At 37.8% G+C, this 144,179-nt stretch overlaps 2 protein-coding genes across 3 annotated transcripts; one reads left to right on the top strand and one right to left on the bottom strand.

Moving 5' to 3' along the window:
* The first annotated feature begins 9,700 nt into the window (after positions 1–9,700).
* Positions 9,701–10,117, top strand: LOC150087874 (histone H3.3 type 1-like). Its single transcript, XM_090369948.1, has one exon. The coding sequence runs from the start codon at positions 9,701–9,703 to the stop codon at positions 10,115–10,117; it is 417 nt and encodes a 138-aa protein (XP_090226074.1).
* A 32,456-nt stretch (positions 10,118–42,573) lies between these two features.
* Positions 42,574–140,866, bottom strand: LOC150087873 (CCN family member 2-like). 2 transcript variants are annotated; one of them, XM_090370483.1, is made up of 5 exons: positions 140,306–140,866; positions 52,654–52,867; positions 49,149–49,376; positions 45,333–45,529; positions 42,574–43,190 (listed from the first exon to the last, which is right to left on the bottom strand). In XM_090370483.1, exons 1-5 carry the CDS (start codon positions 140,504–140,506, stop codon positions 42,936–42,938), a joined length of 1,095 nt encoding a protein of 364 aa, XP_090226609.1. In that variant the 5' UTR covers positions 140,507–140,866; the 3' UTR covers positions 42,574–42,935. The 2 variants fall into 2 exon arrangements, with proteins under 2 accessions (XP_090226609.1, XP_090226610.1); XM_090370484.1 differs by having other exon boundaries at positions 45,339–45,529.
* Positions 140,867–144,179: the final 3,313 nt, after the last annotated feature.

Below are 144,179 nucleotides of genomic sequence, written 5' to 3'. Positions count from 1 at the left end.
CTTTTTCCAAACACATCATTTATAGGAACTGAATGAATGAATTTCGTTTCAAAATATGTCTGTGACAACCCCGTGATTAAAGACTCCTTACCAATTCGTAGTATTTGAAATCCAAAACATGTGCATTTCTATTTGGACACCAGCAAAACACTAATTGAATCAGATTAATTAATGTATAAATATTAAACTTTTTATATTTATTATAAGTATATTATTAATAAGACTACAATTACTTAAGAAAGTTGTTCTGATTCCTACAACTTTCTTAGTTGAACGCTTGGACGTGTAAAATGCTTATCAGTAGTGTAGTTGGGTTGATTATCGTGATATCATACTGTCTTCATCGTACAGGTATGTGTAGTTTCTCTTACAAAGTTACTCTACAAAGGGTTTTGTTCATTTTGTATTGTGAACTATTTCCATTTCAAATGAATTTTATTTTGTATTTATTAGAATAGATTAAAATATAAGGGAAAAAATGCGCTCTGCATTTTTGTAGTTAAGGGCGACTGTTGAAATTGGTGTTAAGTAATTTAGTAATAACTACTAACAGTATTAATTCTTACTAAGTGATAGTCATTAGATCAATAAAATGAATAGCAATATTAGTGTTTGTATTTCTGAGTACGGTAAACCCTCGATTTTACGGACTAATAGGGAGAAGGGTGTGTCCGATTTCATCCCACACTTTTAACATAAACTGTAAGCATTGGAATTGTCTCTAATTGTAATTCAAGTATTACTTGCTCTTAGATTGTTTCTAGTTCTTTAATAAATGGGAGATGTCATAAAATTGAAAGTGGTACAATACCAGCCGAACTCTGTGTGAAGGCCAAGTTTTCTGAATGGGCATTAAGAATAGACTTCCTGTAGTTATTTAAGCTTAGCCTTGCTTTTAACAATGGCTGATAAAGTTTATTTGTTCACTCTATTTTCTGGAAAGAAAGTGTAACTTCTGTAAGCTTTAATTTCTCTGCAACATTCAGACGTGCACGTTTTCCCTTTTCACCAATTGTCTTAGGACCATGACCATACACTCACTGTAAGTGAAGTTACGATAAAGAAAGAGGGCACAGACGAGCATCCTGATTGCGAGCTTATCCATAAACACACTGGAACGTGACTCATTACTTCACTAACTTTCAAGAAAACCATAGAACACTCTGGTGACAGTCACATTTTTCGTCTGTTAAATCCAAATTCCGTAAAATGAAGGGTTTGCTGTACTGGAAATTCCTTCCCTCTGGCTTGAGTGGATAGTTCTCTACAGTTTGTAGATTAGCTGTGCTTCTGTAGACTGCATCATCACAAAAATATTCTAGAGTCATTTGCTATTATAAAAACTGTTAGTTGTCAAGCGATCAGTGGAGAATCATGGCATGGAAGGTTGATGGAATTTGAAAATTAGGAAACGAACATGGAACATTTTAGATGTATATAGATATCAAATAGACCCAATCACTACGTTTCTTCCACCAACGATCTCCCTCTACTTACCAGCCTTAGAACTAATTCATATAGCATTACTACTCGTTCTCATTCCTGTAACAGAATTCCTGATGATGTGACTCCTAACAATCCCTATATATTTGCTGATCTAAAGCAGCAATTAGTCAAGTGGCAGCCCGCAGGGTTGATCAGTATCCGAAGCGACTCTATGAGGTCCCCCGCAATAACACCAGTACTGTGAAAGCATTTTTCGGTTCATCTAGATTAGTTGTAGACCTCGCCACCCTCAATAAAGGTGGCTCTTTGACTTTCTTTACAAAGTGAAGCATCTGATTGTTCTGTAACTTCAGTTGTCTCCACCTAACATGATCTATGGCTGCATAAATCATATAAAGACTGATCTTTATATCATTTAGGCAGCCATAGATATCAAATTGATCAAAGATATCATATTTTATTGATCAAATCATACTAATAGCTCATTAAAACATGTATCAGAAGATACTGATTCGTTTTATAGATTTTGTTAGTTAAAGATCTACTAAAATGTGAAAACGAAAAAAGCAGTTCTGTGGAACCATTGTGAGTACGAAAAAAACATTCCAATATTTGAAAGGTAATTTTAATTTTTTGGTGTTTTTAATAAAGTTAGAATCTAATGAACGATCTCAAAAAAGATATTTAAATTAACATAACTTTTACTATTATAAATAATACTTACACCCTGATTACTTAAATAATAATACAGATTTTAAAAAAAATATCTGAAGTTAATATTACTGGAAAAAAAAATATTAAGCGATTTTTTTTTTATTTTAAGCGAAACGAAAATAGAATCAAACACTTTGGACTTTAAAAAAAAAGTTAATAATAAATAAAAAACAGCTCAGGCATAGAAAAAGAAGCAACTGATTAAACAACCCTAATTCTGAGTATGCCATAGAATCTATTTTTAAATTCACATGCACAATATTTATAATACTATAAATATAGTCTTTTAGACAATCTTCCTCTCCAATTTCTTGCCCATTGCAGTTGGGTGCCGAAGGTTTTGTAAGTGGCGAGCACTTGATATCTGAAGAGGGACCAATAATTAACAGGATGAGATTGGTCTCTTCTGGTTTAGACAAAAATCTCTGTTCTACTGTTCTCTTTCCTTTCTTCAAACTTCGTGTTGCATTTTGATGCCTATCGGAGACCTCTTTCGAGTTTACTCGTTCCAAATTTAAATAAATGGCTGATTAATCTTTGGTGATGTCAGTTGTTTGAAAGCTGTGCAATACTGGCAAATCGTCGTGAAGGCATAGTGTTTGTTCTGCAATGAGCATTAGGCATATTGCATTAAGCAGGCAGTTTAAATCCTGATAGCTTCAAAAGAAGTATGATAATACAAGATAGTCCTACTGATTGCATTTTTCTTACAATCAATTAATTATTTTTCAATTTCCGTATCATTAAGCAAAATAATTCCACTGATTTCTTATGACTTCAAGTGGTGCGCAACATTACACAAATCCACACTTTGTCTTCTGCGTGACATCACATAACGCAGGGACTTATGGGAAAATCTGCTCAGAAAAGTCGAGAATGGCTTCTTGGGATTTCCAGTGACGTACGCAAAAATTTTATTTATGGAGGGGGGACTCGTACTTTCCTTGTCTTTGTCACAATATGTCATTGGACTTCACGCAACACCAAGCGCAACCTGGTGTCACTTTGTAGAACTTTTTTTTTTCCAGCTTTCGTTTCCCATTCTTTATTCTAAATTTCATTTATGGGCGAGTCCTTTACCTAAAGGCTAAGGACGCATTTTAATTATAATCACTATCTTGTTTGTGTTCATCATATAGGAGCTATTAGGAAAATTGAATGTAAATATTCAGTCACGAAGTATAAACACGTTTATGCGTAGTGTATTGTGATCAGTTCATTACTTAATTGTTCATCTAGAAATGATGAGGAGGAAAACTAATCAAACTAAGTAGATTCATAAATATCGTCTTTAAATAAGTAATAGTTTAATAAATTAAATTCTAGACATAAAGGCCTCAAATAAATTGGAAGGCTTCTGTTCAATTGTAATTGTTAATTCTTATAAAAATACCTTTCTTTGATTAGTTTAGCTCGATATAAGAGTGGCCAATATAAACAAATTATTATATTATAAATGCTCGAGAATATGGTCACGTGACATCAGTACTCCATATGATCCCCTCCAACGGCTAAAAAGTCCTGACAAAGGTGAATCATGCTCGACATAAGGGTGTCTAAGATTCTGAGGCAACAAATCCCATTCTTCTACCAGTGCAGATCTTAGCTCAACAAGTGACCGAGGAGTTGGCTATCGGGGTACAATGCGACGCCGAAGGGCGTCCCACACATCTTCGATAAAATTTAAGTCTTGATGATCGTAGTGGCAACGGCAGTCGTTGAATATCTTCAGTTTCATAATATTTCTGCACAAAATTGGGCAGATAGCACCCCTAAGGAATTATACATAGGGTTCGAGGATCTGTTCCAGGTACCTCTGCGCAGTTACAGTACCCTATTAAAAACATGAAGAGGGATGCGGCTGTTGATCATTATTCCGCTCCCTACACGAGAACACCGCCTCTACCGTAAGTGTCCCTTTCTCTGACTTTGGAGGGACGGTACCGTGTTCCTCGTTATCTCGAGATGAAACAATGTCTAGAATCTATTTGTATGCTGAAACGGGACTCATCAGAGAAGAGAACTGTACCTCATTTGTCAGGCTCCAAGTCACATGTTCATGGCATTAGTTTTAACGAGATCTGCGGTGGTTTAGCATTAGCATTAGCATTAGCATTAGTAGAGGCATACGATGCAAGAAAGCAAGCTTATTCAGCATCAGCCCCAAAAAAAAAAAAAAAACCTTCTCCCATTTCACCCCTCCGTTCGTTCGAAATACCTGTCCAGTTGAGCTTTAAATTTGTTTAGGCTATCAACTTCAACAACAAGTGATGGAAGTCGGTTCCACCAACCAACCACCCGCTGGCCAAAGGCAAATTTCCGCACATCTATCCGACATCCGTCCTTCCTCAATTTGAATTTATGCCCTCTGAGGTGATTATTCTGAGAAAGATGAAGAATCCCATTGGCATTGAGCATGCTCAAACCATTCAAGGCCTTATACACCTCTATCAGATCACCTCGCCGGTGCCTAGTCTCCAGACTCTGTAATTTGCAAAACTTAAGCCTTTCTTCGTAAGAGCAACCCTTTGTTCCATTTACTAATCTTGTTGCCCTTCTCTGTACCCGTTCCAGCAGCTCTACATCCTTCTTGAAATGAGGCCTCCAGACCTGTATACAGTACTCAAGATGTGGCCTAACCATTGCCTTATACAAGGGAATAATCACCTCCTTATCCCTGCTAGAAAAATTCCTGTATATCATTGACAAGACACCATGAGCTACTCTTGCAGCTCGTCTGCACTGCTCAGAGAACTTCATATCTCCCTGCACAATTACCCCCAGGTCCTTTTCATTCTCCACCACTGTCAGTGTGGTACCGCAGAGTTGATACGTTGCTCTGGGGTTACTGTTTCCCATATGCAGTACTTTACATTTGTCAATGTTAAACTTCATTTGCCACCTCTCAGCCCATCTGTTCAACCTTTCCAGATCCTGTTGCAGCAGCATAGCGTCAGTAGTGTCCTTGACGACCCTGCCAACCTTTGTATCATCTGCAAACTTGGACATTAAACTTGATATCCCATCATCAATATCATTCATAAACACCGAAAACAACAACGGACCCAACACTGAACCTTGAGGAACTCCACTAATAACATTAGTCCACGTTGAGCAGTGTCCATTGATTACCACTCTCTGTCTTCTGCCACTCAACCATCCCCTTATCCATAGCAGCAATTTGCCTCCAATGCCACACTGCTCCAATTTGTGCAGCAGTCTTCCATGTGCAACAGTATCAAAAGCCTTTCTAAGATCCAAATATATAATATCAAAGTTATTCCCTGCATCCAGTTCTTTTGTGACTACATCATAGTATCCAATCAAATTGGTCAGGCAAGACCTGCCCTTAACAAAACCATGCTGCGTCTGAGCTATAACTGGATTCTTGTCTAGATGATCCTGCAGTGCTTCTTTAACCAGTGCCTCCATTAATTTACCTGGAACAGAAGTTAAACTAACAGGTCTATAATTACTTGTGTCAGCCTTTTCCTCCTTTGTGAATTGGGGTTACATTTGCACATCTCCAGTCTATGGGTACCTCCCCTGAGTCCAAAGAAGCTCTCATAATTATGGCTAGGGGTTTGCATACTTCCTTTGCTGCCTCCTTTAATATAACTGGATAGATCCCATCCACCCCAGGTGCCTTTTTTATGTTTATCCTCAACAATCTCTCCTCCACTTTCCTCTCAGTTATTACAAAATCATCCAGCTCACTGCCAATGTTTACTTTACCTACATCATTCTCCTTCCTGAATAACTCCTCATGCGTGAATGTAGATGCAAAATACTCGTTTAGATTGTTAGCCACCTGAGCAGGATCCTCAACTGTTGAACCATCAATATCCAGTGGACCAATCTGATTCATCCCTTTCCTTCTCGAGTTCAAGTATGTAAAGAACTCTTTTCTGTTTTTCTTTGCATCCTTTGCCAAGGATTTTTCGTAGTCTGCCTTTGCCTGCCTAATCTCCTTTGTGACTTGGTTACAGACCAACTTATATCTATCATAGGCTTCCATGTCACCCATTAATTTATATGTATCCCATGCATTTTTCTTCTCTGCCACATGTCTCATTAGTTCATCTGACAACCATTTAGGCCTAAACCTTGAACAATATTTCTTAGTTGGTATGTAAAGCCTGGTAGCCTCCAAGATTAGTTCCTTGAATGCTTCCCATTTTGAGTTTGCTGTTGGTAACATCATCAGTTGGTCCCACTGTATAGAATTTAAATACTGTCTCAGACCATCATAGTCGCCTTTACGAAAACAAAAACCCTTCCCTTTACCTCTGATGGTAGTTACCTCCTTGAGTAAATCCCACTTCAACACACTGTGATCACTGCCACCTAGTGGTTCATTTATCTGCAGGTTCTTAATGCATGAAGAGTCACTACTGATAATCAGATCAAGAGTATTGCTCCCTCTTGTTGCCTCACGAACATGCTGGTGTAGAAAACAATCATCCAATAAATCCACAAAAGCCTTGCTAGTGTGCGAGTGACCAACCCACAAATTCCAGTCAATATCTGGGAAATTAAAATCCCCCATTATAAGACTCTCTGATTTACTGGCCCACTCTATTTCCCTGTACAATATCTTATTATACTCATCAGAGTCATTAGGCCTATAGCACACTCCTACTCTCAATTTTGATTTCCCTATGCTTATGTCACACCAAACTGATTCGGCACTGCCCTGTCCATCGATGTCGACTGGCTTCACTTCCTTGGACTTTATGTGTTTCTTAATTAATAGCATAACCCCTCCTCCCCTCCTGTCCTGTCTATCCTTTCTATACACATTGTATTCCCCAAATTCCAGTTCCGCATTACTTATATCTGTGTGACACCACGTCTCTGATATCCCAACAATATCTGCCTTTGATGTTTTGAGCAATACCTCAAATTCATCAAATTTATTTACCAAACTCCTAGCATTGGTGTACACGCAGGTATACATGCACCTGTTTCTATTCTTAGCTACCCTAACACAACCCATGTGTTTACTTGTAACGCAATGACTACCAGCAGTCTCTGAAATATCCTGCATCTTGTTTTTCAGACTTCTGCTCATTTCAATAGAAGCAGTGCAAGAATCACTTCCACCTCTGCCAGTGGCTACTGTTAATCTATTAGTCCTTGTATCCCCCCCAACTAGCAGTTTTCCGACCCACCTAACACTGCCTCGACAGCATCAGCAAAAATTCTTGCACCCTTTCTATTTAAGTGTATCCCATCCCTGTAGAATCAATCTCTCCTGTTAACAAGTACAGTCCAGGCTGAAAAAAATTCTACCCCTTGAGCCTTGCACAATCCCTCCAGGGCCGAATTGATCGACAAGGCTCTCATCATATACTCCCTCCTATCGTGTCTGGGCAGAATTGCAGACACTTTCAAGTTCAACCCTAATTCACGGCTTTTTTTCAACAGTGACCTGTACTTGCTAAGTAATTCCGCCGGTCTCCTACTCTTAATATCATTCGTGCCAACGTGTACAACTATATCACCTTTTGTGCCCTTAAAAGATGATATCCGCTCTACAATGTCATCAACCTTTGCCCCTGGCAGACATACCCTGGTCCTATTCCACCTATCCTTTTTACAAAGCATGTTCCCCGTTTCCCTGACAATAGAGTCACCAACAACTACTAGTTCCTGTGGGACCAGCGCATTCTGCCTAGGGGGCTGCTTCTGTGTTGCCTGATGACCAAGTGCAAGCTCTGGCGTTGATGTGGGCAGCTGAGAGCTTGATGGGCCCCTCAATTTATTTCCTTCGAGGGCATCCACCCTGTCCTTCAAGCTCTCATAAAGGCCCATAACAACGCTGAGTTGTCGCCTGATTTCCTTGCACTCCTTACATCGTGCACACACAAAGACATCCCCCTTGGCAGTATCATGTCCCGTACCCAACTGCTCCGCAAATATCAAGCAAACAGTGCATTTTAATAGACTGTGATTCAGAGGGCAACTGGCCCCCTCAGTTCTCCCCTGAACCACAGCACTCCCATTAGCTTGAGCCTTTTGCTTTGCTGCTCTGGTTAGAGTCATGATTCCAATGTAATTCAATAAAATTTAAAACAAAAATTAAATCCTTAAGTTATATTATATATATATATATATATATATATATATATATATATATATATATATATATATATGATATATATATTGTTTTTTTTTTTTTTTTTTTTCGGTATCTAGTGTTCCCTTTATACAACTTCCGTATCACGTGTACCACTATAGTTATGTATTAATTATTTGTTACGATTAAGTCGTTATATATATTTATAGAGTTAAAAATACAATTTAATTGACAATAAAGTTTATCAAGATTAATAGATTTACTGAATAATTGACAATATTATATTATGCACTATACTACACTAAGCTTATGCTATCGTGTAAAAATGGCGGGAAATCACGAACGAGTATCAAGTATGTATTAATTATTTGTTACGTTTGTACTCTAAGTCGTTATATATATATAGTTAAAAGAACAATTTAATTGCCAATGAAGTTCGACAAGATTAATAGATTTACTGATTAATTTTCACGTAACTATGGCGGCTGTCTATGAAACTCGTGTATTTGATACCCTTTCCGATACTAAGTAATACCTACAAATCTCTATCTAAGTTACTTTAACTTTAAGTACCGTAAATAGGAATATAAAGCTACTCTAGAAATAAGTTAATATGTCAATTTAAACTAATAAAGCAGAATATAAATCAGAAAAAACTTCTCTGTTCCAGTAGCGGCAGAAAGGCACGTCCGCACAGGAAACTCTCGTGCTCAAAACTCCACTACTGGCACTAACCACTGGCTTTCTTGCGTAGAGTCCATTTGAATTGAATAATCTTATCACAATCCAGATGAAAATGTTTTCACCTGTGGCTGCAGCAACCTCAAGAGACAGTTGATGACAGGACATCGTAAAGTTCCATCTTGCTGTTAGAGCCAGATAGCCGTCTGTTCTGGTTGACATAGCCTTCGGCCAGCTCTTCTTGTAATGGTTCCTGTCTCCAGAAACTGCCCCATAGTGGCGCGACGACGCTGTGTGACCACCACAGCCTGCTATTGCCCGGCTTCAAGTCGTCCAACGGCCTGCATCTTAAACAATCATCTAAACGATGATGACTTGCTATCCTGACTACTGGAGATGTGGCTATCGCACAGAGCAAGACAAAAAAAAAAAAAAAAAAAAAAAAACGGGAATGAAGTGATGTGGTTACAATCTGTGTTTTTATCGGCACGAATAATTTGCATAATGTGCGTCTCTGTAATGTGGTAGATCGATTTCTGTTGGATAATCGGAATTTGCATACCAGGATGCCTAATATGCCTTCCGCGACACTGTTCACAATAAAATATTAATGAAAAACATTTTGTCTTTCGTTAATTTTTTCGAGCAGTGTATTATACCATTACAAATAAGTAAAATAAATACACATAAACGCAGTTTTTTGTAATGAATTTCTTATTACCATAAAATTTACGAATTTATTTGCTTAGTTTCTTTATGTGATATCACACCGTCCTGATGGCTCGCACAAAGCAAACGGCCCGAAAGTCAACAGGAGGAAAAGCACCTCGAAAAGAAATGGCATCAAAAGAAGTCAGAAGACCTCCCACTGCAGGTGGAGTTAAAAAGCCTCATCGTTACAGACCGGGCACTGTTGCCCTTAGAGAAATCAGGCGTTATCAAAAGTCGACCGAACTACTAATCAAGAAGTTACCTTTCCAGCGACTCGTCAGGGAGATTACCCAGGACTTCAAGACAGACTTGAGATTTCAGAGCGCCGCTATTGGAGCACTACAAGAAGCCAGCGAGACTTACCTTGTAGGTCTCTTTGAAGACACCAATCTGTGTGCCATACACGCTAAAAGAGTGACTATTATGCCACGTGATGTCCACTTAGCCATGAGAATTCGTGGAGAACGCATACAGTTTGCTTAATGTCATCACAGACCGTGATGATAAATTCGTATCGACTCAAATAGAATTTCTGTACTTCAGTATTTCTTTCTTTCTATATTTTCTTAAAGAATAACTGTATATAGTGTGGTCATTTCTAATTCCTAATTTATTTGTTGAATGCATAAAAACAGGAGTGCCCGAATGTTGTTGTTGTAGTAGAGATTTAGGAGCATCAGTGACTAAGGCTATATACACGGAGCAATATGGCCTTAGTCACTGATGCTCCTAAAACCCTACAACAACAACAACAACATTCCGGCACTCCTGTTTTTATAGTCCATCGGACCTTGTCAAAACTACATGCAAAATATCCACAAGAAATTTAAATCATTAACAGAGGATGAGATCTGTACGAGCACGCAACTTAAGTAAATGCATAACCTCGGTTTTCATAGAGGAGTGGCGGCGCATAAGCCAAACGTCACCAACTGCAATTAGCTATCTAATTTTTCTGCTTTTATTGTATGGTTTTAGGCGCATCAGCAACTTAATCCATTATGCCTCGTATATAATATGTTGGTAAATTGCTTGTGTTCTGTAGTCGATTTGCTGTTTGTTGGACGAAAAACCCGAGTTTCAGAGAGAAATAACCATGCTACAATCGCCTGAGACTGACAAACTCAGCCACGTTGTGATTAAAACCCATAAAAATTCCTCCAGCCTTAGATATTTCTCCAATGTCAGAAAGAATCCAAACCAGCTTCTCCAAATGAGGACAGAAAGCGATGCATCGTGCTCACTAAGCTACCACGAAGAACCTAATATTCTTAATGATTAAAAATGGAGGTTATCAGTTTTATTATTTTTTTATTTTAGCATTCAATTTTAAAAACCAGATTTTACCAGGCTAATTCTGAAATACAGCTATATTCAGAAATACAGGTGCGAGAAGTAAAAATAAAGATGATTTTCCCACAAATCAATTTTCCTATATTTATGCTGAATAAATCGGAATCAAATCTAAACACTGCATTAAAATCGATTTTATAACAAAATTTCAAGTTTCTCAGAATCCTTTATCCGGCCCGATTCTCGTATATTTTAAGGTGTCTTCCAGCCCGGGTTCGAATCCGGTCAATTTAAAGATGAATTCTTATGGGCTTTTTTTGCTCAATGTGGCCGAGTTAGTCGGTGTCAGGAGAAGGCACTTTTTTCTTCGGGAAACTCTGGTTTTCGTCCAGCAAACAACAAATAGACCACAGAACAAACGCCACACCCAATTTGCAGACATACTAACATGCAATATGGCCTAAGTTGCTGATGCGCCTAAAACCCTACAATAACAACAACCCCCCAGTCTTTTTTATGGTGTCTAGAATCTCTTGGTAGCACTGACTTGAAGTTCCAGTTTTAGTTCTGGTTTTAATATGTATTGCATTTGGATTTCTTCAGTCCCCAGCCAATACATGGTGAAGCTTTCAGTCTGGGTGTCTGCATTTCTTCCGTAAGTTTTATTCTCTTGGTGATGACCCTGGTCTGTGAGTTGGTCATGCCTTTTGTCTGGGTGCTTTGACTTTTTTCTCTGTGCAATTTCCTCACTTTAGTAGTTTAAGAAGAATCTGAAAGTTGCAAACTACCACAAGTTTCTTGTTACTGCCATTACCCTCATGATTGCAGCTGCTATGTTGTTTAGCTTGGTATGGAATGTGCCTTCATTCCAGTCTTTCAGGCTTCTTTTTTTTTGGTGGTATCTTTGTCTTTTATACATGTAGGCTTTTTCCCTTAAATTTTAGGCAATATATTTTTATGGATGTGCCATTAGCTGTTGTTTGGGGGCGTTTTCATGTGTGTAGAACAGTGTTTTTGTTTCATTGTATGGATGCCGAATGATTTTTGTCTTCTACAATGATACTTATTAAGTTGACACAGGAGAATGATCCTTCAGGGTTGCTGTGACATTGTCGATGTGACATAGGAACTTGCATTCCTCTCTGTTCCGACCAGGGAGGGAGATTCTGCTGATATTGTTGGTAGCATTGATCTTTGCTCGCAGCAGTTTGATGCTTAGAATGAATCGTCAATTTTTTGTTGTTGCTGATTTGTAAAGGGATTTGGATCCCTGAAGGGTATGATGCAGAGGGATATATCTAACAAAGTGCTTTTTGAAGGTCTAGGGCTGCCAGAACAGTTTTATCTTTCTTAGTCTTGATGCATCTATGATATATGTATGTATATCATGTCCAATTACATAAGATAATATACGCTAATTAGCCTTAGGATTTTTTTTTTAAATTAAACAACAGATGGTGCGAATTATTCCTGCCTTGCTAGCTACTGAATAAAGGTAATTTAATGTTTAAAACTTAATAAAAACAATAATTTCTATAATGTACTGTAAGGGATTCTAAGAAATGTCTAGAACAGAAACCCCAGACAATTTCTATCAAAGAAAGATTAATCCGAGCTAATATTCGTAGAACATAAATATTTAAGAAACCATAAAGAAACTTCCAGAAGTGGACGATGTTTATTTTGCGCACGCCACTTCTAAAACCCCATTAATGTACCCGAATGGCAGTAAAAATCCGCAGTAAAGAAACTGAATTGTAGGCATCCCAGAAAACACTCGAACTGTGCAGAGAAAAATAAAATCCAATTGTCAAATAACTGGATGGCATCTGAACCAAAGTTGGGCTCTCGCTTTCTTAGCCTGTCGTCATGGTTATAGCTTTCGTCACTTTCCTCCCCACTGGTCACGTGTCATTAGTATTTTCATCCCCCTCCTCAATCCCTCCGAGGAACAAACGTTATTTCCTCCTAATGTCTGTCTGATAGCCGCTGAGCCACCCTTGATGGGTGTACTCTAAATCCCAGCGCGCCATCTAATGGCAAGAAAAAAACCGAAGGAGGAAATAAATACACGTTCAAGCATCCCTTCTGTATTTTTCCCCGCATAAGCTACTGATTTAGGCCAACACATCGGAAGGATTCTCCACGATGCAGTCTTGACATTTACAGCGTAATTTTCGCGCTTTTTCCTCACACAAACCAAAAAAAAATGGAATGGAAGTTGGATACGGTTGGAAACACTTTGATACAGTCAAGTAATAATTTTCCAATAAAATAAGCTCGTTATTAGTCGAAAATGGCATTAAATATACTGGGGTAATTATGGTTTGTTTATCAGATGTCAATAATGAACAATGTCTACAAGGATTGGTAGGCACCTCAACGAGATGGCTGCATTTAAGACTAATCTCGCCACAAAGATTAATTAAACACCATAATCGGGCATTTTAAATGTTTACAAAAATATAAAATGGGAAAGTTAATTGCTTCTCTTTATTTTCGATTATTGTCTGAAGCGTCTTGAACCCAGCGGCCAATTTTCCTCATGACAGATGAAGTATTGCCAGACTCGACACTAATGAATTCCAAAATTATCACCAAAACTACTCTACTACCATGAAAACTTGCTGGAAGTCCGACATTCCCCACTAGGGGAATGGGGCAGTATGAAATTATATAGTTTTTGTTTATTTATTTGTTCATCAGCATATACAATATTTTCACCCGTGGAAAGCAATTTTGCTGTCCAGGGGTGAAAATATCCGAAGCTAAAGGAACATGACAGAAGAGCTCTTCAAAGAATCGTCCGCTTGGAATGCTAGTCGAGGTTGTCGCAGCAACACACACACACACACTGGTCCTTTGGGAGACGATTGGTTTTTGGTTGTTGAAAGAGTTTAGGTACATCAGCCACTTAGACCATATTGCTCGAGATATAACATTTCGGTAAATTGCGTCAGTTCTGTGGTCGATTTGCAGCTTTCTGGATGGAAATACCCGAGTTTTTCTGGACTGACTAACTCAACCACGTTGTGGAAAAAGACCCATAAAAGTTCCTCCTGCCAACGACGGGACTCGAATCAGGTCTTTTCCACCCGATGTGTGGAGGACGGTTATCCTGCCAACTTTGCTACCACGAGGGCCCGCTACGTTGTCAGATTACTTGTGTGTCAGCAGATTGTGCCTTCCTGGAGTTATTTTTATTTTTACGTCAAAACAACTAATGCTCTTAGGTGTCAGCGTATTGTATGGTCAATTTAGAACAGAACTTTGAAAACAATGACAAGGACATAGAGAATGCCAAACCTTTACTGAAACCGACTAACTCGGCCACGATGTGAAAAAAATCCATAAAATTTCTCCCGTCATGAAGAGATTTGAGTACACTGTTTCCACACATTTAGAACAGCAACCGTAACCACTGTACTACCTGAGAGGGCTTTGTTGTTGTTGGGTTTTAAGAGTATCAGCGACTAAGGCCATATTATTCCGTGTGTTCTGAGGTCGATTTTCTGTTTGCTGGACGAAAAACACGATTTTCCTGGAAAGAAAACCATGCTAGCCTCGCCTGACACCAACTAACTCAGCCGCATTGTGAGAAAAGGGCCCATAAAATTCCCAATATCATCGACAGGACTCGAACTCAGGTCTTTTCCACCCGTTGTAGGGAGGACGGCGATCCTACCAACTGTGCTACTCACGAGGGCAGAAAAGGTTTTCTTCTCAGACAAGTGATATCTGTAAAAATAATTGTTGGATAGTCTAATGACTTCAATTGTCAGAATTTTACTTTCAGAATGAATCAATTATGTGCAAAAACTGTTCTTTAACTTTTCTTATTACAGTACCTATTATTTTAGAAATGATATATAATATAACTGTATTAGATTCAAGATGGTATCGCAACTACAACTTCTTAATTCTGGTGCTTTCTTCTATTTAGACACTCGTCGACTGTTCCAGAAGAGCCTAATATAACCTTGGCCTGTCGCTCATTCACTTATTGGATAATTTCGTTCATCTCCCGTCTAATATCGTGGTGGATTAGTGTGACAACAGAGCTTCTCTCAGGAGTATTCTAGACACCTGATGTACACGATAAACTGTAAGCGATGTCTTCAATCAAAAAAAGACTCGGGCCATCTCTCCAGAGGAGAGTCGTTATTAGATTGTGACCTGCATGACCGAAATAAATAAATAAAAAGAAACATTCATGGCGTTAAGGCGAAAAAGATCTGGCTAAAGCAGAGTAAGCGATTTTCTTGTGATGACATTTTTTTCCCTTATGAAAGCTCAAGTTTCAGAAGGTTTTTATGTAACTCGAATTATAAGAGAGGACATTACAAAGTAAAGAGAAAAAATACTGTTATTTCATGCAAATAAAATTGTTTTTCAAAGTGATATCATAATTAGCATATTGACATAAATTATGAAACTTAATTGGCGCTGAAAGATGCCATAAATAATTCATTAAGTGTAGAAAGTTTATGGATACATAAAAGATGAATAAATATTGATTCTACAAACTGATAATAGTTATAATTTTGCTTACCAATTATAAAGTAATGAACACTTATAGTATTCAGCAAAATGCTGATCAATAAGAATTAATTAAGTAGCTGATAGTATTTGCCGGATTTCTATCGGCCCAATTTTAATTAAATTTGGGGAGGCTCGACAAATCGTTTTAAAATATAAAATATCTGAAAATTCATTCAGTGGAAGTCGAGTTATAACATGCGAACGGACGAACAGAGAAATAATAATTTTCCGCGATCTACTGACACATAAATCTCTTATAAATCTTTCTAAAAGGAGTAAAAACATGCAGTTTCACGAAACTCCATCCAATGGGAGTCTATGAGTAGTTATTACATGAGTACGTGAAAATAATAATAATAATTTCTAGATTTCTGTTAGTCTGATTTTAATAAAATGTATAATGGCTCGAAGAATCTTTTTAAAAAGCTGAAATATAAAATTACATGGAAATCTGACGATTGGGAGTCGAGTTGTTTCATGCACACGGACAGAAGAGATTTTAGTTCCATTTAATGCCTTCATCTCATGCTTATTGGACTCGTTACCAGATAAAAATATCAGTTTTATTCGATCTAATAGAACGAGCGATATCATTCTCTTGTACTGCTGAATTTGGAATCTCATGGGAAATCATTTGCCCTTTGTCAATGACTTCACAAAGCCTGTCTAACCCCCTGAGTAACGTCATTACAGATTAATTTATATTATATGACTCTGGATTCCCTGAGAATCTATAGCAATCTCGTGAATCTTTATTCTCTGCCTATGGTCACCGTACCCTTTGCCATCCAGTTTGAAGAATAGCTCTTTAATATATAAAAGGAGCAGTATCTTTATGGTACCACTTTCTTTAAGGTTGACAATTCTCATCTATCGGATGTAACTCTTCTTGAATCTGTGTCCTGCTAGATGGCATCTTTGAAATCTTTGTGCCTTGCAGTGACACCACGTTTTTCATATTCTCATATGTCAACATTTTTAAATACTTTTGTAAATACTGTAAATTTATCAACAGTTTAGAATGGTCAATGTATAAACAAGTGCCTGCACTTTATATCCTTTGTGATAGAGTCTACAATTCCTTGTTTCTGCATAAACTTTCCAGCTGGAGTTGCAATTAGTTCTAACACTCTCCGGATAATTCTTGATTATTTTCCCATTACTATAATCCCTTGGCGATATTATTAGTCCATTACTGTTTCCCAAGGTCCCTGCCACATTAATTTCACCGTGCTCTCTATCTAAACCTTTGATATAGTTCCTACTTGCTCAGTTAACTCTTTGATGGTTCTAAGTATCAATGTCATTCTTCTTAGTTAGAAAAATCCGCTATGTTGTTATTATTATTATTATTAAAATCGCTAAAATGAAAAGTATAAAGAAAATTAAGGAATAATCTTATATACACTGTTCTACCATTAATATCCGTACACCTCTTTTGCAACAGTTGGTTGAAAAAGAGGTTTTTTCAACCAAACAGTGAACCAGTAATTCTACAGCAAGTGCTGGATATTGTTCGAAGAAAATAGATGGAAAAGTGAGCTTCAAATTAAAGCTTGCATCATGACAACTCCTTGCACACTTTGCTCTTTCCATTCAAGAATTTCTTTCGACGCACTTTATTGCTAAGATCTCCATCCACCATGTGCTTTGGATCTCTTTTTAAATATCAAGGATACTTAAAAGGAAATCCATCAGAATAGCTGGTAAACCTCATCATTTTTCATTGGAGCATCGTTCTATAAAAATTAATAATAAAATTAGTAATTTATCACCTCATAAATATTATTGAAAAACCTTTTTCTAATTTCATTCCTTTCAAAGAGTTAAGCAGACTGAGAAATTCTTTCAATTTAATAATACAACTCTATCCCTATCTGTAATTCTTGTTCCTATTCTCTAGAATGACATATCGAGATAGATAACTACATCAGAAGCAACTGAAGCTGACAAAGTGAACTTGGATCTCTAGAGAAAGACACAGAACGTTCATTAAGGGTAGACTACTTAAATCGGATTAAGATAAGAAGTTGACTCTTTGGTAAATAGCTCCTATAAAGGCTTTTTTGTTTCCAGTATAATGTAATGGAACTGCTTTTTTATGGCCTTGAAGAATTCATTAAGTAGGATGACTACGGATCTTTTTTTTTATAGGAGCCATAGGCAAACGTCAGTACAGTAGTACACGCGTTTGTGCTGACAGAGTTCTTGTATTCTCTAAATTTTTTAAACTCCTCTGACCTTATGCGGCTGTCCGCGAGTATAAACAGACAATTTGTTTATTTTCTACGTCCATTAAGATGCAAGTTCATCAAAGCTAACATTTCCAAGAATATCTCTACTACAAACGCACGCACGCACGCACCCACACACACACACACACATGGGAGAAAGAACACAGGAAACCTTTTAACTTTCTTGATTGCATCCAAGGAGAGCAACACTGGTCAGCTGTTAGTATTAACAGAGATAAACTGCTCATTTTCTAGGCACTTATAGCCTACTTAAAAAGTTCGCTATCACCTGAGCGTAATTTACATAAATCTTCGATTTTTTTTTTAATTTTATTTTTTGCCAAGAATCTAATACTTTCATTTGGGTATAATCCTATCCATTGGTATAAAGAATTGACGCGTTTCACTTTTTTTTTCTCTTATTTTATTGCAAAGTAATTTTAATAAATACAACGGCTCTCAGGTGATAATTTTAACCGGAAAAAAACAGTTAGAAATTAAATAATTAAGCCCAGTCGCATAATTATTTTTAGAATTTAATTTATCTACTTTTTTGTCGGTTTTCTGTACTCTTTTCGAACTAAGATAACTTTTATTGCGTCATGGAAGCCATCTTTAAAAGAAAAATTACTATATACAGGATATTGCCAAAAGTTTGCGGCCATCGGTTCAAATGAATATCGTGCATGTAGTATTTATGCGTATCAAGAACGTAAAGAAACAATTTTTGTTAGGATAACTGTCTGAAATCTGTTTCACAACGTCCAAGTTGATTGACAACTCGGATGTTGTGTTTATCTATAAGTACAGAAACTTGAATCGGGAAGGTGATCCTTTTTCGGCTTTCAGCTTTGCAACCTGGCCCTATAAAAGGGTTTTATGTCAAAGAAGTCTAGGTCACGTTGAACTTGTGATAACTGGAAAAGGATTTAACTGTTTTCTTTCTTGTTTGCGTCTGACAGCTAAAAATCACTGCTCATACTCAACGAATCCCAGGAAAATCTGAACAGTTCCAACCCACTCTTCTGCTTGCTGAGCTGCAATATGTGCTTGGATGGACAGATTAATTTAAGAAATGACGAGAAATAGCCCAATATAAACGTTACTAGACTCAGAAACTGAAAGAGTGCGCTCTAAATTTCATATTTTTTAAAACTCTTCGGTTATCGGAGTTTAAAAGTTCATTTGGAGATATATTTTTTTAAAAATCAGCTCTTTGTTCAATATAAAACATAAAAAAACTAAAGATTAACAGAGCAAGAATTGTTTCGATTGCAAATTTAAATTTAAAGATAAGTATTTTTGAATCACTAGCATTTTCTTGCTACAGACTCAAATACCCCAAAGTCCCATTTTAAAAATATATTTTTATTAAAAATCCAATTAATGCGCAAAATGTAAAAATATCTGATAAAAGAGATTATTAAATCTATTTTTAAACCTATTTTAGCAATTTTTAAAAGATTATTAAATTCATTAGAAATAATACTTGATGTTAAAGCAAAATTCCTAATTAAATAAGAATTTTTACATATAAAGCAAGTTTTTTAATACATTTAAAATAAAAGTTAAAAGTTAAACAATATTTTTAATATTATTTTTGATAGTTTTTTCCTAATATGAGATTTAAAAAGAATTTAATCGAATCCAATAGGATTTCAATTTGGATGCAATTTCAATTGAATTTCCTTGTGAATTCAATTTCAACAGGATTTCATTTTGGGTGGAGGCAGTTTCAACAGGATTTCATTTCATTGCATCCAATATGATTTTTATTAGGCATACTTATTTAAATAATAGATAATCAGAGATAACATAAGGATTTCGGGACTTCTCATTAATTTGGAGAGGTCCGAGTTAGAATACCATCCTTGATTCCAGAAATTTCTAAAGGTCCTTTCAGTGGAAGTGGAGTTAGCTGATCTCAGTAGGAGGGAATAGTATTTTTCCCGGTGAGGGAAAAATACTATTGCACTTGACTTGGGAAACCACGATGCCTGGTGCAACATGTGTGTGTGTAGATATGCGCAGAATCTCACGATCCAAAAGTTTAAAACAATACAAATACAATTAAACATGTATATCTTTAATTAAAAGAAAATAAACCATATTTTTTTTCTCACTATGACAACCGTCAATATTTCTCCGATATTAATTTTAAAAAATGTTTTCTTGTACTTAAGTTAAAGTACAAGAAATATCATAGATTTTAAAAATACTTTTGTATAGCACGGACCTGTATACCCGAAGGATCCAATGTAAAACTTTGGCACCTCCTTCAAGCTTTGGTATGAGAAAAATTCCAAGGTAAGGATATTTTAATCCGAACCCCTTAAATAAGACTTTCGTTTGTTCCATTTCTTAATCGGATACAACAACCAATTCAAGTGACGCTTTAGATTATGATTCAGGACAGTATCCATGGAAGCAAAAAATTTCAATCGCATGGACTCTTTTTGATGTAGACATTGACGTCGGCCATCCAAGAGGTTTTTGAGATACTGATATTCGCGACGGTATATTGTATAGAGGAATTTCTTCCAGAAACTTAGAAATTATGTAATTCGTTTTCCCCCACCGAAAGTTCATTTCCATTTATTTTCCAATATATTCCCTGAAAGAAGGAGGCTTTCAAGTAATTCGGCCATATCTACCTATCAAAAAAAAAAAAAAAAAAAAACAGCCATGATTTAATTATATCAGCCTTTGTCTTCCATAGTACTGGCGTCTGCACACCCGATGGAAAAATACCTGAGTTGGAAACCCGTCAATGACGCGAGGAATTTTTATGGGCCTTTTTCATAATGTGGCCCAGTTAGTCGGTCTCAGGTGAGGGTAGAGCGATTTTTCCTCCCGGAAAATGGGGTTTTTCTTCCAAAATCGACCACAGAATATATTATATCGCAGAAATATGGTCTAAGTGGCTGATGTGCTTAAAACTTTACAACAATTCTAACCACAGTATTGAGTTCAACAGGATTCATGTCCATCTTTTTCTACACAGAAGCACTAAAATGTATCATTCAACTAAAGAGTAATAATACCAGTTATTATGTGTATTAAGAGTTACTGGGCTTTCTAGATCAGGACCTAGATCGATGGAACTGACTATTACTGATACCATATGGTAAGAAAATTCCTGATATAAATCTGGTGAAATTTTTGAAATTCTAAGCGCAACTTTGCATCCATATAAATCAAAGAGGAAAAAAAAAAGATGAAACGACTTATAGTGGCAAACTGCATAAACCTGGAGCAAAACTTAATGACGCGGTGATTTCTTTAATATATATGCTAAAAGATAAACACCTCAGCCGTGATACCAACTTCTCTCGCTGGCCAGACGTCATCATTTTGATGCGTCAACGTTCCTAGAGAACTTATTGGAAAATGGCACCGTCCACTAATTTCTTCTTTCTCTAAAGGCTCCGTTTAAAATACCGAGGCAAGAAAGGTCTTATAGTCAGCGATAAAGGACCGGCGCTTTCCGATGTGTAAGCGGACTTCTCTGTAAGCCTTTGAAGAAAAAAAAAAAAAAAACATGCGATTTCAATAAAAGTCCTGTTAGCATTGGCCGCGTTCAATCGGCAAAGGTAGCCAGAAACAGAGATCAATACAAATGGCCAGTGAAGTTTACTCAGACACTCCACGTCTGAAAGGGTTTAAAGAAATGGTTGCTATGGAGGCGAATTTCTCAGCTCTTGTTTATCTATGTGGGTTGCCTTTGATATACCGAAATACCGCGAACGCAGAAATTAGACCTAACCCCTTTCTATCCCCCGGTGACGCATGATGGACTTTGGAAAAGGTAGCGGTACTTTATATCGAGACTGAATGTTTTTTTGAAACTGTGCGTAGAATAAGGGGTTGCCAGGGCAACGCAGTTTATGTGCGCCCGGATTGATCACAAAGTGGGCCTAATTTATATCAGTGGGGAATGATAGTCATGTGGGGATATATTTCACCCCGATATTGGAACTCATCATGCGACTGACCATGAATTTGCATAACTGCATCGATTTTCTCATATCTATGCTCCATTTATCGATGCCAGATATTGAAAGAAAAAACTTCCTGATAGTGATTAGTAATATCTAAAATAAACTCATTCTGCGTAAGATATACTCGATTTATTTTGCTCATTTTTGACATTGTTTCAAAATATTTTCATCCTTCTGCCTCTCTCTCTCTCTCTCTTTCTCTCTTCTGAGTGTTATTTGTATACTTTTCTTTTTTCCTTTTTTTCATCTCACTGTCCGGATCTTTCGTTCTTTCTTTTCATTTCGCTATTCTGGTATTTCATTCTTTCTTTTTTTGTTATTTCATTCTCCTTTCTTTTTCTTTATCATTCTATTTATTGATCTATTGATATCATTCACTGTATTGATCTTTCGCTTTTTTTTCTTTCTTTCTCATTTCCTTCACCTGGTCTTTCTTTTTCTTCCTTTCTCATTTTATTATGGTTCTTTTTCACAACGTGGCTGAGTTAGTGGGTATCAGGCGAGGTTAGCATGATTTTTTTCTCCTGTGGTCTAACGAATCCAAATTTTGCCTATATTCTAATGATTCCATGCACCTAGTTCAAATTGCCAATGAGGCATGATTCAGACCGTGGGCAGGGTTTCGCAGAAGCTGGTGGTAGGTCAGCGATGCTTTGGAAATGTTTTAACTATTATGAAATAGGTCCCTTACTTGAAATACCAACCAGAATGAATGAAGCTAACTGTATAAATATTCTAGATGATCAGGTTGCGCCTTTGCTGAATATTTGAGGGACATTCATGATTTCGATTCTCCTGTATTTCAAGATGACAACTGTCAAGTTCACACGGACCCTAGCACGAGGAATACGAGGGAATGGTAGAACATTTAAATTGGCTAACCAACTCACCAGATTTAAATCCCATAGAAAACGTATGAGACTATCTTGAACGGAATGGACAAACACAAAAGGATCCAAGAAATCAAAATGAATTACAGGCTCAATCGTTTTCAAAATGACCTAATATTCATCTAAACTATTTAAAGGGTCTAACTGAATTCCCATCAAAGAGAATTCTTGACGTGATTCGTAAGAAGATTTTTTGTCCAGCAAAAAGAAAATTGGCCTCAGAACACATGCAATTTACAGACAATATGCTGTACACGGAGCAATGTGGCCTTAGTCGCTGATGCTCCTAAATCCCTAGTATTAAAACGTAAACGCATATCGTATCTCTAAAAAAGTATATGAACATCCCTCTTTTCATAGACCATTTGACCTTCCGCAATAAACAAATGATTCAGACAGGTATATAAGGAAGGCGTGTGGGAGCCACTCGAGTCTAGGACCTGGGTAGTTGTGCAGACAACAATAAGCTCCGATGCGCACCTTAACATTTGGGACAGTTCCATGCTTCCTATGATGCGCAGTTCTTTAATGCAGACCCATGTTTCAACAGTATAATGCCATAGCGCTGATACTATTCGAGAATGATCCATGGACACGAATTTATAAAAGATGGAATGGCAGCGCAGAGTTACAATTTGAATCCTGTAGAACACCTATGGAATGAACTGGACTGTCGAGTGAGGGCCAAACCAACAAGTCCCAAACTCGTATTTCAACTGGTTGCTGTTCTGAGGAAGAAATGGTGGACCATACAAAGTCTACCCAGGAAAGTGGGATGTGTCAAGGGAACCTTCACGCAACTGAAGTGAGTGGCAGCGACGTCAATGTGAAATCCACGTGATTCCCGATACTTTCTGGAGAGGGCTGTATATGGTCATCTTTCAATTGTCAAAACACACTGCTCAAGACAAAGAAGCTCGGAATAACTTTCTCCTGCTCGGATTATTAAATAGTCATATAACAGTGCTAGTCTAAGTAATTGTGTGCAACCATCTCCCTTTCAAAGAGATATAACGGTGCAATTTAATGCAACTAATGATTGACTGAATCACAAGCATACACTTGTCCAACCAAAATATTAGAGAACATACTCCTATTTAACAGTACACAGACCACTTTAGTGGACACGACAGCAGTATTACCGTGTGGTTTAGATTCCACTAGGAGTACACAGGCATCCCTGGTGTTGTTATTCGATTTCTGTTTAAGAATGACCAACAGTTCTGTCAGATTCGTTAGTTGCTGAAGGTCAACTACGTAGACTGATTGTTCTAATCTTCCTCCGTGCTATTTTAGTAGAAACAGGCTCCTGCCAATCACCGTTGAAGATTTTGATAATTGTCGGCAATGTTTCCTTCCAGCTTTTGCAAGCATGACTGCGTGGCATTGTACTGTCGTCTTATGGTCGGACCAGGTCTTGCTGGTGTGATCCTACAGTAGTCACTGATCGAATAACCTCGACACTGTTTGCGTTGATACATTGGTGAATTCTACTAACACTCATAACGATGCTCCAATTGCACAAATACCTTTAACGACTCAACTTAAATTTTTAATCTGTGGTACATCGTGACCCAGCAGACCACGCACTATTTAATTGCCTATGAATGAAGGCGTGTGGACAACAGAACGCAGGATTCTTTAATAAACTATGACATCTTTACAATGGCACTGTGAAGATTGCACATTTTCATTATTACTGCTCTGTACACTTCAATTACTCTAAAATGAAATGTAACCTCTAGTGGAATATTTAGGATTTTTCTGTTTCTCTTTTCTCTTTAACAGTTTTCTTGCTCATTTTAGCCTCCTTCTTTCTGTCCTTCTTTTTTTTTTTCCAACCATCCATATAAGTTCTTCTCAATGTAAATCGTTAGGTGGATGTTAAGAGGAAATCTCGCGATGAATATTTGCATGAGTGCTCGCGAAGTAAAAAGAAGGGGAGGGGGTAAAAAAACATAAAAATATGACGTTTATCAAACAACACTTTCCGGTCGTTACCGTAATCATTTCAGTGCAGGCTTATTTATAACTCCCATTACGGAAATGGTTCTTTCCTAATGTAGATCCAACACCGAGTGAGAGATCCCATAAAGTTAACACTATCCCACACTTCTTATCATTACCTCAGTTTTTAGTGTGAGTTTGGCTCTTAATCGCCAGCCACCTGCGGCAGTTCTGATGACATCCGTTAATGGAATTTCTTGTTTCATCGTGTCTTACATTCGTCCGATGTGTAATTAGACTTCTAGATAATGATGCAGTACTTAATTAAGAATAACAAAGGCTTGCGTGAAGAAACTCGACTCGACCGTAAGTCTTAGACTTTCATTATATTCTTTTTGCTAGAAATACGGAATGCCTGCAATTAATGATTGTCCGGGCATCAGTGAGCCTCCAATTGAATTGGGCAACTACGTGAGTGAATAATAATGCCACAAAAACATTTTTGGTATTTTTTTCGACAGATTAAAGTCTTTAGAATCCCAGAATGAATTGCTTACGACTATCAATTCAACAGAGTTAACCGTAAGCTTGTGAAATTAAGGGTAATAAAAATAATCCGCAAGAAACTGTTCTGTAAGCCTCCTCGAGCCACTGCAACACACCTATACCTTATTCCTCATCGGATACAACAAATAAAACAAAACAAAGAAGCTTTGTGGATTTACTAAATTACGAACAGAACCCAAGCAGAGTTCTCTTCCAACACTCCATCCATGAAGTATTGGATGTGCTCTGCAAGCAGTGCAGTTCTTCCACACCTCCGGTCCTAGAATTCATGAGGCCAGGATGCTAGAAGCAACTTTGGAGAAAGGGCAGCAAGAAGGAGGAGTTTTCCTTGTCCAGATTGAGAGTGTCCACTTTGGAAGGAACTGGGGCCCTTTTAGGTCAACTGTCCAAATGCGCTGGATTTGCTGCATTTCCTTCTTCCCCAAGGTCTTGCCCTGTTTCTCCTTCACCAAAATAATGGGCCTCATGAAGTTCACCAATGGGCAGCGAGTTGTAGAACGCTGAAATAAGTTTCCTCCCAACGTAGCAGAGGCAGTGAGTCTGGTTAATATAATTGTAAGGTTATTTTTGGGAATGGGAACAGTATGAATATTTCTTTTTTTATTATTATTATTATTATTATAAAAAAAAACGTTTCCTCCTTTATAGCATTTTTCCTCCCCGTGACGGGTACTGATACCAAGAGCAAGGGGTGGTGGGTTCTGTCTTATTACTATTATTATTATTGGTTCTGCTCTTATATTATTTCTCCTTAATTGGGGGATTCCATTCCGTGACGGGTAATGCTACCAAGTACACAGGATCGATGCACTGTCTGGTGTTACTGTTGGTCGAGGAACTCTGACTATCCTACAGGTGTTCAGAATTGCGACTTTCTGGAGTTCCTTGTAGGTGTTGTCTGGGAGACCTATTGCTGCTAGGCTGTTATGTAGGGTCTTTGGTACCATACTGGTGGTCCACACGATGATCGGGATGGTCGTTACTTCTTGCATATGCCACATCTCCTTGACTCATGTCTCAGGTTCCTGTACTTCCTAATGTTTTCCTCATATGTTTTCTGGACATTGCTAGTGTTGGGCACCGCTATGTCAATCAGGTAGGTGGCCTTTTCCATCTTGTCCACATGGGTTATGTCCGGTCTGTTGTGCGGGATGGTCTTATCCGTTATTATGGCGCGGTCCCAGTACAGCTTGTGGGTTGGGATCTCTAGTACTGCCTGGGGTTCGTACTTGCAATATGGTACACTTTCTTTGGTCAACTGGTATTTCCTAGCTAGCTTCTGATGTATTATCCTGGCTACCTGATCGTGTCTATGAGTGTACTCAGTCTGGGTGACCACCTTGAATCCCGCGGTGATGTGTTGGATCGTTTCTGAGGCCAGGTGGCATCGTCGGCATGTGTCATCTGACATTCTGTGCTCCCTTTGCAATGTATTTTCTATACTTTCTGGTGTTGATTACCACTCCTTGGATGGCCAGCATGAATCCTTCAGTCTCGGGGAAGAGCGTCCCGCTTGTGAACCATGCATTGGAAGCAATGTCATCGATGTGATCTTGATGGAGGTCATTGTAGTGTCTGCCATGGAGTGTCTCTTTGCCTATCTTTCTAGCTTCGTTTCTTGTGCCATCTGGGCGGGAGGGGACTCCTCGCTTAGGTTGAGTGGGGTATACCATTTATCTATCTTCCTTATGGCCTGATTGAGTGGTGTTGTGTTGTTCTCGACGTTATCCTTCAGGTTAACTATCTCTGTTTTCTGTTGCTCTATCAGGTCCTTCCTCCCTCTTTCCGAGCTGTCGTTAGTTATTATTTTTATTATTACTGTTGTTCAAGGAACTCTCTGTCAGGTGTTCAGGATCGCGGCTTTCTGGAGTTCTATGTGAGTGTTCTCTGGGAGGCCTATTGCTGCTAGGTTCTTATGGAAGCTCTTTTGTACTGTGACCGTGGTTGACACGGTGATGGGAATGGCAGTTACTTGTTCGATATATCACATCTTGCTGGCCTCTTGTCTAAAAGTCTGTGTCCATACTAATATTTTCCTCGTAGGTTTTCTATTGGTTGCTGGTTTGGGCACCACTGTGTCGATCGAGTAGGTAGCCTTTTTCTTCCTTGTACTGTCTAGTACGGCCTGATTTTTATACTTGTAATACGGTTATTAGTATTAATATTAGTATTGACATTAGTCATATAGCGCAAGGAAGCCACCAGCTTTTTGCTCCACCTGCCAATAAATAAAAAAATAAATAAAATAGCAGATAAGAAAATACAAATTATGCACTTCCCTTCTCGTGTAGCTAAATATTCAGATGACCTTTGAATTCTTCAAACTGTGAGCTTCAACTACCTACGGAGGCAACTTCTTCCAGTAATCAACGACTTGCTGGGTAAAAGAAAACTTCCTACAATCTAATCTACACTCTTCCCCTGTAATTTGAATATATTCCCCGTAGTTCTGGAATTCTTTATAATAGTGAAAATTAGGACCACATTCATTTTACAAGACCCTCACAGAGTCTCATAAACCTCAATCAGGTCCGCTTTAAGGAATCTGGTTGTGATGCTCTGTAGCCCACATAACCGGAGTCTTTCCTTTTGCGATTGTCCTTTTGCCGATCTCACCATGTTTCTCGGCTTTGGACCCTTTCAAGAAGCTCACGATCTCTTCGTAGATGAATTCTCCATACTTGGATATAGTATTTCAAATGCGATCTTACAATTGCCTTTACAGTGGGATTACGACTGCCCTATCTCTACAGGATAATGTTCTAAAAACCATTAAGAGGGCAACATGGCCTTTCCTGCCCGCCTGATTACTCTTCTCAGAAACTTCATATCTGATCGTACAGTAATTCCAAGATCCCTCTCTTCCTCTGCTGTTTTTATACAACCCTACCAAGTGCATAAGTTATTTGGGGTTGCTATTCCCCAAGTGTAAGACCTTGCAATTTTCTGGATGTTTTAATGCAGCAAAATTCCAGGTCTTATGTTTTAATAGTTAAAAACTATATCGAAATTGTTCCGTAAGCGTATCTTAGTAGAAATATATTATTTTTATTATTATTCAATTATTTATTATTTATTTTTATTTAATTATTATTTATTTTTATTTAATTATTATTTATTCATTTCATTTTATTTATTTATTTTTTTAGCTTATGAGGAGAAAGTCCACTTCATTGTATCATAAGGCCTTACTAATGTTTGTTTCATGGATCGTTCTGAAACCCTAATATTTCTGTGGACAAAGAGGAACAATCTTTCATTTTCCGTCTGAAAAAGGTGAGAAAGCCTATGGCCTCCCCCTCGTGAGCTCGTCGAATTTTGTAATGACTGCACTTTCTGATGACATGTTTTGCAAATTGGTTTCGTGACTATAAAGATGGTCGACAGGCAGCTGAAGATGACAAGTGGCTTAGTACACAAGCCGCTCAAGATGACAAGTGGCTTAGTACACAGGCCACTCAAGATGGGAACTTTGGCCTGGCAGATCTGGCTCATGACAAACACCTGGAAATGCCATTCGTTTGGACAATATGGTCACGAAGGAGAAGCACTTAACAATTGAAGGAATTTCTACAAAGTTAGAGCTTCCCACGGAACAACTTCCTCACTATCCATGAATAACTGGAAATGTCAAAGGTCTCTGGATTCTGCATAAATTGGGTGCAAAGAAAAGCAGGCCCATATTGTCCTGCTGACGCGTCATACAGCAGAACCAGAGCGATTTCTGAGCAGAAAATTCGCAATACTCGACTGATTCCTTTGTCCCTTTGTACAATAGAGATATTAAAATGCAATCCAAGAAAAGCAATGGAAATATTATGAGCCGACAAATTTTGTATGCAGTTTTTTGGGGTAAGGAAGGGCTGATCCTGTTCACAAGGATGTCACAGTAACCGGACTATATTATCGAGACCATCAGAAGAATCAGCTCTTTCCTGCGGTTGAGGAGACTGTGTCCCCTTCCTTTTACTTCTGTAGTGGTATAATTACCGTCCTCCTCACACCGAGTGAAAAAGACATGAGTTCGAATTCCATAAATTATGAAACTCGCCTCGTAATACGTTAAACCAATTCTGTAGGATAAGTCTTCTCCCCATATTCATAACCTACATCAATCCTTCATCAACTGAATATATTCTTGAGATGTACCTGAATGTCCGGATCGTGCCATCATTAACAAAATCTGTTGTTTTAAATGCATTAATGAAATAACGAATTTCTTTGTCTGGGTGCAGGTTTTCCAAATCGTCTTTGTGACACCCTTCTTACCCTTGTGTTCATTCGTATAACTTCACCATTAATAATCCCTTGAAAAACATGTATTTTCAGAATTAAACATAGTATCAAGCATGTGCCTTAATTTAATTTTAGTAAAATTACCATAAAACCTATTTCTACTATGTTTTGTTTCCATAAAACATAGTAGAAAGAAGGTACTTTACAAGCACTGTACAAAGGGTACTAGGAAAGTTTTGCAATATGACGCAACAATGAATCACAGGAAGCTGCTTGTTGCTGCATGTTGAGACATGTTCATACGTGCATAGTAGCCACCGCGCCAAGTCGATGGGCTCAGTTATTCATTAGTAGTGAGAGTGTAAAGTGCTTGCGATGGCATCGTGGTCACGAAATGAGATAAGGACAGTTTTGCGGTATAATTTCGTGCGTAGTTTAACCATAGACCAATGCTTAGAAGAAATGACTCTTGCACTAGATGATGATTGTCCACATCGTACAACGATATTCAGGTGGTATAGAGAATTACAAAGGGGAAATTTCACTCTGGAGGATTCTGAGAGGCCGGGAAGGCCACGAACGTCAGTTACGGAGGAAAACGTTACTGCTGTGAGGAAAATGCTTGACGAAAACAGGCGAGTGACCTACCAACGGATAGAGGATACTTTGGGCCTAAATGCACCAGCAATTCGTTCGATTCTGCAAGATCATTTGCACGTGAAGAAACTTTGTTCTCTCTGGGTGCCGCATCAACTGACTGAAGAGCAGATGACACGACGTGTGACTTGGTGCCGGGAGATGTTAAAAAAGTTTGATAAGGGACAATCTCGGTATGTGAACAACATCGTGACAGGTGACGAGACTTGGCTGTACTATTACGATCTGCCGACCAAGGCTCAAAACAAAGTTTGGGTCTTTGATGATGACGACACACCCGTAATTGTCAGAAAATCCCGATCTGTAAAGAAGAAAATGATAGCTGTATTTTTCAAATCGAGTGGAATTGTGGAACGTGTCATTTTGGACACGCAGAAGACAGTCACAGCTAAGTGGTATACTGAACAATGCCTGCCTAAAGTCATTGGATCTATGAAGAACCTGCGGCCAAAGTCAAGAATGGACACCTGGTACCTCCATCACGAAAATGCTCCAGCTCACCGTGCCAAAGCCTGCACCGAATATTTGACCACGACAGGACTGAAACTTCTCGAGCACCCTCCCTACAGGCCAGACCTTGCTCCCTGAGACTTTGCACTGTTCCTGCATGTGAAAATGAAGCTAAAAGGGAGGCGGTTTTCCAGTGATGAGGACCTTCTACGGGCTTGGGACAACGAGTGTGCTTTACTCCCTAGTGAAACTTGGCAGAACTGGTTTAAAGATTGGTTTCGGAGGATGGAGAGGTGTATTGAATGTAGAGGAAATTACTTTGAAAAAATTAAATAAACAAAGCTGTATTGCAAAACTTTCCTAGTACCCTTTGTATGTATAAAACATTCCTTGTATATCAAAAATAATGTTCTAATATAAGAGTTGAAATAGTATATGATCATCTCCTCACTGTATATCTTATCTTGTTATCCGTATCTGTTTTGAACACTGATCCACATAAATAATGGTCATCCGACTGAACCAAGTACTACAATCCAACTGGTAATATTCACGTGTATATAAAAGAAACCAATAAGGAAAATCCAGGACAAGAAAATATTTTTGTAAAGCAAATAGAATTTTTAGGAGAGCGTTACCCATTTATCCTATTCCATATCGTCTATTCACATAAAATTTTATATGTACATTTAACTTCCATGGCCCGGAAACATAAATTGAAAATAGAATTCCTCTACCAGATAAAATACATGTTCACTAACGTTCTAATGTAAGAGATCAATACAAAAGCGCTTCTTTTCTGCCCTTCGCTTTTGTGCTAGAGAAAATCGTTGTAGAAAGATTTCTCTTTTTTACTAGTTGGTTGAAGAAAGCAATCTTAAAGATCCCATTTATATAAATACACGTCTCCTACTTATTATAATAATATTGAACACAGTAGAAAATACTATCTTTCTAGTTTTTATATCAGTGTCAAGGTTACATATCCGCAGCTATCCATTCACCTGTCTATAATATATCTATTTATTATTTCGATATTCATAGCCTAATTGTAATTATTATATTACAAATAACTAGCTAAGTTCGAGGAATTTTTTTACATAAATACATCTATTTATTATTTCATGAAATATTTATTATTTAGTTATAATAATTATTATTTATTTATTGTAATTATTTATTATAATTTAATAATTATAATAATTATTATTTGTAGTAATTATTTATTATAATTTAATAAATAATTATAATAATTATTATTTATTTATTGTAATTATTTATTATAATTTAATAATTATAATAATTATTATTTGTAGTAATTATTTATTATAATTTAATAAATAATTATAATAGTTATTATTTGTAGTAATTATTTATTATAATTTAAATATTTATAATAATTATTATTATTTCATATAGATGTCAGGCCTAACTGTAATTATTGTATTATAATAAATAGCTGAGTTCGAGGATTTTTGTTTTTCTTGAGACTTAAATTTCTTTCAATAATGAACGATTCTGATTGGCTACTTCCGATTACGTCATTTTGGTGTATGAAGTTGAATGTATAGCAATTTCTAATGGTAATGTTTTTCTTTTGTTTATTTATTTATTTATTTATTATAGACATCAAAAATACCATATATTTTTTTTTAGTGGACAATTTTCCTAAACTTCATACATAAAAATGCTTTAAATTGATTGTTTTTTTATTCTTTAAAACTTCTCACTGATATATGCGCCATAAACTACATTCAATTTATGAGAATCGGCTTAGAAAATCGGGTGACATCTAAAATCAGGTCATAATGCGCTTATGCCAATCCGTTTTCACAGAAAAGGGTAGAAACATGTTTACAGACATTGTTAAAATAGATAAGAAGATAAACAGCTTATCTGAAATAATATATATATGCAAGTGTCCTTACTGATGTATGTGTGAAAACACGAAGTAAGCGCCACCTGGTATCTAAAAACGTTTACCTTTTTAAAAAAAAAATAAACCTGTTTATCAAGAGATCATTAGACACCTTAGAAGAAATATTGTTCGTTTTTTGAGAGTATTTTAAAATAAGAACTTTTGGTAATTGGCATTGTGAATGTTAAAATTGTACAAAATATTTTGTTCTGCTTTTCTTTTTTTAGGATTTCGCTTGCCTAAAAGAAGACACCAAAAAGGAAAGCCAACAGCCAACAAAGCCTGGTGTTTGGCTCACATTGAGGGCTTGTTTTCACAAAGCCAACGCACACAGTACCGGATCGAAGCCCTATTTCAACTCTTTGTGTTCCTCGGAAGATACAAAAAAAGAAAAGAAGAAGCATTTGTCTTTTACTTCTAATGTTTCTTTGATAGTCTTTCGGGTGTCTTTTACTGCTGCTTTCAACTGGACACACTAACTAATGATGCCGGAAGAGTTTCAGATAAACACACTTCGGACAATTACAACTTATTTTTGTTCGGTTTTTTTTTTTTTTTTTTTGGTCTTTTATTAACAATAGAAGATGATCGTTACGGACATGCTATTGCAAAGATTTCTGAAACTGTCATCAAAGTAACGAATAGGAATATCATACTTGCAGTAGACAATACAGCCCTGTAAAATTATATTTAACGAATTTTCTTAATAGTGAAAATATAAGGCGGAAGTGAAATGCAGGAGTCTCTTCCCCTTAGCTGAAGGATGTGGGGGGAGAAATATGCCACCATATTTTATTTAGAATAATCCTTCTCTTAACAGTTACGTCATTTTACTAGTGTTATCTGTATACTTAGAGCAAGTTCAACAAACAGTAGCTGTTAGATGGCACCAGGGTGCATAAGTACACGTGAGTGACCGATGTTCAAGCCCGTGACTGCTAAATACGGTGCTCTTTCCTTGTATTCTCTCTATCTTGCAAATTCGTCCCACTGTGTGGTCGTACCGGAGTATAAACAGAAACAGAAATTTATTTAAATAGGTTATTGAGAGATATTGGAATTCCTAATGTGAATGCTGCATTGAAAACAATATTTAGCATTAGCAAGAAAGCAAGCTTATACAGCATCAACCAAAAAAAAAAAAGCACTTCCTATTTCACCTATCCATTCGCTCCAAAAGTTTCTCCAGTTCTTCCTTGAATTTATTTGAGCTCTCAACTTCCACGACAGGAGGAACTTTGTTCCAGCAATCAACCACTCGCTGGCTGGAAGCCAAATTTCCACACATCTATTCTACAACTGTCTTTCCTCAATTTGAGTTCATCCTCCCTCAGGCTCGTGATCTGACCGAGAGGAAGACTCCCATCAGCATTGAGCTTGCTCAACCCATTCAAGGCCTTATACACCTCAATCAGACCTCCTCACAGGTGTCTAGTCTCCAGACACTGCAATTTGCAGAACTTAAGCCTTTCTTGGTAAGAGCACCCGTTTGAACAAAGAGTTTGAACTCTCTGTTCCACTCACCAATTTACCCATATTGGCTAACGTTTGACCTTGTAATGTGTATGCTATAGCTAGTCATCGTAGACATGTTAATATCTGCATTTAGAATATTGGAACATTTTCATTAAATGTACTTAGCGGACACGTTGAGTCTATCCGCAGTCAACTCAAACGCGTGCACTACAGTATTTTACGCATTGATTGCTACAGTACTTAAGTTATTCTTCTGTTGAAAGCATGGATTTGTTAGAAGAGCCCTAGTGGAACTCGTAGTGAGCCAATACTATCAGAAAAGAAGTATAATGTAATTTATAAAAAAAAATAATTTTTTTAGAGTATAACATTTTACTAGATAAAAGACTAAATTTTCAGTTTTATGTAGCATGAATTTTTTGCTCTATTGGATAATTTTTTCTAGTGTTTAGTTTATAAACATGGAAGCAACTATTTAGTTAGCTATTGATGCTATTAAATCAGTTGTAAGCTTAGACCTTAGACCGGTCTTAGACGCCTTTGTCATCTTTACAAACCATTATCCGCGTATTACCTACCACCTCGCCTTATTATCGTAAGCGAGCGTTATTGCTGGTTATTAATGCATAGCAGGCTAGGAGCCTTTCCCAGAATGCGGGTTTAATATCGTATCTGAGTTCCAGGTCACGGCAAGGTGATCCGGTTATCGTTACTCAACAGTACAGAGATTTGTGTCTGGGTTTATGGTTTGAAGGTAAAGCTATTTTATCATCATTACAAGTGACGCCACAAGCTATTTCCTCTCTCTAATAGCAGATATTTAGCCATTATGTTAAAGATAAATATTTTAGATTGTACTGCCTATTTCAGAAATTTTATGCGTATGACAACCAGTAACAACAATCTTTTATTTTACATAAATAGTTTTTGAGTACACTGAGTGGACAGAAATTATAGATATCCACCTAGTAACGAGCAGGCTCACACTCGCCCGGATACGCATTGAGTCCATAAGTATTTCCATCCAAGCTTGTTGCATCGCTGTCCATAATTCCATCGCATTCCATTCCTAGGTTGAGGAGCCAAAGCTCGAACGGACCTTTCCACAGCATCCCAAAGATGCTCCACAGGATTCATATCCGGTGAACGGGTAGGCCATTCCATGTGGTAACATCTGCGGAATGCTCTTCGAACCATGTTCGAAGAGCATTCTTCTCTGTGGGGAGACGCATTGTCCTGCTGGAAGAGTCCATTGCCCTGTGGGATCACGATGACCATGAGGGATGCAGATGGTCTGCAAGGATGGACACGTAACCTGGACCGTTCAGAGATGCGTCTAGACGTACCAGAGGTTCTAACGTGTGCCAATTGAGCACTCCCCAGACCATTACCGACCGTCCACCTGCCTGAACAGTTCCTTGTTGACATGACGGGTGCATAGCTTCGTGCGGTTTCCACCAGATACGCACCCTCCCGTCCGCTCGAAATAACTGGAAATGGGACTCATCGGACCCGTTTCCAATCATCCAAGGTCCAGTGCCGATGTTCTTTCGCCCAGTTGAGGCAAAGAGTCATGCGACGTGGTGTTAGCAATGGGACTCTGTAGGTTGGCGGCTCCCATAACCTATTGCAGCTAATGATTGCCTGATGATGATCTTGTGGAGCTCCACGTTTCTGGCACCTCCCTCGTTGAAGTCGGCTGTGATTTGTGAATTCGGCATTCATCCACCACCTTTCTCCGCCCACAGCGCTGTCCACGATGAGATGTTATTCCAGAAATGGAGTATTCCCGATACACTCTTGATACTGTCGCACGGGGATAGTGCAATTTCTGTACCACCTCCGCGATAGAGTGACCCATGCGTCGGGCACCCATTATCCCTCTTTCAAAGTCTGTTAACTCACAACGTTTATCCATACTGACATCGAATTACTGTCTACGTGAATGCAATGGTGCAGTGACCTATATACCTGCCAAGCGGTGGGTTAGTCCACTAGTGAGAGGAGTGACAGTGTCGCGTTGCCCAGGAACCAGGTATCCCATGATTTCTGTCCTTTCGGTGTATTTTCTAATACATTTTACCAAAATACGCTGCCTTATCATTAACATCTGGACCATCTACAAAAACTATTTGTAGAAAAACTAATAAAGTGTGCCAAATGTTTTTGCCATTATGACAGCCTCCAGTCTCCGTGGAACAGTCTCCCCTTCACCAGCTACTTTGTAAGTGACCTCCTATGTTATGCGCCATTCGGCCTTCAAAGCGGACTAATTTTGGGCCGGCTTTCCTCACAAACACTGGATAATCCAATTCAACCCAGAGGTTCTCTATATAACTGCGATCAGAGCTCTGGGCTGGCCAGTCCAACTTTTCAATGCTCATGTCCTCAAACCAGCCCATCGCAAAATGAGCAATATAACATTGGGCGTTGAGGTATGGGCCTTCTCCGACTTGCTATCACAAGGGTAGGTAACGCGTTATTGTCCAGGACATCTGGAAAGACCTCAGCATTCATGGTTTTGTCCAAAACTAACAATGGCCAAAGAGCGGATTAAAAATATTAAAAGAGATAAAAAATATATATATTAAATGTTAAATTATATTTCCTCCTCTTTAAACATTTAGTATTTAAAGAGGAGGAAAAAATACAATAATATTATATCGGATTTATTAACAATATTTAGCAACAAGTAAATAACAAGCTAAAGAGCCACAAATTAAAAAAAAATGGAAACCTTTCGCCAAACAAATGTGTATATTTGAATGTCTTTGTTGGTCTTTGTCTTAGGTAGTCAGTGCTGGTGGAATCTCTCTTTCTTTCCAGGCTGTTCACTAACTTCTCATCACCCACATTGACAAAATCCAGATGTAAGTAATGGAGCTTCGTTGACATTTTTCTACAAATTTCAATCAACTTATCAACTAGTTATTTGTGATTTTCGCTCTTAATGTTACCAAGAAAGCTGCTTACTACAAAGCGAAACGACTGTCATATCGCAGAGCATTAGTCACTTTGAATATACAATGTTTTAACAAATTGTTTGACTAGTCCCAACTTGATACGGAGTGATGGAAGGAAGGCTATTTCTTGGAACCAAGGGACTGTTTATTGCATTGTGCGCGTCACGCTCCAACTCAATTTTAGCAGACCATTCTCTTCACCTGTATCTCTGCTGACACAGTGCCAGAGAAAGCAACGGACTTAGTGAGACACCCCATTAATCCTAGAAGGAACCTCAGCATCTTTAAGTCCCCGACAAACATCGCATTTATATTAGTCATCCTTAATCTTCTCTGGCACATGCCTCACATGTCAATAGGTTCCCTCTTCTAGACTGACTAATACCAATTTATTCGTAAATACTGATCAAATAAAAACAACAGCACAGGAATTCCAAAATAGTGTAAAATTGTGCATAAGTAACATCTCTTTTTTGTATATTTGGAAAACTTTCAACTGGGACCAGTACATTCTTCTCTTCAAAAGGAGATGTCAAGAGTTCTGGATCGGAGTTGGTAAACCTACATTTCTCGCTAAGTGGTCCAATTGGTGATTAGGACATTGTAGCGCTTTACTTGAACAGGCTTCTGCGGTGCAATTCAAACTATCCTATTCACCGGATTCATCATCCAGTTATGGAGACTCTTCTCTGGAAGGCACACTGGCATGTGTATTATTTTGTATACACTACAGTTTTTCGAACCGCATATTTTTAAACGTTGATATATCCATCATACAAAATTAGCAGTGATCATGAGCTCATCTGTGAGCTCTCTCGATATTCGATTTATAGTTAATTATATTGGGAACCATCCCTATAACTTTGAGCTGCAATTACCACTGCAGAAATGAGGTGCCCACACGCATTGGTATTCGAAAACAGTGTTTATCACTAATAGACATTCCAAAATGCCTTCATATGAATAATATATTACCAACGATGTTATATCTCGGGGCTTCGGGTGTATGTAATATCCATAAACATGCAGAATAATTCTGAGGATAACTTCCACTTCAGTTTGGTAGCCATACTGTAATACATTCTTCATCTGATCCTAATTATGATACTAGCAAAAGTGTGCTCTGAGCATAGCGACTTGTGCTATGTACTTATTGTTGACTAATCTTTTTTCTTCAGGAAGATTGCAGTTTCTTTTTTAAAATTGGTAAAATCATGTGAGGTTTCACTATCCTTCAACGTCCTAAAATTTCGTTGTTTATCCAAATTTGCGGTCTTCCGATCTCCTGAAAAGCACGGTTTTGTCCATTTAGTGATTCGGGTAGTTTTTGAGGCTTCTTGAATAGTCTTTGCCTTTAGCTGGGAAGCAAAACCATTAATGGCTTCTTCAATCAGAAGGATATCTAAAACGTCACAGTTAGTTGAGATGAGTGAAAATTAATTGAAAAGACAGTTTTGGCTATAACTTCATCCTCCTTAGACAGGATCGACTTGCACGTAAATTCAAAAGTGTTTATGGCCTGAATCGAATTTAAAAGTAGGAGTTAATCTGAGATACAGTGGGATCCTAGGTCTAAGGCTTCTGGTACATTTTCTTCAAACCCTGGAGTTGTCCGGGTACCGTTGACAACATCGTGTGTATTTTGTACTGTGCATTGATGGAATAAAGATGACAGAAGCTGTTGAAAATAGTGTTTCGATATCAAATGACGGGTCCTTGTGACTTTAAATTTCCTCAGAGTTTATTCTAATCAATCTAACTGTTCTCTATAACCAGGATCTATTTAAAGCGCTGATATTTTGAGTTAATGCATTAAAATTCGGGAAACAATTTTTTTTCCCTCTTTAATACCATATTTGTGATATTTACAATATGAATTGCCTGTTTTGTGTTTCATTTTATTAAAATATCAACGATTTTAGGAGTTATTATCTACACAATTACAAGAGCCATTCATTACGTCAGTGAACACCAACATAATGATTTCAAAGACAATAGGGAACAACATAATAGTTCCTGTTGGCGAGGTAACGCACACACAAAGAACTTTCCTTGGACATTAAATGCCAGAAGGAACTATTAATCACTAAGTAGCCATAGAAGATATTGGACCTGAAGAGAGAAAACAGATGGCTTAGAAACAAATGCCCCACATTGAGCACTGCTTTGCCAACTCTAATCTCTCTACGTGAGGTGCAAGTTAATCTTAAGACAGAGAAAAATGCATCCATGGAAACGAAAATAAGAACAAGACAACGAATAAAACAAAGCTGAAGTTTTAATGAAGGAATTAGCGCCACGTAAATACAAGGTCCGAAACTCCCTCTTAATAAAACATGATTTCAGTAACAATCTGTACACCACATATAAAAAATCTAAAGGAAAATTTCACATAAAACTATATCAACTGTAATAGTCTTAGGTATACAAAAGACATGCGCAAAATTGAACAGGCAATTTTATTAGATGAAGGAAACTCTGGTTTCCACCAATAACAATAAGAAGAAGATGAAGAAAAAACTATTCAAGATGCAGATGATAATGAATTCAGATAAAGGATGTTCGTAGTGTCCGACACAGTTTAACCTAATACTATGCCAAGAAAATTCATATTTATTTCTTCCATCTGTGTGCGGAATTCGCTTTTGTTTACGAAGGAGAATTACGGGTTAACAAAGATTTATGGTGTACTTAAGGAAAGACCTTTGACAATCACGCGAATTGACCATAAATTTCAAATCCATTATGTGACTACACCGGGAAGTGATAAGATCTTGATTGCATGGAGAAATTCGTGGAAAGAAAGCCATCGTATTATTCTAAAGGGAATGAAAGTCTGAGGGGAAAACAGCAATAATCATTACTGAGAGTGGATAGTTTTCTATTAATTGGGACATACAACAAATCAGTACTAAGTGGTTTAGGAAGAGAGCCGTGTTTCTTTCAAATAGGCAATCACGTTTCAGTAGCAAGAACACCCATAATATTACCCCGTATTTCTGATAACCTGCGACCCTATTACTAATTGATAATTTAAAATGCTTGTTTCTAAACAATCCTAATATTTATCTTACTTAATGTTGCTTTTTGGAACTTGGTTTGCCTTGTGGTTTTGTATTGGAAAGCCACTGTCTATTCCAAACTTAATCTCTTGGTGATTGGGTGGTTTACCACCCATAGACGATCAAAGTGATCGCTTTAATTATAACCATCCTGTATTTCTTATTATCGACTGGAAACATGTTTCTCAAATACGCTTTCTTTCATTACTCATATTCGGAGACTGTATATAGTATTAATTAGTTTTAATTTTATTAAACTTGGAATCTTAAGTAAGATAAATGTTAGGGTTGTTTAGAGGCAAGCACTGCTGATATAGAGAATAATTAATTCATCAAGTTACAAATGAAGTGAGGACATCAGTGTAAAGTAACCACAGACGTCCGTGGTTTTCAGGACAGTACCCATAAAGCCTCTTTTATTTGTTTTTTTTTCGTCCAGTGAATCACAACAGAACAGATTAGCATGTCCCTTGTGTTGGTGACGTTCCACTCATCTTTGGAAAGCAAAGATATATCAGGAGATTCACTTTGTAAATTGACTCTTCCATGGAAAATGTTAAGTATACGTTTTCAAGTTCAGACACTTTAATTCTTATGTTTTCTCATTTCTTTCAACGATGGCAATTGATTGCTTCAGAATTGCTGAGATGGCCGACAACTTGGTTCATCCTCAATTGAATCTAATCTTTTGAACTCTGCCGATCATCCTGAAACACTAGCATAACTGAATGATACTTCCTCAAATAGGGGAAAGATTGTCTATTAGTAAGACAAGTATCAATGACTATTTTGATCAGCTATTAGTAATAACAATAATAACAAAATTCGAAAAGATGAAAACTTGTATGTTTATATTTTTTCTCCAAGGCGAATTGATTTCAAGATTTCGTCAGGTCAATCAATCCTAACTAATAAAATTTAATATTCATAACTTGCCAAAGTAAATGCAAGTTTTATTAAAATGGATTACAGAATGCCATACTTGAATAAACCTGCAATTAAATTACCGGCTCAATATGTAGCGGAACAAATGAAGATGTGCTTCGATTCTATTTCTTTCTCGAAGACAATGTAATGATATTTCCATAAAAAATACCATGAAGGATTTAGCATAAGCTGTCTGCAACCTACCTCTTGGGGAAAGTTCCTAATTAGATTATGAAAAATCAATTTTCATCTTAGCATCCTTTTAGAGAGAAACTATATTCGAAAAAGCTTAAGAGTAGTTGATTTTGCGTATTACCTGGATTTATTGAGATATTTCTTAACAGTTTCAGTATTCTAACTTTAATTGTCATTAAAATGAAATATCCTCTGCTTCTACATGTATTAATTTTTAAAAAATATTCATTTACAAAGAATATTTTGATAAATTATTTATTTTTCCGATCATTTTGAGGCACTACATACATCTTATGATTATCTAGGTATTCAGAAGGGATAACATATATTCACATCGTATTGCAGAATGAAAGTTAAATCACAAACTACAAACTGTAAATATTTAGCTATAAAATACAAGAATAAAACTATTAAAAATAAAACACGAAATTTCCATTTAAACAACCTATCTCATAAGAATGCAATTTAGAACACCAAAGAAATCTTTATTTTGAAAAGCTCCAGAAGAGTTAAATATTTTCAATATCTCAATTTCCAGTCACTAAATCAAACTTCTGATATATTGCAATGTCAATCATACTAATTTTAATGGATACTATACACCAACAGCTCAGTTATTAAAGTGGGAAACCAACATTAACGAATTTCATACATTTTTGTGCATCTTTGTATTGATGTTCTCTGGAATATAAGAAGTCAGTGTAGCACCAATCTGATTACACGAAAATATGAAAGGGATACGAAATCCAATAGGTATTTACAGAATTAAATTGTACACACATCTTTTGTTAGTTTTATTGCACTATTAAATCTATAAATTATCAGAAGTAATAGAGCATTATGGATTTAAAAGTTTTCTTTAAGATACAAATCTTTTAGTACATCAATGGATACAATGAGGCAGGTGACTTCTGTTTTACCTTTCAGCCTCATTCTGATGATACTTTCCAATTAAATTAACTGATCATACCTTACAGAGAACAGGGTAAAGAAGTCCACGAACAATTAATGGGGAAATGACAGAGATAGTTATTTTATTTATTTATTTTTTTTTACTACAGAATTTTTAAAGGAAAAACTTGCAGCACAAGACTTGTAGTATGAAAAAAAACTAAATAAAATAAATGAATAAGCACTTTACAGTTTCGTTTCAAATTAAGCGAAATGTTTAATTCCAAATAAATCTCCTCCTGTGACATTATATAATAATAGTAGTGTCATTATGTTGAGAAAGGTGGTTAGAGCCGTTAAACTTAACTATAAAAATAGTACACTTTTATTTGAGCAACTATTTTCTAATCATTGTAAATTAATTGCGAGAATTCTATGATGTTTTAACTTTTTGAACTGCAAATCAAACTACAATTTAGAACGAAAATTACTTGTTACATCGATACATTTAAACCTCTTACAATTCAGACATAACTTTGTCCTGCGAACAATATTTACAAGACATTCGTTTTATTTTGCAACCCTAAACACAGAAAACAAGATTTGTCACTCGAGAATTGACAATAAATGAACACTATTCCACAACGAATTTCCTTACATAGAAATCGAAGAATTTGCAAAGTCCTGACAATAATCAATAGTTCTGTTCATTTTCGTTCATGAAATAAATCAATAAATATTGCAAGCCCTTGACAAAGAACTGAACAACAGCCGAAAAGCTAATTTGTGCTCTCATTGGTGCGAAACAACACTGTTTCATCACTTGGAGGTAACGAAGTTTCACATTATATAGACAGATCAAAATAACGGCTTTTTGTTGTTGTTGTTGTTGTTGTCTTTTGCTTTTCGTGATATGTTAACTGTAGTCTTTGCTAGCAGCATGGTCCCGTAGCACTAAGGCATAGATCATTGATAAAAAGACCAAGTCTTTCATATAACAATCTCAGTTAATTTTAGAATATCGAAGTCTTCGTTTAAGTCTTGGGAATGTGCTAACACGGGGTGGTGCAATTACACTTTAGGATCCACAGTACGTCTTTCTGTATTAAACTAAACATTTCTTCTTCCTCTTCTAGGCAATGGAATTGTATCTTTTTAGTTGTAGTAATGTGTGGATTGCAGCACTGATGCCTAGGACAGAATCCGCAAAATTTTGGCTGAAAGAGATCAACACTGGTACAGTTTTCTCCATCTGTGAGCCTCACTGGAAGGGCACTCCTTATTGTAGCCCTGCATAGATGATGTTTCTATGAAAGCACAAACAATAAAACGTGTTATTCTACATAAAAAATACAAAGTAAATACGAGTAACTTTAAATGATTATTATTTATTAATAAATTGATGAGTGTTATAAGTTTACACCTTTGTTTAGGGCTGCAAGCAAGTTCCTCATTCATCTCGATTAAATAAATTGCGTTGTTCGTATTCAAAGCAGGTTTATAATTAAAAATGGGGTTTATAAACAAACTCTATAAAATCTGGCCGTTACAATCGGAAGCGCTTTATAAAACGGCATATATTATAAACAAAACAAAAAAATAGAATTCGGAAAATGCAGTACTCTTAGAAATCTTAAAAGTTCTAAGAATCCACAAGTTGATCTGCCCCCCCACACAAAGTTGTTGTTTAAGTTGTAAAGTTTTAGGAGCATCAGCGACTAAGCCCATATTGTTCCGTGTACACTGTCTGTAAATGCATGTTTGTCGATTTTGTTTGCTGGATGAAAACCCAGAGTATCCGGGAGTAAAAACCGTGCTACTCACGCCTAAGACCAACTAACACAGCCACGTTGTGAAAAAAGGCACATAAAAATTCATTCTTCACGTCATCGACGGAATTCGAACTCATGTCTTTTCCACCGGGTGTGGGAAGAACGGCAGTTCTATCAACTGTGCTATTCACGAGGGTCCCACACAAAGTAATCACCACAGAGTTCAATGCACTTCTCCCATCGGTGAGGCACGCGATCAGTCACAGCGCTGCCGTGTTCAATGCATACGTGAAAGGATCATACAATAAGGATTAAGGGTCGATCCCTGTAAGTAAAATTTATGGTGCTTTTGAACAAATCTCAGATTACAGAGGAAAGTCTGAAAAAAAAAGAAAAGAAAAACAATTCTTTCAAGAAGCTCAATGTCTTTTACAGACTGTAAGTCTGTAAAAGACATTGAGCTTCTTGAAATGGTCCAAAAACGATCAACTCGCATGGTGAGATCGAAAAAAGGGCGAACGTACGAGAAAAGCTCAGATTATATGGGCTACGGGGTTTGGCAACCAGGAATCTGGTTGCCAACCTGACTGAGATTTATAAGGCTCTGAGATGGGTTAGTAAAATGAATGAAGGCGAAATTTTCACTGTTATAATGAATTCCAGAACTAGAGGCCATAAATTCAAATTACAGGAGAAGAGGTTTAGATTAAATCGAGGAAGTTTTCTTTTAGCCAGCGAGTCGTTGATTGTGGGAATAAGTTGCCCTCGCAGGTTGTTGAGGAAGACCTATGTGAGGAGAGACGTACGTAATTTGTATTTTCTTATGTACTTTTTTTTAGGTCGATGCAACAAAAGCCTGTGGCTTCCTTTACTATATTAGCAATATAGTAAAGAACTTGTACGTCGGCTACTCGTGCCAATATGAGAAAATTCTGAGAAATTGCTTTGTATGTTTTTGAAACAAACGTCAGATAAAAATGTGGTGTAATAAAAGGTGGTTTTATTATTTTATTACAATAGATTTGTATTTTACATTTGTCTATAAGGATGCCAAATATTCTTAGGACACGTTTCCTTAAGGATGAACGTCCATCTTTTTATGGACGCCCAGTTATGAGATAAAGTCTAATTACAACCCATTTTGTGCTTAACACTACCGATGAAAGAAAAACGCCACAAGAAAGCCGATAGCTGACATCCTCGGTAGTTGCGAATATCGAAGGAAAAATGACGTGGAAAAATAATAAAAATGAAAATACAGCAAATATTTAATGAATGATGGGCAGCAGAGATCGATTTTAACTGAAGATGTCAATTCTACTGGACACTGCTTCTGAAAATCCGTTAATTTCCACTTTAATATTGACAGCGTAGTGCGACCTCTGGTAACCATTTTCTGCATTATTAAAGATTTCTTTTTGGCTTTCTGCTAGCGAGGATATGAATACGTTTCATTTTTATGGATTAATGAATTTCATGACATTTATCTGAGAATTTATATGCAATATTATTCATAATATCAATTTATTTGATCCACAATTTATTAGATCAATAATATGGCTATTTACTCAAAACGTGAGAATCTTTTTCGTGATATTTTAAATGATATATAAACAGCATAAATCGCATTTTAGTAAACAGGGAAATGGTTATGTTAAAACATGCGGGAGAACATACTCTTACATGGTGTCCTCCTGTCGTTATTGGTGGATGATCCGAAGCTACTTCACACGGCCTTAGTTGGCATATTCTGCTGTCATTTCTCAGTTCGCATTCTGGATTGTCGTTGCTGATTCGGTAGGAGAATCCGGTGCCGCAGGTAACAGAACAGGGACTCCACTCATCCTTTTGTTTCTGGCAGTGTAACTTCCTGTCTGGGAAGAAATGGCATCGCAATTTCTGAACTAAACATATTGGAGATTATAATATATGTCAACATACATCATATATACTACTGGTTTCTGAATAATAAAAGCAATTCAGCTTAATTCTTACAAACGGTGAATCAATTAAAATACAGTAAAATATATTAAAACTGGCAAAAGACAATTGAACATTTTATAATCTGGAATTATATATCCACCTTGTTTATCAATATATTTTCCATGGAATTTTGCTCTTTAAACAATCACTCTTATACCTCGTGGGTGGTATAAAAGTGGTTATTTAGAGAGAAAAATTTCATGGAAAATCAACATATAATGTCACTTCATAATTATAATACATTTTTTGTTATCAGTCTTTTGGATTCACATATGCACTGCATTTTTCTTTGAGAAAGCCAGTTTTTTTATAGCTCCTCATTGCTGAAAAAGTGTTTTCCACAAGGGCAACTCTTCAATGGCCAAGCAGAAAAAAAGATGAGACCGCACCAAGTCCAGATTAGATGCAGGATGAAAAAAGCTTTGCACCCCAGGTCTGCAATTTTTATTTGAGTCATATGGGAAGTGTGTAGCCTCGAATTATTATGGTGTAGTGATTTGGCGTCCTGTTAAAGCTCTCCTTATTTTGTTTTATAGCCGTATTAAGCTTTTCAAGTGTTCAACAATATCTTTCCCTATATAGTCTGACCTTTCTCTAAAAGATCAACCAAAATTGGCCTTTTTTGTCACAAAAGGATGTGTTCATACCATAGACTGGCGTTCAGAATAAGCTTCATAATCGAAGATCCGACCTGTTATCATGCGATGAAACCTGGATCTTCCATTATGACAATGCCTTTGAAAGTTATTGCACTCCTCGGACAGGTCTTGACAGATCTCCTGCCTGAAGAATTTCATTTTTTTTTTGTTAACAGTTTGGGTACGCACTTGTAGCATACTTTCCTATAATTTAATGAGTCTAAAATGGTCTATCAACCAATTTAGACTCATTAAACGCCAGCGTAATGAAGTATGTGGCTTGCATTATTGCATATGTTCTGTCCTTTGAATAAGTTCATCCAAATTCGCAATGTTTGTGTTTTCTTTAATGCACACAGATTTTCTTTCTTCTGTTCCTTGTCTGGTCACAAATGTCAGTGACTCCTTCTTTAAAATGTTCAAGATTGAAACGCTAACATTGCTTATATCAATAGTCTCTTGTTGGTATACTTTCTTCAATTTTTCATGAATCCGAACAGCTGAGTTTTCTCGTAACTCGAGAAGGAACACTATCATTCACTGCTAATACGTAAAACTTTACGATGCTAATTCAATTACAAAAAAATGTTGTCACCCAAGATGCATTACTTATGGATGGCGATCCATTATGGATTTCAACGTGTCCAAAATCATTATGGATTGCTGCAAGAAATCCTATATGGATTACAAGATGCCAGTCATTGAACCTTGTAAATTCACAACACAAGTTAACTTTATTTTTCTGTACACACTATATTAAACTAATGTTATTTCGTTCTACTTTATTCTAGTCCATACTGCACACCATATGTGTATATCATAAGTATCATAGGTGTGGTGTGGTCCACACCTATAATGCTTATTCACACCAGACAATTAATACCGCCCCTCTGTATTTCCAGGCAAAACTAGGTGATTGATGACTCTCATCAACCGAAAATACCAGCTCATTGGAGGCTCGAAGTGGCGAAACCCATGTCTAGTCTCCACAGAAAAGCTCGGGCAATCCCCTATCTCTTCATCATGCAGTATGGCTGATGTCTTTTAAGGTTATGATGGACATCGTGCCAAGATCCACTCTTCCTTACATTTGGAGGATACAGATCTAAAACGGTGTTCACTGGCCGGCCGCAAGATAGTCCATCGAATGGAACCAATTGGTAGCTCTCTAGGAGGCTTCCGGAACAGCTAGTGTATTAACTCGCTGCCTCTACTCTGCCAAACAGTAACTCAAGGGAGTCCGTCTTTTAATGTGTCTCAAAGGAGCTGGGTATATTCTTGCTGTGTGTAAGCCATATCCATAAATTTCATTACTTCTTACAACATGATCCCCCCTCTAATTATTTTACCACTGAATACATCATGGATAGCCGAATTAATAGAACAAACTTGAATTCCAAAAGATATAATCCTCCCAAACACTTCCTCGCTCATTTAACAAATGTACGTAGTCTTATTTCCAGTCTCAGTGATGTCCATTTCCACCTGCAGACTGTGAAGCCCCATTTACTTTTTCTAACAGAATCCCAATTATCGGTTGCCTCATCTCAGTTGTCCTAATTATTCGTTGAACGATTCCTTTCTCTTCAAAGCCCTCGTGAGCAGCACAGTTCGTAGAATCGTCTTCCGGACACCGGATGAAAAAGACCTGAGTTTTATGGGCATTTTTCCGTAGTTGAGTTAGTCGGTCTCAGGCGAGGGTAGCATGGTCAATGTTCACAACTCCATCTAGCTACCATTTACTAGTAGACGGACCCAGCTGGTCGAGATGCTGAGGCCATTGTAATAACTAATGACCTCGCACAAAATATTTATTTTCCTACCAGAATACCAGACAATCCTAACCACAAACCCAACAACACAAATGATCTTTTCACACAAACGACCATTCTAAGTACACGGTAGAGGAAAATGATCCTCTAGGCGCTCAGATCAAAACTTAGTGATGGTCTTCTCCAAGGAAGCCTTTCTTTCGTGGCCACTCAGCGTCGTGTTGTTTGGCATCACAAGAATGCGACAACATGAGATGATCTGCGAGATTTCTTTTCTTCATTACCTTTAGTGGTTTCCTGTTTGAAATCTTGAGATGTAATTTTTTGCTCAGACCGTGTCAGTGAAATGATCCTTGTGGGGATGAAATCCTTTAATCCCCACTCTACCATAAAATCTTCTCGTCCTGTGTTTAAACCTTGCTATTCCAATAAGCGTCCTAAAGCGTTCAAGAAAAGAACGTTATATATCGCAATTGACTTGCATCCGAATTTCCAGGTTCATTTTCATTTTAAAGCTCACAACAATTGTAAAGTAGCTATTAATCAGTCCAAACTAGATTTTGACTGATTAATAACCAGGCTAAAACTAGATAACTTATTTCTTGTCTGATCGATAGTCGAGAATTCTGATCACATTGGGTTTTTTTTTTCTGTTGCACTGGGCGTTATATTTCTTCTAGACAACTGTTCCTCTGTACAAGTCTCACTCCACCTTCCAGCAGTTATCCAAAAGAGCGCAGTTAGTTTAATTAACGACCCGTCGCTCTTGCAGAGTCTCTCCATTCTCTGTCTATGAGACAGTGGAGAGACTCTGTCAGCATCATTTTGCTGTATAACTTCAAAACTCACAGAAACAATTTTTCTTCTTCGTCATAACTACAGATAACTTCTAACGTCATAACTTCTGTATAACTACAGAAGTTCAAGTCTAATGTCAGCAAAGTATCTTCTTTCATCTTCTCAATCTTCAACCTACGCACAGTACCAAGTACTAGAGGTTCTAATACCTCCCGTCTTTGGGGTTTTTATAAAAAAAATGTACATATACTGTATATCGCAGAAAGAGAAGATAACAGATTTTTTAGATGGCCTACTCTCACCTTCCCAATGAGTAGATTCGCATAACCACTCTCGACAACACGAACCATGAATGCGAACTAGTTGAGGATTTCGGCATCGAGAAGATGGACGGACTCTTTCGTGCGGGCACAATGACACACATCCATAGGTACCGTTCTGACAGGTACACTGGGTACGGCAGTCCAACTTGAATGTCTCCCCATCTTTGTAAAATACCCCACTGATGTGGCATCCCTGACCTTTCTTCACTGAAAGACAAATAAAAATTTGTCAAAGTCAGCTCGAATTATATGCATTATTATGAAATAAAATTTATTCAAGCAAGAGCATTAAATCAATAAACGATTGATGATTAATTGCGTTAATCAATTAATGATTTAATAATAACCTGATGAACGAAATTAATTAAACAAACTCTTTTAATCTGTACAATCTGTACAAAATACAGCTTCTGCTCAAGAGTTTCAAGACTAACTGCAAAAAAAAAAACACGAATAAACATTTAACTTAAATTTATTTTCAAAATAGTTTCTTCCGGAATCGATACTCTGTTCCCTGTATTTCTGGTTATAGAAGCAGTTCAGAAAGTTCTCACATACCATTTGAATGGCTGCAACACGTAGAGATTTGAGCCACTTATTGCTTATTTATGGGATCAGATACAGAACATGTAATAAAACTGTGGATTGAATAACTATAGATAGAATGCAGTTATCTTAATCAACACTTTTGTTTAACTATCTCATGCCTAGATCCTGTCAAAATACAAATGTTTGGTAATGTTCTAAATTTATTTAGAAGTGATATAAAAAAGTGCATGAAGAAAACAACGAATGTGTCTGATTCCAAAAAGGTTAAATTGTTGGTGCACGTTTAGTGCAAATCGCTAGGAGGTAGTCATGCTGCCCATTACTCTCTGTCTAGTCTCCGCTGGGGTCGTCGGAGCTTCTTGGACGGAGGCAAAAAAAAACGTAGAGTTGGGGGAGTACAAAATGTACGCAAGAGGGAATGGTATAGCTAGAAATATGGAGGATGTAGTCAAAAGCATCCTTCAGGTAATCATTGGAGCAACAAGCTTCATCAGGTGAAAGGAGGATCCCAAAGGGGGGAAGATAGATAAGACACACAGTAAGAGAACTGCGTGCAGGTCGCTATTGGCGATTCAGGTGGCCTGAGGGACACTTAATCCTACCCGGCTGACAGTTCTACCCAGAAATTCATTAAGTTGAAATTTATGGCAGAGCTGCTGTTGCCGAGCCACTCGTTACTGATTGTAATGTTAGAAAGATGATCCAGTGGTTTAAGGGGTACTGGAATGATTGGAAACATATCATATTTTCAGACGAATCATCATTTACATTGTTTTCGTCATCAGTGACAGTTTATATTTGGCAAATGCCAAAGGAAGCGCATCATTACTGACATCATTCCTGAAGCACAGAATTCCTGACTGTCTTGTGCCACCGTCAAACATGGAAGAGGATCAACAATGGTTTGGGCCGTAATATCTTGGTGTTCTTTAGGTCCTCTCATCACCCTGAATGGGCAAATTACCCCAATGATTACTTTGATATACCGAGTGACCAGGTTCATCCCATGGTGCAAACATCATTGTTTACCACGAACGATGCCAAGTTTCAAGATTATAATGCCCCAATACATACAGCCAGAAATGTTCAGTCATGGTTTGAGGAGCATGAAACTGAGGCTAAGCATCTCCCATGGCTTGCACAATCACCAGATGTAACGTTATTGAGCCACTATGGGCATATTTAGAGCGGACAGTGAAAAGCAGATTTCCTCCACCTTCAGTAGTCAAGGGGCTTGAAACGTTCCTCTATGAAGAATGATCTCATGTGTCCTCTTAAAACATTTCAAGTGTTATTTGAATCTATTCTTTGTAATATACAATCTGTTTTAAAAGCAAAAGGTAGCCGAAATATTAGTGCATATCTGTAACTCTTATCGCAGATGTTTCCATTATTTTGTCCACCTCTGTATGTGTACAAAATACAGTGCCCACCCTCTCTTGTGAGAAAATTAGTTTATGAATAAATTTACCAAAAGTTTCATGAGCTCGAAAAATGAGATCAGGCATGCATTAATGAATTAAAATTAAATTAATTCAGTCGTGGATCTTATTGAAGCAGAGGTTGCATTATCGAATACTACGGTCTCAAGAAAGTACTGGTAATGGGGAGCGCTAGGTGAGCAAAAAAAAAAAAAAGAAAAATAACCAAAAGCAACTAAGGGTCAAAGTTTTATAATGTGGTATTTTTTTCTAGCTATAATAGTTATAGTTATGGATTTATATATTTATATTTATATACTTATATGCCAAAGAAGACAAATTGGAGTTAGATGAGGCTGTTCTGTACTTGGAGCATGGATCCTGGTAATGTTCAAAAATTTTATTATTGAGGACAAACCTAATATCGTTTAATTTTGCTATACTGTAAGGTGATTATCAACTAATAATGTTTTAAATAGCTTTGTCAAACTGTTCAAAACGATTTCTTTTCTTACAGAAAAAAGTATTATCTAAAATTATCTAAAACTGAAAGAAGGATAATGAACAGGTTCTGGATCTGAGGTTTTTTTTTTTACTAACCGTATGCAGAGTTTAGGATTAAAACAAGGACAGTCTCAGATCAGACTGTCAGATTCCAGAACAAGTTAAACAGTTAAACTATTAAAAATGAAGTCGTGAAGTTAAGAAATATAAAGATAAACTGCAACCTTTGGTTTCCAAGTCAATTTTGTTTAATGACTCGCAAAAATTTAAATCCTGTTTAGTGTTTTATTATTATTACACCCTTTCTCATGTGTGTTCGGTATTTTTATGAAAATCATCTGACAATAAAAACAAAAATAGAGTCGAGCAAACAACAAAAGCCCAAAATTAAAAATATATACACACAAATGATGAAAGAAATGAAACGGAAGGTGTAAATGTTTAATTCTAATTATAAAAATCATTCACACCTTTTTTTTAAATTTTATAATCTCAATTACTATTGTTTTAAACCATTAACTCGAAAATGCAAATTTGTAGGTAGATATTTAATGGAGTTGTTCGAACAGAGAGAAGTTTTATTTTCCATTTAACCATAGATTATAGCTTCTAAAAAATAGCCATAAAGGGCGGGTTCAGATACATCACGAAACTGAAATAAAAGATATTTGATGCCTTTGGGCCCTCACCACCGAATACGCCTAAACTGTAGTGATCTGCGATGACAAATGACTTTGTGAGAAATAAATAAAAAAAAAATACCAATTCTATTTTCTACAATAGCCGAAGTGGTTAAATAGGAAAAAGGTCATTTATCTCCATAGCTGTCAACGACAGCTGTAGATCTGTGGTATGATTGGTGAGAAAACACGAAATACATAGCTACCAATTCCAAGAACAGAAGGCAAGTAAGCCATTTGAAGCGAATTCCTCGAGTTGATTATCATTTAACAGCATTCTACACTTTTTAGAGAGTTTAACGAAAACGCCAGACATAACTAATAGCTCACCTCTACATATACCTGAAGGGAATGATGTATCAATATAAGAACACTCCAGCTGCCGCCGCTCATCGCATAACTGTTCGGCATTGCATGCGTCTCCTTGCTGTCGGGCGCAAATGGGACAACATCCACAGCCGTCTTGGATAACCGACACACCATCTTGGCACGAAGGTGGATCGGTCGAACACTGGCAAGGGGCAGTACACTTTCCTGGTAGAGTCTGCAACAGAGAAAAAAAAATTCAATATAAAAGACTGTGTTGGCGTCTTGAATATCGTTTTATGATTAGATGCCTTTTAACGATCGGGGCTTCGACCCTCTCTCTTCATCCCCGCCCCACAGTGTAGTTTACTTTTGAAACGAATCAATGAGAGAGAGAAAAAGAATTGAAGAAAGGATTCTTTTTTATCGTTTGTATGTCTGGCACGCTACTAGCTCTCTTTGATCTATTATGGGTACGAAAACTGTCTGTCAAATACACATAATATTTATGTCTTTCCCAAAACCTTTCCTATCGATAAGAGAATGATTGAAGTGCTAAGTTTTATCTTAAGGTTTTCATTGAATGTGTTTGTGGAAAACTATAAGAATTGTTCGATTATGTACCGCTAAAATATTTCTGCAAAGTACTCAAATAATGAAGCCAATAAACCGAATTGTATTTAAAGAACAATATGCTGGTGGCAATGTTACTTCGATTTCAGATAACCTGCCCTGTACTTTGTGTTTTCTCCCTGTAAGAAGGTTTATTGTTATTAATTCTATTATGTTATTTATAATATCGATTAAATAAAGATAAGAAATTATAAATGAAATTTTATTACAAGCATCTCTAAAAGTTCTAACACAGCTTTATAATATTTATATAAGTTTATAATTAAAAGGCGCTTTCAAATGAAAAAAGACTGCTTTCCATGAAAAGTGATAACTAACGACTCTGTGGCAGGTAAAAAATGTGTAAATACTTAAAATTACCGTATTTTTCGAATCATAAGAGGCGAATTTTTAACCCGTTCGCACACCTGAAATTGTTCGCTTCATTCTATCTGTTGGTGCAAAATCGTGCTTTGGTGTTTCCACCCATCTGGACCACTTCTCATGCATGATTAAAGGGTTTGTTAATTGAGATGTGCAATGGCAGTTGACATGTATCGCTAACTAATTCAGTACCTGTCCTTGTTGTTGCCTCTGTTACGTGCGATCTGACGTGGTCACGTCTCTAAAAGGGCTAATCAGAAGACTATCTGGATGTTTTGATCACCATGGCGAGAAATGAAAACATTTTCCAGGAAAAAATTGATTGTGTCTTATTTTCAGTGAAATACGGTATATTTTTAGTGCACATGGTTTATCAGAATTTAGTGTATGTGGTGAAAATCTGCTACCAAGAAAAGCACCACGCTTCGACCAAAATGCATAAAGTACAATAAGTCCTCGTGGATAGTCTTGGCTGCGTTACTAGACTCTTAACCGATCAACTTCCTTATGTATCGACTCGCATATGACGTGTATTGCATGAAAGACACCTTCAAGCAAAAAAATATATATTTATTCATTTATGTGCGTAAAAAACAGATGTCTTTATCTTTAAGATAGCATTTATCATTAATAAGTTACAATACTATTTCTAAAGAGAAAAATAATTGGCGGCCCGACCTCCTTGTAGGTCATGCTATTTGTCCCACATTCTCGAATAGCCATCAGTGTTTCTCCTTAGTATAAACTTCATGTAATGTAACTTTTCTGGCAGGATCTATCTGTTCCTATTGTAGAGCGTCATACTGTTTTATTTTCTGATTATATATTTTTTAACTATGATTTTTCTTTTTCTGGATTTTATTATTATTCTTATTTTATTTTTCTTATTTTCCACCTTTTGTTTTTTTATTCTGGTACCGAAATCACAGATCATTGGCCTCTACCTTCCTGTGTAACTGCGGGATGTTTAGATAGGTTCTTATGGACTGGTCACTACGTGCTAAGTTGTCGTCCGCCTCCTTTTGGCGTGGACGGGTACTAGGAAGCAACCTTCCTTGTAATTGTTTCTTCCTGGTAGAAAAGTGGCCAGAAACAACTAAACAGAACAAAGCACACAATACGTAAGCTAAAAAAAAAGTAACTACTATTTCTGCAAGAACGCAGCTACTACAATCTCATTTGTTTTATATATGAAAACACCTTTGGCGGCACTTATTAAATTTCGGGCTGTAGTAAAACCGATTGGTAACGAAAATGCGAGACGGAAATGTTACGTCACTTCCAGTTAGTCTCTGACGTTGAACTGGCTTATCTGCTTTCGCTCCGCCACGCCTCTCCTACGTCAGTCACTAACGTTGATTCGGTAGAGTAAGTAGCGGGCGTGAGCTATAAAACGTTACATCGCTCATAACTTCGGTTCTAGCTGTTCGATTTTAAAAATTTAAATCTAGACTAGGTTGTTTTCACATAAAATTGGATTGAATCTCAGTCAAACTGAGATTCAATCCAGAATTGCAATGGCAAAACAATCTTTCAAGAATAGACTGTCCTGGATTACACAGAAGATGTCACAAGAAATTAGGAAGAAGATAATAAAGACATATATCTGGTCAGTGGCACTATATGCAGCAGAGACATGGATTCTAACAAAGAGAGACAAAAAGAGACTTGAGGTCTTCGAGATGTGGTGCTGGCGCATGATGAAAAAAATTAAATGGACTGAAAAATAGACTAAAATGGGTGGGCCACGTGATTCGACATGGTGAATTGCTTCTGGATACAATGGAGGGGACTGTGGAGGGAAAATGCCATAGGGGTAGACCAAAAAAGACTTTTATCGAGAGGTTGCTGGATGAAGCAGGACGTCAAAACTTTGAGGAACTAAAACAAACGGCACAGGAGTGACAAATATGGCGACAGCTCATCAGAGGAACTAACCAGTCACAATATTGAGTTACTGATGATGATGACGAGAACAAATAAAGATTTATGAAAATACAACCAGAAATATTCTCAACCCTGTAGTGGTGGTGTCCCTAATTGTAACAAAAATGGTAGCGCTGTACCTGATTGGTATAAAACTTTCTTTTCAATTTCTGAAAAAGGTTTATGAATTTTTTTTAAATACTGCTTGGCATTTACCAATATTTCATCTTTTCTTAATAGATTGAAAATTATTATTTTGTAATTTTTTTTTGTTTTTAATAGCAAGATTATAAATACGAAACTGTTACTTTTTTTTTTTTCATTTTACAGTTTTATAAACCGTTAATTGCGCGAAACTTTAAACGTGCACATGCGCATATATTTCTGCTTATTGTTTGTAAAACAGATGGTAATAATTTTTAAAAATTTAAAAAATAGTTTTAAAAACTATTAGTTAGATCCATATAACAATATTTTAAAATTTATTTCAAAATTGCGAACTGTAATCGCGTGAAATTTGAATGGTGAAAACTTATTCCCAGTGAATAACGCCTTCTGTGTTTTCGTTTTTATTATTCAAAATAATAACGAAATTATATTAACGAAGCGTTCAAAAACACCTCTTGTAAGACTATTGATGTCTACAAAACACTAGGAACAATTCTTTACCATAGATAGTCTATCCTACTATTTTTTTTTATTCTCACAGCACTAAAAGCTTTGCCTGCACAACGAGTTGCACCGGTATTCAACTTATTCTAAATGGCCTCGCTAAAAGGTTAATCTCCTATTTATTAATTTATAGAATGCAATTATAAATTACATATATTCTGCTTTACTTTGTAAAGGAGTCTTTCATTTATTGTTATTATTATTATAATGGGGCATGCTTTTTTTAAGATGGACCTCAGAGGTGTAACGCCACCGCTTCGGGATTAATATTATTTGCATACATGGGGAAAATTAGGAATGGCTAGAAACGTTACAATTTTGGATACATCTATCATTTTCTCTTTTAACACTTACGTTTTAAAGCATCCGTTAGCGTAGTCACTCTATTTCATTAATGTCACGTGTTTATAATTAATTATTTTGATTACTTTGACGTCTATTTTTGATGTGATTTACTTTGTGTGTTAATGACACTTTCCATCAATCAACGAACGCTGATGAAGCGATAGCAAATAGTAATTACGACCGACATCGGCAGCATTGTGTTGTTAACAAAATAGTAGAACAATAGTTCATAAATTGATTTCTCTTAAAAGATTAGATTAAAAGTTAACAAGGTAGGAGAAAATTTTTTAAAATAACTTATTAATCATTAATTGAAATATCTAAGCATTTAAGAAATAAATATAAGTAAATTTTCCTAAGAAGATTAAGGTTTCTTATGATAGATCCTCAACATTAATTTTCCATTAGATATTTGGGAAAACAAAGGACATAAATCAACAGTCATGAGCAGCAATACAGAAAGACAAATGAACCTGAAGAATAGCAATGGTGTACTTATAAACAGCAGAAGGCATAATTCAAATAGCAGCAGATTACTATAAAGAATTATATAAGGAGATGATGGAAGATGGATCACAAATTAGCAACTCATACGACATACCCGATATCCTTCCTGATGAGGTTGGACATGCGTTGGAGAAAATGAAGAATCAAAAAGCCCCGGGTGAAGATGAAGTTACTGTACAGTTCTTAAAATTAGGAGGAAGGAGTGGAATAATGCAATCATAATTTTGCTGCATAAGAAAGGAGATAAATCAGAAATTGGAAATTATAGACCAAATTAGCTTGTTGTCTCACATCTACACGTTGTTCACAAGGGTCATTACTAACAGATTAGAAAGAATACTTGTTGAGAATCAACCGAAAGAGCAAGCTGGCTTTAGGACAGGATTCTCAACCTTCACGTAATATCATAGCTAATGGAGAAAGCAAATGAATATAAAACACCATTATGCCTGGCATTTGTGGATTATGAAAAGGCATTTGACTCCATACAGCATAAGGCAATGTTTCGGGCACTAAAAAGACAAGGCATAAATACCCCATACATTACGATTTTGAAGAAATTATATGAGAACGCTACCTCCTTTATTAGACTAGACAAAGACAGTAGCAAATTTAAAATCGAGAAAGGAGTTCGACAAGGAGACACACAATATCTCCGAAGTTTTTTACTTCTCTCCTTGAAGAAGCTTTCAGAAGATTAGACTGGTGTCAGAAAGAAGTCAATGTGAATGGAGAGTACCTAAACCATTTACGATTTGCAGATGACATTGTGGTCATAAGCCACGATCCCAAAGAATTATAGGAAAATCTTAATCAGCTATGCAGACTTAGTAAGGATTTGGGACTAAACATGAAAATGGCTAAAACAAAAGTAATGATGAACAAGTATGCCACAGAAAGGGAAATAATGATTGAAGGATCAATAATTGAAAAGGTGGAGTCATATACTTATCTGGGACAAGTCATTAGCTGTAATAATAATAATAATAAGATTCTTTATTAACATAAATTTTATACAATAGTGATTCCTTACACAGAAAGCCAGAGGAATCTTACAATTCGTTGTTTATACAAGTGATTTTGTTTTATAATAGAAAAAAATTTAAATAAAATAATAATAATAACTAAATAATAATTAAAATATAAAAGCAAAGATGGTAATCAAAATGTAAAAATTATAAATGATGGAAGTCAAGAGAAGAATAAATTTCTGTTGTATAGAATTCACAAAATATAGTCATATACTGAGGAGCAATATCCCAATTTGTCTGAAACGTAAAATAATGAACCAATTGTATACTCCCCACCATGACTTATGGAAGTGAAACTTGGGCACTCACCAAAAGAATGGAAGAGAAGCTGAGAACTACACAGCGAAGAATGGAACGAATTAGGAATCAAACTGTTGGATAAGAAGAGAAACGCATGGATTAGGTAGCAAACACAAATAAAGGGCATTCTTATTAAAACTAAAGAACCGAAATGGTCTTGGGCAGGACACATGGCTCGAAGACATGATGACAGGTGGACTAAGAAAATAACAGAATGGTACCCAAGAGGAGCTAAAAGAAAACCTGGAAGACAACAACGGAGATGGACAGATGAAATTCACGAGTTCGTGGGTAGTAAATGGATGGTCACTGCAAAAAACAGAAGGAACTGGAAAGGACTTCATCCTGCAATGGATTGAAAATGGCTGATGATAACTTTTCTCAGATATTATTAACTGTGCAATGACTGTAGTATCAGTGACAAAGTAACGTGTACAATTGAAAGGTAACTGAAATGGAAGGATTTGTCACTCCTTTTTGGAATTGGCTGAATATGAGAAAATTTCCAAGCAGAAGGAAAAAACATGGAATAAGATATACTCCTCAGCGCTAGCATATCTCACTCCGCTGGTGTTTTTCTCGAAACCTACGCTTCTGAGCGCTATCCTAGGTGCATAGGTTTTAGAATTAATGAAGAAACGTCGCCAGGATCTGGAGCCTCCTTAATCACCTTCTACCATAGTGTATTGGCAGAAGGTTCTTCTACCATAGACTATATTAGAAGGTGATTTCGGAATTCCATCGATACAAGAATTATTCAACTCCATGCTCACGTTGCATCTCTCAGACGACATGCAAGCGTTTGTGCTTCTAATAAGGGACGAGTTACCTTCAAAATTCTAAGAAATAGCACAAAAACACTCTTTACTATTATTATGGGTTTGTCTTGTTTATTTTAGTTCGATGTTTTGTAAGTAGTTTCAAATCATAATTATACAGCTAATCAGAATACTATTCGAACTAAAATTGTCATAGAAGAGTCTGAAAGTTTTGTTTTTTTTTTTATATCCTTGATAAAACCACATTTTCGCATTTATTGGCTATTTTTGGAAACTATTATCCATTACTGCACTGCAGGAACGATTCGAAGAACTGAGATAGCCCAGTTTAACGGACCATTCCGAGTCTCACATAAAAAAAAGAAAGAAAGAATAATAAATTCTGCTGTCGCTTTTCATAAATCTATCCGCCACAGCGCTATCATTACTTTCAAGGACAGCACGAAAATTCCTACGATGTTTAATTAGAGTAATAAAGATAAATGTTCGACTTCAATATTTATCTATATAGGTAAAGGTCAATGTGACACTGCCAAGGTGACTTTTTTAACCAGAAGTTTCCTAAATCCATTACGTAGATACAAATTGAAGGAAAATGAATTTTAATGTAGCAATCAAGTATAGCCTAGCTAGTTTTGCATTGAAAAACGTTCTCCATGTAGGGGGAGGGAAATGGAAACCCCCCCTTACAATCGAAACAAAGTGGTTAAAAAACACGCCCATATAAAACCAACCAGCTTCCTCCCATTTGCAATCATATCGTGCACCTCTGGACGAAATTCCCAAAACAGTTTATATAAATGAGTGCAAAATAACGCGCGTGTGTGTCAGGAATTTTTAAGTATGTTAGCAACTAAAAAGTGCATTAATTTACCAATGTTGAATTATCCTGATTTATGCAGATATGTGCATTAGTTGACCTACCTGTGCATGAGCATAAACTAGGTCCAGAATGATTCTAGTTAAGTACTGTTCGTTCGCATGTCTTCCGTGTTATTTTGCTGCACGCAAATATTTAAGTAATTACAAGTCCAAGGAAACTATTATAAATAAAGTGCGAAATTAGCACTTTTGCCTCACACATCGCGAAAACATAAAAATGATTTAGTTTCAAGTAATCAAACTGCCAAGGTCAAAAAGTTAATTAGTAATAAAATGGTGTAGTTTATTAGATGTGAATATAAATAATTATACGAAACAAATAGAAATAAATGCTTAATTTTAAAAATACTATTATGTTTACAAACTTATTGTTAAAACTATTAATAAATTATTATATAATATAATAATTTATTATGTAACTTATTATGTAATAAGTTCTAATTGGCTTATCAAAATAGAACTTTGTTCTGATGATTTCATTTGCAAAGCATGCGCACTATCTCAATAAATTTAGTGCGCAATAACCGCGTTGAAATAGCACTCCATTTCCTAATTAGTAATAAAATGGTGTAGTTTATTAGATGCAAAAATAAATAAGTATATTAAAAAATTGAAATAATTGCTTAATTTTAAAAATACTATTACATTTACAAACTTATTGTTAAAACTATTTAATAAATTATTATAAAATATAATAATTTATTATGTAACTTATTGTGTAATAAGTTCTAACTGGCTTATCATGATGTCATGATTTAACTGTGAAATAGAACTTTGTCCTGATGATTTCGTTAGCAAAGCATGCGCACTATTTCCATGGTGCGCAATAACCGCGTTGAAATAGCACTCCATTTCTTAATTATACCGTTGAAAACTACATCATAGAATTTAAATTCTCTTTTATTTTTCAATAATCTTTTTTCCAATCTTAATAAATTAAAGTTTGCTTCGTATGTAAGTGTTATAATCCTATCTGCTGTAATTTATGATTTGAATATCTATATCTAAAACAACTAATGCACAGTTCTGTAAGGCAATTGGTGGAATAAGTGCTGATCACTATAAAGTTGTTTTTGTCATTATGAAAGCAAAAGTGTATAGATTCTCTAAATCTTATTAAAATGATCCAGTACGCTAAGGAAGGATTTATTAAGTTATATCCAAATAGAAATTTAAAATTAAATTCAAGGAGAAAGCTTACTAGTTATTTGATCAAGAAAACTCTGATGCGTACACGTTATGAAAAAAATCAATTAGTTCTGGAGAAGGGTTCTCATATTATGAGTTAAAATCACCAAAGACGGTTTAATGAAGTTGAAAAGCAGCTAACGAGGGAAAAGGATATTCTAAATCAAACAAATTGTACACAAAGCATCGCATTTATAAAATGGAAAGTCAGCGATATTCTTACAGGAATCACTTACATCATGACCAACTGGAATGGAGTAGTAGAAATAATCAATGAGAGAGATAATCTGTGCTGAGAACACCTAGTTTAGTTATAAGCTGTATTTGATGGTCAACAGTTACCAGAACCTTGGAATTCTCTGAAATAGTTACGTTTCCGCATTACCATTGGCTCATCTTCTCTTTGCTTAGATGAGTTATCTCAATCAGAACTAACATCTTTCGTTAGAATATAATTTAATATTAAACTAAAGAATTCGTAATAATTAACTGAAATATATATTGAATAAAATATTTTTCGAATTAGATTTAGAGGTTTAAAGTGTGTAAAATTATCTATTATATGCAGCTCAACTGCGATTAGTAGACTCTCTCTCTCTTTCGTTAGGCACGCTTCTAAAATTTCCTCTCATATCATGCACCTTCAGAATATATGACGTTACTGGATACATCTACAGAGCCGGATGGAATCAATCGAGGCAATACATTATCAGCAGGATAATTAGGGCATCGTTAATTTAATGGTTAAGGATCATTGGAGAAGGGGCATAATTCACTTTATATGTAGCACTTCATATATAATTATACAAATATAAACAGCTTCAAGACTTGGCGTACATCAACGGCAATAGTGCACTTACAGGTAACTTGTTCTGTAGAGAATGGCTGCATATTTTTAGTCCTAAAACTTGAATGCGTTTCTCTTCTTTGTCGCAGCTCTTTATAGCGGTGGAGTTTATTGTAAATTGAAGGGTAAATAGCGAAGAAGGTCTGGGAGAGAAGAATGAGACATACTGACTTTTTTTTGTTGTTTTTTTTGGGGGGGGTTTATGGTGAGCCCATTGAGTAGCATTCAGAGAGAGATATTGTCCAGAGTTGATTGTAGGCAATGATCATCAAGCTAACTGTATCTCATTAATAATGGAATAGAGTTTGACATCGTCTTCAAAAAGGGAAAGTGCTAATAAGGTTTCTGAGATCATTAATGAAAAAATTAAATGATATGGCTCCAAGGGGATGCTAAGGGGACTGCTTGGGGACAAGGAGCGTGTAGACGAATTTGAGTGCACTTGGTTGATTACATTATATATATGTTTGGAAAGGTAGCTTCTGGGCCAGGATAAAATACTATCTTGAATTCCACAAGTTCTGGTTTCCAGACTAGCAGGTCGTGAAGCACTTTATCAAAGGCTCTTGAGAAGCCAATGCAAATGGAATCAAATTCCTATCGATTATCCGAGGTCTCTGACACAAGTTGCCAGAAGGGTGTAGGTTGGTGGAAACAGATTTATTGAGAGATAAACCATGCTGTCTTTGGTCTAGGAGTGTACCGTAATGTGATTGCCTATAATTCTTTATGGAATCAGTAGCACATTTCTTAAAGATGGACTTAATATTTACTTGTTTAAGGTGGGTTGGTACTTCCCAATTTTGAGGCACAGATTAAAGAGGGAACAATATCAGGTCGCAACGTGTTAAGTTTCTTCCACCAGATTATTTTTAAGCCGTCTGGGTAAGTACAGCAGTCCTCGTCCAGACTTTTGAGAGCGGCATCATAATCACAATAATTTTCTGAATATTCAGAAGAATACCATCCTTCAAGAGGTGGTTTTAAGTTTCCTGAAAGAAGAGGATTGAAAGACATTTGACTGAATTGCAGAGAAGTGGTCAAAAAATGTTTATGCGATGAAAAGTTTGTGCGAATTGAAAAGAGATTTACATTTTTTTCTTTTTTTTTTGTTTCCTAAAATTTCAGAAGGGCATGATATCTTTCCGCACCCTTATCAGAACTATCCCTATCTGTATGATCGATGGGCGGCACGTTTCAATCCTTTAACTTCTTTCTATATGCATATATGAGTATATGATATGATTTCCTGTAAGCCAGCGCTTCTTAAATAGTATGGCACAAAGACATTTTGAGTGTTAGAGTCACCATACTACTAATCATGTAAATCACCAGTAGAAAGGAACGTGATTATTTTAGTAATGTTTGAGTAAAGTTTTAAAAAAACTGAGTAAACTTAAAGTTGCCGACCTTATTCAGCAATGTTTCTGAAAAGTTATACACCGATAAGATAATTTTATTATTTGCTTCCCATAAAAGTGTCTTATTTGAATTTCAAATCCGATAAACTTGGAACATGATTGAGAAGATGCTTAAAACAATTACCATCCTTGTCTGAGCGTTTATAAATTGCTTCATTAAGTCTAATTGATATGAAGTGGAGATAATAATACTTTCCACTTGAAGTTTTTTGCTCAACACTCTTTGAATCCGATACAAGGCTCTCTCTGTGTCCACTGCTTCCTTTCCCAATGCTGACTTCGTTCTCTGCTGTTCCATTAACACATGAAACATGGCATTTTAATGAACCTAGTAGAACGTAACCTTCAAGTCTCCAGAGAGTATTCAATTAGTCCTTCGTGCTTAAATTTATTGAGAATAAAAAAAGAAAGCCTCTCCAGCTAGTTTTGAAGAATCGATGAATAGTCTCTACTTGTTTAAATACTAGAGCAATCATTAATCATGAAAAAGTCTGCAATAGACAAGTGAATCTTCTAGAAAAGCACGGAATGAACTCCTTCTCACAGTATCTTTGCCAAACAGTATGTTTCTGAAGAAAGGGAGAGAGAGATTAGGTGTTTTTGCTTGGTGTCATGATCTGTAAGGACCCGTCCTTACATTAATTAATAAAAATTGTTAAATATTATGAGAATTTAACTGTAATACGAATAGTGGTTTTCTGATAAAAACAACATGGGTTAAGAAGCTCTGGAATTCAAAAATACCTTCCAGTCACTCCCTGTTTAGTTGTAGTTTGTTTGTATGGAAATTCTTTGACGAGTCAGTAAAAGTAAATAACCGTGACAAATCCCCATTAAGACAGAGGCAGATGCACCATAGTAAGGGCCAAGAGCACTTAAGTTGGCTCTCTTAGAAATTTCACGGTGGAACGCTAGTAGAGGTGGGCGACGTCACCAGGTGTGCGCGCGTGAGGTCACGGGAAGAGCTGTGACGTTTCTCAGTTAACCTGAACTTCCGCCTCTCGTTCTAGATGGTTCTCGTATATTCTAGGCCACGGAAGTTGGGAAGAAGACCCGCCCACGGAAGATGAGAGGAGACAAATGAGAGCACAGGTAAAGGGATGCGCAGATCTCCTATTGGCCAGGAAGAAAGTGGAGGGAATTTTGAGAGGGAGATTAGGAAGAAGTTTTCGTGGCATTCAGGGAGAAGTTTTCGGGGCATTCGGAAGAAGTTTTCGGAGGAGTCGGAAGAAGTTCTCGAAGCGGTCTGGAGAATGATTTGAATGAGTTGGAGAACGATACAAAGCAGAGCAGTAGTCTAATTTGGGTGATAGCTGCAGCCCTGAGGTAGATGGAAGCAATGATAGAAATTCTGCGTATCCCGACAGCCCGTAGGAATGTTCACCTGTAAGCATGGAAGCCGTAGCAAGGAAGAATCACATCCTGAAAATTATGTAGGCAAAGCCAGTCGAATGAGTGGTCGAACCATTGACCTACTAGACAACTCCTCTATCCACGGAAGAAGAAATGCTGACCGGTAAAGAATATACGACCCTGATTGATTCCAGCCGTGCAGTATCCGGTAGGGAGACACCATAAATCACCGAGATCCCCAAATGAGCGCCCCCGCATTCCAGTACCTGAATGACCGATATGAAAGGAAGCCGAGCAGAGAGGAAAGTTCCAGGCCAAACATGTAAGTGCTATAGAGTTTACCGAAATAGGTGTACCTAATTTATTAAGGAGAGGACTTTAGGAGAAATAAGTATATATAGTTAAGGAGGGAGATTTAAGCAATGAATATATGTATAAAAGTGTAATGTATTTAAGACGGACGTAGCCTATAATTTGAAGTGAAGCTCCTCATAATAATGCTTGCTGGAAGGAGAGGTTATAATAGATAATTGAGAATTGTTTAGGGTTGGGAAAGTTTTTTTTATATTATATATGAAGTTAAAGGTTGGCATTTTGAATTATTTATGAGTTGATTTGTGGAGAGTATTTCTGATTTGAGTAGGGGCTAATTAAAAGTGATATATATATAAAGGTATAGAGGATTAACGGTCCTGAAGGGTAATGTTAAATTGAATTGATTAATATTTCCTGTTAACCTGATTGCAGTAAAGGTGTCTAATTGAATAAATGAAATTTTCTTACAAATTGAGACACGAACTCTGAAGGTTTTTGTGAGCCAGTTCATTGGCTGGTAGTTGTTGGTGTATTATATAGACTGTCCAGAAGAAGAGTTGGAAGAATCTATGTGAAGTGAATACCACGACCTATCCAAGTCCCTGTAAAGAACACGAAGAGACACCATTGCATAATGAATAATAATGTGTATTAGAATAGGATATCTGATGATAAAACATTGGAGTTTGAACAAGATATTTACACATATAAAGGTTAATGAAATAACAAGTCACTATTATTAGTTTCTGTATGATATGTTAATAAACATTGTTTTATTTTACATTCATGTGTTGGAGTCTGTCATTCCGAAACTCAGCCAATCCTGTGGAGAAATACTTAAAATAATTAAGGTCCCCTTCGAGTCAGGTAATCTTCTGAGAACAAACAAGTCAGATGCTAAAGTGGGAGGATTGGACTACGGGGATATACATTAATACAAAAGGAAAAGATACAAAAAAATAACCCCATAAGTAATAAAAGTTACCCCGCCCCCCACAATTGGCGAGCGAAAGCCAGGATAATTCTGCACAACGGAAGGCTGAGTTCAGAACGACAGGAAAATAGATATACATGTATATATATGTAATCCAGTTGCTGAAACTGATAGAAAAAATTCAGCTGGCGAGCCAGAAAGCGTAAGTTAGAATTATATATGTATTACTGAGTTGATTATTGTTGAATGAATTTTAGATGGAACAGGTAAATAACGGTGGATTTTAGAGACAAGTATTGATTTAGCGTTGAACTGGAAATTATTATTTATGTACAATTGAATTAATTAGTGAGACCGGACAGGGAAACCTCAAGGATAGATAGGTAAAAATTAATAAGTTTTATAATTATTGGGTGTTGAAATTTTACTAATTGATTATTGATCAAGCAGGTAAATGTTAATGGTAAATTGAATTAGATTATCTAATATAGTTAAAGAATTCTAGAAAGATTAATCGGCAGACATATTAATTAGTTAAGGTTGATAGCTAGAGATTAATAGATATAAAATAAAAATGCCAAGAAAGGGTAGGAAACGCGGCGAGGACTGCGAAAATTTTTGGGGCCACAGTGACGAACATGAAGGCCAAGAAAAACCGGAGGTGAGAATGGTAAGCGGGGTAGCAAAGGGGTCAGGACAAATCAAATACAGCAAGTATTTGAAACCATTTAAGGGGGAATCAAGTGAAAGAGTGGAAAAATTTATTAATAAATTAAAACTAATTAAGGATAAGGAAGAGTTAAGCGATATGGATGTCATAACTATAGGGGAATTTAAACTAGAAGGACAGGCATTAGAAAAATACAGGCAGGCTACAGTGGCAGAAGAAATAGTAACGCTCCACAGATTCACTGAGACATTAAGAAAAATATTTGGGAAAAAGAATGACTTGTTAACAAGCGTAGGAAAGTTGGGAGGATACACGCAAACCACTCGCGAAACAGTAAGCGAATTCCACCAGCGCCTCCTAAATTTAAAACTAAACACAGAAACATCGGAATCGGAGAAACAGGCATTCGAAAAAATACTAACTGGGCAGTTCATCACAGGGCTCAGGCACAATTTTAAAAAAGAAGTACTAAGAAAAAATCCAGAAACATTAACAGACGCGTACACCCACTCATTAGAGGAAGAAAGGCTTGAGAACTTTAGCAAAAATACGGGGGCAAAGGAGATAAACGCGATAACCGACAGAAAGCAGCCTGAAACAGAAAAGGAATCGAGGGAGTGGGGAAGCGAAATCGAAGGGTTAGCTAAACATTTAAATAGCATCGAAAGAAAGATGGAGTGGATGATGGAAAGGCTCTCCTTAAGCAATGATGCTAGAGAAATTCAGCAACAAACGGAAGTGAAACAAAGATTGGGTATAGTTTCACGAACAAACGAGGGGGGAGACAAGGACGGCGGTCGTAAATGGTGTTATAAGTGCCAGAACTCAGACCATTGGACCCGCTACTGCAAAGTGAAACAGGGTGCTAAAGAAAGCTGGGAAAGGGAAGAGTATTGGGAACGAGACAGGTACCCACACGTAAAAAAACCCAGAAACATGGACAAGCACAGGGAGGAAAGGCATTGCGCAAAACAAGGGGGGTATCGGAATGAACGAGAGCGCATTAACAATGCCGTAGTCAAGAGACATGGATCTTTTAGACATGCCCGCTGCGGGAGGCCATCATTACACTTAAACACCGCCAAAGGAAAGGCCATATCTTTAGGTGCGGTAAGTGCTAAGGGCAGTAGAAACGACCTGTTATATGTGAGAGGCAGCTTAGGAGGGGTACCAGGTAAGTTTCTGGTGGACACAGGAGCCTCGAGGTCTATTTTAATGTGGGACTACCTCATTAAATACTGCAAAAGGCCGAGTAAGGGAGATATAAGATGTTGCCGCGATTTTCTTGTGGAGGGGGTAGGTGCTGAAGGAATTCACACCGATTATATTGTCAGAGACAAGGTAAGAATACAGGGGTGTGAAAACTTGGTGGCCCATTCATATTTTGTGGCAAACAGAATAAACAGTCGTCGACACGACGCAATACTAGGCACGGACCTCCTAAGGAAGTTAAGAGCCAAGATAGATGTGAGAAATGGCCGCATTACCTTCGGCAGTAATACCCAGGCGAGTCCAAAGGTAGACAGGAGGCGAAAGGCAGGCGTCAGAGCCCAGTATGAGCCAGAGAAAGGGGAAACTCCAAAGGAAGCTAGTGGGGAAGAATTAGAAGGGTGTAAGGCAAGCACAGATAATAAAGTTCTGGTTACACAAAACAAATGGGAATTAAATAAGAACACCAAAACAAATAGGAATAATGAGGGAAAGTGCCAAGAGAAGGGGAGGGTGTTACACGTAGGAATTTTGGAAACGAGAGAAAGGGTCGGTTTACATTCAGGAGAGAAAACACATGAAGGGGGAGAGAATGGCTGTGATGAGAAGGATCGCAAATCAAATGGAGCAACAGAAATTAAAGGAATCGAAGGATTGGGAAGTTACAGAGCTGAAGCTTCCAGTGAGGAGAAGGCACACAAACTGAAGGAAATAAACAGGATGCAGCAAATGTATCTAGGAGCAGTATTCGACGAAAATATGGGATGGGAGTAGTTAATGAAGCTTAATATAAGTTTAAGTAATGTCTGGTATATAAGTGTAATTAGAAAATATAGTAAGGCAATTTGAGGAGATTGGCTGTCGATAAAGTGGATCTGGGATAAGGTCATATCCGTCTGAGGACAGAAAAGAAAAAAATTTACATATGGAATATAAATTTTTTTAGGGGAAGAGGAATGCTATGTAAGGACCCGTCCTTACATTAATTAATAAAAATTGTTAAATATTATGAGAATTTAACTGTAATACGAATAGTGGTTTTCTGATAAAAACAACATGGGTTAAGAAGCTCTGGAATTCAAAAATACCTTCCAGTCACTCCCTGTTTAGTTGTAGTTTGTTTGTATGGAAATTCTTTGACGAGTCAGTAAAAGTAAATAACCGTGACAAATCCCCATTAAGACAGAGGCAGATGCACCATAGTAAGGGCCAAGAGCACTTAAGTTGGCTCTCTTAGAAATTTCACGGTGGAACGCTAGTAGAGGTGGGCGACGTCACCAGGTGTGCGCGCGTGAGGTCACGGGAAGAGCTGTGACGTTTCTCAGTTAACCTGAACTTCCGCCTCTCGTTCTAGATGGTTCTCGTATATTCTAGGCCACGGAAGTTGGGAAGAAGACCCGCCCACGGAAGATGAGAGGAGACAAATGAGAGCACAGGTAAAGGGATGCGCAGATCTCCTATTGGCCAGGAAGAAAGTGGAGGGAATTTTGAGAGGGAGATTAGGAAGAAGTTTTCGTGGCATTCAGGGAGAAGTTTTCGGGGCATTCGGAAGAAGTTTTCGGAGGAGTCGGAAGAAGTTCTCGAAGCGGTCTGGAGAATGATTTGAATGAGTTGGAGAACGATACAAAGCAGAGCAGTAGTCTAATTTGGGTGATAGCTGCAGCCCTGAGGTAGATGGAAGCAATGATAGAAATTCTGCGTATCCCGACAGCCCGTAGGAATGTTCACCTGTAAGCATGGAAGCCGTAGCAAGGAAGAATCACATCCTGAAAATTATGTAGGCAAAGCCAGTCGAATGAGTGGTCGAACCATTGACCTACTAGACAACTCCTCTATCCACGGAAGAAGAAATGCTGACCGGTAAAGAATATACGACCCTGATTGATTCCAGCCGTGCAGTATCCGGTAGGGAAACACCATAAATCACCGAGATCCCCAAATGAGCGCCCCCGCATTCCAGTACCTGAATGACCGATATGAAAGGATGCCGAGCAGAGAGGAAAGTTCCAGGCCAAACACGTAAGTCCTAGAGAGTTTACCGAAATAGGTGTACTTAATTTATTAAGGAGAGGACTTTAGGAGAAAAATGTGTATATTTAAGTAATGAATATATGAATAAACGGGTAATGTATTTAAGACGGACGCAGCCTATAATTTGAAGTGAAGCTCCTCATATTAATGCTTGCTGGAAGGAGAGATTATAATAGATAACTGAGAATTGTTTAAAGTTGAGAAAGGTTTTTATAATATATATGAAATTAAAGGTTGAAATTTCAATTTATTATGAGTTGATTTGTGGAGAGTATTTCTGATTTAAGTAGGGGCTAATTAATAAGTGATATATAAAGGTATAGAGGATTAACTGTTCAGAAGGGTAATGTTAAATTGAATTGATTAATATTTCCTGTTGACCTGATTGCAGAAAGGGTGTCTAATTGAATAAATGCAATTTTTTTTTACAAATTGAGACACGAACTCTGAAGGTTTTTGTGAGCCAGTTCATTGGCTGGTAGTTGTTGGTTTATTATACAGACTGTTCAGAAGAAGAGTGGGAAGAATCTATGTAAGGTGTATGACACGACCTATTGAAGTCCCTGTAAAGAACATGAAGAGACACCATGTCATAATGAATAATAATGTGTATTAGAATAGAATATCTGATGATGAGACAATTGAGTTTGAACAAGATATTTACACATATAAAGGTTAATGAATTAACAAGTCACCAGCCAAATATAGTTTGGCCAAATACTATTGCTAATTTCTGTATGATATGTTAATAAACATTGTTTTATTTTACATTCAAGTGTTGGAGTCTGTCATTCCGAAACTCAGCCAATCCTGTGGAGAAATACTTAAAATAATAAAGGTCCCCTACGAGTCAGGTAATCTTCTGAGAACAAACAAGTCAGATGCTAAGTGGGAGGATTGGACTACGGGGATATACATTAATACAAAAGGAAAAGATACAAAAAAATAACCCCATAAGTAATAAAAGTTACCCCGCCCCCCACAGATCCCAGGAAGGCCAACTACCGCCATGTGTCTGAGTGGATCTTCCTCACTCGGACACACCGATGTAGCTGCAAAAATAGCCGTCAATTCGAAAAACTAATACACGGTAGGGCCATGTGTGACCTCTATGTCTGCCTCAACCATCCTGGAAATACTTTCTACCAACTTCCAGTAGATTTCTACCTGGATTTCTCTTGCAAAGCAGCTGCCAAAGCCTGTTGAGAAAAGAAAACTGATTTCCGATTTGCTTGCAGCATAATTCAGCATTCCAATTTGTCCCACAGGTGTTCAAGTAGGGTTAAGGTCCTAGTTCTGAGCTGGTCTGGCTTTTCGACGTCACTGTCCACAAATATATGACTCTCGCTTATGACAGAGAGCACTGTGGAAAATTTGGATTGGCAGGCACAGGAGCAAGGACCGCGATCCCATTGAACACCTGCGGTACGAATTGGAACATCAGATTAGGCTGCTGCTGCTGCCAAAACAGCCTTCAAAACAGGCACTAACAGCAGTTTTTCAAAAGAATTGGAGACGAATTAGCCAACATCTACCGGTTGTTAGAAAGTATGTCCAAAGAGAAATAAAGCTTGTCAGTTTATTCATATAGAAGAAAACACCTGTTCACAGATACAGCTCAGCTCCAAAGGGAAAAGAAACTGTTAAAACAAGAAAATTTGTTTAGGCAGCTTTCCAAGCAACATTTTTTTCTCTTACATTATCAACCCCACTTTTCTCTTACACCTTCTTCAAGCCCATAAACGATCCTTCAGAACCAACATAAAGTACACTTTATGACCAAAAGTATTCGGATACACGCAGATAGTTACAAAAAACAGCTTTTAATTCAAACACCTTCGGGGGTGAACATTCATTTTTGCTGTATTCCAAGCCATATTGGTATCAAGAGAAATGATCTCACCGATGAGGCAGCGAAATCAGCAGAGCTCTGAAGGCAATAAAAAACACAGAGCCTTCCAGTGCCATATGCCGACTATATTGCGATCATAAATTATCTTTGTCTTGTCCCCCTTCATTTGAACATTGTGGAGCCCTTTTAACTATCCAGCATTTACACATTAATTGTACATATTTTAAATAGCTTCTGGCTAGGGGTTCTCAAGCTTTATGATAATGCGGTCTCCTAAAATGACATAAATGGATTTGCGCGATCCTCAACCCATAAACAAGACTATTGATTTCATTTTTATTATAGCTGAGCATAAAGTAAATATACCTCTCACTGATAATAAATACATTTTAATATATACATAAAAAAATAATTATAGAGCCTTACAATGTTATAATTAAAACCGTTTGTGCTAGAAACAAACACAAACAGTCACTTTTAAACTTGAGGCAAAATATAAAAAAAATGCATTCCCCCAGTGGTTTCACTCCACAGTTTTCGAATCCTCTTGGCTTGTGGTAATCTGTAGCGTCACGTGTCGTGCATTTCATTAGTTGTCTTTCCTCGAATGAAAAACCGAATGAATTCATTCGATTGTTTCTGAACCAAACAATAAATCGATAGTTTAATTCGATTAATTTCCATCAGTAAACACAAGTAGAGTAGTGACCAGGACAATAAATAAATTAAGACCTTTGGGGTATTTTTTGGTCATTCTTATTTTATGAGAAGATGGGATGGCCAAGTGGATGATAAACGATGCCCCTAACAACTGTTGTCAGGGCATAGAGTGATAGATCTAGATAAGGACTGCAGCTGGCATCACCGTTGATGTTATAAATGGCTTCCTCGTAGGTCTAATATGATGAAACGTCACACAGTTTAGGACAAGTTCCTATCCTCTCAAAGAAATAATGTTATTATGACAGCATATGAAACTGCTGATTGAATCCCACAATGGAAAGAACGAGACGCTCCTAATAGGGACATCAGTCTGCTTTTTTTCCGCCTATATTCCATCATGGCCCAAAGGACCAGACTTCCAAACTTCATCGTAACTATTTTATTGGAGCTGATGAACCAACACAACAATTAACAATGGGCCTTGAATTTTTTGTGGCAGTCTACGGGCTCAATCTTGCGATGTGCGTACCTCAGTTAGTTATCCCATGGTCAGTAGTACGTGTTCAAGCTTGCCTGGTTTATTTCAGTGTCATACAATCATTAATAGAAAGAACTGAAAATCAGTTTCACAGTTAACAAGACAAAGAACTGGAGATCAAGCTTAGTGCACAGATTTCATTAACAGGTAGTGCTGGATAAGACGTTACCTTGAAATACTTTTTTAAGTATGCAGTATATTCCTCTCCCTTATAGTATATTAATGACCTTCTTCCACTACTGGAAATCCTATCCATAGTTTTCTGATGATAGCACACTACATTCCACCTGCTAGTTTGAGAAACCTTTCCCTGTACAAACAACTTCAAGTTCTCGAATATCCACCACCAATTCCTTAAATATTAATCTCCAGGTAATTTCATCGTCCTAAAATTCAGTCCTTCTTATATCTCGCAAAAGAAGTCTACAATTCCTATGCTCATCTTTGATGATGATCAGATTCCTACACATGATCACATATCTCTGCTAAGGATTACACCGACTTCTAATTTTTCTTGGCATAAGCATATCACAAATATTGCTTCCTCTACATCTAAAAACTGGTTTTTGTCTTTCGCTTTCTGCGTTATTTTTCTTCTAAACAAATACTCATTCTGCACGTATCCCAAATATGTCCAACTTTGGAATATTGTTCCCACATCTGTGGTGGTGCCCACAAAGCCTGTCTCAGGCTTTCACCCACTAGTGTAAACAAGTGTTTAAAAGCAGTTCAATACCAAGGAAACCCGTTGTGAAGGAAAAGTTTGTTTTACGGTTTGAGGCGAAATTTTCTGTACCCTACTTATGCCACTCCCTTTCATATTAATGTATTCAAAGTAAGGGGATATTCAACTTGACCATTTCGAGAGAGAGAGTGTTATGTAATGAGTAGAATATTGACCTGGAAAGAGAGTACTCTCGAGCATGTGATGATCTACATTCCTTATAACTTTTCCAGGAACACATTCTAAAAACTGGGGACATTTCGAGTACAGGTAATCAATTCCACGAAGTTCTGGGAACTCAGTAACTGCTGGTATAGACGTGCTCTTAGTTTGGCCGTTTAATTCCATGAAACCAATTTTAGTTTCAGGATATTTTGCTTTTAATAGCGAAAGGCACTTTGAATTTCTCTTGCTTACGAATGCAGAATATTCTTTCGTATACCAACATTAATAGGATTAGGTATTACACTACCTCAAATAAGTAACGCTTCACCAATGGAGAAGACTAATGTTACTTATTCTTGGCGGATACCACCACCCAGGCGGCACCGTTTCAAGGCTTGTTGGTCCCTCCTTGGTGGTAAGTTCAAAAGAAGAACACACATTCCAAAAAATAAAACTTCCGGTATGTAAGGTCATTTTACGTAAGCCACAAATTGCAAACGATCATCTTTTTTCCATATAAGGAATTATGACGTCATTTCATCTTTCGCCAAACGAAACAAAGTTCACGTATCCAAAGTTAATGATATAATATACCAGTAGATGGCGCTGTGAGCACTACCCATTAAAAGGAAACGTGAAATGTCTTTTTATGCAAGCTGTGTCTACAAGAAAAGCAGTGACTTTCCAAGGATAATTTATAGGTGATATTTTATCAAATAATATAGTCAGGAGCTAGCTCAATTGTTGAGCCCTTACAGGGAAGTTTCGAAGCCACTCTGATTTCATTGCCTTTGTGGGCATGCAGTTCTTGGCAAAGACAAAATATGGGCTGAGAAATTCGAGATGAAAGAGTGTACGCTACACTAGAGGACACTATTTATCAAACAAATAGCCCTACCACGTCAGTGTTCTAGAAACCCTAAGCTCTAACTCCTCATTTTGTTGGGATATAGAACCGTCTTATGACAACCCCGACATCACCCATCTGGGCTGCAAATGTCTCTTTTACACCCCATCGGATGAGATGGAAAGGCAGTAATGGGATTTAAGGGTTCCCCAATGCTTTATCTAACTGTCCAACAAAGGAATCAGTCCTGCCCACCCTGCGTGTTCAAATGGTACCAACAACAGCATTAACGATAAAACCTTGTCGTAGATTGTCTTGAAGGGAGAAAACCTCCAAAACACGATCGAACCACAGGCGAGAAAATGCGATCAGACAACAGCACAACAAATGTTGTATAATGAAAATATCGGCGATCACAGCATCGAATAATAAATTTATGTAATATATACGTCAGTGAAACGGATCAACAGAACATTAAATCAAAATAAATGAGGAAAGTGTTTTGTACATAGACCATCTGTGACTATAATACATCATGAAGAATGAGTTGTGACAGACGTCATGATATGACGTCAAGACCAGGCAAAATATTTCGAATATATCCATCCGCGAAATTAGATGATGAAATGTGATAGTTGCTCTCAGTTGTTTCACACATTAACTTCTGAAGATTAATTGTAATTAAAGTTAAAACAGAAATTTATATGTTTCTACAGATTAAATTATTATCTAAATATTTCTTTACAGTTAAAACGATTGGAATTTAAGCGCCACTGGCTTTTTTATAATAGGGGGCGCCACCATTCTACACATAAATTGATCTGTGGATATATTACAACTTTTTGGAGCAATGCATTCCCTGATATTTTAAGTTTATTATTTAGGAATAATTGCTGTTTGCATACAATCCATATAAATTTATATATATATACTGATTTATTATAATCTTATAAAATTAATTATATTGATTTTCCTTATGCTTCATAATATATTGTTTAAATTATCAAAATAAATATAAACTATTACTGAGAACAACTGCAAACTACTGTACTAAGTACCGGAAGTGTCCAATCCGGAAGTATCACTTTGCAATTCATCTGGTCACGAGGTTTCAAGCACAATTTAAAGAACTTTTGTATATTCAAAGTGGATCTTATCGGGTCTTTGTTAAGATATGGTGTATTACAGCCAATAAACCTAAAACTCGTCAACAACTTTATCCAGTTCACTGTAGAATGTTCTTTGTGTAGCTTTCTAACCGAGATGGCAAAGTAAAAACAAAGATTCTCTGCAATAATGGCTCGCGTAGCTTGGACAATACTTAGACGGAAAAAAAGAAAAAAATAAAAATAATAAAAAAAACGTGTTGTATGCCGCTATTGTTAAGTGTTCTAAGAGCAGAACCGATACAAGCTACCGCCATCAAGGCCTTTGCTATTGATTGCTTCCATCAACTCGTCTGTTGTCTTTATTCCTCACACTTTATTATTATGAATGTTCTTCTTGCTTATCTTTCTTTGTTTATTTCGGTGACAGTGTGCGTGTGTGCCTTCTACGCACGAGTTTGCTTTGTGGGCAGAACACGCCTTCGAAGCGTGATGGCTCACTTCGGTAAAGCCAAATAGGCTCGCGGTGCATTTTTGAGAAAGTTAATTCTGTGGTATTAGTTGGTGCTTCTTTTACCGTGAACTCGCAGTTGTAACTTGTGAAATTCATGCTGCAATCTAAACTCTTCACTTTCTAAATTTGTCACAAGTTTGCAGACTATCGAAAAAAATAAATATTGCAAAAAAAAAAAAAAACTTTTGCAAAAAAAAAAAAAAACTTTTGCAAAAAAAAAAAAAAACTTTTGCAACAAAAATTTTTTCAATGACAAATCTTTTAAGACAAAACATTTAAAAAAAAAATAACTTTGAAACAAAATATATTCCAACAAAAAATCTCTTGCAGCAAAATATATTTAAATAAAAATCTTTTGGAACGCTTTTTCGGCAAAGATCTTTTGCAACATTTTTTTTCCCAACAAAGATCTTTTGTAAATTTTTTTTTTTTTTTTTTTCAACAAAGATCTTTTGCAACATTTCCTTTTTTTTTTTTTTTTCGACAAAGATCTTTTGCAACTTTTTTTTTTTTTTTCAACAAAATCTTTTGCAACAATTTTTTTTCAACAACAAATCTTTTTACCAAAATTCTCTCTATAAAAAAATAATAACGATACATTAAGGTATACTATTCTGCATTTTATTCAAAAATATTTTTAACAAACCAAATAAGTATTAAAGACCTCTTAGCTTTAACATTCATTTGATAAATAGACATGGAAGGTATAGCTTTAGTTTTTTAATAGCTCTGATTTAGCAACTATTAAAACTAAATTAAATTTATTAACAGAATCCACAGGGAATTATTCAGGTGAAAACTTGGGCCTAAACATCTATAAATACTTGAAGAGGTCTTTAAGAATTCCTGTAGTTTCCGTTGCGATTAAAACCCAGTCCTCTCCAAGCGAGAGACAAATGGCGAGCCCACCACGAGCGAACTCGATCTGAAATTGTAGTAGGAAGTCTGCAGCTAGACGTTTTTCATTGATTTCTGCAGTTAGGGTTAAGTGGTTGGCAAGACATTGATCAAAGGGTTCAGATTATCTGAACAACAGATTGTCATCTCTGTTACTACCTATAGGGACGATAGTGTCGAATTCTTTGAGTTAATCCATTTTAAAGCGTTCTCAAATGTTTAACGCGCCTATTTTCATAATATTTGGCAATTTGTTTTCATAAAAATTTCTAGTTATTTTTGTTATGAAAACAGAAGCATCTTTCGAATGTTTGGGCATTAGTCGATAGGGAAAAATCTTTCGGTAGACGTTTCATTGGTTTTGGGGAAGCCTTTACAACCAACTTCGATTCCGTCGTCCGATCTACACCAAATTTTCAGATTATATTTCTTGGTCCATGGGGAGGGTTAGGTCCAACTGCTTCCCCTACAGATAAATTTAGAAAGCCAGTTTCAAACTTTCAGGATTTTGAATATCCTTAGACTCCTTTTTTTACCAATTTTAAATAGATCGATTAACCCATTTCTCCTATACACTCGTTCTATCCCTCTTTAAAATAACTCCTGCACAAATCCCACTTCACAGCTACTCATTACATGAACATCCTGTGATCTAATGGTAAACACTTCCTGAGCTGGTTGTCTGGGAGTTTCTAACCCCCGAGGCACGTCAATTGATAATCGAATAAGTCTGAAATGTAATGCAGTGCGTAATTACCTAACTTGTTAGACTTATTTGCTTTTAACTTAATTTAAAAAAATCTTTTGAAATGTCACAAGTTCCAAGTAATCGTCTTCGATATACAAGTACTCGTAATCATCGCTAATCCTGGTTGCCATGGTACAATCGTAACGCTGTTCTATAAAATCAGTTTAGAGGAAGTACCAGGGAATAGTTCCAGAAGCGACATTTATTTAGTGAAGCCACCCATAAAGTTATAAATACAACGTCGCTAGTTTTCGATGTTCTTTACGCCGTTGGATATTCAGTGATTCGCCCACCGCCACGCGTTAATGCTCAAAGCGCTTGTCAACTGTCACTAAGACGCCGCTACCAGCTGTCGCTGTTTCTCTTCTTCGACGGCTCAGTGTAGCGTGCATGTTACATGTTGCTTATCTATCCCTTTTCATCTCGAAATGCCATCCATTTTCTTCCCGTCTCACTAGCGACATCTACATGACGCCTGACCCCATCCACAGGTTATCCGTAGGAGGATTACGGTCGAGTAACAATTTCCTACGGCAAAATTTGCGATGAATAGTCAAAGCCTGAGGGGACAGAGATCCAGTTATTATTTACAAATACGCATTGGAAAAGATGAGTCAACGATGAAACTACTCTCGAAGTTATTTAAACAGATTATGCTTTGAGCCAAACAAAAACGTGTTCTTTCTAGACAAATTGGCTTAAATTTTGATCCATCAAACGTATGCAAATTAGTAGGAGTCTCCTCCCTTGATGTTGATTACTTGGAGAGTGGACTGAACTGTTTTTGCCTCTTCCGTTGGTGTAATGATGAAAGAGAAAAAGAAAAAAAAAAGTAATCGATGTAGAAAAAGAACAAAAACTTAAGGACTTCTTAAAAGGCGCCAGTATTTTACTTTTTTTTTCTTCCCCGTACATAATGACTTCTATGCAAAGAACTGTAGTTGCATTACATGCCGAAATCTCCTTGTGTGTATACAAATGAGTCTTCCATTTATTTGCATACAAAATGTCATCAACGCCTCCTCCATCAGAGCCTTGTATCGTGGCTTGTTTTAGGCACATTGCCAGAAAGTTGCTTACCATCTTATTATACACGTAAACTAACGTTTGAATTATCTAAGGCGCCATTATCATCAGATATCTACAAACTAGAGTTGGAGTGTACTCTTCTTTCTTTCTGTTTCCATCCTTCACTAGGCTTGAAGCTACCATGCGGAAGACTAATCTATTTCCAACTGGCCCGTGTCTTAGAATGTGTTTTTAAACCTTCTCGATTATTCCACCTCAGGGAACACGAATCTGTACTCACTTATTCTCCACCCCCTTTATCCCTTATTAAAATAATAAACTAACGATCTAGCTACTACATTTATCTTCACTACTGTGGGGAAAAAAACACAGTGAATAACAGGTTTGTCATCACTGAAAATGGACACCAGGAGCTCTTGGAATGCTTGTAGATACAAGAAATGATCCAACTCGTTTTGGTAAACAAAGTTGTAAATATCTGGCCAACTTTAGATAGTTATTCCAGTAGCTAAGAGCCTTTCTCTCTCTTAGCTGGCCATTACATAACACCCACGGGCTGTAATTCGAGCAAAAGGTGGTCCTACTAGATATCGAATAAAGGATTCTAATTTTTTTGGCCACTATAAAATTACTTATAACGTGCCAACTTTCAGGCAAAGTATTTGTGGCGTAGTACATGTTCGAACACGCGATATGCGAAATTTAGGTTACCATTAAGAATGAAGAGAAAAAAATTACCTGTTGATTTGATTGTCTGTGAATACAGAGTTTGTACTCACAGACACATGCGCGTGCGCATTCTGGAAACGTGGGAAGGAGATTTTAATGGTTTCGTGGAAAAGGTGAAGTGACTCGCTTTGCGACCAGCAGCATCGTAGTAGAAAACTGTTGTTTGCACGTAAAAGGTGACCGGCGCGTTATTATTGCAGTGCGAATTAGCGCGAGCACAGTCAGGTGTCCAAACAATAGCAGACCGAAATAGACTGCGCACAGAATCTAACAATAGTTGCATAGCCTCCTGTGTGTGTGCTCCTACTCACGTTAATGATTCGCCAGGCCATGAAAAGTTGTGAGCAACTATTGATCCACAGCATCTACCCGTAGTCTCCTTTGAATACCTTTCTAGTTAAACGTGCTCGATAATGTCATAATCCTATTAGTTTAACCACCCGCTGTTGGAGTAAGCGCTTAGGGGAGCTAGATATTGTACCATAATTATGCAAAGATTATCATCTATCTGCTCCTCTTCTTTTCCTGTGTATTGAAAATGCATAAAATAAAACTAATAAAAGGTACTATTGTAACTTCCGTTTTGCGATTACTCTTTATCTACTAAAGATATGCTTTAAGTAAAGTATAGTTTAGGTTACTGTAAAGGGAACCTGCTCGAGATGAAACACAGAAGTCCGAATGTGTCCACAGAGAGATATATTTAGGAGGAAGACGGCGAGAGATAATGCTTATGGAAGAACAGCAGACCGCCCTGCAGCCTACAGAGATAAATAAAGTAAGAGGGAGCGATTCCTACTGAATAATCTGGTGCAGCGACTAAAGGTATGACGCCCACGAATGATCGGCGAAGCGAATGGTATCCCTGATAAATGTTAGCAGTTCCGAAGCTGAAGAAAAGAGTTCTCAGACTGATGGTGGACCCCGATGCAGAGCAGAAAGTCAAAGACCAATCCTTGTATTAGCTGAGGAATTCAGCTCACCAGAAGTAACCACCCCCACAATTCACAATTGGATGTGACCTGTGTTGATGTTCATTGGTTAAGTGTGGTCCCAATGACCTTGAAAGAAAATAAATAATCTTTGTAGCTGCTAAGCAAGCTGAAGCTGGTAGTTGCCTAAGTGAGTACCAACTCAATATCTTTGGTGGTCAATAAGTAATCATATCTACTCTCACTAGAAATATTTGAGATAGGGATCTGAAATTTGGCTAGAATGAAATTGCTGCGCAGTTTCATTCTACATAGAGAAGATGAAATTGCGCAGCAATTTCATCTTCTCTATGCAGCTCCCTTCTAGAGCTATACGTTTCTCCATCAGTGGATAAGCTCTTTCAGGCCTCTTGAGTAGAATTTCTCACTTTGAGCAGAAAATCAGGCTTCCACTTTATTAATTACCTCATCATCATTCTGAAATCTGCGGCCTCTTAAGGATGAAGTGAAAAGAATAAGGTAGTTGCAGCAGATTTTCAAAGCCATGCCTCATTGCAAGGTCCACTATGACAGTAGACTAGGAGGAGGAGGATGCCTTTGGTCAGATAACCATCGCTTCAATTTGATAGTTTCTCTTAACTTTCCCAAAACGTTTCTGTAGTACTCCCGTGATACTGTTGCCTTTGGGGATGTAATCTTTAAGTATGATATACATTTAGAGGCCCAGGAGACTGACGACATAACCTTGTTGGGGACAATTAAATGTTAACTCTTTCGGGAGATGGCAAAAATGAATGTTTCCATTTTTTGCTCATCTGTTTTATTTCTGGGTCAAGGAGACGTATCCAGCGATCTTCACAATTCGGTCAAAACATTCTCTTTACAAAGCTCTAACAATTGTACAATGTCGAAATCCACCGGACTGCCACCTTAGGGCATATGCAGGAACTCAGGGATTATGGTGCAGACAGACTCATGGCTAATTTTCACTTCATTTGCTATAAAATGCATAGACTGGTCTCTGTTTTCAAGGACCAACTGCTCCACTGTAGCCACAATGGCAGGGTCTATTGCTAGAAGGGGTCTTTCTTCTCTTGGGTCATCGTGCACACTACTTCTCACACAGCTGAACTGTCTTTCCCAATTTTTCACAATCCCATATGATGGAAAATCCTTTCCGTGTACAGCTTTCATCTCTCGTTGATTTGCTTTTCTTCTTTGCCTTGTAAACGAAGAAATTTTATAACGGATAGGACCTGAACCTTCTCCAGCATACTACCTATCGCCGAATTCATATAAGTTCGACCGATGGATCTTAAAAACAAATAAATATACATCAACTTATGAAACTTACTAGTATATAATATAAAATAAATTATATACTATTTCTAATTGAGGATAAATGTTTATTGACCGTCCCTCGTATATCACCGTTGCAGATTTAGTTGAATTGAGGTTTAAACCGAAGTTCCATAGATATGTGAAAAGTGCGTAATGCTATCACTAATTATAGCAGCCATTGCTAATGGACACAAGAATGGCTGACAATAGGAGACTAGAAAGCACTCCACCTTTGCTACTGATTTGGCAAGCATAACGAGAATTCCACATTGCGAGTTGGTGTATCTACTATGGTATATCTACCTACACCATAGTAAAAAGCAAAGATTCTTCTGTATATATTACTTGTTTCGTCTACCATGTGGTCTACGCCCTATTTGGATCGATTTTATCTGGAAATTTTAGCTACGATGAAAACCAAAACAACTAAACTAATTTTCTGGCAATTAAACTTTAATTCAAGTGATGAAATCATATTAACTGAGACAAGTGGTAGCCTAGTAACGTAATTACACATAACTATTAAAGCAATTAGATGATAATCTGATTCAGAGTCTCTGAACCAAAAGAGAAGCCGAAGTGATATTTCGGTGTGCATCAATAGAATTTGCATTTTCCTCGCGATTTCATGTTTCCACCCAATTTAATTTTTCTCTTTCCTTTGCGATGCTGTTCTTAACAAGAATTAAACTCGTTACATCCCTGAGTAAATAGAGGCCCGCGAGTTTTTTTTACATTCAGTAGACATCGCTAATGTTTTAATCATAGGCCTGTCCATGTTTGTGTTTCATGTAAACAGCTGGCCTCATTATACACTAAGAAGTTCAGCGTTAGCAATCCAGATTTTTTTAGGTTCTCTAATGGGAATTATTTGTTTATGTTGTGCCCTGATTAAAATACTTCTTCTGTGCTTTTCCGAGAATACGAGGACTGAATTCTAATGTAATTTTAGAGACTAGATGAAGTTGTGAGTTTGAAATTGCAGACAGCTGAATAAATAACTGAGTTATATATATATATATATATATATAATAACTTGAATAATTGAAGATATATATGTAGACAGATAGATGGTGATAAAATCTACAAACTGCAGAAATAATGTGGCTTTAAGTAAATAAATAAATCTATTTATTACGAATTATTATATACATTAGTTTGCTTGACATTAGCAACACTACTTAATATCTCCTGAGGCCAATTTTTTCACGTTGAGGCCAATTTTTTCACGTAATGCAGCCCGTATGTGTCTTTGGAATGGACTGTGCAAGTCCATTTCAGGGTGTTCTGTGGTAGTACTACCCATGGGTTGCAATGTGTCCAGTAATACCCGCACATTGTCAAGTGGATTGTCGGAGCATGGAATGTCCTTTTCCAATATGTCTCAAAATGCGCAACTGGATTGAGATAGACTGAGTTGGGCGGCCACAGTAGGACGGAGTCTACTTGGTCGACGACAATAGAGAGGTTTCCATCAAGTCGTTGATTAACGACAACTAGAAGCCCCGGGGCCTATAACGAAAACAGTCTCCAAACTATAACACCACCTCTTCTAGCAAGCCGAACACCAACAGTGCATTCAGTTCCATGGCCTCACGTTGCTTTCTCCAAATGCAGATACGTCCATCAGCATGATAGAGTTAGAAACAGGATGGATTCAGCAGTTTTAATTCAATAAAGTTTAAGCCTGGTGATAAGGCTAAGCATTTCCCATGTGCATGCCATTGGAAATGCTAAGCCTACGTTTCATGTTCTTCAAACCAAGACTGGGCACATCTGGCTTAATATAGTTGCTTTGGATATATACCAATGTAATCCATTCTAACTCGCACCTCAGTTGTAAACAACGCATTTTATGTCATAATTTTTAATATCCACCACTTCATTTTCTCCTCTCTTAAGAATCGTCAAAAAACAGGAAACACGCCTCAACTTGCCTTCAATATAAAATTTTTCTAATAGGAGTCACGTCCTCATTCATAGCGTTGTTTGTTGGTATGGAGGGGGCTGTGATACTTAATAATTGCATATTTTCTTGATGAAACCTCATTGGAAAGATATAAAGGGATATGGTTAACGATAAAAAGGTCCCAATGTTTTTATTTTCTTAATATTTCCCTTTAAATAATTTCTTTTCTTTTACAAAAGTGTTTGTGAAACCAATCTGAATTTTGAAAAGAGTATTATTAAATTCCTTTTTTTAGGAAAAATCTTCCATTTGTGTAATTAAACGCGTTAAATTTTTCTTTATTAAATTAATTGAATCGTTTCTTTTTCTATGATTATACAACCGAAAAGAAAATAACTAATTATTTGTTACCAATTAATTACTAATAAAGAAGTTAGTTAATATACTGGATTCGGTTACGTTTCAGGAAAATTTGATTTTTTTTATTTCTTAAATAAAAATTAAATTCGTTCTTTATCTGTGACTACAGAAGCGAGAAGTAAATAAATAATTATCTAGTTACCAATTAATTACTAATTTTGATCAACTAATAATGCACACACCAAAAAATCCTTAGTACCCTGCTTGGGTTAGACGTTGAGAAGACATTTGTTACATTAGACTAATTTTCAGGAAATACGTATGAAGGAAGGTTGTTCTAGAAAACGGTAGTTGAATGAATAAACGAGGAAGATGAAAGGTGGTTCTGTGAGTTTCAAGTTTCAAGTTCCAACTTGAAACTCACACAACCACCTGGAGCTTTCTTAGCATCAAGGTGGGAGGTGTTTTACCAAGATCATTAATACGTCAGTTGGAAGAAAAATGGGATGCTAGCAGGCCAGCTTTATCCTTGGCCGAAGTGACAATAGAACCATCTGGTTTTGACATAGGTGGGAGCAGAGATGGGCAAAAGTTGCGGCCAATAGCTTTAGCAAGAGATTAGAATGCTCGGCTACCATTAGGGCAAGAAGCAAGTTTTCTACTTTTAGCCTGTTCAGAATTTAGTTTGGACTGATTAACAACTGCTTTACAATTGTTGCGAGCTTTGGTGCAGGCAAAAAAATGAAACTGAAGAATTGGAAACAAGCCAATTACGATATGCAATGTTCTTCTCTTGAACAACCTTAGCACATTTATTGGAAAACCAAGGTTTAGATAAAGGACGAGATTTTAAAGTGGAGTGTGGGATAAAGGATTCCATTCCTGCAAGAATAATTTCACTGACACGATCTGAGCAAACGTTGACATCAGAAGTTTTGAAACAGTAATCCGACCAAGGAAAAGAAGAAAAGAAATCTCGCAGGTCATCCCATTTTGCATTCTTGTAATGCCAAACAATACGAGGTTGGGAATAGCCATGAGATAAAGGCTCCATTGGAGAAAAGACAATCACCAAGATTTGATCTGAGGTGTCTAAAGGATCACTCACTTTGACCGTGTACTTAGAAGGGTTGTTTGTGAGAAAAAGATCAAGCGTGTTGGCTGCATGGTTAGGATTGTCCTGTATTCTTGTCGGTAAATGAACAATCTGTGCAAGGTCATTAGTAATTGCAAAGGCCTCAGCATCTCGAACAGCTGGGTCGGTGTGACTAGAAAACGGAAGCCAGCTGGAGTTGTGAACATTAAAATCACCAAAGAAAATTACCTCACTGAGAGGAAAGTTGGACTGGAGAAAGTCAAGTTGCAAAGAGAGGAAGTCAAAGAGCTCCAAGTGATTAGTGGAGTTGGGAGAACGGTAGAGATAACAGATGAATTTGACGCAATGAGGTAGAGAGATTTTAAGCCAGAGAAGATCGAAAAGAGGAGATTCCAAATTACCAAGTCTCTGACAGAGAATATCGGAAAGGACGTATGCGCAAGTACCACCTCTGAGGCGAAAGGAATCATACAGCGAATAATTTGGGCAACTGACATGAACAGTAGTTGAATCAACTGATAACTGAGATTCTGTCAGAAAAAGTAAATGGGGTTTGGCAGACTGCAAGTGGAAATGGACGTCGTTCAGATTAGAATTTAGACCACGTATATTTGAGAAATGAATTAGGAAGTGTTTGGGAGGTTTAGATCTTTTCGCAGATAAGCTTGCTCTATTAGTTTGACAATTCATTGTGTATTCAATAGTAAGAAAAAGTGTGGGGGCATGCTATATGAGGTAATGAATTTAGATATGGCGTACACATGGTCAGAATATAACCAGATCCTTGATATAACGTGGCCTCCACAATGCCCCCCGCATACAACTACTCGGACTCCCTCCAATCACTATCTGGCAGAGTAGAGGTACCAATTTTATACACTAGCTGATCCGGAAGTCTCCTAGAGAGTTACCAATAGGTTCGGTCCGGTGTACTAACTAGCGGCCGGCCTGCGAACACCGTTTTAGAGCTGTACCCTCGAAATGTAAGGAAGTTTGGATCTCGCCACGATGTTCATCATAACCTCCAAAGTCATCAGTCATACTGTATGATGGAAGAGATGGGGAAGGGTTTATCGGAACTTAGCTCTGGACACTAAACATGGGTTCCACCACTTCAAGCCTCCAATAAGCGAAGTGGTGGTATTGCACGGGTTGATGAGAATCATCTACCACCTAGTATTACCTGGTAACACAGAGGGGCGGCATTCCTCCATGTGGTGTGGGCGCCACACCTCGACCCCTGCTTTAATTATTCAGGTGGGCTAAATATAATAGTTTGGTTTGGTTTTTTGCATGGAGGTTATACTCAGGATTACTAACAGTCCCACCATCGTGAAGGTGGAAGCGGATTGTACGGAAAAATAAGATATCCCTTGTGCAGTAAATAACATTTGAATTCAACCAAGCTCAGATTGTCCTATTTCAATCCGTACCATGGGCAGGAAACTGAAGAAATTGTGTACTGTCAATCGCCTGCCTATTCGGAAGCTGAGAACGTCGTGATTGGATAGTGGAACAATGGAAGAAAGTCATGTGGTCAGACGAATCGCGATGCACTTTGTTCTGCACTGATGAACTCACGAAGCCATGGACCCTGCATATCTTCTTAAGACAATCCAAGCGTCTAGATGTGGTATCATAGTATGGAGAATGTTTTGTTGGCACGGACTGGGTCTTGATATCGGTGGAAGGTTGAATGTCATCCAGGGAGAACCTGAATTTGAATCACATATACCGCACTCTGCAATGTTACTCTTTTATACCGAAGTCACGGCCACCTTTTCAATGACAATGCAACAGCTCAGTGCTGTTACCAAGAAAGTCTTCAATTCTGCAAATTGCAGCGTCTAGGGACTAGGCACCTGCATGGAGATCTTATTGAGGTATTTAACCCCTCATTTAGCTTACTCAGTGGATTGAGTAAGCTAAATGTCGATGGCATTCTTCCTCTTTCTGAGACTACACACAGAAGGGGACATAAATTCAAGTTGAGGAGGATGGTTACAGGCCAAATATGAGGAAATTTGCTTTCAGCCAGCGGTGGTTGATTTTTTGAACGTGCTTCCCACTGTTGTTGTGGAAATGGGTGGTTTTAATAAATTTAAGGAAGAACTAGACAAATTCATGGAATGTATGGATGGGTGAAGTAGGTAGGGTTTATTTATTTTTTTATTTTCTTTATTATTTTTTTGACTGATGCTATATAAGCTTGTTTCCTTGCATCATTTACTACTACTACTATTACTTTTACTACTAAAGAATGTTTCAGAGAACATGACACGGATTTGTACCGTCTTCCCTGGCTTCCACATTCACCTGATCTTATTGAGAATGTGTGGCTTTGCCTGGAGAGAGTAATTCGACAACGAAGTCCTCTTCCTTTAACGTTTTCGCAGCTATGCGATAATTGGCTGGAAGAACGGTTACAATAAGTCCAGAGCGCACTAAAAGGCCTTATAGAATACATGCCGCGTTCGAACTCTTCCTGTTATTCAAAACAAAGATGGCGTGATTCGATAATGAAGATTCTCATTTCTTTGACCAGTATGTACATATAAAAGTAATCGTTTTCACTTCAACTGTCATAATGCAAGTTTAGATTTTTCTTCCTAGATTTTAATAGCAAGCGAAATATAAATTTAACGTTTCTGCTGTGATTAATATAATAATAAATAGCAATAATTCCTATTTTATGCATTTAGTAAACTGACAACAAAAACGAGCAAAAAAACAACAACTTTGTGCTAACTGAGAACATTTCGAATCTTAGAGAGTCCGAATTAGTGAGGTTTACTGTGCTGTTACAAAAATACCCAAAATCCAGAGGATAAGTGTTTTCTTTTACACGCATCCGACATCAATAGGTAGTTCATTTTAACTTCGTCATTGCCACTCTTGAAATAGACGGTTGGTTGATACAGCTAATCTCCAAGATGGTAATTGTTCATACAACTTACCTTACTATATTCAAAACTAAAGAATCTCGAACAATCTGTTTAGACACAAAAGAATGTCACGGCTTGTAGAACTGCTACAACTTTAGCATTCTAAAGCGCATTATTCCTAATCCTCTAAATCCTTCGCGCGATGCATCCTTTTAAATTGGTACACCTTAACGTAGAAGACTCCCAGATCGTCTTAAAGGGACAAAGAAAAACAACCGTTCCTTAGCGTGCGAAGAATTAAATTCGGGGACAAAATTGCAGTGAATTTGATATTCAAATAATGGTCCTTGGTTGTCAGAATTTTAGTCTCATCCGAGTGGGTGTTACGCTGCAAAAATTTACGCAGACAGAAGAGTTTTATACAAAAACTGCTTTTCGAAACCATTCCAGCTACCATAAAGTAGGCTTAGTAGCGAAGTGACATTTTGCAGCAGTGAAGCAAGATAAATGTCACCAAAATCCTTCTATGAGCTTGTCAGAGTAAGCTCCAAAGAACTTTCACTCAACTATTGGTGTCAGGTTGTCTCGCGATTGTCATGGCAACGGTCAATAAAAGAAAGTTGGTATTGTTGGAACCCTCGGAATTACTCTAATCTTGGTAATGAAGGAAAACGCATGAATATCTTTTTCTGTAATAAAATCTTAGTGCTTGGCAGCGCAGTTATTAGCTGGGAATATTGATGACGTCAATGAACACCTGGGTGGCGTGACTCGCTCTACATTCGTGACTGAGCTCGAGGGTAGCGTGATGGGCTATCAACCGAACATTTCATTTGCTAAAACAGCTCTAAAAAAACCTTTCGTTCTATCTACTACACGAATAGTTACTACTACATTCAAGTGTGGTTATGCAATTGTTAATTAGTCGCTGTAGAATACGCAAATACAAATCGTAGATATTTTAAATAATCATTTCTAAATTTTGAATTGTATTCTTAGAAAAGTGTACAAAAGAATCCTGTTAGGCTCAGTTGGTTAAAAATAGTCTTGTGAAATGCATCGATGTTACCCCTGGGATATAAGAAACATGAACCAAACCAGCCATCCAAGCATCTGTCACGCTAGAAGTGAGCAGACTACCAGTACAGTAGACGTTGAGCAAAGCGACTTCCAGATGGGAGTCACAGGATGTTATTAGCAACCAATCTGTTCGTGCCATTGCAGTAAAATTGCAACACTCTGGAGCAACGATGGATGACGTAATCAACAAATGTAATGGTACTAATTCAGCAGGAAATTTTCATTTAGACCGCAGAAAACGAGGGAAGGTAACCGGGGGAAGCTCAGTCCTCATCGAATACTGCAGCCAGGAGTTCAGGGAGGCCACAGGAGCTACATTAGTACAAGGACGATATGCAGGGAACTGCACTCTATTCGATTTTAAGGTACAGCTGCATTACACAAACCAAATATCGCTGAACAGCTTTGGTCCACCTGGTTCTTAACCCATTGTAATTGGAACATTGGAGAGCTGTGGTATACAGTGACAAATCAGAATAGATGGTTTTTCGATGTGATAGCAGTATATGGGCCTGCAGAAGTCCAGAGAATGTCATTTGCGTTCTCTAGATGTCCACAGTCCCAAAGTTGATTGATGTTAGGTTTTGGGAGTATCGGCGACTAACACATTGCGTCTGCACGGGTATCGCCACTGTCCTCCCCACACCGGGGAGGACAGTGACGATACCACGAATGGAAAAGACCCAGGTTCGAATGGCGTCGATGACGCGATGAATTTTTAAGGATTTTTTCACTCCGTGGCTGAGTTAGCCGGTGTCAGGCGTGGACAGCAAGATCTGTTACCTCGAAAATAAGATTTTTCGTCCAGCAAAGCAGGCACATCGACCAGAGAACACACGCAGTTTACAGACACAATACACATGGGTAGATGAAATAACTTTCCCGGTGACCTTAATAAATAGTTTTTAAGGCCATGTTGCTGTGTGTATATTGTTTGTAAATTGGGTGTGTTCTGAGGTCGATTTTCTGTTTGCTGAACGAAAAACCAGAGTTTACGGGAGAAAAAACCATGCTACCCTCGCCTGAGACCGACTAACTAACTCAGCCACGTTGCGAAAAAGACCCATAAAAATTCCTCCCATCATCGACAGGATTCGAACTCAAGTCTTTTCCTCCGCTGTGGGGAGGACGACGATCCTACTAACTGAGCAACCCAAAGTGTGTTGTCCCAAATATGATGTTTGGCAGAAGTGCTGTCGCCGTCTGCGATTATTGTTGGTTAGGCTTGGATCATTAGTCGTCACTTCTGGAACAGTGAATTCCAGGGATACATTGATATTCTGATTAATCTGCTCTTGCTAAATTGTAACAGCAGGATAGGGATTGCCCTTTTCTGTTTATGCATGACAATACACCATGCCCTCCTGCACCCCTATGGTGACTGGGTTTGAGGACATTGAGGTGCAAAAGTGTCATTGGCTTACCAGAGCTCCAGCTTTAGCCGTACTGGATACCACTGGGATGAAGCGGTACGCTAACTTCCGGACAATAAAACACCTCCGCAATCAGTAACCGAATTAATTGCTGTGTCCAAGGAAGAATGGGCCAAAACACCACCTTCCTCATATCAGAAGTTGAAGCCGCATAGCCTCTTATCAGAAGTTGAAAAAGTCATTATATGCTTTTTATGGATTGATTTAGTCGGTGTCAGGTGTGGAGAGAAAAGTTTTTTCTCCCGAAAATTCAGTTTTTCATCCAGCAAAACAGGCAAATCGATCAGAGAACAGAAGAATTTTATAAATATATTACGCATGGGCAAATGAGTTCTTTCTCGTGTGCCCCTAATATGGAAATTTATCAGAAGTTTTTTATCAATCTGCCGACGACGATACAGTGTGAAAATAAATTAATTTTGGCAATACATAAGGTGCTTATTAGAAGCGGTTTTAATTTTAATTATATTTAATATTTTGTTATGTGAATTTTTTTCTTTTCTTAACATTTTGAGAAAACATTTTAAGGAAGTGAAAAATCACTCCATCATGTTTTAGAGAATGTAGTGGAAAAGTTTGAGAATGTTCTCCATTAAAATCCATTTTAGGATGAGTTTAATCAGCAATACACAAGTTCGTGTCACTAAAGGTACCTTTGCAGAGTGATGTAATTTGCCTCGTGTACACGGATGGAATAATAATATCGAGGTTACAGATAGATATATTACACGACGGAATTGTCGAGTTGCTGTTAATGATAGCTCTCCTTTCATCTGCGGAATTGTTATGACAATCATAAATTTCGAATTGCCATGAGGAAGTGAAAAATAATCCCACTGCTAGCATCTCACAGCGAGAGCATTATCTGCTATATGGCCGTGATGAAGCTGTTGTTCGAGAGCTGTTCTGTGTTTGAAGGTGGAAAATCGTATCTGTGGACACTATTTGTTGGAAAATACGTGGCCAGCTGTTATTAGAAGACAATGGCTGCTTGTCTGTTACATTCCTTTCATTAATTGATCACGGTGACGCATAATCACATTCTTCTGCAGTTGCACAGCCAATTTACGTTGACAGTTACAATTAGACGACCAAAGCAGAAAGAAAAATAGACAGAAAGTATTAACTGGTCGGCTTGTTTTGTTCATTCTTTGCCAATGAAATCATGCTGGAATTTCGAAAAACAATATGACCACGTTTGTCATAGCTGGAGTCACTTGAGAGAGTTGTTGTTGTTCTAATGGGATCATGTTTGTGCATTTAAACAGGTCCAATCAGCCTGCAGTGCTTCATTTTCAGCCGGACTTCAATAGATTCTTTGAAGAAGACAGTGCCAGTAGCCTCCATGGAAAAATTTTATATGAATGGTTCAAGGAACATTCCAAGATCTACCATGGCCGCCTAACTCTCCAGATCTGAATCTAATTGATGAAGTCTGAGATATGTTGGAAAGGGCAGGTTCCTCATTTAATGTTTGGTCTTTGTTCGTTCGATCACGTAACATAATTAAATTGCCGTGAACAACGCAATGCCTCTCTAACGCGACTGTGTGCGAAAGACTGACGATACACAAAATACCTTTGAAGAGATTGTCGGTGTCTGCGAAAAGCGGTGGCTAAAATATATCGTTATGGATTCTTTCAATGGCCATAGGTTAAAAAAACCCTTAACGAAAAGAACAATTCAGTCCAGATAGGACAATTGGGACCAATAACTTGTTTTCTGTAATTTAAACAGAAATCAAAAGTGAATCTTTCCGAATTTCGTGGTCATTCTCAATGTTGGACGGTAGGTACATACTTCTATACAACAAGCGTCGTAAGTTGGTAAGGGCATTTGCGATATGCAGCTGTACTAAGCCTCTGGTGTCTGAACTAAACAAATATCTGCGTTTGTAATGGTGTTAGCAGCGTCGAATTAATGCAGGACCATCTAGACAGGAATGCAGTTGTACAGCAATCACAGCACGAAGCCCTTAAAGGGAGATCTCGTCTGACCAATCTAATTAGCTACTACAACTCAGTTATAAAGTAACTGAATGCAAAACTATTTTGATAAAGTATAATTCGTTTAAACACTTCATTCAATTCTCCTCGCAAATGCCTGGTTTCCAGAAATTTACTGAATTCAAATCTTTATTGGTAACAGCACCTTTTGTGTCCTGATTAATGTTGTTCTGTTGTAGATCTGTAGGAACGGGTTCTCTGAATCCATTCTCTGAACTCCTATTCCTAACCAGACTCCTATTCCTTTTGCCTATTCCTGACCAGATGCTTATCCTTCCTCATTTCAATTCAAATTTAAAAAGTATGGGAGGCGGGATTGATCTCATTAGTTACAGTATCATCATTATATTCAACACTGCTGCCAGAATCTATCTGTCCACTTTTTTAAATATGCATTGAAATGAACATCTTTAAATAAATGTCTCTGTTGTCGAGATTATATGATGACGCATATCCGCTGATTCTCTCCAGTTGGATTAAAATTATGATATATGAAAAATGAAATATTTAAAAATATTTGTTAGAAAACTATATGTAAAAATAATTTAAATCTTCCAAAATTAAAAAAATTCAATAAATTTTAAAATATCTTAAAGGTATAGTTAAATTTCAAAAACACCAATTGTGCTGTAATATATAACTTGATCACGTGATATAATACGTATTTGATCACGTGCTGTAATACGTATTTGATCACGTGATATAATACGTATTTGATCACGTGATATAATAAGATATTTAATTACGCATTTACTTAAAATATATTATATTCGTTGTAGGCTTAATGTCATGACTTCAACGTAAGAACTATATTTGCCTGTTTTCGACTTGTTTTGCTTTCCAATGGACTTGTTTCATGCGAGTATGACTTGGAAAACACCTAAATTTATCACTGGATTAGAGGAAGTAATATTATTACAGTATTTCCGTGTTCCATTTCTTCGAATCAGATAAGCGGTGATGATGGTGCGGTGAACAACTGGGCTTTTTCTTCTTTTTTTGGTAGTGCAAGTAGCGTTGCTATAGCAGGGGGGAATTTTATACACATCTAATGAGACACGGCATCTTTCACGAGCTCGAATTTAATGACCAAAGTTCAGTGAGGAACTCCGCGCTGTTTAAATGAGGGGAACGCTAAAGTCAGTTCCTTTATTCATATTTACGTCAATAACTTGATATCTAGGTGACGTCTCGTACCACGTGCGAGCAGGTAATTATGAAGTTCACAATAGATTTGGTAGAAAATGGCGCGCGGAATTGCGAAAAAGCGGGAATAGCATTAAAGAAACTTCGGAATAGTTTACGGGCTGGAGAGGCGTGAAATCTGTTTATCTCAGCTAAAGGAAGTCGAGCTTTGATTTTTAAGGAAGCAATGCGCAGTCGCCGGACATAAAAACTGGTGCTCTGATTCGAATAATATGAAAAAAAACAAAAAAACACAGGGAATTGAAGTGGAAAAAATAAACAGAAAACATCCAACAAGTTGAGGTTAAGAATCAGTTGAAAGAAATAATGCAATTTTCAATTAATTAAATTAAACCTGTTATTTTGAACATATCATTATGAATTATATATCCCTTGATTATATTATTTATATTAAATATTTATTTACATATTATTTATATTATTTTTCCTGATTAGAATTGCAAAATGATGACTGGTGAGAGATGTTGAAAGGAGGAATATTTATTAATAATCTTCTAAACAGCGAGCATTTTTGTAGGATCCCTCTGGTTACTCTGAACCTCAAGATTTGGCTATTTTTCTATCAGAAACCTGAAAGAAGAATAGTCAACTGTGTATTTCGACTGGCTCAGACACCTAGTGATATTCATGCCACCTCAGATACGGTTGTAATTCGGGCAAAAGGTGGCTAAATATTGAATTAAGGTTTCTAAATTTTTGGCTAGTGAGTATATATTCAAGAAAGATTTTCGAAATAGATAATAGAAATGCTACAGTTATTTGTTCTCTAAACCTTAATATTATATCTACTAATCGCCTGATATTTTCTACTTATAGAGTCACGAAATTATAAATATATGGCAGGAAAAAAATTAGAAACATTCATCAGATTATTTGGAACATTTATAATGTGGCTTGCACTCAAAATGTCTTCTTTTTGATTAGGTTTCTTCGTACAGGGAGCTCAGCGGGCTCTGACCTAAATGAACTTCAGTGTACATCAAAGGAGATTGGCTACCGTGGTGACTGCTTGTAGGAAGACTGTACATAATTTAGTTTACTCCGAATGACATCTTCCGACTTGTCTCAGCTTCAATTCTTGGTGTGCTCCTTAAGTTCTTCCCTGAGTGTTTCAATTTATCGTAATGTTTCGAGGGTCCACACTGACCTTCTTCAGTTTCGTTCGATTATTTACAAAGTCACGGAGTCGCTTGTCTGTACTTACTCAGAACTGTAATCTGGAATTTCTTTCTAACCGTGAACGTTTCCGGAGATGATATTCGACCTTTAAATTGAACGCAGGTCTTGTTTTTATTTTATGTAATCTGATGGAGAAGAAACTAGATTAAACAAGAAAGCTCCAGAAAAGATCATGCCTAGTGTAATAACGTTTTACGCTTTCTATGAAAGCAGTTTCATTTGTTATTTACTTTGTCATTTTTTGAGATTAATCAATGATGGTTGAATATTATGTACAACCAACTACGTTAAAGTTTGGGGTATGGAGAGGGGGATAGATTGTTGCTAAATTTTTGAGATCTGAATGATAGGAAGGAGAAAATAAACTTGAGCACGAATTCTCCTGAATTTGCATGTTCTCGGCCTGTGTTTGTTGGACTATGGGCGCAGACGCATTCGCGAATTACAGCTGCAAAAGGCAACATCCCTATCGATCATCTTATGCTTCACTACGATTGACTACTTCTTGGCGAGTCATCGGGAAACAGTAAGTGCAGAAGAACATAGGAACTTGAAAATCGTACTTAGACTGACGAGGAATGGCATCATACGCTCTTCACAGATGAATCCAAGTGCGGTCCGCAGTCGGATTCACGTTGGATCCAGTGGGGCGTGAAAGCAGAGCCAGAAGCAACTCTGCCTTACAAGAATTATCAGTTCGGTGGAGGTGGATTGCTGGTACGGAATGGCATTAGTCTTTGGCCGTTTTTTTTCTAACTTCACGCAGGTATAGGGATGAAATCTGCAATTCACTGTCCAGTGACCTTATGAGTAGCACAGTGTCCGTCTCAGGCGAGGGTAGCGTGGCTTTGGTCCAACCCTATGCTTGTACTGTATATGGGTTCGCTTTCATGGACAACGACACTGAACTCTATAAGGCACAGCTGATCAACAATATATTGGAAGATAAAGATTGGCCTACTCCTCCGACTTGAATCTCATAGAATCCATCTGGGAAGTCGTAAAAAGCCATACTGCAGATCGTCTGGACTATCCAGTGACTTAATCAGCTGGAAACAGCACTTTACTGAAGCATAGTGGCTGATTGCGCAAGAATTATCGATGCATCGAAGGTGTCTGGTTGTTACTGGAGGGCCATATACCATAATAAGCCGTTGTCCGTCTACATGCAGTTCACAACAAGAACAAAAACAGTTTTTACAAGTTTGGTCCAGAAAACTCCATAATTCTACTGGGTATTTTCTCTCCCCCTTTATTTAATATCAATGATTGCCACAACACATACATGCCATCGGTTTTAGTTCAAACTATTCCAATATGTACCGGAAGATTTTGAACTGTTCCGTTTTTCTTTCCATCACTCAGACAGCATGTGGCATCCTCTTTGACATGCACGATAATTTATCTGTCATCCCTATAGCCAGGGTAGTTTGCCAGCTGTCACAGTTGATTATCAAAAGCACGCAACAGTACGAAGAACACAGTAAAGACACCTGTCTGCCTCAAATAACTACCTTGTATACACACTACTTTCTCATAATTTAAAGAAAATTTAACGATGTGGTAGTCAAATAGGAAAACTCTCTCCGTGTAGGTTAAATACAACTACTGTACTTACATCTACCATTGATTTATCAACATACAAAGGGAACTTGTAGTCGATGCTCGTATCGAATTACAATCTTGTTTTTAACGCATAACTCAGATCGAGACGATACATAATTTATCAATAAGTGATCAATCAGACTCACAAATATTCATGAAGAAATTAATATTTATTGTTGGAGATTGATCAAACGATGTCTAATCAATTTTTGACTTTTAGAAAAAAGTTCGAAGATCGATCTGAAGAAGTCCCAAAAAAAAACTGATCGAAACGTTGATGGAATCACTGAAAATGATCGATGTTTTAATTGGAGAATTTTTAACGATCCAGCCATTAATTAGTTGGATAATTAATGTGAGAGAAAGAGGAGCTTTAATTAAGTACAGGAAGTCCACAAAATTTATTAAGCGATATTGGCGATTTTGAAAGTTTTCGTTAATTGAGAGAATCCCTGACACTGAGTGATCGAAAATCACCGCGTGCTTTCTTTCTATCCCCAACTTAAAAGTTAATGGTTCCACGGTAATTCAACTCGCGAGACACGAGCTGTGGAAGATATCAGTCAAGACCTTATTCGGTTCAATACTTACCGAGTTTCCACTCAAACATAATCCAAACATTATCTTGACATCGAAGTTCAAAACTTTCCAATCTTTAATTAGCTTTCCTTTATTAACAGACTAATTGATATTTGCTAATATATCAGTTAATGATTGCGCTCATGAATACGTTCTTGTGTTTATTCAACAGACAATCAAGGGGAGTTAATTAAGACAAACCCACCAGACCGGACCACAGGTCTCAAACAAAGCCAACTACCGTGCAGCAGTACAGAATCAAGTGATGTTTGGCATTTCTGTCATTGTTCATCTCCATCACGCTCTTGGTTTATCCGAGCTTTCTTCTTGTTTTAAGTATACATGTAAGGCTCCTTTATATGCTTCGCAGGAAACAGCAAATGTTTACAATGGTGTTCAGTTAATTTATTAACATGTCATGGAATTTGAAACAAACATAGCGGTGATTTTTCTATCTCTCTTATGAATTTATTCGCTCTTTCTATTCTCTTAATCTCCCTTCCTACCATGCGTCCTGTTTAGTTCGTATACCTTTGTCTCTCTTTCCACCCTACCACCCATCCTTCTCCATATCTGCTATATCTCTATTACTTCTCTCTTTGTTTTGCTGTCTGTTCATTACTCTTCCAGTCTGTATCTCTTTATATCTGCTTTCTGTTTGTCTATTAGAGCACAGATTGATAATTTAATTCGGGAGAATGAACCTACGTTAATTTTAATCTTGATCTCTGAAATCTGCCGATGCTCCTCTCTCTCTTTTTCGAAATAATCTGATTCGAAGAGTATACACTTGCGACATCGATCAACCCACTATTGTAGTGAACTACCCGAAAGCCTGTTTGAGAGTGGTTTCTGTTGATTTTTAAAGATGGTTAAAAGACCATGAGTTCCTTAAGGCTGATATGAAATGAACTTTTGGTACAAGAGAAGACACCATTAACTCGCTATAAGAATATGACTTAATAAGAAATGTTCTTTAATTAGTATTAGAGATAAATCCGAGAGAGAATCTATGTCCTAATTCCTCCGGTGTGACTGTTAATGTCGATCCTTCTGTTCCTAATGAAAAATATACCTGCAACTACCTCCAATACGGTCTATTCCCATAGCAACAGTAGTTGGTTTAAATGAACGTTTCTGTAATTTTTGCTTCAGGCAAAAAAACTGCATTCTTTCCAGTCCTCAAGAACACATTCCCTTATTTATATGCCTTAAATTTGGTCATTCCTATCTCGCAGTTTTCAGGCACTAATTAAGGACAACGTGATGGGTACGCCTACGTTGTTAAATTAATCATCATTCCAGATGAGGAAGAGAAGAATGTAGTAGGGGCGAAGGATGTACAGCAGATGTGGAGATTTATGGGAGCTTAAAACCTAAGTATTTTGAGGGTGAATTGGACTAGTTGAGGCACGTGTTCGGACTGGTTTATAACAGTAAGAGGTGGAACTGCAGATGCCAATTCAGAAGAACAATTGTCATGGAAATATCTATAGAAAAGACCTACACAAAGCAGGATTGCCTGAATTTCAGAGGCACTGTTCCTCCAGTCTCGTAGTTCCTGAACAATGAAATTACTGTTGCTCCAGTGTCCTGTAACCTTATTTGTTATATCCTTGAGTCAAAAGAGATTAGACGTTAGGATTATCCCCAGTAGAAATATATAATCTTATTTATACATCTGAGTATTGTTAAGGTGATCATGAGAGCACTAGACTTTTTTGCAAAAAATAACACAAGACAGGGTTTTATATGGAGTCAATTTATAGCTTGAATCCATCTAAAAAATTCCTTTCCTCGCTGGAAAAATTACCTGATGATCTGAAAAACGAACGGAGGATATTTGAGAAATTGTAGACCAGAGGATTTGTTGAACTGGCGTACTGTCAGGCATCAGAAAAATATACATTTCCCCTTCTGTCTTCATATTTAGCTCTCCATAAATACAGAATAGTTTTTACTTCTAGTTATCTTTGTATTTATGGAGAGCTAAATATGAATATTTGTTTCTTTAAGTAGAATCACCCAGAGATTTTTGTTGCTTTAAATGCACTTTTTAAAAACCTATCCTATGGGACTATTGATGTATCTAAATTGAATCTTAAAAGCAGAATTTTTCAACACCCCCCCCCACCCATCTCGAATTCTTTCTCCCTCTAGACTGCTTTAAAACAATCCACCGCGAATGACATCAGAAGAGAATCTGCCGCGTGTTGATTACCCCATCCCACAATCTCAATAAAGCAGAGAGACTCTAAGATGACAATCTTGACTCCATCGCAGCCAAGCTGATTACAGTTCTGAGCGAGATATGATGAAGGTAGGAGGGAAAAAAAGACGCTTGTTGTAGTTAAGATAGCTCACAAGCCTGACAAATAGTGATTAGGATGAACTCGTTTTTGTAAACAAAATATCCAACATCATCATTTCCATTGCAGTCGTGCGCGAATACCTCATCAAGTACGTAACGTGTTATTACTACAGACAGAACTCACTGTTCTGTCTTCAGTTGTGTTTCCCTTGCGCTATGGAGATTGCGTACTTGACAGGTGTTATTCCAGTCTCTCTCTCTCTCTCTCTCTCTCTCTCTCACTCTCTCTCTCTCTCTCTCTCTCTCTCTCTTCCTCTCTCGAAGTGCGTCAGGTTTCTTCTTGCTGAAGTTCAAACTATATTAAAATCATTCAACTTCAACACCAAGACACAAAAATGTATTTTTCTTTACCCTGCTAAGAATAAATTTAAAAAAAGCTATAGAAAATAAGATTCTACATTCTTATATCAATACTTCTCTACTTTTACTGAATCTAATTACTTAGCGATTCTTGAGTTCTTTAATCCATTTCTTTATCCTGCTTCACATCACTCTTTGTTCTTCGATAAATTTCTTTCTTTCGCCAATATTTCTTTGGTGAATTCGTCGAATATAACCTGATATTTTTCTCTTTTGTTATTATTCAAAGTCTTCTAAAGTCCATTCCATTACCATTCCAACCACACCGAGTAGAAAAGGCCCAGGTTCGAATCCTACCAGACCTGTGAGTAACTTTTATGGTCCAACGTGGATAGCACAGTTGGTAGAATCGCTGTCCTCTGCACATCGGGTGGAAAAGACCTGGGAGTGAGTTCCTTCGATGAAGAGAGGAATTAAATACATTATTAAAAGATTGAAAATGTTTCGTTTACCACAGCTACAGTCAAGAGGAATTATAAGACAATTATTAAACCTTTTCTCCCTACTGGAAACCGCTGCGGATGGTTCAATTATGCGAATATTTAACAAGCCCGGAAAGATCAAAGACAGTGACATGCCACACTCTGGACTAGAAGATCCTAGATCACTTCCCCCCTTACCCTTACAGTATCTTGGGTATAACCTCCATGCACAAGCACACGGTGGGTGACCACTAACGTGTGAACCAACGTAAGCAGGGGTCGAGGTGTGGCGCCCACACCACTTGAAGGAATGCTGCCCCTCTGTGTTACCAGGCAGTACTAGGTGGTAGATGACTCTCATCAACCGGTGCAATACCACCACTTTGCTTATTGGAGGCCTGAAGTGGCGGAACCCATGTTTAGTCTCCAGAGCTAAGTTCCGGTCAACCCTTCCCCATCTCTTCCATCATGCAGTATGATTGATGACTTTTGGGGTTATGATGAACATCTTGGCGAGATCCAAACTTCCTTACATTTCGAGGGTACAGCTCTAAAACGGTGTTCGCAGGCCGGCCGCTATTTAGTACACCGGACCGAACCTATTGGAGGCTTCCGGATCAGCTAGTGTATAATCTTGCTACCTCTACTCTGCCAGATAGTGACTGGAGGAAGTCCGAGTAGTGTGTATGCGTGGGGCATTGTCGAGACCACGTTATGTCAAGGATCTGGATATATTCTTACCGTGTGTACGCCATATCCAAAATTTTCATTACTTCATACAGCATGTCCCACCCACTTTTTCTTTCCATTGAATACACCATGAATTATCAAACTAATAGAGCAAGCTTATCTGCGAAAAGATCTAAACCTCCCAAGCACTTCCTAATTCATTTCACAAATATACGCGGTCTCAGTTCTAATTTCAACGATGTCCATTTCCACTTGCAGTCTACCAAACAAACCCAATGTACGTTTTCTCACAGAATATCGGTTGATTCAACTACTGCTCATCTCAGTTTCCCAAATTATTCGCTGTATGATTCCTTTCGCATCAAAGGTACTTGTGCATATGTCCGTTCTGATATTCCCTGTCAGAGACTTGGTAATTTGGAATCTCCTCTTTCAATCTTCTCTGGCTTAAAATCTCTCTACCTCATTGTGTCAAATTCAGCTGTTGTCTCTGCCGTTCTCTGAACTCCATTAATCACTTGGAGCGCTTTGACTTCCTCTCTTTGCAACATGACTTTCTCCAGTCCAACTTTCCTAACGGTGAGGTTATTTTCCTTGGTGATTTTAATGTTCACAACTAACAGCTGGCTTCCGTTTTCTAGTCACACCGACCCAGCTGGTCGAGATGCTGAGGCTTTTGCAATTACTAATGACCTAGCACAGATTGTTCATTTACCTACAAGAATAGCGGACAATCCTAATCATACAGCCAATACGCTTGATCTTTTTCTCATAAACAACCCTTCTAAATACATGGTCAAAATGAGAGGTCCTTTAGGCACTTCAGATCACAACTTGGTGATTGTCTCTTCTCCAATGGAGCCCTTATCTCATGGTTATTCCCAACCTCGTGTTGTTTGGCATTACAAGAATGGAAAATGGGATGACTTGCGAGATTTCTTTTCTTCTTTTCCTTGGTCGGATTACTGTTTCAAAACTCCTGATGACAACATTTGCTCAGATCATGTCAGTGAATTTATTCTTGTAGGAATGGAATAATTTATCCCACACTCCACTTTAAAATCTCGCCCTTTATCTAAACCTTGGTTTTCCAATAAATGTGCTAAGATTGTTCAAGAGAAGAATGGTGCATATCGTAATTGGCTTGTTTCTAATTCTTCAGTTTCATTTTCTGCCTACACCAAAGCTCGCAACAATTGTAAAGCAGTTATTAATCAATCCAAACTATAGTTTGAACAGGCTAAGAGTAGAAAACTTGCTTCTTGCCCTAATGGTAGCCGAGCATTCTGGTCTCTTGCCAAAGTTATTGGCCGCAACTTTTGCCCATCTCTACTCACACCGCTGTCCAAATTAAATGGTTCTGTTGTCACTTCAGCCAAGGATAAAGCTGACCTTCTAGCATCCCATTTTTCTTCCAACTCATGTATTAATGATCTTGGTAAAACACCTCCCACCATTCTCAACACGCTCCATTCAATGACTCCTGTTGTCTTATGTCAAAAGGATTTTGACGAATCTTGATGCTAAGAAAGCTCCAGGTCCCGATGGTATTTCTCAACTTGTTCTCAAAACCTGTACTCCTGAACTTACTCCTGTTCTGTTCTTTGTCGCCTATTTTCACTTTCTTATTCCAAAGGTGTTTTTCCTTCTTCTTGGAAATTTGCTCATATCCAGCCAGATCCTAAAAAGGATGACAAATCCCTCCCATCCAATTATCGTCCCATTGCAATTACTTCAACTCTTTCTAATGTAATGGAGAAATCAATTAACCGCCAACTCTTAAACTACCTTGAAACCTTCCATCTGATCAACGATCTCTAGTATGGATTCCGTCAGTGTCGATCCACTGGTGATGTACTGGTCTATGTTATCCATCTATGGACAAATTCAATGGAAAGGGTCGGTGAAACACAAGTATTTGCTCTTGACATCTCAAACGCTTTCGATCATGTTTGGCATAAAGGTCTTCTAAACAAGGTTCCATCTTATGGTTTGCCAACTGTTTTTTGTAATTTGTTATCCAGTTTTCTCACTGATTGCTCACTGAGGGCGATGGTAGATGGTTCTCTGTCTTCTAACTTCTCAACTAATGCCGGTGTCCCCCAAGGTTCAGTTCTTTCCCCCACTTTTCCTCTTGTATATTAATGACCTTCTTCCATTGACCGGAAATCCTATCCATAGTTTTGCCGATGATAGCACATTGCATTCCACGTTCCATTTTGAGAAACCTTGTCCTGCTCAATCAGCTTCAACTTCTCGAAAATCTGCTACCAATTCTTTAAATGCCGATCTCCAGGTAAATCTCCAGTGGGGCAAAGACAACTTAGTTGATTTCAATCCTTCTAAACTTCAGGCTTGTCTTATATCTCGCAAAAAAGGATTCTGCTGCTCCTATGCTTATCTTTGGTGACACTCCGATTTTAAGGCAAGTTGATATATCTCTTTTGGGGATTACCCTGACTTCTAATCTCTCTTGGCACAAGCACATTACAAATATTGCTTCCTCTGCATCTAAAAAACTTGGTTTTCTCTTTCGCTCTCGGCGTTACTTTTCTTCGAAACAGCTGCTCACTCTGTACAAATCGCAAATCCGTCCTGCCATGGAATATTGTTCCCATAACTGGGGCGGTACCCCCCAAAACCTCTCTCAGGCTTCTTGATTCCATTCAGAAGAGGGCAATTAGGTTAATTAATGATTCATCTCTAACAGAGTCTCTCCACTCGCTTTCTCATAGACGTACTGTTTCTGCTGCATGCCTCTTCTACAGATACTTCCATGGGCACTGTTATTCTGAATTGGCTTCTATAATTCCTCCTCTCTCTTTCAAAACAGTCCAAACACGTGCCGCCATCAGCCAACATCCATTTACTGTCCAACTTCAAGCTCACAGAACCAACTTTTCATCTTCCTCATTTATTCATTCAACTGCCGTTTTCTGGAACAACCTTCCTTCATACGTATTTCCTGAAAATTACAGTCTACAGAAGAACCCAAGCACGGTACTAAGTACTATAGGTTCTAATACCTCTCGTGTTTTTGGGGTTTACATAAAAAAAAGTCCAGCTACGTTTCCTTTTCTATTTCAACCTCTTCAAACGGTTGAAAGAATTTTTGGGATGGCATAAGTTTGATAATAGAACAGAAGGTGCTTGAGTTACAAAGAAATCTATGCTACAAGACAGCAACACTCCCTCATCAATGTAATAAGCATATAAATGAAGGGGAAGAGTATTTCGAGAAGGCTGCCTAATATGAAACAGATAAAACCATTTATTGACACTCTGTGATCAAAATTTCGGGTCAGATAATCGAAGCAGGTAATTGAGAACCCAATACATAAACATGATGATATAATTGAATCAGTGTGAAATAGTACATCGCTAGAACAACGCAGAATCCAGCTTAGAGACACTTCTGAGTCAGTAAGTTATAAGAAGTAATCCCAACAGAAGAGCGATCTCTCTTGAAGTAGTCATTACAAAATCGCTACGTGAGTAAATCTCGTTGCCCAACCATTCACTACACCATAAAGCGAAGATGAATTCCCTTTCACAAGAGCGCAATAAAGATTCGTTATTACCGTCTGAAATTTTTCCGCCTGCACGGCTGAGGATCATCCAATGCCCAGCCAGTTTTTCCATAATAAAGGAATGACGACACCTCGCTGGTTCTTTTATCATGGAAATCTTTCTCTTCCACTTCAGGGAATCCATCCAAGCGGGCCACTTTCGAAAAAATAATGATTATGTACGACTGTTTCTAGCAATTAAGCGATTCGTAGTTATTTGCCGAACAGATGTGGGGGTACTCGCAATGAGCGTGACCTGAACACAAAATTAGGGCATTACCTACACGCCAAGAAGGTTTCGTCCGCTATTCTCGCTGCATACGGCTCCCAGGCGATTTTCTCACGATACGTAAGAGCTTAGATAAAGAGTTTAAAGTGTTTAAAATTCTCTTCAAGTCAAGTTTAAAGAGTGGATGTTGCCGGGACTTCCTCTCCGGGGAATCCTATTGATTCAGACATCTTTATTTCTCTCTCATCTGCCAATAGTGGCCACACTTATTGTTTTCAGTTTTCTTATGGAAATCACCAGCGTGCACGCTTGGATGAATGCTAATGTTTCCATCAATATGCGATACTTCGACTTTTCTAAAAAGGCAATGGGATAACAATTTGCTCGTGTACCCATGCATATGACTGTCTCTTTCTTTTTTTATTATTATTCTCTTTATTTTTATTCATTTTGTTCAAGTGTTTTGATTATTGTCAGCCTCTGCAATGAGCTGGGATGGATAGGCTGGATAATATTAAATAAATAATATTTTATAAGTGCTAAACTCTTTCAGAAGTACATGGACACCTATAATGTTGAATAAAATATTTTTTTTAATTAATAACAGTTACCCATGAAATCCTCTCTAGAGACTGACTACACTGGAAGATGGTGATTGCCTAGTATGGGTTGAAGGATGGCAGTATTACGGAAATTGCGAATCTTGTGGACTGTTTGCGGAGTTCTGTATTTAAGTTGTTCTAAGAGTGGACTCATAATGGACAGAGCAAGAGTCCTGGCCAATGGCGGATGACCACACCTCATCGATAATCGTAGTGAACGTAGGCTGTTCCACCTTGTCCGAATCGATGGGTGGAAAACGGTTGATCATGGACATTAACCGGGGAGACGACCAGCCATGTTTCCAAGACTAAGATTCGACCAACCTTCCTCCGTATGTTCTGCAGAGTAGGCGCCCGGTCAAGGTATCCATGCTTATGCCCACATACCGTCAACAATGACCCAAGTTTGCATCTGAATGGCGTCATTGGATCAATTAGGACTGAAAAAAATAGCTGTTTCCGATGAATCACGTTTCTTTCTATACCGTGTGTACGATATATGAAGAATCCGGCGACAAACTGCGGAGAGGAATCACTCCAATGTCCTTATCCAACAGAAAAAGGTAGGTGTCGGCAGTGGTTCTCCTGAGTATCTCTTAAGAGCTTGCATATCTCTAGACCACACTTTCAATGCTAAAAACTACCTATCCATTGTGGCTGATCAGTTAACCCCATTGATGGTGACTGTCTTCCCAGATTATACAGGTGTATTTCACCAGGATATTGTTCTTGCCACCATGTCGTATTTTTCGCGAGTGGTGCGCCGAACACGAGACTGGCTTCCAGGTGCTACCTGGGCCACTGAATTCGCTGAATATAAATCCCATAGGACTTCTTTTGGATTACGGGGATTGACAGATCCTGCGTATGGATCTTTCACCACAGACTTTCGCAGATCTACAGGATGCCATCCTGAGGACATGGTACAACAACCACCTACAACGTTCAGAGGCCATATGGAGGCCATGTCTCGCTGTGTGAGGTGGTAGAGGCGCATGAAGAGAACATACCGACTATTAGGTAGGTGCTCATAATGTTTTTATTGCGCAGTGTATGCATCATCAGGACATAACATATTCTAGCTCACTGTGTTTTCAATATTATAACAGCACACTACAAAAAAAATCAAATTCCCTTAAATTAGATAGATTGAAATGGATAATTCATTCCCCTCACTAGATCCATTTTACAAACACATCAAACCATCAACGTACAATTATTATTCATGGAATAAGTTTCTTTTCCAACTACTCATGATATTTCTTCACCAGATCTGAAGTTTCTCAAACAAACGAGGTATTTTATTTTCTTTGGCTACGACAAAATGACTTTGGCTTTTTTGTGCATCTCTCTTTCAGGAAGTATACACAGCGCATGCTCTACTCCTAGTACATCGATATAACTACAATATTTCTACAATATCTGAAATATGCTTCTATATGGTAAAGATAAAATAAAACACTATAACAGCAGCTTATAAAATATAATACTATTACTCTGATACAGTTGCTATGGATACATAGATGCTCTAAATGCCATTATTATGTATATGCAAATTTTATAATGGTGCATTATGGAGATTTTTATGTTTTTTCATTTTAGATACTCAACAGGGTATAAATATGTTAAAACTAATTAAATTTATTTTTTATTAAAAAAAATCTAACGTGATTCTTAGAAAGATCCGTTCTGTCCAATCTTAGTTTGGTTCAACATCACTGCTGCTGGCTTCAGAAAGGAATTCATTTATTTATTTTTGAGATAATATACTAATGAATAGTTTAGTATAACTATTTAACTATTTTATTCGTTCATTCAATGAAGAAGACTAGATCAATTATTTCCACAAAAATGGGACCATGTTGAACTTTTTCCTGGGTTTTCACTTTTTGTTTTGCACTAAGTTTATTATGTTCCCGAAAATTCCGGGTTCGCTTTCCCAATAGTGCTAATAGCAACGTTTAATAGGAGCTCCTGTTTCTTCACGCAAGCATACATCTGAATAAACATTTGGATCAGCTGGATAAACTGTGGCCTTCCATTAGAAAAATAAACTGATCGAATGGTAACAGGAGAAACTGCTGTTAAGTTCGAAACGAAAATAGACACTTACAGTCAATAAACACGGGCCAACGTAAGGGATTATATAACGATATAAAGCATTTAAACGTGTCTTCTAACTGCATGCAGTACTAGCAGATTAACTTGTAAGATTCCCACTTCTCGTCTCCGTTAAAGTCACATGACCCCAAGATTTATTTTTCCTCTTTCGCTCTTCCTTCAGCGTTAATGGTTCATTTAGCGATAAAGCCTACACCATCGAGTACTGAGGACATAATAGCATGGTCCTCCACGATCTCTAAACATGGAGTAATTTGGCACGTCAACCTTCCAAACTGACTTCCTCTTTCTTTGCTTGTACCCAAGGAAATGTCGTGCAGGCGAATAATGAGAAACGCACATAAACCCGCACTAGCAACGAGGGAACACGTGATTAATGAAACTTGTATCTGGCAAATATGTGTTTAAGTGCGCCTCATTTCCTAGAATATTAAGCAGAAAATAAATTCGCGGTGTGCGTGAATGTACGGGATACTTTACCAAAGCTACACAGTTAGGCAGATTAAAACAGAAACTATTCGCTTGCCCCTTCTTTGTATCCGTTCACTTGTGGGAGGAATTCTTGAAATATTGTCGATAAACCTCGGCTTGTATCAGCATCGGCTGTGTTAACTGAATTGGAGGTTGTCGGGTCCATGTATAATTCAGTGAGTCAAAGTAAAACTCTGCTCTGCATTCATTAGGTACTCCTCTAAGTTGTTGACATTGGAGAGTGGAATACTTGGGCAGGGCCACAGACTAATAAGGTTCTCAGAGACAGCAGATTTTCGTAATCTTATTGTTGAAAGATAAAACTTTCCAAGTATCCCTTGGTGGGAAATCACAAGCCAAAATTGCCAATCGCTGATTTTAACTCTCTCTCTCTCTCTTCATATATGTGTAAGTATTTTCCTTTCTTATTTTTTCTAGCCTTCACTACTCCAACGCTCGGTACTTTAGCATGCCTTCATCTCCACCGGGCTAATTTTGGAGCCACTATAAATCAAAACCAATATGATATACTGCATTTCCAACCGGAAAAAATCGATTTTTACAAGTTTACGAGCCTTTGTTCTCTGTTATTGAGAGCTCGCTCAATATTTTGACTTGTATGAACTATTCTTTTTCTAGAGATAATTTAAGAAAGAAACCAAAGAGTCCTTTAAACGATATTGGCGCTACAAAAGTTAATTTTAATTCTCTGACTTTAATAACGTCGAATACATTCGTGTTCTATTTACCTGTACTCTACACTAACGCTAAAATCTAACCAACATTAATCATTCAGGTTTCCACTGGCAACGCGTGGCAGTATGCCTGCCTTCTATTGTCCAAATTCGCAAGAGAATAGCCTCTTGAGAGCAGTAAAGAGGCTTCGAAAAACTACTCGATCTAAATTGTAATTAACAAATATGTTTAGGTTGTATCTGTAAATTGCTTCAGTGTATAGCAATGTAAATCAACGGACTTGTGTTAAGAGATGAGAATGTATTGATTATAATGCATCGCTGTAGAACTTCACAGTATTGCTGTGAAGCTACATTCACAGGAAGGGCTTAATTTTGGGTTGCAATAGATTAGAGGTATTTTAAGACGGGTTTCTATCAAACTATCAAAAATTCAAACCCGTGAAATCGTTTAGTGCCAGTTCTAATAGGGGATGCTACTTATTTGAAGTTTAAGAAGAAAGTTATTGTGAAATACTTCACAATACAGATGTTATAATGATGATGCCTAAATGTACAACCTTCGGTTTGTCTTAAACTTCATTCTAAGACCTCTTAGCCAGTGTTTCGGAACCGTGGGACAAAACTACGAGAAGGGGATGTTTCCTTAAAACTCGTTATACGCATGGCAGTTGTAAGCAGGTCTGGGAGGAAACGGATTCGGCTACGCTTAAACCAAAACATTTACATGCTATTTCATACATAACAACGCCTTCCTTGTTTCCTTTGCTCTTTAGTTGTGTCTAATTTTTCACATGAGGAATGACACGAGTTATTCCTCAATACGCTTTCAAAATGCTGTAGGTGTTCCCATAACTAATATCCAAGGTCTCTGCAAGCTTTCTGTAATTTATCTGTCCTTAGATCGATAGTAAATGCTTTACATATAGTTATCGACATCGATGGACGTTCTGGAATAGGGACCTGTTCTGTTTTTTTCGTGTTTGAAATGCTTCTTCCATCGACAAAGATTTGAACATACTGTGGATCTGGATGTAACAGATTCTCCATAGGTTTCTCGCAAAAGTTATAATGTTTCCGTTGGTGTTTTTTTAGTACGACATAGAATGTTATCTTTGTTCAAGTTTGATGTCAGTTTTCAGACATCAAACTCGCGGACCGCTCTGGCAAATCACATGCGCGTATATCTGCTAAAAGTACCTTTATTAATTCTCAAAAATAAAATTTTTTTCAAGATTTAAATGTATTTTAATTGAACAACCTTCGTGCTAATCTTGTCATATGATGGGAGTAATCTGATAACCACAGTTATGTTATCCAGAGATCAATAGAATCGTATTTCCCTAAAGTATAATAAACTCTGTAAGGTCAGTGAGTAAACATAGAATTTTGATTTTGAATCATTCTCTTGTCCAAGGTTTTTCTTGTAAAGCATCGACAAGTACAATCGATGTAAGCAAACGATAACTTCTCCTCTCCTTCGATAGATCCATTTTTGGTGAAAAAGATACTTTAGAATGTGCACTCACATATTTCTGAATACATCTTCTGGTTTGAGCGATAATTCTCGCGTTAGAGGACAATTTCTTGCGCGAACCATCTGCCTGATGTATCAGCAACCGTAAACACATTAAAGTAGATTTTCAATAATGAAAGCGAGATGTTTTGCTCGCTGTAATCCAAAGGTTTACATCGAGAAATTATAATGAGTTTCCGTTTCTTTAAGAGAAAACGTAGGATTACAGTATAAATCCCCAATCAGGAAATAAGCACACTACGCAGCAGTGTGGTTATATTTATGCAGGTTAGGTGACAGAGAAAATGACTTCCATATTGCATCAATGCAGACGCTTTCATTTTTAATAATTATAAGCGCAATGTTTAACTTTTACTAGAAAACTCTTTGAGCTTTTAAGGATTGAACATTTCGCTACTGAACTGCTAATCAGTATTTATTTAGCAATAAATTCTTATACACATAATTTTTTTCCTTTATTTCGTAAAAAAATAAAGAATCTCGAGCTGCACGAAGTGGGCTAGACGACTTTTGTAATGGGTAAAGAAGGATGAAGGTGACAAATGAACATGTCTCATTATTTTTCATTTCTATTAAAGAGCAAGTATTCTAAAATTCTAAGCAACCCATCTCGAAAATTCTAAACAATCCATCTCGACTCCAGCTTTACCTTCACACAAACAGAATCATCAGTCAGCGCTTTGTTGGTTTCAGAATACTGGCTGGAACTACCTGAACAATCAAATAGTTGGAGTATTTAAATTATCAATCTAAATGCCATTGTGAAGTCGATTGATAAGTTGGGAAATCTCTGGAGGTACTGAAATGGAAAAGTGATAATTGCAATAAGAATCCCTTAAACCCAACCAGACAATCAAACTTGACATCGAGACATTTGTAGAAATTCGTTATCAGAGACCTAATTAAGAACAGAAGCAGAGAAAGAGAGAGAAATCTGTTCTGATGAAATCAGAGGGCGAACTGACAAGTTCCTTTTCAGTGGTGACACAGATTAAATACTTAACTTGTTTGATAAGGGTGCTCTGAAGTCTCGGAGTAATCAGTTTCATTAGCTGCCCCCAATTTTTTTACGATAAGAAAAGCTGGCTTGAATCGGATTCGAACGATGTGGTTATCGAGCGGAAATATCAATAAACCTAACCTCTCCCCTATCTCTAGGGACTGTGAATATTGAGTTTCCATGGTAATATACAATGTTTTTATCGGGCTTTGAAATTTTACCAAAAAAATGTTCTTAATACAATGCTCCCTAATAAATATTTATTGAACGTGCAGTTCACTCTTATTTAGAAATATGAATAGCATCACATGCATGGAATGTTTCTCCAACAAGGAATCGAATTTTTTGTTGTTAAAATGTATCTTTTCCTACCAAAATAAAACAATATTCAATACGTAAGAAAGAGAGTGAATATTTTGTGTTATCTTTAATACATCAGTCTGAGTAGAAAATCCTTAGGTTGCTCGAGTCTATCATCAACTATCCTTGTATCGAGAATGTTCTGAAACTCTAGCAAACAGCAAAGAGAGAGAAAAAAAACCTGAAGATATCGCAGCGGTGTAAAGAGATCATGAAAATCCTTGTGCGGATAACGGCTACTGTATGTGTGCAGTACTAAACTTTGATACCAGAGAAAGGAGGGTAAAGGCGATCAATAATAATTCTTTGTGACACTTCAGCGAACGAAGGGGACGAAAGGAAAAAAAAACACTCTTGGAGACAGGTTTGCAGACATAAGAAAAGAACTTGAAGAATGCAGAAAGGGAGTGTGAAATCCATCTGTGGCAAAAGAAAACTATAGAAACACCCCCAAAAGAGAAAGAAGAAAACTTCCAGAAAAATTAAAAATCTGACAACGCCACAAAGAATATCTTTTTTATACAAATTCTAGGTCGCGAGTTGGCCATTATATAGGAGAAGAAGATATCGTGGTAAAGCAAGAAATTCTGACAGCTTAACACATGTCAATCAACTTTTCTTTAGTATTTTAAACCTGCTTATAATAAAGAGATGAAAGCCAAAATATAGTTTGAATTCCCAGCGGCAAACCACTTGGGTAGGGTTCTTCCAAATTTGTGCAGAGAAAACTCAGTCCAAGAGGCATCGGTACATCGTGTTTATACAAATCCCTCAATGACGCCAGGAATTTTTATGGGTCTTTTTAACAACGTGGTTGAATTAGTTGGTCTCAGGAGAGGATAGTATGGTTTTTTTCTCCCAGAAAGTCTGGTTTTCGTTCGGCAAACAGCAAATTGATCATAGGACACATGCAATTTGCAAACCTATTATACATGACCCAATTTAGCCTAAGTTGCTGATGCGCCTAAAACCCTACAACAAAAAAAAGAGATTCCGAAATATTCTTCCAAAATGAATCCACCAGTGTACTGTAAAAATCATCATTACCAACAGTTGACCTGTGTATTGTGCACCTGTTGCTGAAGAACTCATTGGTAGATTTGTCAGCCGTTGTGCCAGGTATTTTTTCTAATCTAAAACGGAGTCTTATAAAGTTGCATCTGATAGGAGAAGATACAGAAAATACGCTGCCTGTCCAGTTTATTAGGACCACGGTGGTAAAGTGTATTTAGTGTCAAGCGGCACCAGGGTTTCCCCCATCTCCGTGTAGCTTTCGTTGTGGGTGAACCAGTTCGCTGAAAATGCCAGAGATTTAAAAGTGTATGGATATTGTACATGTGTAGTGTCGTGTGCCGTTATTCTTCTGGTCATTTAGCCGCTGGGCCCATGCTGAGTCCCAACGTTGTCCCACTTTCGCCCCGTGGAGGCAGACCAGGAACCAAGTAGACTTAGATTTACTTTGGCAGGTCCTGCCGCTTAATTTCCTGAGATTTCGGTGGCTAGGACCTAAAAAATAAAAAAATGATTTGGCATTGACGTAGGGGTGATGTCTCTTGAATTTGAATATCAGCCGCGGATATCAGTGGGGCATGCCCATGTCACACCAGAGAGGAAACGTGGGGGTGGCGGAGAGGGGAGGGGATGGAACGGGAGATCGTCCCCCCAAGGAAATAGAATTTAAAGATGAAAGGGACTAGGGTGCCCTCTTCAGGTCGCCACATGGCTATCGGCAGTTAAACTAAGCTTGGTCTCATCATTATTTTCACTTTTAACTCATGGGCCATGTATTTCTTTTCAGCACTCTGGATCAGGAGTCCAGTAGTGGAGTCAAACATGGGAAGCGATCCCGTCCGGGTCTAATAGTCACACCCAAGTGCCTTCTAGTTTGGGTTGTTGGCAGGTGTTGTTGTATGTGGGATTCATCCCATTTTCTTGCATTTGCAGGCAGGAAGGCTTGACTTTTCCACTTTTGACATTTGTGAGCCGTTTATTTTGTCAGTTCGTGATTGCAATCAGGGTTCTTCTTCTGGCGAAGAGTTCCTGAGCGAAGGTGGTAAAGGCCAGGTACTCCTCTCCTGTGCCCTGGAGATGGTGTTCCTGATCTTTTGGGAGGTAAGTCACTCTCGCTATCAGTATTCTTCGCAGGCCATCATACCGTGTACACTGATGCATAAGGTGTGTCCAGGTTTCTCTTTCCCCGCAGCATCAGAGCGGATTTTCAAGGATTCCAAGGGTGATAAGTTTGTCACTGAAGGGACCATGCCCCGTGAGCAAGTATTTGGATCGGAGTCCAGAGTTGAACCAGGGTGTCGATTGTGGGAATGAATTTTCTTGTGACGTCCCCTTTTGTTCAGGTAGTCCATCTATTTTGCAGTTGCCGTCTTAGGTGGATCATGTCGTTTGCCTGTTCTGCACTATATCCAAAGAAGGCGATATTGATTCTCAGCTTGAAGTAGTAGTGGAGCCCATATCTCGTGATCTCCAGATCCAAGGGGAGAGTCTCCACCAGCACTAGGAGCGCCTCAGTGCTGACCTTGCTACATGCTCTCGTCATTGTTATGAGGATTGTTCGGTGGATTGATTCAATTATTCTCTTGTTTGCGGCAATCCTAATCCTGTGATACTAAACAGCGGCCGCATACGTGACCGCAGGGATGAACATGGTTTTGTAGCATAGCGAGAGTGTTCGCTTTTTTAATCCCCAGTCTTTGCGCGTGATTCGCGCGATCATTGCAGAATATCTCCTGATTTCGTTCCGAAGTTGTTGTAGATGGTGTGCATAGTGTTGGGGGGAAGACGCCTCCGGTGGTTTCCCACATCTGCGCCATATGAACTCTGTGGAGACAAACAGTATAACTGTGAAAGCCATAAAAAAATTTTGTGTTGTAAATGAAGTATTGTGCTGGGTTCTGTTGGGTGTCCTGGCTTTTGGCCGCAGGGCCCCTGGTGGGACCCCACGTTGCCCGCACACACTACTAGGAGGTAGCCAGGCTGCCCATAATTCTCTGGCTAGTTTCCTCCAGGTCGCCTGAGCTTCCTGGAAAGAGACCAAAAAAAAAAAAAATATATATATATAGGGTACAGGGAGTACAAGATGTACCGGAGAGAGTAAAGGAAAGAAGGTATAGACAGAGCGACGGAGGATGTAAGGGAAGGCATCCTCCGCAGGTTATGTGGGAATTCTCCCACCTAAGCGGAAGTGGAATAAGAGGGCCCTCGAGAGGGTGGGAAGACAATCACGTATCAAGAGAGACACGGATGAAACAATTCAAGCGACCTGAGTGTCAAGTTCAGTAGCTAGAAGTGGTCACAATCTAGGTGAAGATGTTCAGTATATGAGAAAAGGGTATTGATCAATGTGCATCAGTTCCAGGAATTTGCACCAGTGATCTTCTTCTGGTGAAGAGGTCATGGGCGAAGGCAGAGAAAGCGTGGTACTGGTCTTCCTCATTGATCAGAAAATGTCCATTTCCTCGAGGCAAGGCATATATTTTTGATATGAGAAACGTTCGCAGGTCCTCGTAGAGCGGGCAAACATAGAATAGGTGATCCCAGTCTTCGTTATCACCACAAAGACAGCGAGGGTCATCCACGATGTTCATAGAGGCAAGTTTGTGATTTATGGATCCATGGCCTGTAATCAGGAAAGTGGTATATAACCCTGGGCTGTACCATGCTGGAGCTTTAGGGTAGACCTGGGCTATTTCAGGTAAGATTTTTTTAGTGATGGAACCTTTGGGGGTGGTATTCCATCTGTTTTGCCAGGCGTTAAGAAGGTAGACTGCAAGGCGCTTTTTTTCTTCGTTGATGGACAAGGGTGGTTTGAGATATATGCAAAATAGGTAAATCAACGAGGTTACATAACTTGTGCATTTAATGCGAGAGCAGTCTCAAGCATCAATACCCGCGAAGAATCTTACGAAGAATGGGAGAAGAATACCTTCGTCAAATTTACGCATAAAAAAGGATAAACTCTGGAGGACTAGAGACAAGCCACGTGGTCCGGTGGATCTCGATATATGCTTTTGAGCACCAATGGAAGCGTGAAGATATGGAGGAAACCACACGAGGCACTGGAACCATCCTGTGATGTATCAACAGTACAGGCTATTCGGCATTTCGGGTGGCAAAGACCTGAGTTTGAATCCCATCAATGATGCGAAGGATTTTTATGGGCCTTTTTTAACAATATCACTGGGTTAGTTGATCTCAGGTGAGGATAGCATGGTTTTTCTCTCAGAAAGTCGGGCTTTTCGTCTAGCAAACAGAAAATCTACCACTTAATAAGAGAAAAACCATGCTATCCTCACCTGAGATCAACTAACCCAGTGATATTGTTAAAAAAGGCCCATAAAAATCCTTCGCATCATTGATGGGATTCAAACTCAGGTCTTTGCCACCCGAAATGCCGAATAGCCTGTACTGTTGATACATCACAGGATGGTTCCAGTGCCTCGTGTGGTTTCCTCCATATCTTCACGCTTCCGCTAACGAACCCGCGTTGTAATGGAAATGTGGGGCGTTTTCGTGGCGTACTCATGATCTCCTTTGATTCCACCGGAGCGCACTGTAACACTATTCCTTGAAAATCGCGATGACAGTGATCTCGGAACAACAATACAATCATCCACGTCGCCAAATGTGGGAAAGAGTGGTTTGGGGAAGAGGGAGATGAGGAAGCCTTTAAGCATCTGCCCTAGCTCCCCACTCCTCGGATTTCAGTCCCATTGAGCATCTGCATATAAAGAAAATCGTGTCCGTCAGCACAATCCTGCCATGTCACTGCAGGAATTGATGACAGTCTTGTTACATCAATGATCTATATTCCTCGCTACACTTTTCAATATCTTATTGGCTCCATGCCACGTGCTAGAGCAGTGATAGAGTTAATAAGGTATTGGAAAGTAATGGTTCTAATAAGTTTGATAAGTAGTGTACTAATGAAACGTTTCACAGATACTCATAGAAGTAAATTGAAAATTAATCACAATAGTACAATAATAAAGAGATCAGTGCCAGTTCCTTAGATTTATTCATTCTTTTCTTACTGAAAATTCTGTTTGAAAGGAACCTCTCCAATCAGTCCAACCAATCATATCGTTTAGTGTGGGATCATCTTCCTATGTTCGAGCCACAAAAGACATTCGTCCTGAAAGAAATGTTTGCAAACGTCACTAAGTCCACTCTAGCCAGTTTACTGGAACAACCCTAACTTTCATTCCTAGCAAGCAGATCCGTGTGACAACACCATTCATCACTTGGCACGGAATAAAGCTTTTCCAAAGTTCTCTATTTCCGTCAAGACCTCTTCAAATATTTCTTAATCTCGTTCAGATACACAATGCACAGTAAAGAAATCCTTCGACAGGGACAATATAGGAAAAATAACAACAGAAGAGGGGAAAACAGACGAAATAACGTATCTTTCTTCGTTGTCTGAAGGATTTTTCTTAGTTCCAAGATCGAATTGATCGTTCCATTGGTGTCATCTCGCAATAACTCTCTTCCAAACGTCCGCTCGTGTCTTTTCTAATCTGCCTTTCACCCAAACACTTCTCTTGACTTATCCCAAGAAAGGGTTTGGCTACAAAAACGTTCTGAGATGGGAAAGTGTGAAAAGAGTATTTCAATAGATGTCAAATACAATCCTGGCTCTTTTTTCTTCTATGGCTCTGTCCAATGACAGCACGTAGAGGACACTTAAACAGAGAGTTAGAAAAGAAATTCGGTGAATGGATTTTATTATATTGGAAACAATGAATTTGTCGAGTTTATTTCGGTAAAGTGGACGTTGGAAGACAATTTCTAACACCATAAATCTCAACAGATTTTTTCTCTCGTAGAGAACACAATATCTGATATAAACCGCTTTAATACCTCTTCTTGAAACCTTTTGTAGTTATGCTGTTCAAGAAACGATGCACATGCATTTCCTTAAACAGGGGAAACTACCGAGTTTCATAGATACCAACAAAACGAGGATATTTCCTTATCTGTACAATGTTCTGTGGCTTTCACAGCTCTCATAACCTAATTTAATAATTATTTTAATACAGTTTATCAAGATCATAACATTCCATCTTCCATATTATACAACGTAAAATGATATACACTGTCCAGTCAAAACATTAAGACACCGCAATGTTATACTGCAGGTTCGTGGCATGCACGATACTTGATCGACATGAGCAAGGACCGTGATCTGACAGACTTCGAAAAAAGTATGCATGTCAGGTACCTGTTGAAGGATGGCAGTATTACGGAAACTGCGAACCTTGTGGGCTGTCCGCGGAGTCCTGTAGTTAAGGTGTTTTAAGAGTAGACAGAGTAGCATCGATGGTCGTGGTAAACGGTGGCTTTCCCGCCTTGTGTGAGCCGATAGACGGAAAACGGTGGACCGGCTGACCAAGGATTTTAATCAGGGGACGATCAGCGGTGTTTTCAAGACCATGACCTAACGAACCCTCCTCTGTATAGGCCTCTGGAGTAGGCACCATATCAAGGTACCTATGCTTATGGTCATCCACCACCAACGAAGCTTAAAGGTTACATCTGAATAGCATCATTGGACTGTTGACGATTGCAAAAAGGTTGCCTTTTCCGATGAATCACGTTTCCTAATATGCCGGGTGGACGGTAGATGGAAGGTGCAGCGGCAAAACGCGGAAAGGAATCACTCCGATGTCCTGTTCAAACAGAAAGAGGCAGGTGGCGGCAGTGACGTTTCCTGGGAATCTCTTGGATCACTCATACCCCTCCCTAGACTGCGCTCTAAACTAGAAATTACCTTTGTGGCTGATCAGGTACACCCCTTCGTGGTGACTGTCTTCCCAGATGACACAGGTGTACTCCAGCAAGATAATGGCCCTGCCAAGTTGCCGATATTGTTCGAGAGGTTTTCCGAATATGAAAGTGATTTCCAGGTGCTACCTCGGCCGCCGAATTTCCTGGATATCAATCCTAAAACATCTCTGGGATTACGTGGATTGACAGATCTGGCGTTTGAATCATCTACCATGGATTGTCGCAGTCCAGGACTCAATACTGGCGACATGGTACAACATACATCCTGCAAAATTCAGAGGCCTTATGGAGGTCCATGGATCGCTCTATGGCCGCGGTACTGTCATCAAGAGAACTACATTCGAATCAATATTTATACTGTATGTTGTTCAACGTCTAGGCTCCCATAAACTGAAAATTCCAAAACGTGGCACTGGATCAGTCTTCAGTTTGTTATCTGAAGTGCCCTATATAAATAAGGATAAATATATTCATTCTCTTTGAATATTATTTTATATGACCTTATAATATTTCATATTATTTTGTGGACAGTCGAATAATAGTAACTACGACAACCATCCAGTTTTCTAATATAATTGTGATGGTTTTAATGGAGCCCTCTGGATTTCACCATTCTGATAATGTCAGATTTAAATGACAAATGTGACGTGTCCAACATTTTAAGTGTAAAAATCAGATTTGAATGGTAGTTTACATTACTGCGCATCATATGTATTAGTATAAAGAAGACTGGGATGTTTGGGATGGGTTACCAAGGAGACATCAGTAAGCAATTGTAAAATATCATCCATTACACAAATCTAAACTTCGCGAGTTGCTTAAGTTAAGTAATTAGCCACTTAGCATGACTAATTAGAGTAATTAAATCTCGCTAAGTGTGTCCTAGAAACATATACAGCAGGTGAGTGTTACTGCTGAAGATACCGATGAACAAAATCGATTATTCTGCTTTGTTGTCTTCTGTATACAGGAAGCCAATGATTCTTTCAGCAACATCCTATGCTTTGTTTCAACATTTCTATGTTATCACTGAATTACTGAGATGCAGTCATTTCTCACTTTTCGCCAACCTCATTACTAAGCTTCCTAAACTGGACACCAGATGACGTTTCTTTCCTCTACCTAGTAACAATCACAAATACACTGCTCGACAAAATTTAGAGAACCAAATGTTTTTCATGAATATTTTATTGTGAGCAGTGTCGCCGAAGGGGAATATTTCATATAATAGGCATTCTGGCATGCAAATTCCAAGTATCCAATAGAAATCGATCTACCACGTTACACAGTCGCACATTCATGCCTATAAAAGCTCAGTTGGATAGCCACATTTCCATGATGGCGAGTCATCGTTGTTTAAATGATTCTTTGAGATGAAGAGTCGTTGGACGACTTGAGGCCGGGAAGTCGCAGGCGGAGATGGCACTTTGGCTTAATGTGTCACGCAGTGTCGTCTTAGCACTATGGAAGCAGTTTCAGGAGACAGGAGCCATTACAAGAAGAGCTGGCCAAGGTCTCCCGAAGGCTACGTCAACCAGAACAGACCGCTATCTGGCTTTAACAATAAGAAGAAACCCTACGTGTCCTCTCATCAACTGTTTCTTCAGGTTGCACCAGCCACAGGTGAAAACATTTCCAACCGGACTGTGTTCAGAGGGCTCAATTCAAGCTCAATTCAAGGAAGCCGGTGATTTGCATACCATTAACCCCAAACTACCGCAGAGCTCATCAAAACTGGTGCCAGGAACATGTGAATTGGGGCACTGATAAATGGGGTACAGGTTTGTTAATTGATGATTCCGTTTTAGCCTACAAAAAATTCTAGAAGCTATTTCATCAGGAAACAACGAGGAATGCGGTACCATCCCTCCAACATCAGAGAAAGGAACTCTTATGGTGGAGGCGGTGCCTTCGTGTGGTGCGGAATAATGATCAACTGCCGCACCCCTCTTCATGTTTTTGACAGGGATGCTGTAACTGCGCAGAGGTACCAAGAAGAGATCCTTGAACTTTATGTGCCACTTTTTAGGGGTCGGTTGGCCTAGATTTTCTTTTCATGCACGACAACAACACTGCACATAGAACCGAAGTGGTGGAGGAATATCTTGAAACTGAAGATATCCAATGACTGCCGTGGCTAGAACGATCACCAGACTGAAATCCGATCGAACATGTGTGGGAGGCCCTTGGACATCGCATTGCACGTCGACAGCCAACTCCTCGGTGAGCTAAGGTCTGAGCTGGTGGAAGAATAGGATTTGTTGCCACAAAATCATATAGACACCCTTATATCCAGGATGGTTCACCGCTGTGAGGCTTGTTTGGTGGGGGATCATACGCTGTACTGATGTCATGTGACAATATTTTCGAGAATCTTGTATCGACTTCTGTAATGTGACCTTTTTGTTAATTCTTATACAATGCCCTTTATACCTGTCTGAAGTTTCTCGCTGTCTCCTCATTTGAACGTTATTCTATGCTGTGCACCACCATACCAAATTTTGTCCCGCTTCACTGTAAGCTGTACGAGTTACACCACGTTTTCTACGTATTCTGTTAATTTTGTCAAGCAGTGTATGTCTATTAATTGAAAACTTGAACAATGAGAAGTCGCCTTCTTTTTCCCTTGATGGCGTCTTATGAAGTATCAAATCTTGTTAATCAACGATGTTTGTTACAATACGAAAAAGAAATGATTCCCTGCTTGTTTTATTTTTTTACTTTTTATTCTTTTATTTATTATTTTTGTTGGTTGTAAAACCTTTTCAATTTTTGAAGAGGGTTTGGTAACAGCCCTGATGAGAAAGGATTTCAAGGAGCATCGTGCATTTTCTGTGTATACGAGAGTTCTCTAGAGAATTAATAGCGTTGCGGGCGGTCTCTAAAGAGACTAGTCGACAGGTATGCCCTAGGGTCACGAGGCCCATGAGACCGACGCGGTCGTCTGGATGTTGTCGATAGAAAATGGTTGTCTTAGGAAGAAACAGAAAGATTGTATGTTTCGAAGAATGTTTGCATAGGAATGTAAACAGCTGAGCATAAATGAAAGAATAATATAAATCTCTGGTAAAAAACACATTGTGCGAATATATAAATGTTTCTTAGGCAACATAGGACAAGGAGGGTAGAAACTAAAAGAGGGGAGGAGAAATGTTGGGAATTCGTGATGCTACGGCATGGAATTGAGAATTTTTTTCTCCTTCTGGCTAATGATATATATACGCTTGCTTCCTGTACAATAACGATTTATGATAAACAGACCAAAAGACGTACATAACTGATAAGATGACCATGACACTAGGTCTTTCCGAAATTAGTTAGCAATTCTGACATTTTGGAACTCTTCCTATCAATGTCATCTAATCGTCTATCATGCGCTGATTATTTGAAGCTCTTTTTGACTTCAAAGGACCTGCAACACACAGCAATAATAAACCAACCAATAGTAAGGCTAATGAAACATCTATCTGAGTACCAACACATGATTGACTACAAGTTCACCACATCAACATCTATCGAAAGTTAACAGATTGCCAGAATCTGACGATGATAAACTAGAATATGGAATGTCGTACACCCATGCAAAGATCTAGTACTCAGTGACAGATTCCTTGCACTGAATACTGGATTCTGCAATGGATGAACCGTAGGACCGACAATCCATTCAACATCTCAAGAGCTATCTTGCGGAGCAACACAAAGAACATTTCCTTCCTTGCAAAACTTCTGTCTAGTCCGATAGATTATCTCTCTGATGAGGCCATTATCTTGAGCAAAACCCCCATAGAGAATAGATAATCATCTAACTCTTCATAATTTTGAAAAGAACAAAATAGGATTAGCTATTTTGACCTTTTGGATCATATTTTGGCTCAAATTAGACAATTTTCAGCAACCAGATGGAAACACCTCCGCTATTCCCAATAATACAAAGAAGAAAAGATCCAGAAGTTCCAAAGGCAACAACACCTCAGCTAGTCTCAATAGAAGTTCCAAAATCTTTTTGTTAATTTACTGGAAATTCCTGCAGAAATATTTGATGATGCAAACTCTTAACGTAAACCAAATGATCTAATAAAATTTCTGAGGGACTCATTACAGTAACTTAAATAGCTATAACACCAAATGCTGTTCAAGCAGAGAGTAACTACCCATTACACTTTTCGATTAATTCGGTTAATCAATTTTTATTGTTTTTACTTCCCTCGCCTCGTCCTTGATTGCATTCCACACGTACTACTCCCCTTGTCTAATTTTCTCCTTCCTTTTCCAAATCCCTATTAATGTTTATCTGTCAAAGCCCTTTAATCTACGCTTCTCTATAAATTCCAGTGTCAAATCTTGCGAAGCAGAAATGGAAAATCATTCTCTCCCAAGTTTCTCTATATCTGTAATAGCCACTGATAGAATTTATCTTATAGGGGCAAGCGACCGTAATAATTATTGGTCATTCGTTCTCACGCATGGTTTAATGATTTCAACTTAATATTTTGAATACTACGAGGCTGCAATCATCTTTCTCACACCATTAGTTGCCAAATTTGGTGGAATGCGAAAGTGGGCTCAACAAGATGGCTCATCGCTGAAATTTTTAGCGAGTTTTAATTATTAAGATAGTTTGTTGCTGTGGTAACGGGGTTTCCCAGTAACGATCACATTTTAGCGGTCAAGGAAAAGTTATTTTCAAAGCCTACTGCGCTTTTCTTTATTCAGTACGTGTGTTTCCGAATTTATGGTATCCACTTAAGAAATCATTGGATCCCTCTCTATGTACAATTTCTGCAAATCCAGTCCTCATTGGTTTCTATTCAACTGCCATATTATCTGTTCAGATGGAGACATAAGCGAGTATTAGTTTTCCTACCAAACAGCGAGGAGAGTTGAAGGATCTGTAATGATCTAGCGCTCTTGAAACTTAGCGACTAGTTCCCAAACTATTAACGCTCTGTCTCTTTAACGAGCTGAATATTCCACACATGCACTGCCTTACCAAAAGCCGTTCAGCCAGATTGACTGAATTTATATTTACAACCTCTGATTTTATAGTACGTCTTCACACAGTCTACACCGATACATGGGTCACCTCCGCTGCTGCCCTCAGAGATTCCCACTGCAAACACTAACAATCAGCCATCTCTTGAATTTGCCGATAGTAAATATTATCATCAGTTTCTATATGACCAAAAGTATTCGGATATTGTGTGCGCAAACCTTCCAGGTGCGTATTGGTCCAGACATACCAATATACATTGGAAAATGGCGTCGCAGTGGTGCGAATTGGAGCACCGTCTACTGGATTTTGACAGAAAATATCCCCAGGAGGGTTCAGGATGTCATAAAGGCTAAAAGTGACCATACTGTGCATTAGATTTTTGATTAAAAGTCCTTTTTTTGCAAATATCAGCATTGTCTTCCAATACTTTGGTCATATAGTGTATTTGTAAGATCCCTAACCGTGTACGCTGTTAAGGATCCACACTGTTATTCAAGCAAGCAATAAAGATTCTTTATTTATTAATGGCTGTGTAGTTATATTTATAGATAGAACTCACAAGTACTTCACTTCAATATGTCTGTAAATGAAACATTGCGATTGTACAAAGGGAAGCATTTTAAAAGCTTGAAAACTCTGGTTTTTAAAAGGAATATTTGAAGATGTTGAATGCATCTGAGATCTATGAAACCGTTGCTCATTAAAAGGAATGACATCGTTATGAATCGCTTGACTGAAGGCAAGTGAATAAATGTTAAAATATTCTTAAAGTTGCATTTAAGAAATACATATTTAATGAACATTTTAAAAGGTTATTTCATCATTCCCTATTAACTGAATATTATTTGGATATGTATTCATCAATCTTCTATTATACATTGTTAAACTTCTTTAATCTATATTTGTTCACGATAAGTTCATGTATCATGTATTAAAATGGAACCATGTTGTTAACTTTACAAGCAACCTCCGCGGGTTTCTGCGATCCACTTGGATCTCAAATATCACACACAAGTCGATCAAAGAATCCAGCATCCTCAGGAGAAAGTAAAATGACTACTTATATGAAACCTCGCACCACACCCCCAATTTTTGAAGATCTAGTGTGTTGTGCATCACAACAATACGACAGGGATGGAGGGCCAACTTTTTAAGGACCCTTTGGGTATTTGAATATGACACCCCTTTGAGATGCTTCTCCATGATTTTCTGAGCATCAGCAAAAAACGTTATAGTTCGAGGACTGTTTTCGTGGCATGGCCTGGGTCCTCTGATCATCATCAATTAATGGTCTGATGAGAACGCCTACCTTTCTATGGTCGTCGACCAAATACACCCCTTCATGGTGACAAGTCCGGCGTCTACAAGATAACGGGCCATGCCACAAAAACTGACAGGTTACCAACTGGTTTCAGGAACATGACAATGAATCCGTCCTCCCATAGCGGATCTCAGCCAAATTGAACATTTTCGGAAGTTACTGGAAAAGGAATTTTGGTTATACGATCATTCACCTGACAATGTGCGCGCATTACTGGACACATAGTGCAACACATGAATAACACTGCTACAGAATACCCTCCAACGCCTTATGGAGTAAAAGCCAAGACGTCTGTGGGCTGTATTAAGGGCAAGGTGGTCCATGAAGTATTGGGTAGGTTTTGCTAATGAAAAGCCAACTCGGTGTATGTCATGATGGCTTCGTCACGAATAAACCAGTATAGATGAGAATCGTGATTATTGATTATGATGAACCGTGGTTATTGACTCTTAGAGTGCATCTTAGAGTTGGTCTATACATTCTTGGACTCCTCCTGGATAGTTTCCTAACAACTTTGTGTATGCCTTTTTTAGCACAATGACGCGACCAAATGTTTGGAGATCAGTTGTCAAGAAACGTAATCTTCCAAATCGATTTTCAACTGAATCTCCCATTTCAGGTCACTTAAATAACTGATTCATCTAAGTGGAAGTTCAAGTAGGGGTCTGAATAGTAGACCCACACCTCTTGCAAGCATCACTGATACCTACATAGCACTCGGGGGTCTTTTTAATACCCATTAAAAAGAAAAAGTTTTTCTCTTTTTCCTATCCGAAAGAGAGACGAAATGTAAAAATGCACGGCCATTATTAAACTGTGCAAAGAGTCCATAAAAGTGGTAATAATGTTTATCTAACATTGACCTATCTCTAAAGCTCATTCTTCGAACCAAACGAGCAAAACTCTCCTACAGAATTGTACATAAAATCGGCACAACTTTACAGTCCTTTTTATTGGTATATTAAATTGCCAGCTCCTTTGCCCATTGTCACCGATCGTTGCCAGTAAAGAAAAACGCGATAACCGTACATTTGATATGAATATATACCTACGCCAGAGAGGAAATGGAGATGAAATCAATACGAACAAAACCCACAGACGTTCCTAATGTTTTCACACTTTTAAAGTGTGCAAAGAGAAGGGAGAGAGGGAGGGAGCGAGGGAAAGAGAATATCAAAGTTCCCTTTCCCGAACTATTATTACAGGTTTTCTTCTGTGAAATAGTTTTGACAAAATATATATTTGAGTGAAATATGCTGAATAAAATTCTTTTGATTTTAAAATTGTAGGATAAATAGCCTCAAAAAATTGTTTTATATCACTTTTTCTCGATCTAAACAAAGTAATGAAGACTGAAACAGATTACAGTATACATTTTCACGAAAAAAAAAGAGCAAAAAGACATTTTATTTCGAGTATGACGTCATTAATACGTCACAGTTTCCTATTATCGCAGACGACAGTTGTTGAAATGTACACGTAATGAAGCCAGCTCGTGCGAGATTTCATTGTTGGTCACGTTCCATTGAAACAAAAAGAAACTCCAATTTCTACCAAAAGATGTAATGATTGTTGTAATCTTTCATTTTAACACTTTCATAACTCTTTTTTGTCGTCTGCTTAGAAATTCGAATTCCTTTAATAGACGAAATATTAGCAAAATATAGATGTTTTATTTTTTCTTTCTTTCGTGATGTGATATTAATGTCTCTGCTTGATTATAGAGTTTGCTCTTTCCTTTATTCCGGCAGCGTACATGATCGCTCAACGCGACCTTCGAGCTTTTACCGTAATATCGTAAAAGCGCGTTTATAATTTCCGCACGTATTTTCATGCAATCTGTTAATGCTGGTTTCAGCTATGGACAGTTAATAATGGATAAAACGTTCCTTATATCCATCTCTGCAATACCACACACAGAGGTCTATATTGCGTGATATTTAGTATTAAATCGCTCTGTTTCCTTTTATTCCTTTTTTATCCATTTGTTTCTATTCCCCTTTCTTTATTTTATACATTCAGTTTGCCCGTCTGTCTTTCTTTCTTTTATACATTCGCCCATGAAATAAATGGCATGAAAGTGTTACACTAAGTTTGGATTTCATTCAGACAGACCAAACGATGCCCAGAACAATTTAATCCATAAGTCTTGAGGTTTTGTATAGAATATGCCTCCTAAATTTGCTTTATTCACTATGCTGCAAAATAATAATCCTCAATAGATAAAGAAAAATGAGGAAATGTAACGTCAAATACTCGAAAATAAAGGCTGTCTATAACATTCTATGGCAACGAAGCCCATTCTTCTACGGGCGCAGACCTTAGCTCGCCAAATGACCGAGGAGTTCGCTGTCGGCGTGCAATGCGACACTCAATGGCGTCCCACACATGTTCGATCGGATTTAAGCTTGTGATCGTGCTGGCCACGGTAGTTGTTGGATATCTTCAGTTTCAAAACATTCCTCCACCACTTCACCTCTATGTGCAGTGGCATTTCGTGCATGAAAACAAAATCGAGCCAACTAGAATAAAAGAAATAGCAAACTCTGGCAGTTATGGTACCCCTATCAAAAATAAGAAGAGGGGTGCGGCCATTGATCATCATTCTGTCTCACACGAGAACACCGCCTCCACTGTAAGCGTCCCTTACTCTAATGTTACAGGATGGTACCGCATTCCTCGTTGTCTCCAGGTGAAATAGAGGCTATAATCCGTTTGTAGGCTAAAACGGGACTCATTAGAGAACAGAACTGTACCTCATTTGTCAGGGCTCCAAGTCCATGACACCAGTTTCAGCGAACTCTGCAATGGTTTGGGATTAATGGGATACAAACCACTGGCTTCCTTCTGTGGAGTCTGTCCTCTTGAATTGAGCCTTCTTAACACAGTTCGGGTGGAAATGTTTTCGCCTGTGGTGGCCGCAGCAACCTCAAGAGAAAGCTGATGACAGGACATCGTAGGATTCCGTTTTGCTGTAAGAGCCAAATAGCGTGTTGACGTAGCCCTTGGTGACCTCTTCTTGTAATGATTCCTTGTCTCCTGAAACCGCTTCCATAGTGCCGAGATGACACATTAAGCCAACGTGCCACTTTCCGGCTTCAAGTTGTCCAACGGCCCATTATCTCAAAGAATCATCTAAACGATGATTACTTGCCAGACTGAGTACTGGAGATATGGTCGCAAGCCATGTTTTATAGGCATGAATAATTTGCATAATAAATAAGTAAATAAATTTTCTGTTTATACTCCAGGACAACCACGCGGTCAAAGCAGTTTAGAATTCAGAGAGAATACAAGAAAAAACACTTATTTAGCAATCACGGGCTTGAACCCCCAGTTACTCAAGGTCCCTTACTTATGCCTTCTTGTACTTGACCACTCGGCTGGTAGATCGATTTCTATTGGATATTCGGAATTTGCATGATAGGATGCTTATTATATCAAATATTCACCCTCGACAAAACTGCTCACAATAAAATATTCGTTTTGTTCTGATATTTTTGTCGAGCAGTGTATTAATATTAAGTGAAATTTGTTTATCGAAATCAATCAATAAGAATAATACGCAAAACACAAAGAAGAGTCGCAAATATGTCATGATATCTTTACTTAGGGGAAAAAAATCATCTTTCTCTTAGTACGTGATAAACGTCATTCTTTCGATTGGGGGGTTTTTCCTCTGATAGGTCAACACTTTCGCTTCACGCTGAGTGACCGATAGAGAAGATTGCCCTTGTACAATTCCGCTGATTAACCACAGCCAGATTCGTATGGTTCTTTTCGCCTGCACGAAGAGCGGCATATAACGGAATGCAATCAGAAGAAGAATGGCAATCTGAGGAGATTGTTTGAAAAACTCTGGTGATGTGACTCCTCCAGGGAATGGCATCGCTTGGACCAGCTGGTTGCTCGAGCATCTCCTCAGCACCAATGTAATCTACGCGGATTAGTAGGCAGCAATTTCTCAGCCATAGCGGCGAAGGGAGGGAGAAAAATAAAGTTGTCCGACGCAAAGGAAGAAAGAAAGACCCAGAGGGGGGGAACCACAAAGAGATTAGAGAGCGGTGTGTACGTGCTCTTATCCTCAAAAGGGATGCCATTTGTGTCTGCTTAGGAAAACTTCAAAAATACATTACAGACTTCTTTGATTATATTTTTGTCCTCGAGAGCGTCTAATTCGGTTTGGACTTTATACAAATGCCACAAGTTAGTAGAACGTTTAAAAAATTCAATTTTTTACTTAACTTTGTTTAAATAGTTTCCTTAAATATTTTGTTTGCTCATCTAAGACGAAGATGAAGTTTAAATTTTCTCTTTAAAAGGATTTTATTCTAGTGCTGTATTTTCCTTCTTATTTATTTAAAAAAATAAGTGGCTACTGTGGGCCAAAACAAGCAACAGGACAATAATGTCTGGCCAGATAACAGTGGCTATTAGGTACAGCCTCTCTGGTACATTTGGTACAATCTATAGTGTACACTATCTTACATATTGCATTGCTGAAATTAGACATTATTACGTCATTTTATATACGCGTTTATGGGCTGTTTTCTTTGAGTAGAGAATCATTTTGGAATCTCGGATTCGAGATTAAGCATCGAGATCAAGAAGGTCTATGGATAAACATTGGTTACTCTTGATTGTTATTAGTCACAAAATCGACCAATATTCAAATTTTTAAGTATCCAAGAAAAAGCAAACATTATCCGAATGATCCACATCAGCAGTATAAGGGAAACCTCCAAGATTTGAGATTCAAGTTTTAAATAAGATCTCTCCTTTATTTCACAATATTTAAAGCAACCAAATTACTGATGGTTCTAGTTTCAGACTATATCTAAAGTACATTCGTATTCAAACGTTGAGTTACAGCCATGTATGATTTCATGGGTTCTGTCTAACGGTACATTATGTATCCCATTAGACTTTCTGTAGAATGCAACGTAGATGGTTGTATAATTAATTGCATTCTACGTTATTTCTTTGAATTTTGTCCACCTATGTGACTTTAGTCTTATACAAGTTAGCGGATCATGATTAATGGAAGAACCCATTTGCAGATGGATACAGTGAACCCATGAAGGGATGCCCCTGGAAACCAGAGGCATCCCTACATGGGTTCTGGGCTCTGTGAGCTGCAGATCCTGGTAACTAGGTACACTGGAGGGGATCTAACTGAGGACTATAATGCTATACTCAGAAAAAGGGACAGTAAAATAAATAAGGGGGAAAATTTTCACTGTGATTAATGATACTAGAAGCAGGGGACATAAATGAGTAAGGAGGAGGAGGAAGAATGATAGATTGGACTGTAGAAAGATTTCCTTTGGTCAAAGAATTGTTAATTATTGGAATGCATATGCCTCCAAGGGGATATTTGAGGTTGATGGCTTGGGAAAGCTCAAAAACTCTGCTGAATCAGCACCTATGGGAATCCTCGTTGGTAGCAGAGGTGTTTATAATCACCTCACACCGGGTGGAAAAGACACAGGTTCAAGTCCTGCCAATAACACAAGGAACTTTTATGGGATTTCTGCATTCCATGGCTGAGTTCGTCGGTCTCAGGCACGAATAGAAGTTTTATTTCCCCAGAAACAGGTTTTTTGTCCAGCAAAGCAAATCATTCCCGTGGGTATACTATGCTGCTTTCCGGTGATTAATATGACATCAAAAGCACACGATGTGGGCCAGAACGTGTGAGATTCAGGCATAGACTCCATTGTGCCGAATTTATATCTTCTGTTATTATTTTACTTAGTAAGTTTATAATAATCGTAGCAACATGCACGAAATCCACGTTGTTCGTCGTTTCTTTATTTCTTCACCACTCTCCTATCACGTGCATACGTCACACCTCAATCAGGACATATCACGATAATCATAAGAGCTCATGTTGTAATATATTGCAGTTAAATCACTTTTATTCTGACATGAATATTTGGTATAGTAGGATCCTGCCATGAAGATTCCTACTATCCAATAGAAATTGAGCTACCACTTTACAGAGACGCACATTATGCAAATTATTCATGCCTATAAAAACAAGGGTTGCAACCACATCATTTCATGCCCGTTTTTTGTCTTCCTCAGTGGGGTGGCCACATCTCCAGTACTCAGGAAGGCAGGTCATCGTCTTTAGATAATACTTTGAGATGTCAGGCCGTTGGACGACTTGAAGTCGGGCAGTCGCAGACGGAGGTGGCACGTTGGCTTAATGTCTCACACAGTGTCGTCTCGGCACTACGGAAGCAGTTTCAGGAGACAGGAACCATTACAAGAAGAGCTGACCAAGGAGGTCAAGGGCTCCGTCAACCAGAACACATCGCTATCTGGCTAACAGCAAGACGGAACCCTACGATGTCCTCTCATCAACTGTCTCTTGAGACTGCTGCAGACAAGTGAAAACATTTCCAACGGGACCGTGTTGAGAAGGCTCACTTCAAGTGGACTCTACTCAAGGAAGCCAGTGGTTTGGATCCTATTAACAACACACCACCACACACACCTCGTCGAAACTGAGGCAATCAACATATGACTTGGAGCGCTGACAAATAGGGTGCACTTCTGTACCCTGATGAGTCCCGTTTTAACCTAAAAACAGATTATAGACTTTGTTTCTTCTGGAGACAAGAAGGAATGCGATACCATCCCTCCAACAGCAGAGGAAGGGACACTTACGGTGGAGGCGGTATTCTCATGTAGGGCGGAATAATGATCAATGGCCGCACCCCCTCTTCTTGTTTTTGACAGGGATACCGTAACTTTGCAGAGGTACCGAGAACAGATCCTCGGACCCTATGTGCAACGTTTCAGGGGTGCTGTTGTCCCACATGCTCTTTATAATGCACGACAGCACCACTGCATATAGAGCTCAAGTGGTGGAGGAATATCGTGAAACTGAAGAATCCAATGACTGCCGTGGCCAGAACGATCCTAGACTTAAATCCTATCGAACATGTGTGGGACGTCGAATTGCACGCCCACAGCCAACTCCTTGCTGAGCTGAGGTTTGCGCTGGTAGAAGAATGGGATTTTTTGCCTCAGAATCTTATAGACACCGTTATATCGAGCATGGTTCACCGCTGTCATGGCTGTTTAGCCGTTGTGGGGTATCATACACCATACTGATGTCATGTGACCATATTTTCGAGCATCTTTCAACTTCTGTAATGTGACATTTTTGGTCATTCTTATACAACCCCTATAAATGTCTCTTATACTTGTCTGGAATTTCTCGCGGTCTCCACATTTCAGCGTTATTCTCTGGTACTATGGTACAACACCATGACTCAAGTCTCCTCTAAGTTTCCTAGTTTCCAAGCTGTGCAACCCACATATTCGAAAACTTTCCTCATATGGACGTCCTTTTGCCGATCTCACCAGGCGAGTTCCCCGTCTTTGACAAATGATGAGGATTCCCTGTGTTTGTGGAACTCTATTTTACACTTCTCAAGTTTCAAGTCTGATTTTATTACATTTGATAAAATGCTTATTCCTATTGGATTCTGCCTCCATTAGATCGATTATTCTGAAGACACTTTCCCTTGAAAAAAATATTAGAAATGTCGATTGCCCAAATATATACTAAATCGTAATACACTAACTAACAAAAAATTAGAAACCTTTTGCAACTGGCATCAACAGATAATTAAACGTACGGTATGCAAATATAAGTTGTCACATATGATCACAAGTTCCTTGATATCGGATAAACTGAGGGCATCTTTTGACTCGGAAACGATCCCTTTGGATTGAAGAAGGCTATATGAAAGCTACTCCAATGTCAAGACTGGACTGTGGAAGAGTACTAAAAGATCATGTGGTCTGACGAATCTCGATTGACACTATTTTGCACCAAGGATAAAGAAAAAGTGCAGCGTGAACCTTATGAAGCTATGCATCGAGACTGGCTCGTGTCCACAACTCAAGCGGCTGGAGGCATTATCATGGTATGGGGTATGTTCTGTTGGTGTGGACTGTAGTCCGCTCATACCGATAGAAGATCGAGTTACCTCTAATGAATATCTTTCAGGGGTATCATGTGGTCATGAGTCGACCAACTTGTGATCATTTAATTATTTGTTAATGCCAGTTTGCCCAAGGTTTCTAATTTTTTGACAATGAGTGTACAAAACTTAAATAAATAAAGAGAAGGAAAAAAATTTAATGCAGTGCAGAAATTAATAATTTTAATTAGAAAACAAGATATATTAAAAAAGAAATAAAGTCAATAATAATAATAAATATGTCCATCAATTTTCAATTATTTTAGCAATGTATGCGTTGAAATATGAAAAGTTTCCATAGGGTTCCTTGGGGTTGTGGACCTTAAGGACTTTAAAGATGCACGCATTAAATCTAAGATTTTAAAACCACTTATGTTAGGAAACAAAATGGGATTTTTATATTGTGAAACCTTCTGTTGGGACCTCAACATACGTAGAAAATTCAGTTTCCCGAAGTCGATAGCGAACTACAAGTCTTTAAGAGAAAGAGAGGAAGACCCAGAAGACAAAGGAAGTGAATATCTCATAACACTTTATTATCTTAAGAAAACTACCCCCGAAAGAATCTGAGGGAGTTTTTATGATTGGTCTCAGGTAACGAACATAGCGATAAAGAGGTCATGGATCATTAGGGCCGTTCTGCGAAACTTTTATGTTATAAAGAAGCAACATAAAAGTTCCCCAAGCAAATTTTGTAGCTGCAAGAGAAACTACTTTGATAACAGCGAACAAAGAAGCTCTTCTCAAATGCAGTTGAAATATCAGAATACATAAAAATTTCTGGCTTGGTAAGTCGACAAAAAAAGGAGTTGCAGAAAATGGACCAAGATTTCCTGTTTGGATTGTCACTCATCTTTATGGCATTGTGTCTGGTATTATTAGTTTAGCAGTAACACGGGATCAATCTTTGAAGGTAATTCTAGAATAAGGAAAGCTTTGGTTTGGGAATGCTTTTATAGTCAGCAAGCTGAAAATAGCGCTCTTAACAAAGCGTAACCCTACTGATGGAGATTGCATTTTTCCTTATGGATTCATTTCGTCACACTGAATATTTTTGTCCGAATACTAGAGAGGTCTTTCTTATTTTTAGCAATACACGAATACGATCAATTTGCCTTAGTTACAGTCATATTCCATCACGACTGATGAGTTCTAATTTTCATAAAACGACAAGGATTTTATTTCTTCGCGAATATCCTCTTTAAATAAATAAATGCATTCGTGGTAATGTTGTACTAGAGATTCATTATTAATACACGAGCGTAATAATCATTAAACATTAAATTGAGGCGCAAAAAGAAATGGCTCAATGCATAAATATCACTTCAACTGGCTGCCTTTATTTGGTATGCGAAAAACACGAAGTTATGATCATTAATGGTACTTGCCCATAACGCTCTTTTGGTATCAATTACGCATAATGTGTAGCTATCGTATGATGGCTCCAAATAGCGTTACCTTTTTTTAGAAATCCGTACGATAAAAGGTCATTGTCCCACGATATGCGGATAACAACGATCAAGTCTTCAGTCACAGTTTTGAATTATTCAGAAGCAACTCTATCGTTGATGCAAACGTTTGCATTTTATATCTCGCGTTTAGTTTCCCAATATGTAAATTAAGAATTGAAAAAACAGGCTTAGCTGGCTTTCTTTTGAAGTATATCTTGTGTCAACGAAGTTCTTTCTGGCATTGTGATCACAAGTAATACAATATTTAATTATTTGCAGTCTATCGAAAAATCTGCTGTAGGCTTAACAAAAAAATTACATCTTTTGTCACTGCAAAACAAAAAAAAAACATAAATCCAAGAAACTTGGTTGTTTACAAAGCAATATTCTATTCTCTAGTAATAAATAAAGAAGCTCGTTGACTACTGCACACTGGAAACGTTAAATATACACTGCCTGGCCACTTTATTTGTGTCACTTGTACGCAGATTCGTACCATGCGCAACTCACTATCCAAAAAATTAGAAATTATAGCCCATACAAGTCGTGGCATGGATTCCACTAGGTGTCTGAATAAGTCATCTACAATTTAACCATTCTTCCATCAGAATATTTGTCAGCTGCTGTATTGTGGTCGCTAGGCAACTGCGAAGCCGAGTAAAGCGCCGCGTTGCCCTTCACAACATGTCCATGATACTTTCAATCGTTGAGATCTGGAGAATTTAGTGACCAGGGTAGATGTTGGAAACCTAGAAATGTTCATCGGAACCATTCAGAGACAATTTTTGACAATGGATATTTGCGTCTTAGAAGAATCCACCGGGATCCAGTAAAAATGAAGCATTGCAGGGTGAAGTTGATCCAATATGATAGAAAGACATTCATTGTGGTAACAAGACCTTCTAATGGTATGAGTGGACCCAGTGAGCACCAAGAGAACATACTCCATACGATGATGTCACCTCCAGCCTCTTAAGCAATGGATGCGAGATAATCTAGATCCATGATTTCATAAGGTTCACGCTACACTTTAACTCTAACATTGGTGAAAAAAATATGCAAATCGAGACTAGCCAGACCACATGATCTTTTTTTCCCCACTGTTCTATAGTACAGTCTTGGCGATGGTGGCACCACTATAGTCGAATCTTTTAATTTTTTTACAGAAATGTCTTTCGTACATCCACACGACTTCCAAATCCAATGGTGTTAAAATAAATCAATAAACACCAAGAAGCAGAAGTTGTTCAGGCGTCAGCTCTCAGAGGCGACAAAATTATTACAGTATCACTAGGATCTTTTCATGTATTGGGAGTGGACGACATTTCCTTGTTTGCATCCGGGCGCTTAAAAGTCTCCACGATCATTGATCAGTGTATCTACTAAATTCTCCGTTGATCTCATAAAATTGTTTATTCTTTTAAGTCATGATAAACTGCAAAGTATAGCTGTTATGTCCAGCAGTTTCTAGGCCATATTTCCTCACCTGGCTTTGTGGGCCATATATTTTCACTTGGCTTTGTGGGCCATATATTTTCACTTGGCTTAGAAGTTATCTGTCATTATATGCCATATTTCCTCACCACGCTTAGCACTTATAGGCCATTGTTGGACATAAAGTATGTCATGGAATCTATAAATTTTAATAGTCTTCATTGATAATCTTAGCAATCCTCTGAGTTATTAAGACTTCTTCTCTTCTTTCCTTTAATAAACCTAAGGTTTTTAGGGGTAGGTTCGGTAGGAGGGTTATTAAGGTTATCAGTGCAAGGTTTGGAGGGGGAAAGTAGGCATTAGTAGACGCACCTCAAACCGTCAGATAGAATCAGCGTGAAGGTATAAGATGGCTTGATTACTGCAGAACTACCGGACTTGCCAAGATTCTACACTCAGGTAGTTAACATGTTCTAATTTTGACTTCCAGAGGCCAGTCCTGTAAGGTAATCAGGACCTCTTGGCTGTCTTCATTCGATACACAATGGATTTGATGATCTGAGTCAGTGTTTTCCAGTGTGGTCTCCTAGGGATCTGTGGACAGCATTTGGAGAGATTCGGGGTTTTCAATTTCGGTTTCTTTAAAATGAAAAATAGCAGTCCCAGATAATCTCAAGGTCATGATGACTTTGACCTTTTCCGGATCTAAAGGTCATGATGACTTTGACCTTTTCCGGATCTAAAGGTCATGATGAATCTTGGCATTTTTCGGATCTAATTGTCATGATGAATTTTAACCTTTTTAGTATCTCAAGGTCATGATGACCCTTGACTTTATAGATATTAATATCATTTTTGAGCAGTATTTCAGAAAAGAAGATTTACTCTGTATCCGACATGTTTATTTGAAAGTCAGTGTTTCAGCTTTGGTAATTTGATGAGCTGCTTCAAGGAAGATTGAGTTTGCAATTACCCCTGATGGATGTTCAGGAATCACCAGGCAATTTCAGCAAATTTTTTTTTTTTTTTTTTTGCTGCACATTATTCCAGATACAGCAAACATGAACGGGGATTACGAAGAGGGTTATAATATTCGCACGTGCGGTTGGTTTTAATAATGGCTATGTATTATAGCGGGTTAACACGTTCTGTTGAATAATATCCGTTCATTACAAACCTTTATTAGTAGTACATAAACCCAAATAAAGCCATAATAACAAACTGAGACTCATTATTGCAGGCTATGTTTTACAAATTTCCTAATTACTACAGCACCGCGTTAAATTTCAATTTCGCTTAAACTAATCTCATTAGTTAGCTTCCCCCTAGACCTTCACTAGCCTATTTCTTCTAATTTTAGTATTGCAGTGCGTCTTGGACAACTGCCTACAAGCAGCTGTTCTGAAATGATGCGAAAACACGAAGCAGCCAATAATTACCTCCCCTTACTTTAATTATTAACTGCTTATCCCATGAAATGAAAAGGCATGTCGCCAACAAACTTGATGAATCCATTACTGCTAATAACTACACTCTTATTACGCAATTTATTTCGACACATCGTATCCATAAAGATCGAGCAATTGGCGTTGTATTAAATAGGTTCCATATTATTCGTTTTGTTATTAAGAAAGGATTCACTTTAAATAATTTATAACATTAATAGAATTTGCATAATTGAGAGTTTGTAAAACTTAAATTAACCTTGTGGGACAGACAACATAATTTAAAATACTTTTTAAAAATGTCTTATAATCTTGAAACATCGAGGATTTTATAATCCGTTGTCTAAATTGTATTTTTAAGATAAGAATCTACTTTAAGCTCTTAGAAATAATTATTTTTAATTGCCTGATATCCGGATGCGGGTAATTATTCGAAATTCTAAGTAAAAATCTCCTCGATTCTTAAGCCATCGGATAAAAGATACATTTTTTGAAATTGCCTGGAGAATTACAAGTTAGATATTATGTTCAGTAATTAGGGGGAAAAACGAAGAAGAAGAAGAAGGGAGCTAATAGCTTCGAGAAATGAGAATCTGAACATCTGGTTGGCATGTCAGGAAAGCTCGTGTAATGTGAGCGAAGGAATGTATTAAATCGCGAAGTATAACTAATTACATTGGGCGAACGTGCCTAACAGATATCACAAAAAATAATACACCGGACTATATTTCAGCGCGCAGAGAGGGAGTTGGGCTTCCTAAGTTCATTTTTTTAAACTTAATTCAAATTTAAAGTTCACTTTAGATATCGGTTTCGAGTTTTGTACAGAGTTACGATATATGCAGATATAAAGTTCTTTGAGCAGTGTAGATGGGCGGCAAGAAAAGGCCATGGAGTCCTATCAAACATTTGTTTGTACAGATAGGATGGTCATAATCCCACTGAATAACACAATTCTATGATTGCACTTGTAATACTGTGCCCAAGTATGGAGATCGCACCTAAAAAAAAAGATATTGAGCTTCTTAAAAGGGTCCAAGGACGAGCAACGCGCCTGGTGAGATCAGCCAAAGGTCACCTGTATATAAATTCAAATTATGATGAAAGCGGTTTAGATGAGATCGCAGGAAGTTTTCTTTTAGCCAGCGGTTTTGTTGATTACTGGAATAAATTCCATTCATGAAGTTCAGATTGATAGGTTTGAGAAGCTCAAAGATCAGCTGAATAGGTACCAAGTGAGGTAAGAATTACATAAGTAGTTTGTTTTTTAAATTGTTATTTATATTTTTGATGTAATAAAGATCTGTGGCTTCCTAATACTGTGTCCATCTATTTCCAGTTAAGATTCCTCTTTTACTGAGAGACTAAACAGTTCGAAAAATAAACCAACTATAATAATTCCTCATTACTAGAAACTTCAATAAATAATTCGCAGAGTACACAATTTTCCTTATTTTCAAAGGCAGAAAAGGTAAAGCAGTCCTGAGGTTGTCGATAATTCATCTGTTGCAAATTCTAAAGTGTGACCTTTTCTCAAGGAATATTGCAGTCGTAAGATTGAACTCGCATTCGTCTACGTCTACCGTCTGTTGATAATCATTTTATCGAAAGACTTCTTAAATGTTTTGTAGAAGCAACTCGTAACCGGTAGTTGAAAATGGTGTATCGATCTATTTTCGTATAAATGAGCATTTCCATCGTCTTAAGATAAATGTACGTCGAATATGTATTTTTATATGAACGTCTTAATGATATCGGGGAAGAAAAATATTAGCTCTTAAATGTGCGTCTGCGTGGGACGGAAAGTCCCACGAATCTTTAGATTCTACAATCATTTCGATTGCAATCTGATCACTAGTTTAGTAATACATTTTACACAGAATATATTTTGTGGTGTTAACTGAACACCTTTTTTTTTGCTTTTAATAAGAATTAATTAAGATTAATTATAAAGTAGTTAGAAATAATTAATTAATTTAGATGATCTTTGTATTTTATCTAAGGCTAAGGTGATTCTGATCTAGTTTCAATTCAATTTATTCAAACACCTTTTCATTTTTCTAAAATGACACGTCTATGATATGACTGCAAACAGTTCTGTAATTAATTTGGGTTTGTCGGTTTTGATAATGTATCACTTAGTAGATGCGAAAGGAACAGAATTTCGCTTTATGAATAGCACAGTTTCCTTTGGGACAATAGCACAGTTTCCTTTGGGACAATAGCACACAATTTATGAATAGCACAGCTTCCTTCGGGACAACAGCACACAATTTATGAATAGCATAGCTTCCTTCGGGACACAGCTATATGAATAGCACAGTTTCCTTTGGGACAACAGCACACAATTTATGAATAGCATATCTTCCTTCGGGAAACTATGCTATTCATATAGCTATGCTTATTGACATCTAGTCTATAGTATGAATTTATAACCTCGATATTTTTATGAGTTTAATAGAAAATCCTTCGATCAACAAACAATAAAACAAAAATGTTTTCGTATCACAGGTTTCTATATTAAATGTATCGTTATATCGAGAATAACTTAAACAAAAATATCTTTATAACAAAGTAAATATGACGCGATATATGAATTTACCTAATGTGTAGGATATATTTTCCTGCACCAACACATCAATTGTTTACATCTCGCTTAACGTGTATTTTTTAAAATATATTTTAAAAACATACAGCATCGTTTACAACAAATGTAAATATTATGTGTTTCATATATTTAAAAATAACAAATATCTTGAAGTAGTCCTTACAATTAAAACTCCAATTTCTTTTTTATTTCTTTTAACTACAAATCGACCAATCGAGTGCTGTTTTTTTTTTTCTTATTTTGTCTACAAAGTACTTAAATGGCTGTTATGTATATTGTACTAACTTGAAGAAACCGCAAAAATAACATTCTTACTGAAGTAAGAAGGAATAAAAGGAGAAAGAACCGTAAACCTTACCTCATTACCAGGCAATGAAGGTAAATCACTTGTTACGCCACAATCGGTGCAAGATGAGTTCACCCCCCATACCAAATACGATGTCTGTAATAAGATCAATATTACCCAGACATTCAGCTGCAGTGTTGACAAATCACATCTTACCATCAATGAAGACATGGGATTGCAGTCGGCCAGCAAGTCATTGGTTGAAATCCTCATCTTTTTTTACAAATGATAAATCTCAATTTACATTTCCCAGTCAGGATAAGTTTTCATGATGTAATCAGGGAAGGGTTGGGGGGGTTTAAGGGGAGACAAAACACCACAACGAGTTTACGTGACGTGTCCTAGCAAAGTATCTTCCATGTGGGCGCGATTATTTCACGATCAACAGTTAATGAGCCCGCATTACATTTTAAGAAAAATCAGTTTTAATGTTCCTATAAGTCCGACCACTAAGAGACTAGACTCGGACCACATTGCCGGAATGTATAAGGAGACTTACAGTCCACGAGGTAAAAGCGCGAGCAGTCTAAGGGTTATTCCTGCACATCGGGCTGTACTCCGTCAGCACACAGCGGTTCGATGCTACTAGAAAAGCAAATATCGACAGATTGCGGTCCGCGTGCGCTATCTCCAAGACGACCAGAGCACAGTGACGTCTAGCGGCAAAACGGTGCAAAGAACAAACGTTTTCTTCTTTCTATCAAGGCAACTACAAAAGGAGAAAACCGTCATGGCATCAAAGTATCTTCTAAATAATTTGGAGTATTAATCGACAAGTAAAAATGTTGCAAGGGGTGTATTAAGACAAAAGACATTAGCTGGACATCGACGTAAAAGTCAGTTATTAGAGAACCAAATTTGTATTATTAAATAAATATTCAATTTTATTATTTTCCATTAGTTTTCTAAATTGTCAGCATCTTTAGAACACTTCCGGATGTCAATTGGATTAAAAAGGTATATCGCAACGTACGTGCAGTAACACTGGGGTGCATAATAAGCAACGATTTTAATTGATAAATGAAGCAAGACAGTTTACGCTTCCTTTGCACACTAATATGGGAGAAGCAGAAACTAATAAGATCAACGAAGATTCCACTGAGATCTTGTAATGTGATTGCCACGTTATTATTATCATCAGAATAATGTAATCAAGCAATGAATGCCAAAACCAAATGTGTGCATTAAGGATATGAAACTGTTGGCATTTTACAACTGTGATCGGAAGAGTCTGCGATACTAAGCAGATTTGAATTTATAATTTCAAATTTGGCTCGAATGATAAAGATAAACTGTATTTTTTGAGATTTAAACGTATTTCGGGATGAGCTCATCCTCCAGGGGGAACTGCTAAGCTCAGTGAAAGGTTTGTGGTGGTAGAGTCCACCAGGCGAAAGGTTGAGGAGATGGAGGAGGGAAAAGGGTTTGTAAGGAGAAAAATCATAGGATCAGGGTACCCTAGGAGGGAAAGATCGCACTGTGATCAGTGATACTCTGCTTGGAGATCCCACATTAGACCCACCAGCTGAAGCCGGTGTCACCCAATCCCAAGCCATGCAACGATGGGGACATGACATCAGCAAAGTGGAGGACACGAGATAGTTTGGATAAGTGGCTTTAGGGCGTTCACATCCCATTCCAGTCTAATCTTTCGATTTTTAGAGAAAGAAGTAGCACAAGACTGTTAAATCCCACATTCTTCAACTTCCTCCGCATAGTTCCGTTGGAAATGGGGCTTTCTTTGCTTAAATTGAACTTTTCAGTCATTTGCTGCATACTGGACGTTCTATTCTGACGCACAATTCGCTTTAAATTCCTATGGTCTCGTTCTTGAAGTACCGACTTTCTGCTGCATTTCTTCCTTTTACTGCTGCATTCACTTTTCATCTTATGGTCACTGCATACTTTTCAAATGGCTGCTTTGAACACCAGTGATTTCCTTTGTTTTCTTAGTTGTAGCTTCTGCTAAAAGTTCTCTAAAAATAACACCTTTCTTAAAAGTAGAAAAGATCACCTGTCTTCTCTTTGACCCAGGAAGCCCCAGGAAAGCGACTAGTCTTTATCTGATATGAAGGTACCTGTGATCATGCCATGCGAAAATTTAAATTTGCGTACTGTATGTTTAATCACCTGTTGATGCTAATTGCAAAGGGTTCTAATTTTTTGTCCAGTGAGTGTACAACAATTCATGCCTCTCGAATAACATCGCAGTAGAATGCCACCCACCCATCCTTTTGCCTAATAGTTCTCTTCCTCGTTGGTAGGTGGTTAGATCCAGAAATGAACTATTTTCACAATAAGAGAGATGCCAGAAGTCTGTCTTTTCTCATTCGAAATCACGAGATTAAGCAATTCGTTGTGAAGGATTTCACAATATTAGGTGTTGTAGCAATGATGCTGTTTTGTAAACGAGTTTGCGTTTTTGAAATTGCTGTTAAAATGATGGCCAGTGTACAACTCAATAAGCATTGGTGAATTTTCGCAGTCATAGGCCTTAATGGCTGTAAATTTCATTATGTCGTATTCATCATCTAGAAGGTCTCTTTTAATAATGATTATAATAATGATTGGAAATGATTTTAATAATCACAAAATGATGATTGGGTCCTGGCATCAAGACTTTAAGTCCAGAATAGACGACAAACAGACCATGAAAGAAAAGGGGAAATGTTCAAATATGAATCCAGCAATGAAATGAATGCTGGTATAAAAGCTGATTCAAAACAAACTATTTTTGTTTAAATCGTTGACTGTGCTCTTGCGTTATTAAAAGAAAAATTTTATTAAGTGTGAAGATGTTGATATTTCCATAGTGCCATCTGAACAGCTACTAATTTTGAAGAATTGTCAGAAAAGCGGCAGCTATGTTTAAATTCAGAAATATATGCGCTTTAGGATAACCCTTTCGGATTATCAACTCCAGGATGTTGCTGGGTCGAATTAAAAACAGTATCGGAAGAAAGGGATTTGGAAGTTACAATACAGACGTGGAGTTCTCCGAAAAATGCAACAATCAGCAAGGAAGGCCCATGGTATGCTATCCATGATTTATCAAATGTATGCTTGCAGATATGGTTGTTTGGTTGTTGTGTTTAGGCAAATCAGCAACTTAGGCCATAATTGTGCATTATATATCTGAAATGGCGTGTGTTCTGTGGTCGGTTTGCTGTTTGCAGGACGGATAACCGAGAGTATCGTTGTTTTTTCAGGAAAAAACCATGACACTCTCGGTTGAGACCGACTAACTCAGTCACGAAAAAGGCCCATAAAAATTCCTTCCGTCATTGAAGGGATTCCAATTCAGGTGTTTCCCACTCGGTGTGGGAAGGACGGCGATTCTATCAACTGTGCAACCCAAGGGACGCTTGTAGAGATCTAAAAGTCATAGTACCTCTGTATAAGACAACTATAAGACAGTACTTTGGGATATTGTGTCCAAGTATGGAGACAGCAAGTAAAAAAAAAAGACATCAACCTTCTTGGAGTATTAGTATTAGTAGTGGCAAATAATGCAAGAAAGCAAGCTTTGAGAGAATGAGCCAAAAAAAATTTTTCATTTCACCTATCCATCTCCTCTTATCTATTCTTCCTTAAATTTATTCAAACTATCCAATTCCATCACAACGGATGGAAGCTTGTTCCAGCATCAACCACCGGTTGTCTGAAGGCAAATTTCGACACATCTATTTCGCAGCCACCCTTCTTCAATTTGAATTTATGCCCTCTCAAGCGCATAGTCTGAGCAAGAGGCAGAATCCCATAAGTTTGCTCAATCCATCCAAAGCATTAAACACCTCAATTAGATCACCTCACTGGTGCGTAGTCTCCAGACTCTGCATGCCCAACTGAAGCTTTTCTTGGCAAGAACACCCTTCGTTCCCTTCAC

Source organism: Mastigoproctus giganteus, chromosome 3, assembly GCF_048544385.1.
Source record: "Mastigoproctus giganteus isolate SK-2022 chromosome 3, ASM4854438v1, whole genome shotgun sequence".
Lineage (NCBI taxonomy): Eukaryota > Metazoa > Arthropoda > Arachnida > Uropygi > Thelyphonidae > Mastigoproctus > Mastigoproctus giganteus.
Note: the sequence above shows the minus strand (reverse complement) of the source record. Positions and strands in the feature narration are given on the sequence as shown.

Coding starts and splice junctions, on each gene's coding strand:
- LOC150087874 (XM_090369948.1), top strand. CDS start 9,701: ATGGCTCGCACAAAGCAAACGGCCCGAAAGTCAACAGGAGGAAAAGCA.
- LOC150087873 (XM_090370483.1), bottom strand. CDS start 140,506: ATGAGGATTTCAACCAATGACTTGCTGGCCGACTGCAATCCCATGTCT. Junction 45,530..49,148: donor CGAATCTACTCATTGGGAAG/GTGAGAGTAGGC, acceptor ATTTCTTCCCAG/ACAGGAAGTTACACTGCCAG. Junction 43,191..45,332: donor CAGGAGGACACCATGTAAGA/GTATGTTCTCCC, acceptor GTGCTTTCATAG/AAACATCATCTATGCAGGGC.